The following is a 144,179-nucleotide window of genomic DNA, read 5'->3' as shown; positions in this document are numbered from 1 at the left end:
CCTGGAAATGGCCCCCAGGACCCAAGATTGACCCCTGTATAGGGACCACGTTTTTTAGGGACACCCTCCCCTGTTTAATGAATTTTAAAAAATATGAAATTATATATATGTGGACACAGGAATTGAACTGGGGAAAATAGGAAATAACTTTATTTTATTTTATTGCATTATTTAGCCATACATGGTGTCCGTACTAAAGACGGAGTCTTGTTCTTGCACATCCATCACCGAAGAACTTAAGATATGAACTGAGGTTTTGCGCGCTTTGAAAACCCGGATGAATTGACCTTTGTACGATTAGATAAACTTGTTGAACGACGAAACATCATGTGACGGTGAGTAATTTTGACCATTGATACATGACTAAACATCATGTGATAAGTAATTTGGGGCTACAATCGTATGATTAAGTAGCATGTGATTGATGACTAAGCACATTTGATTAGGCATAAGATGAACACGTGATGAATTTGAAAGTACTTTAAATACAAGTCCTAAGAGAGAAAATATATAAAGACACACAATGCAGTCGTATGAGAAGAAGGACCACTGCAATATTGAAGCATCATTATCTGATGCTGAAACAGAATTATATGAATCATCTTCAGATGAAGAATTTGATATTGATGAAATAGATTCATCAGTATCAACAGTTTTAGAAACCCCAGCATTATCACCATCAAGATTTTGGAGTTTAGACTGTTCTTGTAATAGTCAAAATGTGGACCCAGAATGTATAAAGAAAGCTATTGAAAAATGGAAATTTAACGACACGTTAATATGTGATGGTTGCAGAGAAGGATCGTATCATGTGTATGCGCATGATTGTATGAATCTACCCCCAAAATCATTGGAAGTTCGTGCTTGGAGTGTTATAGCAAGCCCTAGTGTTGAAGATGATGTGTTTTATTTGTACGCCAACACCCACATTATTGGAATATTAACAAGAGAAAAATTTTATGAGGCATATTTGGAACTATTAAATGATACAGACTATTTTCCGGAATTACTAGAGGTTCTATTAAGAAAAGACAGAAGGAAAAATGTATCCGAATAGTGTGAGTGTTTTATGTGTGTTATGTAGTGCTAAAAATATTAATGCGAATTGTGTATTAAAAACAATAAATGTATACTTACGTGAGAATAATCCGCTGGATTGCAAATCAAGTACTCTTCATGATATTGGATTATTTGCAGCAAAATATTTATCTCTTGATAAAACTCTTGGTGAACTTTTTGAATTGTATGAACAAGAACATAGTGAAATATCATTTATATGCTTTATGCGTAAAACTTGTGATCTTTTAAAAAATACAGAATTTGTTGGACAAATTATACCATATTTCATTCAGCGCACAAATGAAATTTCACCTTGCGTAAATCAATACATTATTGATATTCAAGGTTTTAAAATGTCTGATAACGAATTTATTATTCGTGAGTTTTGTCTTAGCGCATGTGATGATACAGTAAATTTTCATTGCTTGGTAAAATCACCAATAGAATATAACTTATTGTCATTAGGTTGCCAAAAACAAATTGATTGGCTGACATTGAATTTACACGGTTTGAACTGGGATAGTAAAACAGGATATACTGTATCATTCATACGTAACCTTGTATATCAATTATGTGCTATGAATTCAACCTTTTATTGTAAAGGTTTAGAAAAATCTCTTTGGATTAAGAGAATATTTGCATTAGATAATGTTATTGATTTAGAAACGAAAGAATGTCCAGCATTAAATGATTTGTGTGGAAATACATTTAATGAATATTGTTCTTTTCACAAAAATGTTGTAAAGAAATCAGGATGTGCATATCGTAACGCACAACAGTTGAATTACTGGTGGAAATATGAAAGATCAACAGCATTAACTAATGCATTATCAAGATTGTAACGAGGATTTGTAAATTAAATGCATGAATATAGTTTAAAAATTTTTATTGTAAAAAATATATATACAATAATAAAAAATAAAAAAAATTACTTGTGTTTTCTTTTTAAAATGTTGTTTACATGCTTATAAACAATATCATCATTCTTTTTTAAATTTTTGTTGTTAAACAATTTTAAACACTTTTCAAATGATTGAGTGCGAATAATATGATGCAAAAAATATAATACAAAGTATCCGCATAACACAGAATCATCGTGCTGATATTGTTCACTGTTTGTAAAATATAATTTAGTATTTTTGGATAAAAAATTTTTTATTTCCTTGGGAATGTCCATAGCAAGACTGTCAAAATAGAATCCATGTTTTTTCTCATTAATGTACACTGCTACCCAGTGTGATCCACTTGAATTGGATGTATCAAGATTAATTACAAGTGCTGCAGGTGGTTCTACCATTACAGGAAGTTTATCAATAGGATAAATCCCGGTAACACTTGCACCAGTCACTTTATCAGTCACTAATACTTTTAACAATTCGTCACTATACATGATTATTATTTTTTAATTATAGTAGGTATGTAATTATCACTGTTTTTCACATGTAAAACATAATCATACACTTTTACATATTCACTATATAGTAATGCTTCATGAATACTGCACCTATATTGTCCAAAACGATGTTTATTATGTGCACACTTGTGAACGTGGAAACTTAATGCAGTATACTTTGGACAGTCTATTTCTTCCAAATTTGTAACATTTCTTTGCAGAATTTCTTCAAGAAAACACTTTCTAGTTAATCCATACGTGTAAATACTGGTGGTATTTGAACAATATGATTGAATTATTTCCTTAAGAAGTGAATACTCTACATCGCCTTCGTGCCAGGTAATGCCATATACATTTTCACTTAGATATTTGTTTGTATTTATGATTGGCTCAGACAGCTTATTTAATGGATATGGTGGTTTAAATATCCAATTTTGTAAAAACGGAACGTCAGGATTTACAATTGCTAGTTCCTTTACAATAAATTCCTCATCATTATTATGGAATGCGGAGAAGTGTACAACAACCCTCATTCTACTCAACTGAATAAATTAGAAGGTGTTATCAGTATAAATATTTCTATCTTTGTCTATCTGTGCTAACGAATCAAATTGCGCATAGACAATACATGTAATTGGTTCAGTTAAAGTTTCTGAAAATGATACTTTTAAATTTACAGGAGAATCACGAACTACATCCCAAGTGTTGTCATCTAAAGTTCCAGTTGGAGATAGAATAAATGCATACAGGGTATATCCATTAGGATATTCTTCAAGAGTAACAGTATGTGAATAATTTTGATAATATATACCAGTACCTGATATCAGAGTATAGTAACTTAGAAGGTATAAATCATTATTAAAATCAGGCGTAAGGGGATTGGGAGGGAATGATTTTGATCCAACATGTAATTGCAGTTTGTTAACGTTAAAGTTCCGGAACTCATATGGATTAAGATGTGATTTACCATTGAAGGCTGTGTTGGAAATGAAACCAATAACCAGACCTTTAGGAACATTACCCAGAAAGAGATTATCAAGGTTATATGACTTGACTTGTGCAGGAATAGTATAAGATCTTGTTTCTACTCTTGTGAGAGGTAACTTGGCCGTTTCTGAAACCATTCGTGTATTTAATTGCATAGCTAAATCTGCAGCAACATCAATACGACGTACATGTAGAATAACTTCCTCAAGTGCAACTTTGTAACTTGTATTTTCAGGAGACATTAAACAAAAGTTATCTTTACTACGATGTAATTTTACACGTAAACTTACTTTATTAGGAAGCATACGATCTAAACTTACAATATCAGTATGAAGACGTCCGTACATTTCAAAAGATTTACTATTTTTTATTTTATTGGTACGCTTTTGAAAACCATCATTTGTATTGTCTAATTTATTAAAATTTTTTGCAGTATCTTTATGCCACATAGCACATGCTAAATGTGTTTGAGAAGCATCATGAGAATAATTTAATAAAGTTTCAATGTATGCACGATAAGGATAAGATCCTGATGAAGAACTAATTAATTTATCATTTAACGAAATATCAATTTGACTAAATAATGAATGTAGGAAATTATTTACTGGTGCAACAACATCATCATTAACTAAATTTTTACCATCATCTTTTGTAATTTTACAACGTACATAAAGATATAGATATGCTGGATGAATAAATTCTCCTGTTTCTCCAGGAATAACAAATTCAATTGGTCCTTCGGATGTTAATGTAGAAATAGGTCGATATTCAGCATTTATAGTTGCTTCAATAGCTGTTTGTGTCATTGGTATTGAAAAGAAATCAAATTCATTGGTACAGCATTCAGAACTATCGGAATTTAGGAGCGACATTATGAAAAGATATCGTTTATATGTTTACGTTTTGTTGGTGGTCCAAAATTTACAATTGCAGGAGCCTTTCTTTTGCGTGACCGTCTCTTACCACTACCAGTTAGCAACTGTCCAACTTTATTAATAGCTTTTGTCTTTAAATTATTACCAGCTTCTTTTACACGTGCACGAACCGCTTCTTTAAATGGTTTATTTTCCAATACATCACCCGCAACTTGTATACCGGTTTGCAATGCTTGACGTCCTACAGTTTTTGCACCTTGTTTAAGAAATGGTAATGCAAAACGAAATAACCCTTTAAAGAAACTCCCTATACCATGTCCCCTTTGATATACAGGTCCTGAAAAATATGGTATTCCACGTCCACGATGTAAAGTAACACGTCTAGATCTCATTTTATTATTATTATTTAACAGGAGAGCGTTTAAAATGAAGTGTTACGGTCAGTGTCCCAGATCGGAATGGCAAATTTCGCCCTGCATGATCTTTTAATAGTATTTCAATTGTATTAAAACAAAATTTTGCAAGTGGCATATAATGAATATCTTCAAAGGTAATTGTTTGAACTTTTCCATATTTAATATCTGAAATTGTTGCTATACGTAGTAACGGAGCTTTTGTATCACCTAAAAATTGATATTGTATAATGTCGGTATAAATAAAAATTTGATGTGGATATCCAATATCTACGTATGGCTGTTTGAATCCACGGCGTTCTTTTACAAGATCTGATTTTTCAGAAAAACCTAATTGTAAAGCTAATGTAGGTGACAATGTAACAGATTCTACACGTTCATCGCATTCAACACGTACAATATTTGAAAAGCTAAACCGTATAAATCTTGATATTGTATTTAATTCATCTATTAAATGATGAATGGATGGATAATATCCAACAACAACTTTACTTTTCATAGGGTCTGCATTTTTAAATTTGTACCATACAACATTTTCACCTTCGGTGACGTTATAACATGTTAATGGAATATGTACTTCACTTAACCCTACGTACCAATCGGATTCTGATAATCGTATATTATTTTTCAACTGATTAATAAAATGTGTTGGATTATTTGTAGGATATACATTTGTACTAGCATTTGAAACTAATGTAATGTAAAAACTATCATCAATACTTTCAGAAATCATTTTCGTTTAAAGTGAAGTGTCAAGTTTGAAGTCCCGAAACGAAATGGTAATTTTAAACCGTGTTCATCTTTTAAGTTTACTTCTATTGTATCAAAATATTTCTTTTCAACTTTAACATAATGGGGTGTATGAAACACAAAAGATTTTACATTACCGTGTTGTACATTATATACACTAAGTTTTCGAATTAACGGTCCAATATTTTGTTGATGTTTTACAATATCAACACATACATTAATTGAATTGGGAATATTATAATCTAAATTACATGGAAATTTACCCCGTGATAATAATAAATCAACATTTCTAATTTTTGTGTATACTACATTTTTAATATCGTGTGTATTTTCATTAATAAATCCAAAAATATGTTGTAATCCTGGTGTAATACCAATCATACACTGATCTTCAAATTTTAAAGAATGTTTAATTAAAATTTGATTTTTATTTTGTAAATATTGTAACATACGAACATTTTCAGGAATTAACTCAAGAATAGATTCGATAGACGAATAATATCCCGGTGTTACACGAACATGATGGCGTTCAACTTTATCATTGATAACAGTAGTAATTATTATTTCTTCATTTTCACCAACATTATAAAAACTCCACGGAATATTAATTTGTGTTAATGCAACACCCCATTCCCCATCACTTAAATCAATAGGTTGTGCTAATTTAACGCGAAATGAAGCTGTTGTATTATTATTAAAAAGTTTACTACTGGCATTTGAAGGAAGAGTAACGTAAAAGTCATGTGTAAGGTTTGAATTCATTTTGAAGACTGAATAGAATCGGATCTAATCCATGAATTCATACTTGACGGATATCCCAACCATTTTACATACATCCACCCATTTTTACGTTTTAATACTTTTTCAATAAGATAAGTTTTTTTTGAATTTATAATTACTTTTTGTAATTCTTGTGCATAAAATATTCCTTTAATTTCTTCTCCATTCCAATCTTTTAATTTATAAGTCACAGGATTAGATTTAATACATTTATCAACAATAAATATTTCTTGTGACCATTTAGGTAAATATCCTTTTTCCAATACATGTTTATACTTACTAACACGAACATAATCACCCGGACTAAATTTACAACTTGTATTCTTTTTATTTATTGTATTTCCGTATAATGTTTTCCACACTTGATTCACATTGGAATCATTTACTTCTGCAGGCGCCATTTTAATACTTGAATGATATGAATGGTTATAATTATTGACAATTTGATCTAAGACATTAATATATCGATAAGTATTTTTTGCAGTAAAGTAACGATACAATTTTTCTTTTATTGTTCTTATAAAACGTTCTGCTAAAGCACATTTAATTTCGGAATGAACACTATAATGATTAATTTCATATTCTTTAAACAATTGTTTTACATGACGATTATAAAATTCTGTACCTAAATCGGTTTGGACATTAAACACGGGTAACTTGAAATTTTTTAAAATTTTTCTTATTGCTTTTACCATTTCAGGACCTTTCTTTGTTTTTAAGGGGACACAATATGCATAACGTGAAAAAATATCAATACAACATAATATATACTTATAATTATTATTATACTTTGCAATGTTTTGCATATCTGCCAAATCCATTTGTAATGTTTCATTTGGTGCACTAACATAATACTTTTTCCGTTGAAAAACTTTACGAATTGGTGCATGCAATGTATATGTATCTTGAGAAGCTAACCAATTTTTAATTTTCTTTTTAGATAATTTTGTTTTACGATGTAATGTTTGTATACTTGATAAAGAATTAGGATTTGAATAATCATAATATATTTTTGATAACTTTGTCATTTTTTTACATACTATATTCTTTCCAATGTTTAAATAAATTAGATACTGCTTTAGGACTGGATGATTTTCTTATTTTACGAATACGTTGTCTACTACTACTAGTATTCAGTTTTGATGCTGGTGTACCAATAAATTCTTTAGGAACATTAAGATCTTCTAATAAATTTTTAAATTCATAAATACCTATAGGATTTCTTGAATATTTTCTTGTACGAACAACATCATTTACTAAATCTATAATATTTGAACCAGGTATTGTTTTTCCTTGGATACGGACTATGCCAGACTTATCCCACTGAATTTTATCAGAATTTGTTAACTGCTTTAATAATAGATCTGTTTTCCTACGTAGTGTTTTTGGTACTGATTGTAAAATGTCTGATACAAATGGTAAAATAGAAGTATTGTTATCCTGTTGCAAAGCAAGTGATGATAATTTTTCTTCTTCTTTTTGTTCATCCTGAATAACAGGTAATGTAATAGGTTTATGTGAAGAAGAAGATGTATACTGTAAGTAACGATGCAAAGCTTGTTGATATAATTTCCATTTTTGTTGTACACTAATATCATGACGTTTTAAAATATTATTCATTTCTTCATCTAAACGTGATTGATGTGAATCTATTGATTTAAGATTGGACTGAATTTCATGTATTGCATTTTCAGGAACTAAAATCATTTTACGTAATTCTGACATAATTATCGACTAAAAATACTACTGCCTACTGCTGCTAGAAGTGGTCCCAAAATTAATGGTAAAAGTGCACCACCTTTTTGTAGTAACAACCTCTTCTTTTTCTTTAATGCAGTACGCTGCTGAGATAAAGCGCGCAAGATCTTTTTATGTCTACGTAATCGTTGCTTCTGACGAGGATTTAAAGGGATGTTTCCTTTTATTGTGTTTTTAGCTACTTGAGAAATTGTTCTTATTAAATCCCCTGAAGCATTTTGTAAAATTTGTTTTCGTTTTGTATTTTTGCATTTGCACAGAGCACGGAGCGTGTTGTAGTGTTGTTTTACCTTCAACATCTTGATAGCAACTAAATAAAAATTTCTGTATGCATGTCTTTTATGTTGGCGTATACATGCATAATTTCATTAGGAAAAATATTTGTACGTATTCGCAATGCATCGTTTGTTTTTTGGGTTAGGTCAAATAACAAATAAGTGTGAGGCTCACGTGTTACCTCTTCGAATACATTCACAATTTCCTTACTATATCGAGGCATAATTTGCCTTGCTAAATATTGTATTTGTAATTTATCACGAGGATTTTTAAATACTATAATATAATGTGCATTTAAACTAATATCACGTGCATGTTTTCCTTTTGGAAATAAATTTTGAATAATAAATATAACAGTTAACTTTTTATGATGTGCATACTTTGTAAATAAATTAGCAACATCGCCATTAGTTTCTGACATTAAATCATCAAGTATTAATAATGAATTTTCTTTAATTTCAAAATTATTCATGTCAGGTATTCCTTGTACAAAACGTATTTTTGCATGTGCATCCAGGTTTGGTATTACTGCACCATAACACCAAACAATATCATTAAATTTTATACTAAACATTTGATCACGTTCATTAAGTAATCGATTTACAAAACATGTTTTTCCTGCCCTTGATGGACCCGCAATTAAAATGGTAGAGGGATGTTGAAACTTTAACATGTTGTACTCAAATGAATGCATGCAATAGAGCTTTTGCTTTATATACACTCACACATTTAAAAAGAAAAGAGATAGAGGTTTGTAAGAAAACAATCAACGATTGTCCTGAACTTCTATAAGAAGCAAACAAATAAATAATTAACAATAAGCTTCTAATGAAGCGAAAGAACAATAAAATAATTAACAACGAGCTTCTATAAGAAGCGAAGGAAAAAATAATTAACAATGCACTTCTATAAGAAGCAGTCCAACAAATAATTAACGACTTTCCACTGGAAATTTTAACATAATTACATTCAATTTTAACAGGGAGTTTCCAAAGAAACGAAAGAATATAAAAGCAGAGTTTCCATAAAAAACGAACTGGTTAAAAAAGAAAAAAAAACATTCACACAAGTCACATTTACTCGTTCGTGGGCCTATATCCATAAGGTAAAGTCGCACGTTTTGTTATTGGTATATCGTCAGTCACGTCATCTTCGTCAACACGTTTACGTTTTTTATTTACCTCACGGTGTGTCTTAGTCTCTGTACGACTAAAGATGCGGAACCCTGGTTTACGCACAATACTATTTGGGTTTTCTATTACTGTGGACTCTAATTGTCCAGACACTAATTTATAGAAACTCTCAAAGTTAATTTTTTGAGAGGTCCTATCGTTTAGTGTTATCCCCCTAATTTTGAGTATGTGCCGAACATCCCCTTTGGCATTAATTAGCCTATAACAATAATTTTTCGCACCTAGACCGTAGAAGGTTGTAAATTCCCAACCTTCTGGAATTTCATCTGTTAGATCACCCAGATAGTTTCCAAGTGGTAACAAAGGTTCCTCATCTTTTTTCTGTATATACATAATACTGTCAGTGTCACAGTAAATGGCTCTGTCTGGTCCTACAGTCGTTAGTAATTCATATAGTTCAAGTCTAGCCCACGAAGTAATAAAGGCAGCTAATATAACGTTTGAAAATTCCAGTGGGACATTTTCAGTTTCATTATCTCTATATGTGATAATTAAATGATCATCATTAATTGGGACCACACTTTGAATTTCATACCTTGCCGACGTTAAATACCTAAGGAACGTAACTTCGTCACTAACGATTACACTATGTGACATATCAGTGCGCTGTCCCCATTTGCCATATAATGAATTGAGGTAAAGTTTTGCACATTGCCTCAATCCCGGGTTCGTCCTGATGTTATCATAATTTAACTGTATGCCTTCATGGGCATAATAGTCCTCGATATATTTTTGCTTGTCTCCTTCATTTTTACAATAAGCAGGAAAACCAGAGGCTTCCTGCTTCATCTGAAGAAAGGAATTCACATAAGTTCCGAACAAACCACCTGAATTCCCCTCTTCAGGATCCATGAGTTCAAATTCCCATATTTCATGTATATCGAGTATTTTGTACCCTTTTTGAAGAGCCAGGTGTAACTCTGGAGTACAAAACGTACCTGTAATAGCACACTCATTGTCACTATGAGTACAATCATCAGTGTTTTCCTCTTCCATACATGTCCGGCATAAACCAAAAAGTAATCGGCCTCCAGCCACATACGGAATAATTGGAAAATACAAGTTTTTCGGGGGCAAAATAGTGCATTTTACTACACCATGAATACTTTCCACATCTGGAAAGTCCGGCCCCGTATGTATCTTAGGTGATTTAACGGGCATAGGCTTACGTGACATCACATATGGATATAACGAAGTTATATCGGCGTAACATAACTTCTCATTACCCGTACAATTCACAAAAGATTTGAACACTTCAGTGCGTCCGCCGTTGTAACAATTCTTGGGAATAAGGAAATCAGGCAGGCTAGTACAACGTTCTTTAATAAACCTTTGTACGTCCTTATCCGTCTTTACCTTTTCATCCCAAGAACATTCCCAGATTTCGTATAGGTTTATACCTAAACGTTTTAGGTACTTCCGGCGAAGCATTGTTTGTTCATATCTTTTTTCCATTGTATTGCATGAGTCTTGAGCGTCATGTAAAATGTCGTTACGGTTGAAAGGGTAACAACGCGGGCACGAGTGCCAGTAACAACCATAAAATTCGAAGGCAGCGTTGAGTCCCTCATGCCATCCATCAACTTGGTACCTACCAATATACTTTTCACCACCTCTCCTAGCATGCTGGATTTCTATCCCTAATTGTTTTTCCATATACATAAGCCATTGCATAGCTTTAGTACTATACTTTGTCTTATGATGGAAACCCAACGCGGGAATTACGGGAATAGTATTTTCAGGTAAGTACAAAGTACGATATGTACGCATTGCAAGACCTGCAATGGTAGATGATGTCATGAAACATTGCAAACCATTCGTTTTCTCCTCGATAATGTCACTAAATTTGATGATCGCTTCTGCTAGAATTCTAACATCGTTTTCGCAATAAGACAGCATTTCCTTTTCGAGGTTAAACTCCTCGCCACTTGCCGCACGTTCTTGGTGCCAGGCTATTAATTCTTGTTTTTCTTCAGTGCTTCGTCCTTCAGGGTCATAGAATTCAAGTGGGGGATAGGGACCAACATAATTTTGATTTTCCTCGGTGTTAAATAAATATGGGAAATCTCCCTTTCTTAAATTTCCGCGCAGGCCTAAAGTTTTGGGAAGTCTAGATAATTTACAACCAATAAATAAATAAAAATCTTTAAAGAAAATTCGATTACCAATATTAATATTAAAAATTTTCTGACCCTGAATTACCACATTAGGAATAAGATGCTGCTCTTCTATTAGATTTCTAAGGCAGAAAAGACCATCGTATCTGCTACCATTATGTGCAATACAAATTATACGTCTAAAGTCAGGTCGGTCTGCCAAAACATGGTTAATAAAGTCCGTCATTGTCTTAAAAGAAAACGAACGATTTCCATTATTATCACCACATGTTTTACAGGACTCATCGATACCTTTATTCATACAGTTGTGGCAAATATGCTTACAGCATACAAGTACTACCACATGTTCCCTTTCACCGCGCGCATTTGGTGCCTTTAACATCGTTTCTATATCATATGCAATGTACATAAACCTATCAGTATGTACAGGGTCTTGTCGTTGTACAAAACATGTGTGAGTAATATCGACATGCTTACGACAAGTCGTGCAAAAATGTTCACCACACACATGGTTTGATTTTCGACGCCTATTATCAATAATGATACCGCAATTATTGCAGACCTTAACATTATCACACACAGATTTCCCGCCTTTATTAGAGTTCTTATGATTCTGAAAACATGTACCCTCAGCAAACTCTCTATTGCACGCATTACATTTAATTTTATTAGTATTATAATTTCGTTCGTGTTTGCATTCACAAAAAGAACACTGAGTTTCACACTTATGTTTATATGCTAACCCATTATATGCTTGCAAACAATAATAGCAATACTTCAGTTTACCAAGGAATTTTTTAATGTATGGAATGGGTTCAAAATGGCCAACAGTGTCACCTCTCCTATAAAAAATAAAGATTTTATTCTCTGCATACTCTCCCGGGTAACGTACTATATATTCCCGGTCATTATTTTCATCTTCCTCATACACCACAATTTGATACTCACCACTTAAATATGATTGTATCAAATCCAGGTCCTTAAAATCACATCCACCCTTTGCTTTAACGTCAACTCCTGCCATTTCGCAGAGAACTTCTGCTTTAAGAACCCATGTATCATAATCTCTTGTTTTTAATTTATATAAACTTTGCTTACTTGCGGTGTGCTTCGTAATCCCCCAAACAATTGCCATGGGTAAGCAATACATATTATTGTTTTCTATGCGTATTAAACGCTTTTCCAAATAATCTTGATGTTTGGAATACTTTTCAACAGCACTTGCTGCATTTCTTCCGTTTCCATGCATACTCTCCGCTACATGGAAGCGAAACAATACCTCATGCCCCAAAAGGAAATCCTCATTTGAATTTAAAACTCGTTCAACTGAGGAAAGGACAGTTTGAGCAGAAAAATCGGGTTTTCTTCTAAATGGAACATATACAGACTTGTTATTTCTACTATTGCTACTATCAATGTACAGTCCAATATAATCTGTGGGGCGAGCATTAGATAACACATGTTCTAATGCAAAATTAAATAAGCTTTCAATATAGGCCTGTGGATTATCAATACGTCTTTCATTATCCACAGGTCTAACCGCGATTTCATGGCCCGTAAGATGAAACTTACGAAACCGTTTTCTGCTCTCTCTTACTACTTCGAAGTTATTATTACTCTGATTTTCCCCCTCATTATTATTTCCACTACTACTACTACTAGTACTACCACTAGCACTACAATCAGTACTATTTGTACTTTTCCCATTATTGCTCCCATATCCAACAAACACGGGGTCAGGAGCATGTGAGGGTCCAGGTTGAGGATCAGATTGGTCCCCATAACCATGATTGTCCTGAACACAAGGGTGATTGTATACAGGATTTTGTCCCTGGATTTGTTGCGTGGGTTTAACCACAGCATCGTCCACATTTTTAACCAATCTCCTCACTTCTTGTTCTTCGTCGGAATTTAGATTTACTCCATCTAAAAATGCCAAGTCTTCATCACTCAAGTTACAATTTTCTTGAGGGGTCACAGTTATGGGTGATTCAGATGGAATTAAAGATTCATCCAAAACAAATCGCGAACCAAAATCAAAAAAGTTGGATAACTCTGTATTATTTATTCTATCTATTTGCCCTTCTCCGCACGCCATTAAATACATAAATCTGTCTTGAGCATAATTGTAAAACTCCTTATTACGAAAAAATCCATGTACAAATAACTCAAGCACATCGGCGGCTGAAACGCAATGATTTAAAAGTATAAGGTCATTACCTTCTAAAGCACGAAGAGCGTGTAGTAAAGCATCACATCTTACACTGGCTCGATGACCTAATCGCTGCAGCTCCATTATCGCCTTCCACGTACTGAAGACACGAGAATAGTCATCAAGCCCGCGTAAAACTTCATGCAGGAAAAGTTCATCAATCATATTGAACTCACCAGTTGAACACAGGAAATCCATCTAAAACAAAAGAAAAGAAAAAATTTTTGAGTTCTAACATAAATCTAGCAAAACAGGCAATAATTAATAACTTGCTTTGAAAAAACTATAAAAGAAATTTGTTTATTAATTACTCGTTAAAAAACAAGCTCAGCTAAAGAAATGTTCATGACTTGGTTTTAAAAAGTCTTGTTTACTAACTGTTGGTTAAATAATTAATGGTTAAAAACAAGCTCAGCTAAACAAATGTTCATTAAATTGGTTTTAAAAAAGTCTTGGTTACTAATTGCTTTCAATAAATATATTAATAATAATTATGAAATACACTCACCTTCTAATTCTTAGTTGTTCTTCAAAAACTGTTAAAAATTGGCCTCGCTAATGTTTATTCTGCAACTGCACACTGTAAAACAGTAATAATATTTTTTACTAAATGTTATATTTTCAATTCAGTACTACTATTAGCACTAGTAATAAGTCAGGGGTAAACAACACGTTACGTCCAACGGCGTACAATAAAATGATATTAAAACGGAATAGATATTATTATATATATGTCATTACATTAAACAAGTTTACGCATGTTTTGACGCAATCATGTGGTAAGTATTGCCACCTAGCGGCCTTATTCAAAAGCATTCAGTATAGTATTAAGTAGTCTGCAAACGGGTTCATAAAACAACACGTCTCTGTGCATTTTTTTCCGATTCACATTCTATACGTGTTTCCAATAACAGTACACCTGTATGTAGCCTTGTTCCAATTGTAAAATATCCTAAAGCCCATCGCAATATTTATTCTCAAACTAAATATAGCAAAACAAAAGGCCCTCATTCTGTACTGCGCCCCACCGCAATATTTATTCTGAAACTAAGTATCGCAAAACAAATGGCCCTCATTCTGTACTGCTGGCTACAGCAATATTCATTCTGAAACTAAATATATCAATAGAAAAGGCCCTCATTCTGTACTGCAGCCTACAGCAATATTCATTCTCAAACTAAATATACCAAAAGAAAAGGCCCTCATTCTGTACTGCATCCTACAGCAATATTTATTCTCAATCTAACTATACCAAAACAAAAGGCCCTCATTCTGTACTGCAGCCTACAGCAATATTCATTCTCAAACTAAATATACCAAAAGAAAAGGCCCTCATTCTGTACTGCTCCCCACCGCAATATTTATTCTCAATCTAACTATACCAAAACAAAAGGCCCTCATTCTGTACAGCGCCCCCACCGCAATATTTATTCTCAAACTAAGTATCGCAAAAAAAGTCCTCATTCCACACTCTATAATTAAGCTTTCCCCTAAATAGTCCGTGAATATTCTTAGTATACCCCCTTGATTACCTTTAGTATCCCCTAATAGTCCTTAAATATCCTTAGTATGGGCTAGCTACCCTTTAAGTATCCCCTAATAGTCCTTCAATATCTTTAGTAAGGGCTAACTACCCTTTAATTATCCCCTAATTATTCCTTTAATATTCTTACTATGGGCTACTTACCCTTTAAGCATTCTTAATATCCCCTGATTATTCCGTGATTATCCTTACTATGGGCTAACTAGCCTTTAATTATCCCCTAAATAGTCGCTGACCATATTTAGTATTCCCCCTTGATTATCTTTAGTATACCCTAATTAGCCCCTAAATAGTCGCTGACCATCTTTAGTATTCCGTAGCTACCCCTTGATTATCTTTAGTCTTCCGTAACTAACCCCTGATTACCCCTAAATAGTCTTTCATTAACACATTGTGTCTTACTTCATAGTCTTTGACTAATACAATGTGTCTTAGTAAGTTGTCTGTTACTATCACATTGTGTCTTACTAAATTGTCTTCGCATTCTAGTTTGCGTATATAATCCATCGCAAAATCCATAAAATAAGCAAATGTGTTACATTATAATCTGTGTTTTGCAGTCTAAATATCATAAAGGGTAGTGAATCGGCTCATATTCCTACAGGCTACAATACAAAATGACCTAAAGCATTTTCATTTATTTTTATTTTACAAACTAGGCAATACATATACTTTTTCCGCACTTGTAAATAAAGTATACCAAAAACAATTCCCCATTTCATAATAATTTCTTATTTATTAATCTCTTTAAATCAAAAATCTTCCATTACCATTCTCTAACTAAACACCAAGTATTAAGATTTACCAACACTGCTACAGGAAGTTGAGTCACTTCCTGTCCACGCGTTTATTAGAATACGAAAAGTTCAAAATGTGGTTTCGAGATGGAATTCAAAAGAAGATTATATATAAAGGTAAGTTTAATATCATTTTTAGCATTAAATTATTTAGTATGTACTAAAAATCAAATATTTCAAATTGATAATCTTTTTTCTACATTTATTTTATGAATACTTATGAAAATATATTCGTTCTTATGTGCGTTAAGCAAATAATGGTGGCCTACACTATTTCACCCATGTGAATGTTAGCCGATCGTAAGCTAATGTTGTTTTCCGTGTTTTAAAATCAATTATATTGCGTATTTGTTATTGTAGATGCATAAAAATATAGCAGTGATTAATTTTAAAAGCGCAACAATTAGTGCCCATGCGTGCGTGCATTTATACGGAAGTATGCTTATATTTATTATTAATGTTAATGCGTAACATTCGATTTCCATGCGTGTCTACATTTATACGGAAGCATGCGTACAATAATTACAATTATTAGTTTTAAACGTGTAGCAGTAAAAGTCCATTCGTGAAAAAAAACGTGCGTGCGTGCATTTATGTGGGCGGGGCAGGGTAAAGCATACGCGCAACCAAGTGGTTTAGGGGAGGGCAAAGCCGGTGTGCATTTCCAAGCATTTATTCAGTATTAGCAAACGCGTAGCAATAAGTTAAAACAAAATAATAATTATTTTATACATTATTATCAAAAGTGAATAATGCTCCATTAAAATAAAGGCGCGTTACCGACGGTCACAATACCATAGGTGGCGTTAGCAGGTATATCCAGCTTAGGTTAGTTTATTAATGAACCATATGGTTTTCAAGTAAAGGCGCGTTAGCGACGGTTACGTTACAATAGCTTAGTAAAAAAAAAATGTGGTTTTCAAGTAAAGGCGCATTAGGAAGTATAGCCATCTTAGCTTAGCTTAATAATAAATAGGCAATTTAATTTTTGTGCTAGGCAACTAATTTGTCCGCAAAAGTTATATAACACGAACTATTTTATAACGCGTTCTCAAATGTAAGTTAGTGGGCGTACATACAATTTTAAAAAGTGCACCCAGTATGTGCTAGGTGAACACATTAATTTTTATTTCGCGTTCGCATAAGTGCAATTTTAAAAAGTACAACCAGTATGTGCTAGGTGAACACAGTAATTTTTATTTCGCTTTCGCGTACGTACAATTGTAAAAAGTACAACCAACATGTGTTAGGTGAACACACTAATTTTTATTTCGCGTTCGCATAATTGCAATTGTAAAAAGTACAACCAGTATGTGCTAGGTGCATACAGTAATTTTTATTTTATGTTCGCGTACGTGTAATTTTAAAAAGTGCAACCAACATGTGTTAGGTGAACACAGTAATTTTTATTTCGCTTTCGCGTAAGTGCAATTATAACAAAGGCGTAACCAATATGTGTTAGGTGCAATTGCATTTTAAAATTATTTCCGTAAATGCTTGCTATAATTAAAAAATAAATTTTTGTGTAGGCGCGCAACATGAATAGCATTTTAAACATAGGTGCGGCATTAATGCTAAAAATATTTTACAATTAATCACTTTTTTCTCACGTTTCAATGTAAATGCCTGTGGTGGCACGTTAACGATTATGTGTTATACTTTTAAAGTGAATTACAATTTTACATTTGTTCGTTAGCCCTAGGTTTAAATATTAATGTACAAAAGGCGCGTCAGTGAATATGTGTAAATATATATATCAACTACAATAATAACTTACAGTTTTCGCTGGTCGTCCAAACTTTTTAAAAATCGCAAACACACACACGTAAAATCACACAATTAATTATTATAAAAGACACTCTCAGTAGCAACAATTATAATATATAGAAAAAGGGAGCAAAGGGATTTATATATAAGTACTTTATTTAGTATAGGCGGAACCATTTTTTTTTTACCCATAAGTCCATGTACTTTATTGCATATAGGCGGGGCATGGTCAATGTTCTCACTGTGAACATTGAATCCGTACAATAATAATTGTTCAGTTCGGGGCATTAATCTCTAAAGTTACAGTTTATTTTCTCGTATTAGATTGTAATAACAAAATAAATGTTTTCGACGTTCTCTGTTTATCTCTAAGTAATAACGTTTCCAAATTGTTTATATATATATATTTACAAATACAAGTTCAGTTTGTAATAGGGCAAGCGTTCAATAACCCATCAGTTCTCGTGATTATCGGTTTCTCTATCGTCAATATCATTTAAACTTAGACACATAAACTCGTGATCCATCTGTGATTAACTCTGTTAGATATCACTCATGGTTGTCAATAATAAAGGTTTTTAACCTTGCACGTGATTGTTATTCAAAGTTCTCATTAAGTTCAAATCATACAAATGTTTGTAAATGATTGCAAGCAAGCGTTCAATAACCCATCAGTTCTCGTGATTATCGGTTTATTTTTTTCTATCGTCAATATCATTTAAACTTAGACACATAAACTCGTGATCCATCTGTGATTAACTCTGTTAGATATCACTCATGCTTGTCAATAATAAAGGTTTTTAACCTTGCACGTGATTGTTATTCAGAGTTCTCATTAAGTTCAAATCATACAAATGTTTGTAAATGATTGCAAGCAAGCGTTCAATAACCCATCAGTTCTCGTGATTATCGGTTTCTCTATCGTCAATATCATTTAAACTTAGACACATAAACTCGTGATCCATCTGTGATTAACTCTGTTAGATATCACTCATGGTTGTCAATAATAAAGGTTTTTAACCATGCACGTGATTGTTATTCAAAGTTCTGATTAAGTTCAAATCATACAAATGTTTGTAGATGATTGCCAGTAATCTGTGATTCGTGTCAATAAATAAAGTCTATAATCACTTTTATCATTCTGATACGGTACAAAGTTAATCTTGACGTCACTAAAGCCACGCCAAACACCTTCTCGCTCGTTCATTTCAATTTCAACGGCTCTCAAGGAAGGACGTCTGTGGCATTTAGTCTTCAGCTCATAAGTAAAAAATAATTTTTAATAAATATTACCCTTTTCATAGTATACTTGTAGGAGGGGGAGGGGCTTATTTTTAACTTTTCACGTTGTTCAAGTCAAGGGATGCTCACATCTTTTTAACAGGTAGCTTCTAATCAATTATATATGCTCACATACTGTTCGTATAGGTCCTGCATAGGGGCAATGGGTCCTGGGAGTCATTTCCAGGGGCCCTGCAAGGCAGGGAAGTGTCCATTTCCTTTTATCTACTCCCACCTTTTTAGCAATAAGTATGCCTTGCCATACGAAACATTCTCACATCTTTTTAACAGGTAGCTTCTAATCAATTATATATGCTCACATACTGTTCGTATAGGTCCTGCATAGGGGCTATGGGTCCTGGGAGTCATTTCCAGGGGCCCTGCAAGGCAGGGAAGGGAACCATTTCCTTTTATCTGCTCCCACCTTTTTAGCAATGAGTATGGCTTGCTATATTTTTCACTTCTCACATCTTTTTAAGTTAGCTTCTAATGAAGCGTAGGGGCCATGGGTCCTGCATAGGGGCTATGGATCCTGGGGTCATTTCCAGGAGTCATCCACTGTAGTCCTGGGGGCCGTTTCCAGGGGTCATCCATTGTGGTCCTGCACAGGGACCATCCACTGTGACCTTCGTAGTGGTCATTCAACCTTTCCTTTCGTCATCTATCTCCAGGAAAAAAAAAAACTGACCCTATTTCATCACCTCCTTCGATACTCCCCCTTATCCATAGTTAAACAAACGATAAACTATCTCTTATCAACTGTCGCATCTCTTTTATGGATACCACACTAAATCATCACTACTTACTTTGGTACTTACGTATACATATTATTCCCCTGTACTCATTTGAGTACTTTTCATATTGGTAGATATTTTTTTTTATCTCTCAAAAGCTATTTTAAGTTTTGTTTTGTTTTACTTGCATTTAGAAATATATATGCACTAGATTCTGGATTAAGAAGATGTGTTAAAAGCAGTTGAGATATAAATAATGTAATAAAATAGGCTTGTATTGTAATATTTTCTTTATAAAGTTTTACATGTATTTATGCTACGGGCGTAAGCCGTAATTCAGGTTACCGACCATAACGCTGATTTTATCCTTTCTCTGTTTATGCTTTTAACTTGTTTTCCGATTAAGTAGTGTTAATGAAAGTTTTAACTGCTGGAATATCATGAGAGGTGATCGATACTATAATTTCTAAATATTTCTATATTAAATTGCGCTCTTTCTTTGTTTTAATTTTACCAGTTTTTCCTTGTTTGCGACTAAATTCTAGTAACTTCGTTTTATGGAGTAATGTTCAGCAGTAGCTACTTAAATTCTAAAGAATTGTTCTTAATTTATTTCAGCATCTTATAGAAGAAAAGTACTGCATAATCCTGATCACATTCTACAAATTTAGGTTATGTTCTAGTGACATTTCAATATCAGACGACAATGAGGCCAGCAATAGTGACTTCACATTGAATGAAACCAGCATCAGTACTGTATCAAAGTATGATGCTCAGCAGACTAAGATGGAATTAGATTCCATTTCTTGTTTTCCAAATAAAGCATCAAAAAGAGACATGATATGAGGACACAGCATGTATGAATTAGATCAATGTGATTGTTAAGGACAATAAGAGTGTTCTCGTTAAAGTTATTCTCGTGATGTAAAATGTATGATTGTTCTAATGAAACATTGACGGTACATGATTATTATAGCAGCTTATCTTATAAGATATTGAAGGTAAATATACAATTAATACATTTTTCTTTGTTTCTTATTTTGTTAGGATACACCACAACAATATAGTCTACTTTGTTCTAACTTTGTTGTAAACACTACAACAATATTTTTGTCATTAACATTCGATTTTCCATTTAACAGTTGCAAAAATTCGTTTATGGTATGGAGTGAATTCATTAAATTCTCAGGAGTAATTATATCTACTTATACTGAATGGATCTTGAATGATGTTAAAAGAAAGAATTCTGCTTGAAAACAAAAGCAAATAAATTTTTATTGATAACTAGCTGCTAATATTTGCCTCATTCCTAGCAAAAGCATCCTTTATTTATTTTTCTATTAGAATAAATACATGTAGTACGCCCCAAAAGTACTCAAATGAGCACATGCCCTACCTGTGCCCCTGTGGCACTTTTTAATAAGAAACTTCTTTTAATACACCGAAATACATATATTTAACTAGAAAATATTCAGAAATAATTTTTTGGTGCAGTAAAAAAAAATCAGGTCTGTAGAGGTTAAGAGTACAAAGGGCTAGTATCTACTTGCGTTGTTCTTCTCAATTTACTTAATAAACTATTATATACGATATACGGTATTTTAACTGAAAATATAGTATCCTATTAGTTATACAACCTTTCGTCAAACAAAATGTTAGAAACAACCAGGAAAACTAACATTTATATACAAATATTCAGATCATGTCTTGCCCCCTCACTTTTAACGTCCAACCGCCGCCACTGTGTCCAACCTTGCTGTTTCCCGAACTTCCACTCCTTATATTTCTTGAACCTATTGCTATGGGCAGCTAATTTTTTGGGAATGCTCATCTTTCTTACAGCTATTTCAATTGGTATAGGTCACATCTTTCACTGCAACTATCATTTTCGGAAGGTTCCCTTGTCAGATGTTTTTTAATCATCCCGCAGATACTGGTTGTTCTTTTTGGGTCTCATTAAAACAAAGAAGTTTGAAACATTTATAACCCCACGAGGAACTGAATTTCAACGTAAGCGTAACAAGGGTCAAAAAGTTATAACTGAGAAAATATAAGTGTTTCAAAAGCGTTGGCATCAGTCAAGGGGATTGTAAATCTCAAGAAAAATTCGGTCCACTGTTTTCCTTGCTTCAAGAGAATTAGTACACAGTTAGAACAGAAACATATTATCTAACAATAATCTCTCTCACTCTGGGCCAATAGTGTGGTCCTGCAATGCAGTTCTCTTGGCAAAAGAGAGCTTGTGCCGATCATTTTCCGCACTGTGGCCTGTGACAGAGGAGAGGCAACCAATCCTCAGAAGATTGGTCTGTGTAGCAGCCGAGTATGTCGGGTTCAACCCCCGGTCATTCTCGTCCTTCATATCCTTGGTGTTACACAAGGCCGAAAAACTCAGAAATTCCAACTTCTTCCATTTGCAAATATTGTTTAAGACCTTCAACTAAACTTTTTTTTTTATTTGATTAGTGATTGTGATTTCAGTTTAAGGCCCCTTTCAGCATCGAGGCCATATGAGACGTGGACCTATAGCTTAACGTGGGATCCGAATCACATGAGATCCCGCAGGGAATCGAACCCGAGTATCCCGCCGAAGGCTCGTATGCTAACCACTTGGCCACGAGAGAGCTTATCTTTTATTTGAACTAATAAATAACAGGAAACGTAAGCAGTTTCATAATAGTGATAGGACTGACAGCCGTTTCGAGAAAGAGAGAGTTCGTAGAAGTTTATGCTATCTTTATTCATATCGGTATGGAGTTCACAGAAACCAGTCCACCAGCATCATTTCAAATTTTACTAGAAAGGGAGGGGGCGACATACATTAAGCTCAGGGAAGTAACTGCTCTCCTGCCCTACCCTAAATGACGCTCCTGAATCACTATCAGCGAATTATAAACAAACGCAATTAAACTTATAATAAAGTACAAGTAACTATGTTTGCCTAAGTAGAGTTTCAAAGGATTTCACGATAAAATTCACACAAGAACAATTTTTATCTCATGAAAGATAAAATGATCATAAGATAAATGTTATGAAGAAAAATTAGCTCTATAGTGGACGTTTTTGGAGCCCGAGTGACTGACAGGCCGACACACCATCATGTTCCATACCAATGACAACGTTAGAGGGAGCAAGGGGGCAGTCACCGTCCCGTTGACATGTCTGCCACCCCAAATAGTTGTATTGTAATGCAGATTCAGTTATATAAAACTATTGTATTTGATAAACAAAGATATAGCTGTCCTTAAAAAAATTAAGAAAAAAAAAACATCTGTCTCTTCACTTGCCCCGCACCCCGAAGAAATAAAGCTACTATTGTAACTGTTCCACACAAGTTCAATAAAGCTTAGGTTCGGAGACCTTACAGGTCGGGTAGAAGACGTATACCGATGTAGGTTGCCCTCGCGATATGAGGACACGTGTTATTCTGCTGGGAGAAGTTGGTGTCGCAATTCGTCTAGCTACGGTCAGGGGACACGATTGACCAACACGAAGGTACGACACACTAGTCTGTAAATACGAAGTGTTCAGCCTTAATGATATTGTAAGGGCTTTAAAAGTTTTTATATATATAAACGTATAATTAAGTCTCTTCCATTCCAGTTTGTTTGTGTTTTCTTTAACTTTAGTTCTATAACTTTTCTGTTGAGAGCAGGCATGGAAATTACCAATGAGGCTGTATTTTTTTTCATTTCCTTTCTTTGTTCTTTTGGAGTTCACCGCGAATTTTAAACCCAACGTTTAGAAACAGGATGTTAATATATATAAGCTAGGAGTTCTCCCTTACCCTCTTTGGTTACAGATTTGCCTGAATGATGATCATTGTTGAACGAAAAGAACTGATTTCTCTCTAGCATAAATGACCAGAGTTCATTTCGTAAATAAAATTTTGTTTGGCCCGGCGGTAAATGTGTTGACAGATGCTAAGAGTTCGAGTAATGCTCTTAACAGCCCCGATGTGAATGTTAGGGGGCGCGGGCGTTCACCCTGGTTCAATCCCAGCTCGCGCCGTGTGGACTTTGTAGTGGACAAACACCGTGCTCGTGGGTTTTCTTGGGGTTCTCCCGTTTCCTCCCACTTTCTTCATTCCACCATTTCATTCATCTCTCATCATCACCGTCTCCTTTAGCCTAACCGGCATAACCATGGGACGTAAAACTTTAAGATTTCATTACATATCATTTCCGATGTGAATATTCCGTGGTTCGAGCATCTTTAGAGTATTTGAATAGCCTCAACTTTCGGAGTTTAACGGCCGAAGCATCTTTTCCTTTTTGAGCTACATCGCTGTACCTTTACTTGTAATGACAGCACAGAAGCTTCTAGTGGAAAACTATTCTAATCTTTGACATTTTTAAAATTTAACATTAAGATAGATCCCTCTTCTTATTTCATCTGATACGTGCAATTGAATGCCAGATCCCCGGAGTAGCTTAAATAACAATTTACTCTTTATCTGGTCTGAGTTGTGGGCAGGAAAGAAGGTTAGATGTTTATTTATTTATTTATTTATTTATTTATTTATAATAGTCCTCTACAGAGCCAAACTCCATTTACAGAGGAACATATGCATACACACATAATTACATATGAAATACATATACATCTATATACTGAAAGAAATAAAAATACATGTAAACAAGGAAAAATATAAGTTAAATAATAAAAACAAATTAAAATATTAATAGTATAAATTTAAAAGAAAATGAAAAATACGAAAAAAATAAAAAAATATGAAAAAAATGAAAATTGGAAAAAAAATGAAAAATATGAAAAATAAAGGAAGTTGAAGGGTGTTGTAGGAAGGAAGGCTGAAGTAGACCTTTCGGATAGAATCAATTTTCTAGTCGTACTGAGCGAAGGATCAGTCAGTCGGGTGATTACGCTCAAGTCGTCAGTTTTTTTTTAGGAACTTCAGGCATCTTAGGAAAGTAGATGGGTCCGAACTTTTCTGAGCTAATCCCGAAGTAAAAGGGGTTAAGTTTTGACCAGTTATTCATCAATTTATATAATTTCAATAACTAATATTTTCCTCAACAATAGGAGAAGGTCGTCTGGTATCGGACATCTTAGCTTTTTTAAGTCTGTCAGGCTGAAAAATGGCTATATCTAATTACTTAATACACAAACTGATACCTCGGTATCTTATACACATGTTAAAAGTGATTTGACAGGTAAAAACTAATAATATATATTTTTGTAAGGTAACATAAATTAGCGTCCTTAAAAAGTGGAGTGTGGTATCGAACAAACATAAAACTATAGAGAATTGGTCTTTTGAGGTAATTTAATAACAGAACAAATTACAAATGCTCACTGTTTACTTAGGAGTTCTTAAACAGGGGCGTCATTTAGGGGGGCAGGGAGGGGCAATTGCCCCCCACTGAGTTTGAGATTTATATAGATTTTATCAATAGAGTAGTAGTAAATGAGTGAAAAACGCGAAATTTTACTTATATCAAGGGGTTTTGCCCCCTCCAAGCAAAATCTGAAATGACGCTCCTGTTCTTAAACACAAAAAATACAGTTCAATTAGGCATTGAAATACTCCAAAAAAATAAAAGTAAACTTCTTGGTCTAATCAAGAATGATTATTTTATATTCTGACACAAATCACAATGATAAAACAGCGTGTCTTCAACGTTCTCACATTATTCATGGACCCAGCATTTACATGTGTTGTACTGTATCCAATCTTAGTTGACTATCCAAAGCCTTTACATGATTGTATAGTATTTCCTCTTGGTCACAATCAAACGATCTGCTTAATGTGTCTTTGTTATCCGAGCGGCAAGGGTTAGCTGTTCCTCTTTCCCTTCCAAGAGTTTTTTTTTTTTTTTTTTTTTGACACGATCTCCTAATGTACTCTTAGGAACATCATATCTAGCACTGGCTGTACGTACTGCCATTTATTTGGAAATAACTTTGTCCATGGTCAACTTCATATTTTCTTCATCCCATTTGCCACATATTTTCCAAATGGTTTCCTGAAAACACCAGAAACCATTAAAAAAACGCCAAGTTTATTTACCAGTGTAATGTCCGATACCACCGATTCCACTTTGTCCGATACCAGCCGAACGACTTGCAACGTATGAATGGCTATCTACCGGCTTATAATACAACTTTACGCCTAATGTATAATATATACACCCTAATAAATGTTGAGATACCAATAATATATCAATACACTAACTTTGTAATAAGTTGCAGCCATACAAATCTATCTCTGTGCATCAGATCATCCCAAAAATACAAAAAAATCGAAGCACGAGACACACCGTTCCAAAGGCACATCCACTATGGCGTGCGCTTAGCTAGTTTATTCCGATCAACTCACTGTATGCTTGACAGGCGCTGCCTCAAGTGCGAAATAACGAAAACTGCTTTTGACCAATACCGCCCATTGTTCGATGCCAAACGACTTTCCCCTAACTGTGTTCAGTAGTTATCTCAAAAGAAGGGTGTTTATTACTTTCCCCCTTTTAACTAAGACTTCTTTTAAGGTAAAGAGTAGTGGTGAATTTTAGGTCATGTGTGATACAGCGGTTGCGAGTTGAAAGAAGGGTCCATAACCAATGTTACAGGAGAAAAAAAAAAAAGAGAAGTGTATCATAGAAACGAAATCAATATGATTGATAAATTTGATGAATTTCTCTAGCCAGGTCGAGGTAGATAGGCAGACATATCCACAACGAGAGATAGCAAATTAGACTCTTGTGAAGGAAGACCCGACGCGAGTGGAAGCTTACATCGCCGATACTACAATGCCAGTGTGACAAATGCGAGCACAGGTTTGATTTATCCCCTCAGCTGTACGTGTATGTATACGCACACGCCGTCACTGTGTCCGAGACAGAAAAACTGTGATTGCTGAATACCCTTCCTCAAGTCGCCACTGCAATTTCTTCTACCACAGACGCACTCGGCGATAAGAGAATGTAGATCTGTTACCAATAATCGATTGGTTAGTATTCGTGCGCTGACGGTCGATTGCAACTGGCAATCATCTTCCTTTTATTAAAGCGGCTTGAACGACCTTTATCAGACAGGAATTTCCGATGGGTCATTGAAGCAAATGTTTCTTACAGTAACCTTCTTCCTTCAATTGTAGAGACATGCCATGAGCCACGCGAGGCAAATTCTGTATGACGACTATACGACCTTTCTCAGCCACGCTCGAAATCTCTTACCTGTACAGTAGGCGTTGTCCTGATATCGCACACACAGACTTTGATTATTACACAAGCACACTCGTGCTGTACGACCACCGTCAAACTACAATATGCTCTTTACTGACAGCATTCTTCAGCCAAAATTTCATTCGAATCGGATGATCTGTACTGGGTGTTGTTAAATGAATTTTTACCAATACAAAGGATGATAGACTTTCACGTAGAGAAATGCAAAGGGCACAGATAGAGGACGCGCAGCGCAGAAACGTAAAAGTTCCACCACTAAGGCAGTATGTATGATGTCTATTAGCAAAGTAGTCATGTTGTGTGAAGTTTGATGCACCGACAGTAATCGATTGTAGGAAGGCTAGATTGTAGTACTTTCCGATGCACACTTCAATTGTTCGAACATAGTTAAATAATGCCACAACTACATATTTATTATTGGACGATCTACTGGTGACGATGATACGGTGATTGCCCCACATACTCTACTGTCTACTAAACCACATCCGAAACGGCCCCCAGTGAAGCCGACATCGGTGCGGAATTAAGACATCGACGATATCGAATTAACCAGCGACACAAAATCCTATGATATCCCAACCGATTATCCACCATGTCATTCAAAAAAGTTACATCTAAAGGAGCTTTGTATGACAAATGTTCATGCACTGAAAGCAATATTGTAAACCTGAAAACCAACTGGAGAAAACTGTACGAAAACCAGGGTGGTTGGTGAAAGTTTTTTTCACCATAGACGCAAGATGAATGACTAAAGCGGTATAGGATATACTTGACCAACTTTGGGAAGATTCGAGTAACTATGTACGGAAGTGCCATTGAAAAAGGACAAAGCAATTTCGTTCGTCGGTACATCGAAAGTTGTCTACGCGGTTTCCTGATTGTGATTGTATTTTCTTAGAAGGAGAAATTAAAGCTTTGTGTGTTGGCAAGAGTGTAAAATCAATGCTGCGTATTATTAGAATAAAGCTTTGATGGATATTTACGACAACGCAATTCCTATACTGCAAGGAGTGGATACCAACCTAGGCCGGTAACTAACTCAAAAATGTAGGGGGGCCGGTAAAAGTTAGGAGGGCCCGATCCAACCATATTATAGTTCTTTTGCAAGCCTATCGTGAAAATTTTAGAGGAACCAAAAAATTTAAGGGGACCCCTCTAGAACCCCCGTGGATACGGACCTACACCAACCGTATGGAACTTAGTCAGAATAAGGCGTTCATTCACACAGCCGAATCATTGGTGACATTCTATAGAGGCTAGGATCAGAAACTATGCTCGCCGCAACCTTATCCTGACAGGCGAGATAGCAGCTTCAATTCGGGCCACTCTGCGCATGTTACATAGTTCTTTACGTTACATACGAAAAACATTACTTAGGAGGTCAATTTAGAGTTAATTGAATGTAAGTATATAAAAATGTCAATACAGGAACAAATATTTAAAATAAAAGATACTACATTTATTAGTAACGGTTTATGAAAATTACGCCACGATTCAGAATCGGAAAGAGAGAAAGAAAGAAAGGAGTAAAACGCCGGCAGCTAAGATGCGAGTCTCTTTCAAGTGTTGCAAGATTATAAACTTGAAAACTCGTATCAGAAACAAGACCAGCAAAATTAATTGATTGATCAATGTTGGAAATCTTCCACAGTTAATGGAAAATGGCTTAATATTTTTATATATAAATTAAATAGAGTAGTTACCCCGTAAGAAATTTATTTTCGTGCTAGTAAATGAAATGAAAGAAAGAACGGGACTCACGTGTAACTTCTGTAATTTTTGTGCAGATGGTAACACTGCTCTACCAAGCAGTACATAGTCATTTTTCTCTCTCTATTTTTACTAAAGCTAAACTTCCGAAGAGAAGGAAGAAAAATACCTTGAACCTGAATCTGAACGTCTGCGCGCGTGCGTTAATGTGGGTACGTGGGTGTAGTGAAAATGATATCACGGAGAGTGTTCAGCGCGAAATTGTAAAACATGAATGAATCCAAATTATACTCTTCTCAGTATTATCGCAAACACATGACCTCTTCAAAGTCAAGCAAAGTAAATTGTCATCAATGTGTACGCTCGACTAAGAGAAAAATATGCAGACAAAACTTGAAGCAATTGTTGATGTGATTGTTGCCGGGTCGCTGCTGCTTTACTCATTGCTAACGTAGAGTTGCGGTGCTTTGGGGCGGGAAAAAATGGATTTTTAATTTATTCTGTGGGAGGGAGGCGGTTTGACCTCTTACATTTTCTTGCAACCAGGGGGTAAAAGTGCGGGGGAATGCGGGGAACGCCGTCCCCCCACTTACAAAATATTATAACATCGTCAGTTCCTAAAAAAAATTACAATGGGTAAAGATAAGCAGGGGGACGGTGTGATGTCATGCCGCTACCTACCGCCCTCCTCCCTTTTTGGATCCACTTTTACCCCTGATAACAGAGTGACCCTATGTCAGGGACTTTTGAGATACCCTGTATATACGTGAGCGTGGTTAGAACAAATGAATCCTGAAGCAAGTGGAAAGTGATTTACTTACCAGAAAATAATGAAAACAAGTACTAAAGAAAAACATACGGTAAGTGTTTTCGCTAAATGAGTCATTAGATGAGGACGGAATGCAGTAGGAATGAAAGAAAAATTAAACAATGAAGAAGTAGCTGTGAAATACTGTATAGAGATGATGCAATGTTCGTTGGAACATAAGAAGTGTTCAAAAAAATACAGAAAACAAAGGGGAAAAAAACTCGCCACTGCATAATAGAATTCTCTGAACTTCCTTATCAAATACCATCCCAGTTTCTTTGCCCTACTTAAACTAATAGATTTTGTTTATGGGGATCACGCAGTGGGATTTATAAGACTGTAATGATAGCATATCTGTCCGTTACTCCACGTGATAACTTCTAAACGAGAGAGAAACTTTGAATTCTGATTTTTTACAATAGACAGGTAGAGCAATTATCTCAGGCGAGTTTGTGAATGGAATCAATCCATTATCATCGTCACGGTAACAGAGACTTTAATGGTATCTTTTCAAATCCCGTAAATGGAAATATTACCCATAATCCTCTTTATCAGAGTTTACTTTATGCTTACCACCTCACCTGAAATCGAGTGGCTTTACCAGTTCTATCTAAAATAGCTTACTGACCCCACACCCCCACCTCCTTCCAATACTCGTGGTCTCTAGTAAGACTCTATATCTTCACCAAAAACTAACTATATATATAACTAACATGATGTTCAATGTCAGTTTGATCTCTCAATAAGAACACCCCATCACGAAGATAATACACAAAACTTACTACAGAGGAAATTCCAACATCATTTACACTTACATTTTTGCACCTACTGTCTAGCCTTCTACCTCGGGCATCTCTCGTAGGGGAACAGGGGGGACGTGTCACCTAAAAAAATTTGTTTAGGAAAGAAAATGGGTGAAGGCTGAAAGCACTTATATGGAAGAAGTCAAGAAAGAGGAGGAATAAATTATTGTTATGTGTATTGTTAAGTAGTGGCCAGTGGCGTATTTAAAGGGGGGATTTTGAGCTTAAGCCTCCCCCAAATTGTATTTATTACATTAAAGTAAATGAAATATCTTTCAGAATTTTCACATTTCCAGGAACAAAGTTAGCCAAGCCCCCCCGAAACAAAATCGTAAATACGCCACTGGTAGTGGCCTAGTATTGCATTGTGTATCTCCTGATACTGAACTTTTATTCTGAGAACAAATTGTCTTCTGATTGTCGTGGTATGATGGAAGTAAAGCAAGAGAGATAGATAAAAACTAAAATTGATGGATAGTATTGAAGCATATATTGATATGTCAAGTCAAATAGACTATTTAAGCTACCTAATGATCTTTTTTTTTATCTATATAAACTTGTAAACTTGTAGCAAGTGGCCTACTAGTATAGTAAAAAATTATGATGAACGCCAATGGTAAGAAAGAAAAACCCCACGAAAATTGTAGGATTATAATCTTATGGTAATCGAAGTGGAATTCCACTGAAAAATGTCGCTAAAGAGAAAAGTAGGAGACATTAAGTTGGATACTTGAAAGAGATGGTGAAGTAAAAATTTTGAAATTTTGAAAAAAAAGATATACATGAATTGAAAGAAAGTTGACAAACATGGCGCAGCTAACAAACATGTGTTATAGATTAAATTTTGGAAAATTAGGGAAAGAAAAGTATGTATGTAAAATGAAGAACGTAAAATATTATATAGAAAATTAAACTGCAAATTTGGAAGGATAAATGACATACACGTAAATGTGACAAGAGTAATCAAAAAGGCAGGAGAAATTTAATTAATGCTTATAGAGGTAATTTCAATGAAAATAGAAAGACAGCAAAGGAAAACTACTACGACAATATGAAAACTGAGAATGGAAATGTATCATTAACGAGCAAACTGCAGCTTGAGACAGATGGAAAGGATAAATAAATGAGTTGCATGACAAAGAACAAAATATGTATTAATATTTTAGGCATTAATAAAAGAAAACGAAGTAAATGAAAATGGCAAAGAAATTGCGATACCAAGAGACAGACAAATTCAAAAATAAATAGAGAAATGAAAAATAAGTCGGTGGATAATATTCTGTGTTTTTAGAATAAAAGAAAAGAAGGGATGAAAAAATATTCGGAATTTGTAACAAATGGTGAGTCTTCATAAAACTTCTTACAGAGCGTTAAAATTTCATTAGCTAAAAAATAACATGTATAAGGACTATAGAACTAACTAGAGCAAACGCATTTAATAACACATAGTAGAAATTTACGGATGTGGCTCAAAGGTTGGTAGACAAGAAGGCGATGATAGGTGGTACTATTCTCAACATGGCATATCCTGAACATGTTGCAAAACAAAGAGTACTTTTCTTAACAGAACCCTAAGCTTCTGCTCAACTATTCGGAAGCGTATTCGTTCAGATGCTATAATCTATGCCTGCCTCATAAACGGTAGTTGTCGGGGACGACTGTTGGCTAGTCGCCCATTACCATGCCCTACACGTGTTCGATAAAGCTTGAGTCCGAAGATCTAACAGGTTAGAGTAGAAGGCGTACAGAGGAGAACACCTTGCGGCATAGGGATGCGCGATATGCCGGTAGAAGATGAGATCCCAGAGAATGTCCAGATGAGGTCGGAGGACAGAATTAACGATATCACAAATGCACTACAAACTAGTCATACTCTCCAGATGAAGACAAGAGACGAATGATCCTCTCTTCTTGAACACCAGTAAGTTAAATGTAGGTTCTATAGGATAATGAGAACACATTTAGATTGTTAAATTTACGAGGTTTGAGTGATTGGAAAGTTTTAAGACTGTACTTGTAATTTTAAAAAATGACAGTATTTACAGACTATTGTGATGGATCTCCTCCAAAGTAGGTTCCTTATGCCTGAACACATCGATTTCAACGGTGTTTCCGCTTCTGGAAGCATTTCTGGAAATTATCTTTCATAAGAGTGTGAAGAACCCTCTCCATTTTGCCTGAATGTCTTCAATTGAGTCAAATCTCTTCCCTTTCAAAGGCAATTTTAATTTAGGAAACAGGTAGAAGTCGGTGAACCTATTATTACCCTATTTAACAATTCTGGGTTTGTTTCGGACCGATTAAGCACATACTGGGACACATTGTTCCAGTTTATCATCAATTTTGCGCAATTAATAATCCGCCACAACACATACACACACACACACGCACGCCTATACTCAACAGGTTGCTACGCTGTATTGAACCAATATATCACAGTGATTCTTGCAGTACGTATCAAGGTCACACCAAGCCACCGCTTCCATGCTAATGGGCAATTCTATCTACTTCTCTTGAACAGTGGCGCCACTTGTCTTAAAACTTTCCAATCACACATCGTATTTCGTAAGTTTAATCAAATATTAATAACTCTTAGTTTCAGAATTGTATATCGCACAATATTTAATTAGCTGTTAACGTACAGAATATATTTTGGAGTTGATTGATTGATTGATTTGAGGATTTAATGGGGACGTCAGCACCGAGGTTATTTGTCTCTGTCACGAAAGGAACAATGGCCGACGCATGCCACTCATGAAAGTCCTTCAAACATACGAATAAGTGGAAATAAAACTTGACATCTAAAATTGTAGAAAAGAGAACAAAAACTCGAACAAACATAGAATGAAACAGACTAAATAATTATCATAAATAATAATTAAAACAAATGTCCTGGCAAAGTCAAAATAATAACTAACAAATCAAAAAATAACAAGAACAACAATAAAAGTAATAATAATAATAATAATAATAATAATAATAATAATAATAATAATAATAATAATAATAATAATAATAATAATAATAATAATAATAATAAATTTGTAGTTTTCTTTACATCTCAAAGCAATACTTATGTCCTAATTTGAATAATTTCTAACATATTCTAACTAACTAAACTAACTAACTAACTCTATGGACTATGGAACCCGCAGGTTCAGTGCTGCGTTCACAAAAGCTCTCCACTGACTTCTATTCTTAGCTAATTGGATCCAGTTTCTACTTTGTATTCCTATCTCTGCGAGATCCATCTTAATATTATCCTCCCATCTGCGCCTAGGTCTTCCTAATGGTCGTTTTCCTATGGGTCTTCCAGTCAAGACTTTGAAAGCGTTTCTACTTTCTTCCATTCTAGCTACATGACCCGCCCACCTAAGCCTCCTAGACTTGACGACCCTAACAATGTTGGGTAAACCGTATAAACTATGTAGTTCCTCGTTATGAAGTTTCCGCCATTCCCCATTCTCGTTCCTCTTGGGTCCGAATATTATTTTCAGGATTCTGTTTTCAAATACTTTCAGTCTATGTTCTTCCCTCAGAGTAAGTGACCATGTTTCGCAACCATACAGAACAACAGGCATGATTATCGTTTTATATATTTTAAGCTTCAAATTCTTCGACAGAATTCGCGACGACAAGAGATTTTGAATCTAATAGTAACACGAATTCCATGCTTTTAGTCGACATTTAATTTCTTCGTGAATATGATTTTCGTCTGTTAATATTGATCCTAAATATTTGAAAGTATCCACTTTATCAAAAGTATTATTTAATATTTTAACGCCTCCACAATTTGCCGTATTACGGTCCCGACGCACTTCCATGTATTTAGTTTTCTCTGCATTTACTTCTAAACCCATGTCCCTGCAAGCATTTAATAAGATCTCTGCATTTATTTCTACTATTCTCCTATCATCCCCTATTAAATTTACATCATCAGCATATGCCATCACCTGGTGAATACCGTTCAACTGTAGGCCCTGGTTGCTATCTTTGATTTTCCTTATAGCGTGTTCTAGCACAAAGTTAAATAATAATGGCGACAACGCATCTCCTTGTTTCAGGTCATTTTGGACGTGAAAGCTCGTGGACAAAAATTTTCCTACCCGGACTTTACTTTGGGATTCACTTAAGCATATCTTAATTAATCCAATTAGCTTTCTCGGTATTCCAAGTTCTGGAAGAACGTTGTACAATGTTTCTCTCCTAACCGAGTCGTAAGCCTTTCTAAAATCAATAAATAGTTGATGTACCGGGGTATTGTATTCCCACTTTTTTTCGAGTATTTGGCGAATGGTAAATATTTGGTCGATAGTTGATCGATTTCGTCTAAATCCGCACTGATAATCTCCAATAATTTCATCTGCGTATGGGGTCAGTCTTGCTAACAGAATATTTGAAAGGATTTTATAGGATGTTGACAGAAGAGAGATGCCTCGATAATTATTACAGTCAGTTTTGTCGCCTTTCTTGTGAATTGGAACAATGATTGACTCTTTCCACTCTTGTGGCAATTCTTCCTTGTTCCAGATAAGGAACAATATGTCACATATTCTAACAATATGTCTAATGTAGATTGAGATTGGAAGATGGTGGTTATTTCAGAAGTTATAAATACAGGGTTTTCAAATCATGAAGCAAAAATTGTAAAAGTGAACATTTTAAAACAAACACCTAAAACAATAGAGAAAACCAATGAAACACCCATAATAAAGAGATGTTTTAGTTCAAATAATATCAATTACTTTGCTTATTTTCTCAGTCACATAATGAAACAAAGACAATGTGGAAAGTTATTAAAGAAGAGCTCAACATGCAAACCATAGTAGCCATATAAGTAGCATAATTTATAAGGGCGTAAACATGACAAATCAAAAGGACATAGCAACGTCATTTAATAAATATTTCACAAATGTAAGACAAACCCTTATTAAAAACAAAGGAACTAGTAAAACTAACTTAATGGAAATCAAAATTTAAAAAAAAAAAAGTGATAAATCTATATTCTTAAAACCAATAACAGAGAGTGAAGTAACCATCATAATAAAGCAAATGAAAAATTCGAATTCGGCTGGGACTGATGAAATATCTAGCAATCTGATAAAAATTTGTTACAAATATTTAGTTAAACCATTATGTTATCTCGCAAATATTTCACTCGCTACAGGAACTTTTACTGATAATCTAACAACTGCTAAAATTAAACCATTACACAAAAAAAGTAACCGCAATGAAATAGAAAACTATAGACCGATATCACGGCTACTCATTATAGGTAAAATTCTAGAAAAAAATAACGTTCAACCGGGTAGTGGATTTCATTAATAAAGACTCTATTTTATCCAACACACAACATGTTTTCTTGAAAGGTAAATCCACAGAAACAGCAATTTTTCATTTTCTAGATACCTGCAGAAAATTGCTGGATAAGAAAGAATTATGTATAGGAATATTTTTGGATCTAACAAAAGCCTTTGATTTAGTAAATCATAATATATTGCTAGAAAAACTTAGTCGCTATGGTATTAGAGGCCCAGCAAATAAATGGTTTGAATCATATCTTAAAGATCGGAGGCAAGTAACTGAAATAACAGGAATAATTAATAATAAAGATCAAAAATGTGTATCAAGTGAAGAAAGTATTAATCGTGGGGTACCACAGGGATCAATTCTAGGGCCACTTCTCTTTCTTTTATATATATATATATATATATATATATATATATATATATATATATATATATATATATATATATATAAAATTACCTTTCTGAAAATATTAGTAGTTCAAGTGTGATTTTATATGCAGATGATACAGTAGGAAAGATGAAAGCGAATTAGCTTCAAACTGCCAAACGGCAATGAACCAACTTTCAAGTTGGATGAATAAAATGATCTAATCATTAATGCAAATGAAACATATGCCTTAAATTTTCATAATGTTAAAAGTAGAAACTGCTACCTTTCTTGGAGTTAAAATATCTAATAATTCCAACTAATAATTTCAACCACATACAGAACATGTAGGAAGTAAGTTAAGGAAACTGTGCTATGCGATTAGATGTATAAGAGATAAGATTAATGTAAAAACAGCTAAGTGTATATATTATTTAAATTTTCATTCTATAATAAAATATGGATTGATCTTCTGGGGATATACACCTAGAAGTTTTGTCATCTTTAGACTGCAGAAGAAAGTGGTAAGGATACTTGCAGGAGTAGAATGGAACTCTCTTTGCAGAAATGTTTTTAAGGAGCTTGAAATAATGACTCTTCCCTCAATGTATTTGTTCGAGATATTAATATATTTGAAAAAACAGAGTAGTGAATTTATTGTTAACAAAGACATCCACAGATACAACACAAGAAGTAAGGAAGACGTTCACTTGCATACACATAGAACAAATTTATTTATTTATTTATTTATCTTCGAACCTCAACAGGGATAAATCCCTAATTATAGAAGTCTTACATAAATTGGAATACATTATTTCATGTTATACAGAGAACAAAATAATAATAATAATAATAAAGAAGGAAACAAACGTAATCATAAAAAAAAACCAGAAAAGTGTGGCCAATCAATCATTACATTACAATATTTTCAACTTATTCATTTTACAGTTGCAATTATAACAACATGACCGATGTTTTCATTTTGTATATGTATTCTTTAATATTTTTACAAACTTTGCTAACTTAACACTAAAATCTAATTCTCCATGCTTACCCGATAATTTATTATCCGTCTTGCACATTCTATGTAACAATGAGTTTTGTAAAGAAACAGTTCTGGGTATATTATTTGTTAATAAATCTCTTGATCTCAAATTACAATGTCTAACATTAAAGTTAATTTTTTGAAGAAAATCAATGTTATCCATTATTCCATTTATTGACTTATATAAAAATATCTGATTCAAAATTTCACGTCTATCAGTCAGTGATATACAATTAAACTCTTTCAATAATTCTACATACATGTATGGAATTCTTTTATTTAAAGCTGATTCATGATATCTCTTGTAAGAAATATCGTAAGAGTTTCTTTTGAATATTTTCTAACTGCTTTTGATGGGATTTGAAATTTGGTAACCAAATTATTGATGCATATTCCAATTTACTTCTTATTAAATTATTAAACAATAATTTAATAGAACATGTATCCGTCTAATTACAAAACCCAATGTCGCCCTATATGCTTCTGCTACTATATTATCAATGTGCTTCCTAAACGACATATTGTGTGTAAACACAACGCCCAAATCTTTACTTTCATATTTTCTGGTTATCTGAAAATTACTAATATATAATATTTATCATTGTTAATATATTTACAATTAGTATTTTATATACAATAACATTTGTTTTGATTGAACTTTAATGAGTTTTCTACACTCCATTGAAATACGGAGTCTATATCCATCTCTAACCTTTGCGTATCAATGTCAGTTGTTACTTCTTTATACAACTTAAGCATATATTAATATACATTTCGAATACTTTATTTTCGTCGGTAAATCTTAACTATATATAAAACTACATTAACTGGCATAAATTAAAGGGGTTCTTCCGGTTGACGTGAAAAGTTGAAATTTAGGATAATTGTAGCTTTCCGGAACTAACCGTCAGGAAAATTGCCAAAAGTGAATATTTTTAACTCTTAGGGGGTCTAAACAGGGGATGAATTTCCCCATGTTATTTAAATGGGCTTTTTTTTTTGGACCTATAAGCTCATGTTTTAGGTACTTAGAATTGAAATAAAAACTTGAAACTTGGTATGCTTGTATGTTTTCGTTAGCACTATCTAAGCAAATCAGCAAAAATAAATATTTCCAACTTTAGAGTGGTTTTACAGGGAACTGAAAAATCTTACCCATGTTATTTATATGGGACTCCTATTACACCCCCAAATTATTGAGCACTTCCTGTAGGGCTACAATGATTAAATTTGACATGATTGAAGCTTTTCGGCACAAACCTACAGGAAAATTGCCAAAAGTGAATATTTTTAATTTTTAAGGGGTCTAAAGGGGATGAAGAAATTCCCATGCTATTTAAATGGGCGTTTTCTTGGGATACAAAATCTTATCTTTTAGATAGTTGAAATAGAAAAGAAACGGTAGAATTGTGAGTTCAAGAGGTGCGAGGTCGTAGACCGAGCAGAGGCGGGAGTGTGGGGGGTGAAGGTTCTATTATGGTCCTTTATCGGCGAAATGAACTGTAAAAAGGAAGTTAAGGTACTGGGATACTCCTTTAAATACTAACGGCGTGTTCGTTTCTCCGATAACGGAGGATGGTAAGACACAGATATTTAGATAGATCGCATACTAGTTCCTTTGTAATTCCTTAAACCGCTTGAGATAGGTCCTATAGTTTCTGAGGCAGGGCGTTTCGAAACGTGATTTTTCAACTTTTCGGCGGTTTATAACTCTGAAAGGAAACGTTTTTTGAGCTATGTTTATTAGAACTTTTTTCTTTCATTTCATATAAGGAATCACCTCCCAAAGTTTGTCGGTAGAGTTATCTACCACCCTGTATATATATATATATATATATATATATATATATATATATATATATATATATATATATATATGAGTGAAAATACGAGAATACAGTATAAATTCTAGTATTTTCGCAGGAGTACAAATAATAGAAACCAGTCTATAATTTTCCACCTTTGTGTCATCTCCACCTTTAAATATAGGTGTAACTCCAGATATTTTCCAGGTATCAGGAAATACCTGTTTCCTTATAATTAAATTATACAAAGTTCATAAAGGGTACCTAAAAACTTCCCAACATGCTTTGATTACATACGGTGGTATACCATCGACACCGCAAGATTTCTTTGGTTTCAATTTCTTTATAGCCTGACCATATTCATTTTCATTTATTGTTTCCAATGTTAAAGTACTACACAATTGTATATCCGCAATATCTCTATAATTATATGTTGGTACATTATCAGCATACACCGACTTAAAGTAAGTTGCAAAACTATCCAATATAGTCTTATTTGTACTATATTCTACTCCATCAAATGTCATAACCCTAGAGTTCATTTTGCTAATATTCTTGCTCTATATATAATTCCAAAATGACTTCGTATTGTTTTTTGTACACAATTCAGTTTCTTTTGTGTATTTTTTGTAAGCTATATCGATCATATAATTTACGTTTTTTCTAAATTCTTTAAATTGTTCACAGTTATACATAGAGTTCTTTTTATGTTTTCGATAATAATTCTTTAGTTTTATGTTATTAATTATTTCTTTTGAAAACCAATATGGCTACTTTTTATTTAAAGAAGATTTACTTTTAGGAACATTACTTTCAAACATCTTAACTACGCGTGAATAAAAATAGTTAATAGACCATTAACATAATCAATTTTATCTAATTCACGCAAATCAGTCTTACTAAATTCTTCATATAACTTTATAAAATTTGCTCTCTTAAAATCATAATATATTACTATTTCATCCATAACATACTTTTCTATTATTTTAGATGTTACTGTTAATACTAGCGCCGGATGATGTACAACGGGTTTTACAAGACATTTATCTTCTATATAATAAATCAGTTACTCACAAAGGTACTCTATTATACAATCGACTTCCATCATGTATAAAAAATCAGGTCTCTATGCTTTTACTCTGTTGAAGAATATGTGTAAAATATTTCGAACGCCTAAAACTAAATGTATATTAAGTGAATTAGTGAACCTATAGGAATACATATGTAATAATAGTATATATGTTTATGTATACCGGTATATATATATAACTGACATGTCTAATTTTGCTGTATGACGATGAACGGATGCAATAAATTATGGCCATGAACAAAGAATGTCAGTAACTCATAACAATGAAAAAGTTATAGCTATTCTTTTATTACATCTTTTCCTCTATATATTTATATGTTTATTATTATTATTATTATTATTATTATTATTATTATTATTATTATTATTATTATTATTATTATTATTATTATTATTATTATTATTATATATTATTATTATTATTATTATTATTATTATTATTATTATTATTATTATTATTATTATTATTATTATTATTATTATTATTATTATTATTATTATTATTATTATATTTAATTGTGTCTCGAGAATAATTCTTGTATGGAGCCATTTATAATCACAATGTCAAAATGCTTCTGATGCTAATTAGAATTTTGTTGTTGTAGTTGTTGAGGAAACTAAGCAGAAAAGTTTACCTAATGCGGATAAGATTCTAACTTTGGAAACATCGGAAACCATTTACTTCGCGTTGATTCAGTCATTTATACCGTATGGATCATTTTCTGGGGTAACACCAGTCATGCAACAAAATTATTTTTAATACAGAGGATGCTCAAAATAACGTTATCCATTTCCTTTTAGACATCTAGTAGAGGACAGTAGCAAAAGCTAAGAATATTACCATATATATATACAGGGTGTTTCAAAACAACACCGACAACGTTTGCGAAGTTATTCCTTACACCAGGATAAGACAAAAAGTATAGACCAACCTGGGTGCACAAATGCTTCCTTTTGGAGTTATAGGCTGCAAAAAACATGAAAAAATGAACTTTATAGGTTCATAGCTCCAAAACTATGGGATCTACCGTAGTCAGGTCAAGACTTCACTTAACAACTAGTATATAAACATCCAACTTTCACAATTCTGCGGTACTTCTGCAACAATTTTTACAGAAGTAGTTGGTGAATACTTCAAATTATATGGCCGTGGGTAAACTCTCTCTATAACAATTGTTGCGTGATTACCTTAGGATTCTAAAACATCTATTTCTGGATAGCACACATGTTAGTTCCTAAGTGAAGTCTTAACCCGACTACGGTAGGTCCCACGGTTTTGGAATTGTGGACCTTTTTTTATGTTTTCGGTAGTCTATTACTCCGAAAGAAAGCATTTGTGCACCCAGGTTGGTCTATACTTTTTGTTTTATCTTGGTGTCAGGAATCACCTCCCAAATGTTGTCGGTGTTGTTTTCAAACACCCTGTATATTCTTGAAACAACATCATTGATACATTTGAATAAACGAAATTCTGCACTAAATTCTGATATGCAGCAGTACAACTCTAGAACCATTAATTATATTCATGTACAAAGTTTCCGACTAACAAAAATTCAAATGAAAATGTAAAAAATGAAATCTTTGAGTTTAACGTCCGACGTTAAGGGAAACGGATGATTAAGGCAAATGAATGATTTCAAAAGAATTGGTGGAATGAGAAAGTGGAAGGAAACGGGAGTACCCCGAGCAAACCCACCGACACGATGTTGTCCACCACAAACTTACTTGACAGGAGATCGAACAAGGAACTCCCACGCATCAGAGATAAGCATTCTACTACTGAGCCACCGCGCACCCGTACAAAATCTCAAAATTCGTTACACCACATAAGAATCATCTATACTGTAGCATAAAAAGGATTTTTCAATCAGATTTTTGTGTATGAGATCACGATTAAAGTTTACTTTGTATATTGTGAAAACATATTTCTTGAGAGCAACTAATAGACAAAAATTACGTCACTATTTTAGCATTATTGTTATATTGTATCTTTGTTTGAATTTACGTAAATGTATAGTATTTGTAAGTTTCTATTTAAACATAATGTATCTTCTGCCGAAGCCATGAACTGACGAGTTCCTAACGCGGAAAAATAAATAAATTTAAGTTTTTTTAAATACAGAGACATAAGAATCACTCACACTACACTCTGTTCACAGCTAGTATGTAATTACTTTTCTTTCATATAAAACAAATTACTTATACGTATATACTGTATTACACGACACTAAAAAATGAAAAACTCTTTAAGTGCTTTCGTTAAATATTTCATCAAAAGGGAAATGTTGAATGAGGGGGCCAACCAATATGGCAGGTGGATGATCTACCTTAGAATCAATCCAGTTTTAAAATAAATTATTACATAGGTTCATTTCAAGATTTTTTTATAACTTTATTTTTATTCTCATTTCATTTCATTTTATTTCGTCTTTTTAATCATATATGTTGCACGAATTCGTGCGTATGAATAAGACTCGTGAAGGCATAAGATACATAAACATACATAGTTGTAACATATACATACTGATTACATTAAAATGCTAGACTACATCTACGGTAAAAGAAAAAACACAAAGAATAGACATTTTAACCAGTATCAAGTAACAAAATACTTTTTCACTTCTAGATATTTATTCACGTAATAAAAGCAGTGCTGTAATAGATAGGTTTTCAGTAATCTCTTGAATTCTCCTCTTCGTTCAGTCATTCAAATATACTGAGGAAGTTTATTATATAATATGGTAGTTTATTATATAATATGGTAACCATAAATGTTGGATTCCTTTCGTACAACTTTGTCCGATGCTGTTTGCTGGGGATTTTATCCTTGCGCCTGGTGGTGTATTTATTCACGGAATAAAAGCAGTGCTGTAATAGATAGGTTTTGAGTAATCTCTTGAATTCTCCTGTTTGTTCTGTCATTCGAATATACTGAGGAATTTTATGTGTGTTTTATAACAATCCATTAAGTGGCACATCAGATGTGGATGTAAGCAATATTGTGTGTTGATGACAAAACTATTCGACCGTGCAATGCCAGTCTTTATTGCAGTTAACTGCAAATTCTGTAAACAATTTACATGAAATAATCTTGTTAGTGACGTGTTCGATAAAGCTCTAATTTGCAGTGACTGTAATTAATATATCCATTGGTGATATAAAGGAGGAACGAAAAAGTAAGAAGGAAAGGACAATTAGAGGATGAGGAAGAAGCTGTGAAGTGTGGGTGAAGTTAGATTTAGATAGAAGTTGCACTACCCAATCGTGTCGTAATGTCACGTGGTCTGTGTATTGTGATAAAGATGAAATAAAACAAGCCCTGCGGGGCTTATAATCCCCTTCGCTCGCTGACGCTCGCTCAGCTATGTTTCGTAGTGTAAATAAATCACATTTTTTATCAATAAAGTTTTATGTGCAAAGTGGACTAATACCACGTGACATCACTCGAGTGGTGAAACTTCAATGTAAATTGAACCTCACCCGTGAAGTATTCAGTGGACGCCATATTGGATTGCAAGTGGCTCTAGTCTTATTTCTTTTCTTCCTGCACGACGAAGAGTTCGGCGATAGTATACCTTCTTTAGTGTTATATGTGTGATACTTGGATGTACATGAAGTAGAAACTACAAAACTTTTAGTTGGAGAACTATCTCTCTCAAAGAGACATTGGGACAGCTCTTTAAAAGCTGAATAATAACAAAACACCTGGAGCCAACTTCATTCCCATTGAATTATTTTGGGTGGAAGGAGCTCATCTAATTCAAAAAGTCTACACGCTGATATGTGTGATATTGCAGGAAAAAACAATCCTAAGAAATAGAAAGAATCTATCATGGTACAGGTATTAAAGAAAAGAAATAAAAGCAGTGGTGATTCTTGAGGCAAGTAAGTAAAAAATTAGAATATTAGGTAAGTTTTCTTTCCTTAGCTTGTAGCGATAAAATCGTAATAATTAGAACAATAGGTAAGTTTTCTTCCCTTAACTTGTAGCGATAAAATTGTATTAGAACATGAGGTAAATTTCCTTTCGTTACCTTGTAGCGATAAAATTGTAATAATTAGAACATGAGGTAAGTTTCCTTCACTTAACTTGTAGCGATAAAATTGTAATAATTAGAACATGAGATAAGTTTCCTTCCCTTAGCTTATAGCGTTAAATTGTAATAATTAGAATGTTAGGTAAGCTGTCTTCCCTTAGTTTGTAGCGATAAAATTGTATTAGAACATAAGGTAAGTTTTCTTTCGTTATCTTGTAGCGATAAAATTGTAATAATTAGAACGTGAGATAAGTTTCCTTCCCTTAGCTTGTAGCGATAAAATTGTAATAATTAGAATGTTAGGTAAGCTGTCTTCCCTTAGCTTGTAGCGATAAAATTGTATTAGAACATGAGGTAAGTTTCCTTTCGTTATCTTGTAGCGATAAAATTGTAATAATTAGAACATGAGATAAGTTTCCTTCCCTTAGCTTGTAGCGATAAAATTGTAATAATTAGAATGTTAGGTAAGCTGTCTTCCCTTAGCTTGTAGCGATAAAATTGTATTAGAACATGAGGTAAGTTTCCTTTCGTTATCTTGTAGCGATAAAATTGTAATAATTAGAACATGAGATAAGTTTCCTTCCCTTAGCTTGTAGCGATAAAATTGTAATAATTAGAATGTTAGGTAAGCTGTCTTCCCTTAGCTTGTAGCGATAAAATTGTATTAGAACATGAGGTAAGTTTCCTTTCGTTATCTTGTAGCGATAAAATTGTAATAATTAGAACATGAGATAAGTTTCCTTCCCTTAGCTTGTAGCGATAAAATTGTAATAATTAGAACATGAGGTAAGTTTCCTTCCCTTAGCTTATAGCGATAAAATTGTAATAATTAGAATGTTAGGTAAGCTGTCTTCCCTTAGCTTGTAGCGATAAAATTGTATTAGAACATGAGGTAAGTTTCCTTTTGTTACCTTGTAGCGATAAAAGTGTAATAATTAGAACATGAGGTAAGTTTCCTTCCCTTAGCTTATAGCGATAAAATTGTAATAATTAGAATGTTAGGTAAGCTGTCTTCCCTTAGTTTGTAGCGATAAAATTATAATAATTAGAACATGAGGTAAGTTTCTTCCCTTAGCTTGTAGCGATAAAATTGTAATAATTAAAACATTAGGATAAGTTTCCTTCCTTTAGCTTGTACTGATAAAATTGTAATAATTACTTGTAGAACATGAGGTGTTTGTTTCCCCTAGCTTGTAGCGATAAAATTGCACTTTTTACCTATGTGGCGACTCTCATGAGCCACAATTGGACAAATCAAGGCAGTAGAGTTGTAGCAATGGCAGGTAGAGTTGCATTGCTTTCAATTTGCTAAAGGATCTTAGCAAATATTTGTAGCACTGTTAACCCCTGTGCTGACGAAATAGTTGGAGATCATCAAAGAGACTTCAGACACAATAGGTCAACATTGGATCAGATCCCTATTTTTATGTATAGACAAGTGGATTCTTGAGATATACATTCTTATTCATTATCTTTTATTATTCGTCACAATTTACATTGAATCTCATTAATTCCTTCATTAAATTTATATGTTCATATGTTTGTTTTAAAATTCTTTTAGGTATATAATATATTTATAATTTTTTCTCTTCATTTATTCCTTATTTCCCCTGAACTGTTATCGGTCGAACCGTTCCATTTGTGTAATCTTTCTCCAATAAACTCTTCCTACTTTCCACCTGGGGACACTGTTATACGACCTTCCACCCTCACGTGGATACTTTACAACTAATTTTCTAATATATATATATATATATATATATATATATATATATATATATATATATATATATATAATACTTTACTTTTCTAATATATTTTTCTTCTCTCTATACGCTCTGGGGTCGCGGTGGCTCAGTGGTAGAGCGTTCACCTCTGGTGCTTGGGGTCCGGGGTTTGATCCCAGCCCCCGCCATGTGAACTTTGTGGTGGACAAACACCATTTCATTCATTACTCACCATCACTGTCTCCTTTAGCCTAACCGGCTTAACCGTGGAACGTAAACTCAAATATTTCATTTTCTTCTCTCTATACACTCTGATGATTTCCAGCTCATTTATGAATACTTTGTAACGATTAACGCATATGACCCTAAGTTGGTATTCAAAACAAGAAGGTAATAGTAGGTGATAGCGATGCCATCATGTCGTTTGCGGCAATACCGAACATTTGCATAGGGTGTTTCAAAAGATACACTGCTGGCCTTAATAATTCGTGTAAATACTTCAAATAGTCAAACAAGCAACTTCTGGGACAGACAGCCGTTGTACATTGTGTCTAGGATATATTATCTCATGCTCGCTGGAGATTTTAGCGTAGTTGGATAATAATAGTAGCCAGAGCTCGGCTGCCAGTTAGACAGTCCCATTATGCTACAAATATGCTTAATAAAGCTTAGATCCGAACACACATAGACGCTAAGTTCATCACTTTAATTTACTGTACTCAGAATATGACATAAAAGAGTGCAAAAGTTTAGCCAAATATTAAATAATATATTTTCATTTCATTTTAAAATCAATTACATCAGGTTTTAGTGACAGAAAGTGGTAATTTTGTGTTTTTCCTTTGTTAAAAAGAGATAGGTCGCAAAAAACCGCACAATACCTGTACTAGCCCATGGTAGAAAGTATAAACCGATCGGAGTACGTTGGTTGCCCTGGTGATATGGGGTTGCGTGTTATCCTGCAGGAGGATGAGGTTTCACAAACCGTCCAGATAAGTTCGAAACACAAGATTAATGATGTCATGAATGTATGATACTTGTTGTACTCTTCCGAATGATGATCACCAACAAGAAGATACGTAGTTTATTGCCTCCATGCTCGAATGCCAGGTGTGGCTCCTATATGGCGAGCACGAACACACGGACTGGATTTTCCTGCACACTTGCACGATACAATCACGCATATGGCCCTCACTTGACTAGATGTTGGGATGATGATGCGAGCCATCGTCCAACAACTGATTGTTTAGTGTTCGTACACTCCTGTGGAATCATGATGGCTCTGATTACAGTGACAGTCAGGACATCCCAATAATTATTCTCTTCAGGCACTTCCCAGTGCGTCGCAGGGGTGACATCTGCTGGGGGGCCTTCTGGCCCACATCGTGAACACCATCGATGGACCACTGACACGTCATGACAATTCTGAGGAACTACCACTCGGGCTCTTGCAGTTCCACTATGTTACCAGAAAGCTGGAAAATATTTTTAATATCGTTATGTTTTTATAAATAGTAACGATGTATTCAAGAGCTTTTAAACTAACTTGGAAACCATCTGAAGATAATTCTTGTTGAGATTTAAAGATGGAAGATGGAATTATATTGAGTACTAGGGAAAGTTAATTGCAATGTTGATGGTTATAAAAAAAATTGATATATTTATGATAAATTGTTGCTTCTTGTATTAGAACCATATTGTTTTTTTTTTTTTTTTTTTTTTTTAATAAGTGAACTATTTCTGTATTCTGTAAAAATAAAAAGGATTCAATACATTGAAAGATTCACCTTTTGAGCTATATGTTTTTACAACCGAAACTATTCAATAGCGAACACTTACCTTAACACCTCGGGTCGCTTCTAAAGCTGTAGATAACAAAACAACTACTTACTTGCTACGCACATAAAATATGATTTATTTCTTCTTATCGGTAGTGAAGATGACATCGCAAGAGGGGCCACATCTCATGACACAATAGTTTCATTGCATTCTCTTCGTTTGCAGCATTAAGCTGAGGTCTTATATTTGATACACTTACTTATTATTAAGCTAGGGAACAGAAAAAAGGTTTCAGAATACTAAATTTGGTGAGGCAACATTTTATTTCTTCACAGTTTGCTGTTACACCTATAAACTTTATGTTGTTTTGGTGTATCAGAACGATTTCAGAGAGTTTTCCAAGGCGATTTTTTTTTTTTTTTTTTTTTAAACAAACGTCTTAAGTTTACTCCAGTCACCGTATCACCGTTTGGTAGAATCCATCATAAGAATGTCCTCAAAGTTTCACAAAACACTAGTTATTACCCTACCCTGAAGACGAAGTATTCTGCCGGCGGGAGCTCATGTGGTTCGAATTCCACGTTAATCAGTAGGTCCCGTCTCATATAGCCTTGCTGCTCAAAGGGACGTTAAACTCAAAAATCAACGAAGTATTCTGGAAGTTGGGATGAGTATTTTTCACTGCTTTCAAAATTATTTTGTCTCAAGTTCAAAATGGTGGATATGAGTCATATCCTGAATTACGAATCTTATTTAAAACCTGCTGTAAATGATGGCTTATAAGCGAAAACTCATTCACGTTTTCTTTCAGAAAAGTTTGTCCGAGGAGAAATCAAAATGAGCTGGGACTACACTGAGCACAATTTTATATCTTAGCTACGGCGCAGGGAGATGTTTCAGTTCCGAGGGAGGAAGGAGGGGGAATAAATATATCTGGAAAGAGCACTGAATTCGCTGCATTGTTCAGCATTCAGACATTTGGGAACCTGTCTGGACAATATTTTTCTCATGCTCTGCCACAGATCTGTGCGCTTAGTATTTAGTCAGAGGATGTTGTAACCTTATATACGAAATGTCAATAGTTTCTATAACACATCATAGGTCTTAGATTCTGTAATGGATGACATCAATGTTTTCTGGGTCAGCATTGTTGAAGGTGCATCAAAGCGAAATTTATAATCAATGGATGTCTGATACTCTCGAAAGTCTGCAAATCAATTTCTCACAGTAGCATTAGAGGTTCCTCAACGGTTGACACATATCAAAATGAATTCGTTGGTGCCATTCCGTAGAGGTACTCGATAACTGCTCGGTTGTTCACCCGCTGTTCCTTAGTCATGCCTATTCAGAAGGTCGTTCTGTCAATTTGCGTGCCCTGCGACAAACTAAATTGTGAGACCAATGATGTAGGTGAAAATTCCGTATCCATCATGAATGAATTATTTTGTGCTAGCTTGGATTATCCATATTAATTACAGTAACATTTCACTAAATATTTAAAACAAGAGTACGGTAAGTAATAATAATAATAACATCCGCTCCATAAAAATACAATACAGTATTTGGTATACGTTAACCGACATTCGCTACCTTTTATTATACAATGGCATCAAATCCATTCGAATTAAAACAAAATACTTTTTATATATATATATATATATATATATATATATATAGGAGTAGCTTATTATATGCATTATTGAGCTTCCCAACTATGCTATGTCTAAGGAGATGGGAAGTCTTATAGAAGAAATATATCCGTCCGTCTATCCTTCCGTTGTATCTGTCGACATGCATCATAAAATCTAAAACATAATCAAGAAAGTAATTTTTTTAATATAGACCCAATTGTCTCAAGAATAGATTAATCTTCTTCCGTAAGCCTCTACTCATAACAAAAATAGAAGTCAATCATTTCCGGCTTCAATGTTGATCACCATAGAGGAAAAAAAAAAAACTGTAATAGGTACTGAAAAACTGCTTCTTGAGTTCAGACTCTGAAGAATAGAATTTTCCCTCATTTTTATCTCTCTATTCAAAGATAACTGGTATTTTTCTACATTGATGCAATAATAATAATAATAATAATAATAAAATAGTAGATAGCTGGAAGTAGTGTCTTTATATGTATTCAGTAAAAGGTTCTATTTCCGCCCTTATATTTATAGAAATACTGGAAGCTGTAGGAATTTATAGAACTTCCGGTTTCAATTCTGATTTTCTTGAATTAAAAACTGAAATAGAATGCTTTTATATGAATTCAGCGTCTGAAGAAAAGGACGCTTTCATATGGATTCAAGTTCCATCTTCGACTGGAAGTTATAGATCTACCACTTTCGGTTTTAGTATTACAATCCATGGTTTCGAAATCTACCGCGGTTTCACAATACGTCACACAGCTCACTTGTGCATTGAAACGAAAAAAAGTTGAACCGAACAATAATTTCAGTTAATTGCATTGATTGCACTAAAAACAATTAAGTCCAAAGGTATAACCGACTTCTAAGAAATCGATTAATTACCACTATTACCGCTATTCCCTTTTTTAAAGCCACCCTGTACTGTTTAGTTGATCCAAAAGGGTTTAACCTTAAAAGAAGTAAACTTTACGTCGTAGTTTTTTTTAAGTAAATTCTACACCAATTCACCTTTATGAATTTCTGTTACTTCACTATGAATAGAAACAAAGTCTAGCTCAATCTTGCGTTGTTGCTTCGTGAATATTCTTAGGTATTTATTATTAGCTTTGAAAAGTGCGTTTCCCAGATGCAACTAATAAAAATGATGAAGAGAATACTGTAGGCTACTGTTATATTAGGATAAGAAACATATAAGGTCAGTAACCAGCGATGTAGCATTCGGTGAGACTGGACTGATCGCTCCAGTCTGAACGCATAATACGTTATCGGAAAATTCACCTGTGGAAATCTCGTACGCAGTGTTTTACTTTACTGATCACAAGACAACCAGGCTTTGGATTTCATAATCTACAAATTCTTATCTGGCTTGCATGACTTTACAACAAACTGTCGCCGTGTTAAAGGTTAAATCGGATATACATCACAGTTATATTTACGGTAACCATTATCATCATTATGAGTATATTTCGTGATATTAATAGCATTCAGTTGTAAAAAAAGTCTTACAAAATAGTGTATCGTCTAAAGATTTTTATTTCCAAGAATGAATCAGATAGGCTGTTTAAGAAAAGTAACAATTTACTCTATCTCTTCCTATGGCGTCAGACTCATAACGTGGAATTTGGGGCAAACATCCCCTTGCTCTAATCACGGGGTGAAACTGCCTATTCTAATATTCTTTCAAGACCTGTAAAACACTGATCAGTTAGACACTTTTTAAACCATAAGACGACATGACCATAAAATGAGACTTAGTAAATCAAAACCTACAGAAAAATATTCCTAAATAAATTAATAAAATAAAAGCAGCCAATATGATTCGAACCAGGTTCAAAAATTTTTAATCCCACTCCAAGGAAAGAAATTAATACGCATTAACACTGCGTCAAAATGAGACAGAAGATGAATATTTCAATCAGGAAACAACAAGGTGTGTTGGTAATGCTTCGTTGGTCCTAGTCTTTCTCCAAGTGTTTTGTTCTTAAACTGAGTTTTAAGGGACTTCAAAATATAATTGCGCATGTATTTATTTTTCGGTTACTAAACCTTAAAAAAAATAATAATTTATTTCAGTTTGCGGTAATTTCCCGAGCATTTCGTGTCTATGGCCCCACCCCCGCGGCCCGAAATCTAGATGATTATGGGATTTTAAGAAAAACAACAGACTCAAGAAGAGGTTTTTTTCTAGAATAACAATAGTGAACAGTGACTAGTATGCTGCTTCATTTGCCATCGTGTTATTTGACGAAGTTTATGTGGCTGCTTTGAATTTTTTTTTTTTTTTTTTTACTCCTTCAGGTTTTCCAGTTTAGCCTTTTGTAGACGCTGATGAGGACAGTGATTCTCAAAAACGTTCGTTAATTGTATTAATCATTGCAGTGAGTATCAAGCAATTTCTTTTATTATCATTGCTGGCAATCTATACACGCTACTACTATAAGTTTCTTAAATAGGCACTAGCCTGGAGATAAACATGGATTCTTCCTCGACTGTTAAAAAAAATGATCGTAATGATCGGCAATGCTGTGCTATGGGGGTGGGCGAGCGGGGCGACGGCACCGGGCGCCGAGGGGGGGGGGGGCGCACAAAATTCGAGAGGAAATAAAAGATAGGAAAAATCACTTGGAATATTACTTCCTGTTCTTGCTGTAGGAAGTGGTCCTATAATGTTACTCATATGAGGAAAATGCATGTGCACACATATAAAATGGAAAGGAAAAAGTAACAAGTTCCCAAAATCAAGGAAAAGCAGGGTTTATTTTTGAAAATTTTCTTACGCTCACCCCCAATCACTATAGCGCTTCGCGACTAGTCTGTCGACCTCACTCATATGTACGGGAGCGCCGTCGTATACTCTTGCCTTTGGGCGCTAATTTTCCACAGCACGGCAGTGATGATCGTGGTCGAGCTAATAGTCCGTAAGATTGTTAAAAAACAACAAAAAAAGACATTTATATTATTTAGGATTCATTTATTAGCAAGTATATTTGTCTCTTTTATAAATATCTTTTTTTTATGAACTTTTTAAAAAATATTAATCTGAACACAAAATATCTCTCACGCACACATACAACTAGGACTCTAACAATACACATACAAACAGGTTTTGTACTCTACGCATTCTTCACACACATATGCATATAATATATGTACACAAAAAATACAGTATTTACACCTATTTACACAGCTGTAGCTTACTTTGAATACTTGATACGTGAATCAAAGCTTACAATGAAAACATTCAATATACATATCAGAGTCAATAAAACAATTATAGTATAATCCATAGATCTGTGCAAATAAACTCTTCGGAACATATACATACAAACGTAGAATATTAAATATTTTTCTCTTTGTACATCTCTTGCATTGATTATTAATCACTTCTAACATTTAGTTATGAACTTCTAATATTAGATATATTAGATACAGTTGTAAGCAAAAAAAATCCTTATTTTCATTTATCAGTTGATACTGTTTACTATTACGTGCAACCAGTTTCAACTGTTTCTTCGTAACAATCCACTCCATTTTCTTTATTTTAATGATTAATTTGCTTACAACTGTAAGTCAAGTGCCCATTACTATACGTATTTTTTTTTTTATTATTATTATTATCATCAATTTACTTTCAAGCAATATGCCATACACATATACGTATATATACTTGAGAAATTTACTAGAAACATTTATCACCAGACAGAAATGGGAATAATGGCCACACCTGAGAACTTATAACAAGTACACAGGCTCTACAGAGGAAGAAAATTCAATTTCGATTACAAATTGAGACAAATTGTTGACGCAAAGACTCGATGCAACCTTTCATTAATTTTATAAACGCTTCTATCTTATTTTTACAGTTATTTTAGTCTGGAGTATTACTTTAAGCCATTTCCATTATGCTAAGCATCCACTTAATGAAATTAATTTTCTTGTTTGCAATAACTAATCTCCAAATACTCTACAACAATAAAGTTCCCTGTTTTCTAACAACTGCACACATCTCTTACATAGTAATATGTTAGAAATACAGACAGAATACCTGCTTTCACGTATTGGAAGTATCAGTAAAATTTGTATATTGAGGGACAGTCTTTGAAGAACAAAGAAAAATCTATTAACGCCTAAGGATGAAATTACGCTCCAGTTACGATCACTCTGTGTAAATAACCTTTTAATCGACATTTCTATTACTACGACACAATCAAATGAATAATACTGACAATAATTATGCACAAAAACAGCCACTTGATCTGTAGTAAAATTATGCACCGATTGACTCTCAAAGTCTTGGCGGGATACTCTCCCCATTACGACCAGAGTTTTTTTCCCCGCCATAATTTCGTTACGTGAATAAATAAGAATTTCCAGTCTGCGAATTATCAGGAAGAATTCTCCTAAAAATGATATCATATACTTTATATATGCCATATCTTATCATTTTCAAATACATTTAACTCCCCAATGAAAATAATAATTCGCACTCTTGTCAACAATTGCACATTTCAAACAATAATAGGTCATAAGATTGGAAGAACTAAAAACAAATGCCCCACAACATTCATTTATACTTTTAAACATCTCAGACACATTTTAACAGTGACAAACTTTAACGCCTTCCAAGATTGTTTCGACATCGAAGTGAAAACTGATAATACAACAACCAATACGTTCTCGCCCAATTTTAATATGATTCTTGTAGCTACTGCCCCAAAGTAACATTAAGGTTCACATCATCAATTCCCTACAACTGAAGTTAAAAAAAGAAAGAAAGAAAAAGTGTATTTTCCACAAATTTTTATAACAATTTTACTTGGTTAAATTCCAAAAGAATTTATTATATAATATAAAATTTTAAAACCAAAACTTAAAATCGAAGTTCTTTCTAGTAAATATCAAATCTTAAGTTTATTAATAAAAAGAATTGCTACCGCAGACATTTTAATATCATTACTTTCGTGGAAGACGTTAAATAACAAAAACCTGGGGGAGACAGTAAGTCGAAATAAAAACTAAAAATTTATCTTGAGATATTAGCACACACTATTTTTTACTGAATCAGAAAAAGTATCACCTAATAATTTAAAATCAGACAATTTCTTCCATGTTTTCCACAAATAGAAGTAACCTATATAGTTACATTTACCTGACAAGAAAAGTTGATAAATTTTAATTTATGATAAATTCATCAAATGAATAAAATAAAGTATGGCACTAAGCGGACGAAGAAAAATAATATGATCTTACAAATAAGAATACCAAGTAAAAGAAAATCTACCTTATTTCAAATTTTCAGCACAATTCAAACTGAAAGAAGCTTCAATGCTTTTTTTATGATTTAATTTCCAATACAACAAAAGAATAAATACACACTCATTTGACATGGAAGTCAAATATTTTTGAAACTGTTTCTTGAAATTTTTTTAAACCACAATGGGAAACTGAAATATACAGAAATTTTATCTAACGAGCTTTCTTGAACATTTATGCATAAAAGTGTACCATTATTCAACGTAAAAAACGTGGCCCATATATTGAGAAGGATATTCCATTTAACGAGGTACGAACATTTAAGTTTGTCGAACATTATAAACGAAAATATTATGCGCAGGCATATTATTATAAGGAAAGCCTGAAGCACACAATTTATTGCAGCTATATCTATAGGAGATTTTTCACAGCCATCTTTATTATGTATTTCACACACATATATATATAAAATTAAAAAAATCACTCTCAAATGAACACGAGTACAACTAAATGACATATCCTGCTAAAAAAAAAAAAAAAAAAGAAAGAAACAACTTGAGTTTGATTATCATGCTTTAACAGTTTTACTATGTAATGATTTTGATTTATAATCTCCATACACTTTACTTCCTGAACCAAACACTTTCTGGAAACTTCCCGACCGCTTCACTCAGAAAAAACTGAACAGAATTGAAATGTAAATATTTCATTAAACGATGTCTTAAAAAAGAAAAAAAGAAAAAGAAAGAAGACTTATTAAAATAATATAAAAATTCTAGAGAGGAATACAGTATCATCTTCATATTAAGAAACGTAATACATTGACTCCAAATACTTCCTAAAAAATACTTTCAAATGACTACTAGCGCAGCGGGAATTTCCTTCAATCTTCTCAAACAAAAAGTTCACTTGTAATAAGCGCAAGAACTAAAAAAAACATGGAGTTTGTTTTTCCATGTTCACAATACATTTACAGATAATTCATACATGATTATCTGCAGCAGGAAATCTATAGTTTGTACTCGCCACAACACATTCACACACGCACATACATAGAAGCACACATTTCGGGGACAGTCAGTCAGTCCTCCGTTGCAGGTGGTCAACAGACCTCGGCGTCGTCCATGGGCTTGAGATCCTGAGAGTTAATGTTGCGGCCCCGGTCGCGCAGAGGAAGAGGCAGGTAAATGACTTGAGATTGTTGAATGTCAGCTCGGCAAACGGGGCAGCGTTCACAGCGAGCGGCACATTCCTGACAAGAGATCACATGTGCACACGGAAAAAACGCAGTGTTAATCTCACTATCCATGCAGATGCGACAGATCATTGCGTCCAGAAGCATCGCTAGCTGATCCTTCGAAGCCTGGAAAGCAAAGAGAACAATATGAACTAACTTTTATGCATATTAGTGACGTCAGGTATGTAATTCAAAATAAAATTAACACCAAGCAGTACCCGTAAACAGTACATGACTACATTGTTTTATCACAGCATGTAAAAATGAAATGAAATATTTAAGTTTTACGTCCCACTGTTATGCTGGCTAGGATAAAGCAGACGATAAGAAATGAATAAAATGAGAGGAAACGGAAGGACCCCGAGAAAACCCGTGCACACGGTGTTTGTCCCCCACAAAAGTCACTTGACGCGAGCTGGGATAGACCCAAGGACTAAGCACTTTACCACTGAGCCGGCGTGGCTCTTGCATGTGATGTTAAGTTTACAATAGGAATTTCAAAGCCGGTGAGGAAGGTACGAGAACCTGTTGAAATTGTACGGAGATTTCAAAAGTAGTACATATTCAGAGCTTAAGTTTTCCTACGAGACCTCTTACTTTAGACTACCATCCTTAGTCAAAATACAAAACAATTCGTCTAGTATTTATTTGTAGTTGCGTTTTCATTTTGTGTAGTATATTGTTTTCTGTAATTTTATATTTATTATCAAATATACGTTTGGATCTGAACCTTTTTTTTTTTTTTTTTTTTAAACATAAATTTTATTACAGGACTCAAGTATTTGACTTTGTGACATGCTCCCGGAATATCATCACTACATCCACTATTGTGTAGAATGTATGAAAATGGAAGTGGGACATTAAACCATAACGAACGTAAAATTAACTAATAAAATAAATGAAATTAGAAGTATCATCTTTAATTTTCATGTAATATAATAACTCAATTTTAGAATTCTTTCAAGGTAAATGGGCCAGCACGTTGAAAAAAAGTGGTTATTAGCCTCTGTGTTAAGCACATAAATGTAAAGACATATTAGTTTCACAAGAAAGAAGAGGCAATATGAATGTCTGAAAGATACGCATTCCCTTGGAAAAAAGTTTACACCCTACTACTGGAAATAACTGGTCGAAAATTCGTTAAATAATATACTCCACATAAAGATAACAATTTCATTTATATAGTATAGTACTCCCCCTCCTGTGATCCTTCATTCCTACAAAATTTTACTATTTAGTACTTAATAAGTACTTTAATAAGCGGGAAATTGCATTATTTGGAGATGCAGTAAAACAGCGGCTCATCAACTATTTCCTCCATTCGACCAAAAAATGAAGTCCGTTCGGTGATCAAAATTTAACGTAGCAATTAGGTTTAAAAATGTGTTCTCTGCATTCAGTTTAATTTCGTTCGAAGTTTCTTCCCAAAATATAGCAGTAAAATGAAGTGATATTTCTAATACTTTGCTTCAGTTCTGTATCGGAGTTCTTTTAATACAGGGAGTCAGAGGATCTCATATTGAAGGAAGATACTGATGCGTGCAATGAAGAGCTGAATAATGTACCGGTAGCAGTTTTTATATAATTCTTGCACAATATTTGTGATATCTTGACTCTTTTTCAATCTATCCCTTCATTACTCAACCTTAGTTTTCCATATCACGTTCAACCTACATAGGCTAGAACGTGTCTTCGGGTAAGTATATACATATACAGTAAAACCTGTCAATTTGGCTACCTCTCTAAGTTGGCCACCTACTCATCTTGGCCGAGTTTGTTTGTCGAATCTATTTTCTCATAAGACATTTGTTACTTATTACTCTGTAAGTTGACCACCTGTCTATCTTGGCCACGCAAAATATCGTTTTGTTATTTTTCTTAACTCTTTCGTATTCCCATATGAGAAGCAGATGTTCTGTATTTGTGACTGGAGACAAAGAAGCATGGATTCCCACGATTTGCTCTTGGAGGTCAATGGCAAGAACACTACCCTGATAAAGGGGTGGTCAAGGAAGATGTAAATAAGAAAAAGCACGTACAGGAATACAGGAAATTGTTGTACCTATTTATTTACCCTGTCTATTTTGGTAAAACTATTAGCTATACCGACTCCTTTCATCAGTGGGGAGCTTTAGTAATTCCAGAGAATTCTCAAGGTGAACGTGTTTTCAATCCGAATAATTCAGTATACCAGACTAGTTTTCAGGAACAGAAAGGTGTGTATATATATTAAACATACTGTAGTAATTTTTTCTAGTACTGTATATTATGATTACTCTATATACATTATCTAAAAGTAGCTGTCGTGGCACTGCTTATTAAAATTCTACAATCAAATATACTAGAAATCCTATTCTAAAAATACACCAATCACACTTATTTTCTGTAAGTTTGCCACCTGTCTAAGTTGGCCACTTTGCAATGGAACCGATGGTGGCCAACATAGACAGGTTTTACTGTATATACTTAATACACTCACCAGAATATTATTAAAAGGAATAAAATAATTACCTTGCATTTTTCACTATCACAGTCTTCACACTTCTTAGAATTCAGTTCGCAAGTGCTGCCATCTTGGTCTGACAACTGCAACGAATTTTTATTTTGGTAAAGGGCACGACGAGCATTGTCGTACACCTCTCGACAGGTTCTTCGGATATCAAACACGTATTTCTTTCCAAGAGACGTATCTTCATTGAAGATGGAAAATATCGTTCCCTGCAAATTCATCAGAAATAAATTGTAAGTACTACAGAAAACTGAAGCAACATTCATTTTGTATCGCAATAATCTTTTACTAAAATTATATAAAATATATTTCCATATTTATTGTGTTCTGACAAATTTTATTATTATTATTTTACGAATTACTGGACAATAATGATCATCTTGTTCTTTCGAGTTTAAAAATCAAAATTTTGTTTGCATTTAATTTTTAGTTATTTTAAAAACATTACGAGAGACAACTGCTAGGTTCATTCATAATTTAAAATACTCCATTCAGCTTATAATAGGAGTAGCTAATAATCTTACCTTGAGATCTCGGATGAACTGTGACGTAACTGCACTCCTAACAGTCTCACAACTATAAAATGCGTGTTTCTCCGTAATAGCTCTATAGAGGCCGCTGGCTGCATGGGAAGACTCCAGTTTCAGATCAAGCACAGTTTCCTCGGCAGATAGATTCAGGTACAGAAGACGGAAGTTTCGGCGCTGGGAAGCAACGCTCTGGATTGCTGTGTAGGGGATACTGCAGAAAAATACAAAAAATACAATTACTTTACGGAAATTAGACAAAGAGGAAAAGTACACTAAGAACAAAGGTAAATGTAGGATTGCCAACTCTGGAAAATACAATTATCGACACTCCCTCAAAATCCCCTATGACATAGGCCTGAATGCGAAGTATCTCTATTCAGACGCATCTATGGGAAGGAAATGGAACGGGGGAGGGAGTAAAAATAAGCTTCAATCAGGGCACTTTAAAGCGTCCTGCACTGCCATAGATTAAATAAATATGACTTAATGTATAATACAACAGAAAGTTATTTGTAAAGACACTGTTGAATTTCGATATTTTATTCTGGATTACAGATTTCAAAATACCGGTCATAAAGGGGCTGGTAAGAACTATGTGCTGGTCACCGGACTTAATGTTGTAAATATGATTAATAAAATAACCATATTGTCTTGAACATTAGATAATATTACTGATCTTTTCTAATGTGGATTCTGTGTACGTTTCTGTGGCGGCTAGGATTAGTGTTGCAACGCTTTGTAATGATCAAAGGTTTTGAGGTAAAATATTATTAACAACATTAGTTCTTTTGCCAGTTTTTCATAAGTGAAAAGAGAGAATGAAATGTAACTTATCAGATTAATAGATAATGTTATTCTACACCCGAAAATAAAAATCAGAAGAATTTTCACTGTTGCCATCCACGGAAATTCCAGTGTGGACAGATTATAAACTAAAATTACATTTTCTGTTTACTGCAAAATAAATACAAATAATATTTAAAAAGTAGTTAACACGGAACCAAGACAATATAATAAGTCATCAATTACGGTTGAGTTCATTTTTCTAGTCGCTGCCTTAACCTAGATTTTTGGGTAATTCAGATTCTGGTTACACTGTAATTTATATGGATGGCAACTTGAAAATTCTTCCGATTAGTATTTTCGGGTCTAGAACAACGTTATCTATTATTGTGGTAAGTTATATTTCATTATCCCTTTTCACTTTCGAAAAACGGGCAAAAGAGAAAGGTTAGCCTTGTATCATTTTTAGTAGTCTACCCCCTTAAGCATAGAAAATTATTGAATAAAGACCAATTAAAAAGAAAAGTTCGACCAGGTTGTTCGAAGATTAGTTTGCACACCAATTCATAATTTTAACGGCATTTATACAACAATTTGACTCTTGTAGGGTAGCAACTTCTTCGACTACAACCCTCAATTCTTTTCAGATTACTTCACCTGAAAAGGCTGGGAATTCATGTAGTTATCTAGCTCTACGCTCACACATAAGCTACTTCCTTCTCACAAAATAAACTATAGATTCACATATTCCCTAAAAACTATCGAAACACAACCCTTCTTTAGAATCTGTAGTAAGTCGAAAACAAATATAGCCATACTACTCACCTTTGAGTTAATACACCTTCAGCATCATAAAGACTAACTCCATGAGGTCCCACACCGAGAACAACCGAAGCTCCAGCGTTGGTTTTTGTCTGGAACTGCTCCTGTCCGAAGTTATCCAGATAGGAGACTTCTTTTAGCAGCCAATATTCCGCTGTTGATGGCTTCATTGACTGCAAAAGACAACAAAAATTGTTAGCTCATACGTCACTAGCCTTGAACTACAAACCTAGGCTACAAACCACAGCATGTTCTTGCCCAATATTTTCTTTATATAATTTGTCTGATCGCGTAGTCGGCAAAAATGTCCATATACGGGGGTAAGTCGGAAAGATTTCCCTGGTGGCTATGGACAGAGGTGTTCATGGAAGACAATGTACTGCGAAAATAAAGAGGTTTATTTTCTCCACCTAAGAACCAAGAACGCTGATGCATCGGTCATAACGCTTTACAAAATTTAAGAATTCCTCTTGGAAAAAATGTGTGGTCCGCTTACGGAAAAACTCCTTCACCGCTGTCTTCATTTCGTCATTGGTTTCAAAGAGTCTTCCGCTAAGAGTCTTGCGCCTTCCTGCCAGAAAGAAATGGAAGTAGTTTTGCGTGATATTAAGACTGTATGGTGAATGGTTAAGGCACTCCCAACCAAGGGCGGCAAGATTGTTTTGAGTTGCCGCCGCTGAAGTCTCGAAAGGAGAATGTCAAATGTCAGAATGCCAGGCCAATTCCTCCGAATAGCACACTTCGGTTTTGTCAAGTGTCTGGAAATACAGCTCAGCATTTATTGTTCCAACCTCCATACTTGGCGAGGACAGAATGGGAGCTCGTTCATCCAAAAATTTCTGATAGCACTGTCTGCAGGATCTTGGTAGTACGTCACCAAATTACACCTGGAGGGATCTCGCATTAAACTTATACTTTGCCCCATTGCTTTATGGAGGGGAACTTATTTTCTTATTTTCCGACTTCCCTTTTGTGTTACTTTTGCACGCGGCTAAGACAGTAAACCTGGTAGGTTTGGGGTGTAAATATTAATCTATTACCAGGTGAAAATTATAAAACTGATTTAAATATTAAGTCTTTAAAACTAAATGCACAAATTCTGAAAGAACGAAAGATACCTAGTGTAGTATATAATAGACAATATATACCGATAAACTATTACGGTATTGATTAAGAATTTACCTATTAAAATACGTACCTTACAGCATTTACTAGTAATTAGATTTTTCATTATACTCAGTGGTCGAAGTGAGGCGGTATGCGCTGGTATGCCATACCGCCTGTGGTTTTTCAGTGATGGAGGCATACAGTCTCTGGGTTTTCAATGATTAAAACATACCGTCACTGGACAGTAGATTTTAAATACTTTTAATAAATCCATTTTTATACACAGTAATTGAAGAATAGCTTTGCACATGAAAATATTTTATTTCTTTATTTTTATTATAATTTCTAAGTTGACAACACCGAGACATTTTTGTTATCTTTTTCCTACCTTTTGTTTTTAAAATGCGGCAGGTCTATCTTCAAAGAAGTTCACCAAGTTTATATTTTGATGTGCCATATTGAATACTTTCTTTGTTATGTATGTGTTTGTGTCTTCTTGCCTTCATGCATATAAATGCCGTGTTTTGAGCAGCATATAAATGTCATGTTTTGAGCATGGGTGGATTTAGGTGTTGTCTGCTGAGGGGGCGGACCTTCTGATGGTTTGGAATACCCCACAGTCAAGTGAGGGGACCTGGAGTTTTCCCGTAGGAAATTGTTAATATAAGAACTCTGTTTTTGAGCATTTTCGTGTACAATTCTCTGTAATGCAACATAATGTGATTTTTAAAATAAATAAATTCAAAAAGTTGCTGGCGGAAGCTCTTCAATAATTTTGAGTCATTATGTAAATATAAATGCAATCCTTTAGACAACATACCCTCACTGTATTTCAACATTTAGATAGCCGGTATGATGAGTCAAAATCGTAATAAAACATACCGCCTCTGCTTTTTTTCCCACTTCGGATACTGATTATACTAAAAGGACAACATTAAAAAAAGTAAGAAAAATCAATTGAATTACCTTCAATTTACTGTGTTCCTCCGCCACCTTTAGAAGAAAGTCCACCGGATAATTTTCCACAAAAATAAAGCTCGGGTACACACTGTGGCCGGGCACCAAAGGATCGAAGTCTCCAACTTCTGCCTGTGTTATCAGGGCAACCAACTTTGCAGCAACTCCCCAATCAGCCTTCAATCTCCCTTCAATCAAATCGAGCTTTGTATGAAGATAAAATTGATGCCTGAAAAAAAATAAAATATTTATGAATTCTTTAAAAGAAGAAGTTAGAGCTAAAGACTAGACAAATACCAAAGCATTTAAGCCATACGCACTTAAACAATACATCCAAAGAAATAAATATCTCACTATGTTAGTCTTTCTAAATTAATACGGGTAGATTACATTCACCTTTTCAAATCTTGGCACCTAGTATATTATATCGTACACAAAAAAAGAAACTATGACAAGGCTTTCTATATTTAAACCCAAAAGTGATGTCACAAATGGCTCCTATAAGTAGCCGACTGTTTACATAGCTGGAGGGAGATTAACCCAATTTTAAGACAGCTAAATGGTGGATGACAGAAAAAAAAAAAAAAAAAAAAACTGCTTACGCGCTCGAAAACATTTCAATTTCAACAACCTTCCTGCTTCCTGAGTTTTGAACCACCCCAGCCCTACCGGGATTGCATTTAGCCTCTTTGGTTCCAGTAGCGACTTGATATAAACTTTTCAACATCCATAGCATATAGCTGGTAAATCATGTTAGTACCTATACACAACATTTGACGCTTAAGAGCTTCGATTGAACATAGCCCAATAAATGGTTTTCTTTACATATCTATGGTCTATTAAGCTTTTTTCTTTCCTTTTAAATGGCACAAGTGTAATTTAAACGACAGTTCATAGACATATCAAAGTTGAAAGTTATTATATTAGTAATAGATTTCCTTACAAAGTATTTGCTTATTAGTAGAATAAAATTGAAGCTTAAATTATATACAACTATAATCATACCTGTTGTGTTATATGGTTGCGAAACATGGTCGCTTACTGTGAGGGAAGAACGCATACTGAAATGAAAGTATTTGAGAATATAACCCTGAGAGAGAATATTCGGACTCAACAAGAACGGGAATGGGGAATGAAGGAAACTTCTTAATGAAGAACTGCATAATTTATACGGTTTACCTAACATTGTTAGGATCATCAAGGCTAGAAAGCTCAGGTGGGCAGATCATGTAGCCAGGATGGAAGAAAGTAGGAACGCTTTCAAAGTTTTAACTGGAATTCCAATCGGAAAACGACCATTAGAAAGGCCTAGGCGTATATGGCAGGATAATATTAAGTTGGATCTCGCAGAAATAGGAATAGAAAGTAGAAACTGGACCCAGTTGGCTAAGGACAGAAATCAATGGAGAGCTTTTGTGAATGCGGCCTCCAGGTTCCATAGGCCATAGAGTGAGTGAGTTAGTAGGCTATAATAAAAATACAACTGTGCTTATGAAGATCCATCGGTACAGTTGCACTAACGAATCTGTCGTTTACACTCAACTATTGAGCTATCCTCTACAAACGAAACTTCATTAGAGCCGAGATAGAAATCTTGTAAAACAAAAGTTATAACAACTTTTCTCTGCTCTTATTACAGCTTTATTTACATTACTATGTGTTTCTGATTTTAACAAAGAGAGAAACAGCTGACAACCCAGTCTAATTATCAATAGAGAGCACAGTTGATGTAGCATAAGGAAACCACGTGTAATACAAAACAAACAAAAACCTTGAATCGGTTGTTACTTCAGCAAACTTCTGCGCCATACATAAAAACCGTGACAAAGAATGTGCGGAACAATCTTATTAAGAAGCGTAGATAACGAAGACCATTCTTTGGTCAATCACAATGGTTCCATTCATTACAGTGACATATATCACGTGGCTATATCCACGTTGTTTTGTTTATCCTTTTTAGAATGGAAAAGTAGAACAACAAACTAATCACGTCTTTGTTCAGACGTTAGCAAGCAACAAACCCTTAACCTGACTTACATTGTTCAATGGCGTTATTTGTTAATCTGAAATATTCATTAATATTAAAAGGTTCTTAATACAATAATGTGAGAAAAGGAATTTTAGAAGATAACCAACAACGAATTTTAAATAATTTCTCAATACAAAGATATCTGATTCCCTTACAATGACTACAAATATACATTAAGGTACTTAAAAATTAGCCCACGTTGATAATTATATTATCATTAGATCACCTTATATGATTTTGGTGCAGTGAAGGTTAAGCTGTCTCAACAAAAGATTTAATTAATTGCATATTCATTGACACTGAAATTCTGAGTGGTGTGTAAGAATAAATCTTATTTAGAATCTTGAAAAACGTCCACTATGAATGTTCATTGTGCATGTCTTGTTCAGTTCAGTATCACAAAAACTTTTGATAAAATATTAACATTAACAAAGTTCCGGTTTGGAGCTTCAGAAATCTGGCAAGTCTAGTTAATTGTAAACATCTCATTTATCTAGTTATGAACTTTATCTAAGTACTTATATTAAAATGTATTAGGGGCATTCATACATAAATAGGACACTTGGATAAGAGACATCTAAACCCTTCTAACTACATCTTGTTTTGTATATTCTCCATAATGCTCAGTTATGAATTCTGACATTTTTGGATACCCAAAACTAAGATTTCTTCCATATTTCGATACAGCAAAGAGTATTTCTTTCCTAAACTTCTCTGAAAGTTTCTCTCTCACTGGGGAAAAACCACGTATCTGCTGCTACCGCGTACGGAATCTCCCTGTCCTTGGCCAAGAAATGAGAAGTGAATACACTGTGACCTTCAAGTGATGCAACAACTACCAGTAGGAAACAGCGATGCCAGAACAGCTAAATCGGGAATTAGCCAAAGCAACCCTCAAAATGTCACAGACTAAAAGTACTATGCGTCCAGAAGTCTACTCAACAAAGCTAATATACACATGTTACATTGTATAGAAATTAACTTCATTTTCACTCCCTCTCCTTTTTCCTTTTAATACACAAACTTCAATAGCACGGTAGTAAAGTTATTTCGAGAGTAGGTAGTGTAGAGTCCTAGTTTCTTATCAAGGCATCACCCCATCTCCACCTCACCCTTTCATTCAACGATTAATAACCGGCAGGAATAATTCTATACCTACATCGCATTCTTTATTTTGATGCGTTAAATAAGGACAGCTATATATATATATATATATATATATATATATATATATATATATATATATATATATATATATATATATATATATATAGGCCTATATAAAGTAGTACAGAATAGCTATCTGAACTACCGTCGATACTATTTTGAAAAAATGTAGCCAAACGATATATACAAGGAAGAATTTGTCTTTTACTGAATTTAAATTTAATTTTAGGCTTGATCTGTCTGGTGTAATGTTTCTTGCATTGTAAGATCTAAAATTAGTTCTTTGCTATACAGGAATTATACAGGAATTATGCCGAAAGTTTTCATTAAAAAATTTGTTAAATTCTACGGAGGGATGCACTTCAAAATTATCTTCAGTGATATTATTATTATTATTATTATTATACAAGTTAGTCTTCCTATATTCTATTGAAAGTGATGAAGTTTCCGCATGATATTACTATTATACAATATATATTTGCACAAGGATGGCAAAATATACTGCTATGTACACTCATGTCCAAAATTATTGTCGCATGTCTATAAATGTTGGAATATAATTTGATAACGAATTCGCCCGGTATTTCTTATATTGGTATGTGTATAATCGGCAAAGACATGTTATGTAGCAAATTTCATGTCAAAAGAACAGTGAATAAGCACAATAAAAACGAAAATAAAACTTTCTTGTCCATTTAGCAACATTTTGTTTTACACATCCTACTTTTCGTAATTATAATTCTTTTATTATGAAATTTACCACAAATATACATTTCCCAATTAAAAGAACACAGCAAAATCATTATCTAATTATATTCTTACAAGAAGACAGTTATAGATATGCGACAATCATTTTGGACATGAGTTGTACATTTGTACAGGCATGCCAATTCCAACATTTTAAACCAAAACAATAAGATATGTCACTTTTTGGACATTTTCTGCTTTTTGCTCAGGCATTTGGTCACATTGAGATAATATGCTGGAAAAAGTTTATAATGATATAATTTAAAAATTCCCTATTTAGCAGCATATACGAGGGGGCAGTCAAAACTTCCCGGAATTTTATTGTAGCTCTTTATTACCAAAATATAATTACACGGTTACTTAATCATTTTCAAAGTAGGCACCTTCGGAACACACACTCGCTCCACCGCTTCAGCCATTGCTCGAAACAACGAAAAGCCTCTTGTGGTATCTCCCGAAGTTCTGGCGTCGCGTTGGTTTTGACGTCTTCTACGGTGACGAAACGGTTAACGATGCTGTTTTCGTTAAAGCACTGTCACCGTAAACTGACTAAGGCTATTAAAGTAGGTACTGAAGCAGATTTCCCCAATATGTATAAAAGCTTGATGTTGGTGCGTTGCTCGAACTGCTACAATGCACCCAGTGTTGTCAGATTAAGAACAACAGACTTCCTGCCTAAAGGCCTGAAATTTCCCGATCAGTTGCAAAATTTCCCGCCAAGAAAGAAAATCATTAATTAAATAGTTACCCATTAATAATTAATTTATTATACAGTATTAATGATTTCAAATTAAAATTCCATAACAATGAACAATCAATCAGAAGTACATTTTTTGCTGCGGGAGGAGAAATCTATTATAGGGCCATCATTCTATTTTCTATCTGTAGTTACAGGGTTTATTTAGTATAGAGAGAAATATTCATTTTTGTGTATATATATGTGTGAGTCCGCTACTTCCAAGTATTATGTCCTTCCCTCCTTCCCCTCTCTTCTAACATTCTGTGAATGACTGTCCGAAACAAATATAGTAAGTAAAGGGCCATAAACCCTCCTTCCTTCTCGCAGAAAATGGATATTGGCCCGATTAACAATCAGTTCCGTTTGGTTCGGTTTCTAACCATCAAAGACTGTTCTAATAAATGTCCATTTTCAACTAGAATTTCCCGCATTCTCGCCCATGCTAAGAATTTTCCGTTTTGTGGGAAATTTCCCGTCATCTGACAACACTGAATGCACCAACTGATCCTCACATACTCCTCCGTTTAGGTACACTACTCAAACTGACTTATGACCTGTTCATACTTTTCATATTAACAATTAGGGATCCTAAGGACTATACTGTATAAGATTCATTGTGATTGCATCATAAACAACAATATTCCGGAAACTTTTCGAATGCCCCTCGTATTTTATCTTCATCAATGAACTGAAAATATCTAAAATTTAATTCATGCGGTATTAATGTGTGTATTTGTATGTTTAGTCATCCTCGTATAGCTAGAGAGAAATGTGAAAAATTCTCATTCATGGTTAAGATTTCTCCTGCTGCCAACGATCAAAGCATGTCTTATTATTATTATTATTATTTTCTTTCTTGTAAAACGCAGAAGGAAGAGCTATTACAGTTGCTACGATGCTACAAATAGATTCGATAAGTAAATATTTCATGACCTTATCGTTTGCATTCCACTGTGCGAAGCTACAATCTACCCATTTTATTATTCGTGGCTATCAGAATTTTACAAGCATTTATGATTGAACTAGTACAAGATTATTATTATTATTATTATTATTATTATTATTATTATTATTATTATTAAGTATTCTGCCTTTCGGGAGGCCCTGGAACAAATTAGGATTTTTTTCAATTAGTATAAGATATGTATTATTCCAAAAACTCAGCACAAACCCATTTTGGTTAACATCCAGTGAGGATATTAAAAATCACAATAATCATGGGAACTGATTCAGCAACAACCTTGGGTACATACAATGGCCGGTTGGTCAGGCATTATTGTTACCAAGTTCCCAACAGCTTACTAATTATGTTATTTGTACTTATATTACAGAAAATAAATACCAGTTTTATGAAAAAGAAACAATAATAATTTAATAGCCTGGGTAGTTTGTCCTTGACACCCGTACAACTGCAACACAGAAACACTCACAGCTTCTTTCCTTTGATCCAAGGAGAAATCTTAGTGGCTACAAACTAACCAATGGCCCAGTGATGAGTCAGCCTTAACAACACTTCTGGTCGAAAGTGCTCTCGAAACCCTAGACACAGTTTCCATCCGTGCAGCCTTACAGCATGATCACAAAACTCATTTTCTTTTTCTTTCGCCGCAATCGTAAAAGAAGAAGAAAAAAAACAGTGCTGGTGTGAGGACAGAAAAAAAATAGGTAAGAGGAAGGAGGCGAGGAACATTGCATGAGAACTCTCACGTACGAATCTGACTTCTGTCACGTCAGCATTTTTTTTTTTTTTTTTTTTTTTTTTAAACAATAACCATTGAAGGATGTTTGGCACATGTTCTTGTTCAAGCAAGTAATAATTAAAATTGTTAACCTTCTTGTTGTGACTGCAAAACTTTTAATGCATACAATTAATTTAAATAGAATAAGACTGTGATACATTTAGATTTCGCAAAAATGCCATTCACTGTAAACAGAATAAGTATGTGTTCTAATGTTACAAAAGCTTCAGAAAGTAAGATACGATTCTCGAGATGATACAAACTCAGCGGCTTTCCGTTCATTTTATTATTATTATTATTATTATTATTATTATTATTATTATTCAAGTTTCCACATCAATTCTGTTGCTACATTTAAGTGGAAGTACATTTTTAATGGGGAAAAGAAAGTTTTAAACACTTGTTTGAAATGAAAAGTTTTGTATCTTTTAGTGGCCAATTAGCTAGCAAGCTTGTCCCGGGGATCGATTCCCGTCAGGAGTATATACCTTACATAGAACTCCCGAGTAGGAGTTTGAATTCCACTTTATACAGCAGGTATCGTCTTTAACCAGTCAACCACAATTTTAACACCACCTCAAGCAAATCTCACAATCATGTTTAGAAATTATTCTCATTAACAAAACACACACACACACACACACACACACACACACACACACACACAAAGAAATCTTTTAAGTTTTACATCCCACGCATATGCCAGCTAGGCTAAAGGAAACTGTGATGAAATGGTGAAATGAAGTGGGAGGGAAAAGGAAAAACCCTGAGAAAACCCACGCACACGATGTTTGCCCACCACAAAGCTAACTTGGCGCGAGCGGGGATCGAACCCAGGACCCCATGCACCAGATGTAAACGCTCTACCACTGTGCCACCACAGCTCTCTCATTAACGAAAAGTAGGCCTATTCTGTAGTCAGTTTTGTTGTCTGCTCCAACCACTTTCATTTACAAAATGAGACAAAGGGAGAAAAATTCTTCTATGAAAAACCTGAATATGACTTATAATGCGACTTTATCCAATAAAAACTAATTCTGGAGGAGAAGCCCTACTTCGATACCTCATTCTCAATATGAACCTGTCACCTTCATGTTCTAACCATTACTTCAAGGTGTTTATTGGTTTTTCACTGATGATCAGATAAATTAACTAGTCTAGTTTTCTTCTTGGGCCTTCTAATAAATCTCATAGCTATTACATATTCTCTATTATTATTATTATTATTATAGAATCTCAAAATATAAAGGAAACAAAAACTAAGCACAACACAGCAAATCTAATGGACCTTCAACGCAACTTGGCAACTCCATGGTAATCTCCTGCATAATGTCCATTCACGATGACCTTGAAACACTGAATTAACATCTGAAGCAATCACGCCCGGTCGTTCCCCAGACACATTCAAAATAAAAAGGAAGAGAAAAAGCAGATTCCAAATTCATTTGTACTCCTCTGCTTCATAACAACAAAGCAGATCCAATCTTAATAGGCCCACAATTGTTTTGATTGTATTTTCTTCTCTTGACGTTACTCGTATCCCTCTCATATATATTATCCATGCGTCGAGTGTTGTGTGTAGCATGTGTGTAACGAAGGCATGTATAACAGAAAAACGCGAAGTCATTGCTTACTTAATTCGCTTTGTCATCTTTCTCTGTATTGGTGATTTAGTCGCAAGAAAAAAAAATAGTGCTAACAGATTTTGTCAACAGATTTGACCACTGGTTCCGATACCAAGATGATGTTTACTCTCTCTCTCTCTTCACTTCTAACACTTCGTGGCAAGTATGAGTGCCTTCCGTACACGTGGTACGGAGTTCAATCCGCGGTAAAAGGCTAGTCTGAGACCAACCTGAATAATGGTTTGGATTGCATTGTAAGTAGCAAATCTATCTTTACCTTAATACTGGAATGGGAGAAACTATTCAGGTAATGATGAATTCACGACCATCTCTCAAGATTCCGGGTCAAAACATGGTCACAATCACGTTAAAAGTAAATTCATTGCAATTGTCCTGCCAGAATAATTAAAATGGGCTTCAACGGTTTTCTTCAATACGAAATTAATCGATGGCAGAACACTGAACTCAATCCTTTTGGACTTGCGAAAGAAAAAAAATGAAACCTTTAATTTTTACGTCCAACAGTCATGCTGGTTAGCTAAAGGATATTTATGAGAAATGAATGAAATGGTGGAATGAAGGAAGTGGGAACAAAACGGCAGAACTTCGAGAAAGCCCACGCTCACGGTGTTTGTCCACCACAAAGATCACCTGGCGCGAGCTGCGAACAAACCAAGGACCCCATGCGCCAGAAGTGAATGCTCTACCACTGAGCCACCGCGGCCTCGAACTTGTGGAAGAGATAAGTAGAAATACGAAGTGGAAATTCTTAGATATTGTCAAAATAGTATCTAATTTAGCAGAAACACAAAATTGCCTTCCTAAGCTTGAGATGTCATAATATGACCAACGGTATTATAGAAAAGTAGGTCTTACCATACCTAGATGATCTGATGCATTATTTTACAGCATTTTAAAACTGCATACAAATGATTCGGTAATCCAAAATATAAACTGATTTTTATCGTATCATATTGAACCTCTTTGTGGTGGTGGTGGTAAAATCCTAAACGAAGTTCGTTTTCTAAGATTTTCCTTCCATTTTTACTTTCTTTTTTAAATCACTTATTCATGCACTTCTATGCAGCAATTTTGTTTTCAGAATATTATACTTTTTTTCCGCCGGTAAAACGTAAAACTGCTGCGACAAAACTTTTTCAACTTAATTTTTTATACTTTGAAATTACTATAGCTTAGAATGACTAGAATTTTCAAGAGCTTCACATTGAAATGAAAAATGAAATGAAATCTCTAAGTTTAACGTCCCACGGTTATGCCGGTTAGGCTAAAGGAGACTGTGATAATGAGAAATGAATGAAATGGTGGAATGAAGAAAATGGGAGGAAACGGGAGAACCCCGAGAAAACCCACGAGCACGGTGCTTGTCCACCACAAAGTCCACACGGCGCGAGCTGGGATCGAACCAGGGACCCCAAGCACCGGAGATGAATGCTCTACCACTGAGCCACCGCGCCCCCTAAGAGCTTCACATCGTCAAACAGTACGTTTCTAAGGTAGATGTCAATGCGAGTTAAGGTTTTCTTGTAGGAATTACTAACCAAGAAGGTTATTTTGCATCATACATATACTACGTGATAAAACTTACATCGTAAAATTTAATTATTACCGTCTGTTTCAAGAAAATTAGTATGATCTATTACGAAATATATACGTAAGATGATAAGTATCCAATGTTCTGACCACACATCATCCAATTATAAAAGCAATCTTGTTGCTGCCCATTGCCCATTGTGGGCAATAATGCGTAAAAAGTTAACGTTTTAATTTTCTAATCTGATGAATTTCAACAAACAGCCTTAATTTAACAATGTCGTAATTAAAATTCCAAATCAAAGTCTTCGCAACAACCTTCTGCCCAGTTTTATTTTTAGATCAAAGCAAATATATCACCATGTAAAAATAGGGATTAGCTAACCATGGAACTCTACTATCTTTCTTCCGTGCTCTCGAACGACATATTTTTTCTTATCTGAGATTAACTGTGAGAGGCAATTGTAGTCTTAGGAAACGAACGTGCCAACAGCAGCCATGGAATTACGGATGTCCTAACTAACTTGACGGACCGATGTGTGATAATATAGCTTATTAGATTCAAACAGTATTCCAATGCAAGTTATCAAAATCAAGATCCGCTCAATAGTATATTCCTGGCTTAAACTATTGGCCACGCTATTAACGTTCTCAGTAAATCACTCAATATCCTGTGCAGTTGAACAATCTAGGCGCCATCATACACTATTACTTTAAAAGGGCTATTTCTATTAGCAACTTCCCATCCTTCACGCGCACCATGTAAAGAATAAGTGTATTACCGTATAACGGCTAAATGATTCATTATATACAGACCTCCTAATGCTTCATCAACAAACTTTTAACACCTACTACATATGCTTACACGATGCGAATTTTCTTTGACTCATGGGAAAACCATACGAGAGAAAGAATGGAGCTTTGCGAATAGTATAGAGCGCTTTGGAATATACTACTCGCTATACTGTTACTTATAGAAGGCACAAACAAGTGCTGTAAGAAAGCACATACTGACATCCTATATAAATCCCCTTTATGGAAAATGAGCTCTTACCACAATAATATTAAAGACAAGCGTGAAGTGACAGATGTGCTCAATATATCTGAAAGAGTGTTCAGGAACACAATTTGTAATCTGATAAGTGGAATTAGTGAAACAGTAAAAATTTCTGTTCTCTTTTCTGTAAGAACTAATGTCGTTTATAATATATGTAAACACTGATGGACAGAATGCCTGTTGTGTTGTTACAATAAATAAATAAATAAATAAATAAATAAAAGGAGCACACTGCATGCAGCGTTTCCCTCGCGAATTGCACGGTAGTGAGGCTTCCGTTATGTTGGTTCAATCTTCTTATTCTAGATAAAGGTGAGCTTTATCGTGGCTAAATGGTTCGCGTACGCGCTGTAGACCAGGTTCGATTAATGAAGGAAGCCCATCTGGTTCGGATTTCTCGTTGAGCTTCTAGCCCACGTCTTACATAGCCTCGCTGGTGAAAGGGACGCCAAATTCAAACCTAATCAACCCAGTTTTAGTTAGAAGTTTGTCGCCTAGGTGTAAATATGTTATCTAGACATTTGTCTTTCTATGTGTCCAACAGAATCCTACCTTCTCTATATAACAGATCTAAGCTTCCGAACCAAGTTATTCATTCAAAAAGTCAAAACTGAAACAAAAACACCATCTTTAACACCGCAAAAATAACACTAATAACAGCTTCGGTCATAATTATAACAGATTCATAGCTTATTTTATTCAATATCTAACAAACATCTGCAAAATTCTCAAACTAATTACTAATTAGCTTCAATTATTATCCTTAGCAAACTACACAAGTGGACTCCGCTTAATGCAATTTATCCTTTTACGATCCATGGTATGTTTTCATACTATAATGCAGTGTTGTCTTTAACTGCTTATTTAGGTCCTATAACAGGCATTTAAGGACTTTTTTAAAATTTAATTTTATTAATTTATTTGTTATTAGTCAAGTCAGATATGGACCAAAGAACACGCCACATGCGTTTCGGAACCAGATGGTCAACTCGGTGGCGCAGAAATATGACGTCACGTTGTTCTATCTCTCTCTCCCTCGGCAATTTTCAAAAATTTTTCCCGCCTGTAGCTTTCAACATAACATATTGAAACTTTGGACATTTATTGTGTATGTAACTACGTATTTTCCCCAGCGATTTTGAGATCCACACAACATTCCAGGACCAAAAGTTTCAAAAAGCAATTTCTTAACTAAAATTTCCCGGTTTTCTCCGATTTTTCCGTTTCTGGTGCATGATACGAACAAGCGTGTGGTACCGTTGGAAAGGTTGCTATATTCTTTATAATAATAATAATAATAATAATAATAATAATAATAATAATAATAATAATAATAATAATAAAGGTATGAACCATGATCCTACGATAAACAGCAATGAAGCAGTACCTGCTTGACAAAGCCTAAAATTTACCTTAAAAAGAGAGGACCGTAAAAGGGCTAATGGAAGCATTACTTTTGAATCTGTTCCACTCAACGATTGTATTCAAAATATCTACTTTTGTTAAGGAACTGGTGTTTTAGCTAAGATTCTTTCATCCTCTGTACCGATGAATAGCCTATATATTAGTATGACAATTAATGGAAAACTGTTCAGCCTTCAAAACGCCTATATACAGCAACTTGAAATTGGCCTATTAAGAACGTCTGTTGTATTACCAACAAAAAGCTGTTTACTTTTCTTCATATAGATATTAGCATATCTCGCTATGCACATCACAGCATAAAACGCTTCAGCATTAAATGTAAATCTTACCTCGTAGCCTCTTGAAGAATCAAGTGTGGAGGAACCCAGAATTTGACTCTAAGGGAAAACCTGTAGGGCTGGCCAGCCACTTGACGATCTATTTGGTTTCTCAGGTTCAACCATAATTCCTCCCCCTTGGCCGTATGGTATTTCAATCCGAAATAATCCTCTTCTTTTGATATCCCCAAGTTCTTGCACACCTGGGGCAAGAGAAAACAAAAAAGCACAATTAATGAGGAAAAGTCACCAGAGAAAGTCTAGAAAATAGTAGTACTTTATTCCATCACAACTTCACTGCTGTACATTTACTAATTAAAAAAAAAAAAAAAAAAAAAAATCGCTAACTTATTGGATGACAATTTCCGGAAATTTTCGACTGAAATTTGTTTATCTCTGAAGTTAAAAGCAACCAGCTTCATTGTTGTGTTGAAGGCCAGACTAACCGCTTACGACATTACGTAAGTACATGATCCTTATAAAGCGTTAATTGGTTGAGTTCCTTTGTTCTTTACACACCTAGTAACTACACTCGCATCAAACAGAGTGCGCGTGGACAACGCAGCCAAACATATAATTAGCGACATAATGCAAAAGAGCCTTCAGATCTCAACGTGGTGAATGCTAAGAAATTTATGTAATGCATTTACTAATGGCTGTTCAAATACTACTCTAAGACACTAAAACATCACCTAATGAATTGTGACAGAATATACAGCAGGTATGAAAGACTGGTCTACTTTCTGTCTAGCCTTAAATCTAAGGAATAAACTTTGTAGGGCCAGTGAGGGTAATTATGAGACAGATTTTACAACTTTTCCACGTTATTCAGCTTACATTAGTCTTGAAAGCAGTTGACCTAGGCAGCAGTTTATGGTGCCAATACAGTAACAATTTGCTGCTACGAAATTTCCTGTCGCCTTATGTGATGATGAGTAAATGTCAAATATGTGCTCTCTCAATTTCCCTCCAAAAGGGTAATTATGGGACACTAGGTGAGTAATTTACGAGATACCTATTGTCCCGAGGTTTCTGATATTGAGGTATGAAAGACTCCACTTGTGAAACAAAGAGGTCTTTGTTATTTTGTGTTTATTACAAAAGATATGCAGATATTTGGATTTGTTACAAGAAAATAAGAAAATGGAAATAGCTACTAATATTACTCTAACATTTTTGACTATAATAGTAGGCTAATAGCCTATATTAGATAGATTCAGGTTATAAAACAAAGCTTATGAAACAAATTTAGACCAAGTCCTAGGCTATTTTCAACAAAATAACCTAGGTGTAAATTATTGATGACGATTTAGCAGTTTATCTGGAATAAATGAAATGATAACATTAATCTAGCATGCGTCTCGTAATTACCCACCTTATAAGCAAAATTAGATTAAAAATAATAATAATAATAATAATAATAATAATAATAATAATAATAATAATAACTGAAACGAAAGCCCAAGGGACAAATTCAACTTAACCTATAACTGCTGACCTACCAGGCTTCCACCAACACCCATTGGTTTTACAAGAGTACATTACTGCACGAGTAGATATAAAAGTTAATTATGGGATTTCAAATTTCAAAACACATTTTTTGTGAGAGAGCTTGTTATAAAAAAAATGGTACATCCAAACTTATGTAAACAAACTTAAAAATGTAGACAGAGCATTGTGAAGGATATTACTAAATGTCTGTGCTCTTAATTTGTATTTCCCTACAGTGGTTTGAGATCAGTGAGGGGTGCGTCATAATTACCTGCCACAGGCAGTGTCTCATAATTACCACCACTAACCCTACACTAAACTCGGCGTAGTTCTTTATATTGATATACTGTTCCCATGAAATCATTCTCCCACTAACTTTTTGTAGGGCAGAGAAAAATGTCAATTGACAATATAATTGTATTCTCTACCCTAGAGCATGAACAGTTAGAAGAAAGAATTTATTTCCATACAAAACAATTGAATTGAACAGTATTACATTCATATCTCCTAGCAATATACACGTCCACATATTTTCAGAAGAAAACAATACTGTTTGTACTTGTATTCAAATCACAAACTACCAAATTTAACAACTATTTGTTACAACCATATTTAGTATCTCTCATTACTGGAGAGCTGATTAGGAACGTAACAACAATCTTTGAAATTCTCCTTTTCTCAACCTTCTTCTCACATAAAGTTCCTGCTTCAATAAAGATGGATTTGCATTGTAAATAGAATGTTTTTATTCTCTTCCTCTACGAAGGTGTTTAAATCTATAACCAGTAAATGTATTCAGTTGAATACAATACACAGTAGAGTGCACAATGCATCGAAGTGCATACGATAACAAACGAAATTTGAGGCACTGATATGAATCTGAAGACACATGAATACGTTGGACAATTAAATAATGCTCAATTTCAAAGAATAAAGGTGTAAAATTGGGAAATATTTAAGTAATATCTGCAACGAGTAAATATTTTCACCTCCCAAAAGAGAAAAGTTAAGTCGTACAATGCCAGGCTGTAATCTCTTCTAGCTGTGTATCAAGTACTAGACTGAGAGGTCAATATTTCAATATTAGCAACAGTTTGCTTGTAGCTTCGAGATCTCAGCAAAGCATTTGACTGTAGAACATATTTTAATTAAAAAGCCAAAAGGCTATGGATTTCAGGATATAGGCCTAAGTCAAATTCTTCAAAACACATCCAGAAAGCCGTACACAGCATGTCGATGCAAATGAGGGTACTCACAAATACCTGAATTAAGATATGGTGTACCTCAAGGTTCTATTTTGGGACAGATAATTTTTACTTCATGATAAACGATATACCAGTACGTATCGGTGCCAAATCGATCCTGTATGCTGATGACAACTTTCCTAAACAACCAATAATTTAATACACCTTAAGAAACAAAATGAATATATATTGGTGCCAGCAACGAAGTGCTTTGAAAATAATGGATCTCTATTAAACAAATAAAAACTAAAACATTTATTTTGTTTGCTCCAACGAAGAGGAAGATAATACGAAGTATCTTGGTATTATGCTAGGTCTTGGGAGCCTCATACAAAATAAGCTATGTATACAGCAAATTATCAAGGAAAATATGAATTACGACGGTTAAAAGTCACAGTACCAAAGAATTACTTACGAACTCCTTAATTTACATGTTTTCAAAGTAAATTAGCGTATGGTTTCATATTTTGAGGCAACAGCAATCATTTAACATTGTACTATTACAGGTGCTTAAAAAAATGCTATTAGAATAATTCGTGGGGTGTCCAATAATGAGCATTGAAAACAACTGTTTGCTAAGTTAAAAATTATGACTGCTCATGCGAAACAGAAGTTTCCATAATGGTTTATGGACAAAACACACCACGTAACACTAGATCTTGTAAACAAACTGATACATCATATTTTAGACTATCTAAAATTAAAAAGAAAGCCATGTAAGTGCATATTTAAAATTTATGAACATGTTGCTCACCTACGTGCATCATTTGCTCGTAGATACATTCAGAACTATGTTATGGTCTAGTACCAATGCCTTTTTACAATATTAATGAATTCGTATTCATTGAAGCTCTAACTCAAGTGGTCTTTAGTGTTACAAGAACGTAAATTTTATTGTTTACAAGTACCTATGATATATAGTGATCCATAAACCATATCTGTATCTTTCAACTGACGATGTCCATAGTCTAGTTATAGGCTTAACGACAATTAAAATATTTTTATATATATATATATATATATATATATATATATATATATATATATATATATATATATATATATATATATATATATATATATATATATATATATATATATATATATTTCTATTAGCGTGAGCAATTTTAAGGAAAGCACACTGAAATATGATCATGTAAAACTGATACATACAATCATAGTTTCACTTTAAACTATATCAAATGATGCATGCAGCTTTAGTATTAGCCTATATTTTTAAAATTTAACATTGATGGACATATTCCTTTAAGATATTGCAAGTATTTTACATTTATGGAATATCTTTACGGAATTACAACACCAAACTATTCAGTTTTGCACAAGTGTATAAAATGATTTATAATACCAATCTGTAGCAACTTGAGCTGACAAATACTAGTAACACACTGAAGCAAGATATGATATATATATTTATTATTATTTGTACACAAAAGAGGGGAAAAAACTTGACAGGTCAGGCAAAAGGGATAAACAATACGATCCCAGACAAGCCCAACTCATTTGATGGTAGATAATATAGTTTTACATGAGTTAATCGGCACAATCTCGTTTCCTCCCACCGACTCATTCGTACTCTGTTAATATAATTTGTCTTCGTTCTTGAGACATGAACATAATTTCTTAAGGTAACTGACAAAATATTTTGTTCCAAAAATAACTAGGCTGTTTTTACTTACTGTTACTAGGAAGATACCAATGCATTTTACGACTTGTATAAACATAAAATGCATTCATGTTTTATTGTAGCCAGTTCCTGATGTCGGAAGACGAATGATTAAGGTATGTGAATGATGGAAGAATCGATGAAATGAGAATGTGAGAGAAACGGGAGTACCTCGAGAAAATCCAGGGACGATTTTGTCCACCACAAAAAAAGCCGAAAGGTGTCAGAGGTCATGTAAGTGCATAAAATAGATGGGAAAAAACGCAGCAAATCTAGATTGTGTAACTTGGACTTCTAGTACGGAGAACATCCCGGTAGTTAATAGTTAAGATTCTGACATGTCAAAGAAGCACACTGGAATGGTACCTTTCACTCACACACAGAATCACTACACACAACGCTATAAATTCATTCCTCGCTAATCCATCGCTTGAAATTATGAAGACTCAATAAAATAAAAGTATTGAAAGAATAGAAAGAAATGATCTGTGTACAAATAAATTTATGAAAGGTATACTGCAACCAGAATTCAATAAAAGAAAAATATCTAAAGGAGAGGAGTTTTAAATTAAAAAAGCAAGTGTTACTAAACTTCACCCTTAATCCTTTCGAATACGTAACTTTCGCTTGCGTCATTTGAATAGTAATTAAATTCCTTGCAATATTTACCATATTTTAAAGCGTCAGGGAACTACATGATGTAGGCAGTGGGTCACGTAGACAGGTTCCAAAAGCAAATGGAATCGACCATCTTAAACTCATAAGCAAAGCTGTTCACACAAGTTTTATCTTCTATCTTTATAAGCAGCTTGCATTAATTGATGAGGAAGTAGTTAAACTATCGTTTGTGACAATCCTAATCTAAACTGAATCCAAAAAGAGAAAACTGTTTACCTTCTCCAAGCATTCGTGCCCCTTAGCTTTAGGGTCCACCTCCACCTCCAAAATCACAGCGTTTGGTTGACTCACTAAGCACCACATGATTATTTATTTTCTCTTCTAATATCCAAGTCTCATTGTATGGATGTACAAACGGTTAATACTATTTATATTCTTAGTTCTAAACACAATACTGCACACTTTTGCAACCATCACTCTGAACGCACCAAACAAAGGGCGAACACTGGCTCATTTGCCCAGCTCCTGCGACTGGGTCGCTACACTGTGTCCTCTCGCTGTTCACGTGCACAGCTCCACAAACAACCAATGGAACGGCTGTGGGTGGAGCTTTGGGCTTCACGGAAGCTGCACATCAGCTGGGAACGATTGTTTACTAAAGGTGGCAGAAGAGTTTTCTTTTCTTTTTTCTTTCTTTCCAATGGCTTTCTTTGTGATTAGTGCATTCATAGGTATTACCGTACCCTACGTTTATTTTGTTATCTTCGTCTACAAAATCTCAAATCTAAATTTACTACTTGACAATGAAGTATAAAGCCGGATTTCTTTTATCAGCTGTTGAAAGAAGGGGAGAGAATAATATTGCGAGAATTCTGTACAGCATTAATTTTGTCTGTTTAATAATAATAATAATAATAATAATAATAATAATAATAATAATAATAATAATAATAATAATAATAATAATAATAATAATAATTTATTACAGGTCACACTTAAAAATATAATTTTATATGACACATTACCGACACAAGCAATGTTTATTTGACGAGTGAGTCTGTTTGAAATCGTGTCCTTGAGCGAAGTGTAAAAGTTCTCATTTCCTTCCCCCTACCCATAAAAGGAAAGTTAAACACTTGTCGCTTAGATTTTTGGCGCATTGCATTTTGTATACTGCTATTTATATTTTTAAGAGAAGATTTTAAAAAAGCTAGGTTTACTATGGACCTTCAAATAAGCATATCAATGCTTATAATTGCTATGAGAAAACAAACTGTGTAAGTATTTCTATTAATTACAAGAAAAAAATATTGTAATTGTGGCCTTATGAATTAAAATATACAATGGAGGAGTTGAACTTAAAAAGTCACTAAATGCTCAGAAATGAAATTCAAATTGAAAAAAGTTGGAAGTAACTTAAGGCACCGGAGGGATTCGAACCCTCGATCTCCTGTTTACTAGACAGGCGCTTTAACCAACTAAGCCACGGCGCCGCTGTTTCGCTGCACCTACACAATTATCCCAAGAGTATGACGCGAGAAAAGAAAGTGAAAAAAAAGTCATATGCGAGAACGAGATTGACAGTAGGAAGCAAGGACGATATTAGATTCCCACATATCTGAGGCAAAAACTCAGGCGCTTACTTTTCCTTCCTTTTCGAGGAAAATTAATATACAGGATGGACCAAAAGTCAGCGGACAAGCCTGTAACAGAAAAGTATGTTGGGCTAGAGGTCCGTATTGGCCATATATGGTGAGAGCGAACCTAAAGAACACATGTGACCATAACGACCGCCATTTTGAATATCAATTTATTTTTTAAAAGAAAATGGAAGGTAGGCATGCGGCACATGTTTTAAGACTTTTTTTTTATCAGGAATGCAATGCTGCTGTCCATTTTGTCATATCATTAACCGTTGATGAATTAGGGCCTGTTTTATCCCTTTGTATACCACCACAACACATGCTCGAAATGACCAACAACAAATGACAAATGAATGATTCCTGATCAGCATATAGTCTTAAAACATGTGTCGCATGCCTACCTTCCATTTTTAAAAATAAAACGATATTTAACCCTTGGGGATCTTATGGTACAATTTGTACCATACGGGGTGTTTCATGGTACATTGCGTTATGTAGAAGGCCGATGTCCTTCTCCATCATCTGCCTATCGAAATGCAGATGAGGGGCACATTTGCATATGGATATGTAAATATAATGATTTTGTGGTATAGTTAATTGCTTAACATTAGCATATTCAGTGCATATTTATTTTAATATTATTAGAAATGAAGTGTGAAACACCAAGCATAGTACGTAAATATTAATACAATATTGTATTATATTGTATTTATTTCATTTGTGTTATTTCATTTATTGGCATTATATAGCGTATTAAATGGGTTGCATATAATTACTGCGCCATGGCATAATGTATAGCTTACAGGGGATGAAGGAAGAAATGATATTTAAATCATATATGAAGGATTAATTAATAAGAAAATAAGCAGATTCTATGGGAATCATACATGAATTTCAGAACGCTGGAAGATAGAGCGAACGCTGAGAAAGGTTTTTTCTTTCCCGACTTGTTGTCGCCGAGAGTTCATGATGTGAGGTCCTCACAACTCACTATGGAAGAAATCACCAGAATAGGAGCTAAATAAGAATATTCATACACAGGAAGTAGCCTATGGACTTCCTTGGTGGAAATACACTGACGTTGATACAGTGGGTTGAAACACATCGTTTGTATTGTTTCAAAAGCCATAAACTTTTTCGCTTCTACATGCGAAATTTTAGCTTTCTATAAGTGTGAGTTTCGATGCATCGAGCACCAGCGTCACTTCCTCCCCCCCTTTCACCAAAGACCAGTAACGTCAACCAGCGAGCCTTTAGCTTGTTTCCCAAAATGCAACACCAATTTGAAAATGTATACTCTGATTTGACTTATTTTATGTGTATAATATTAATATTTACGTACTAAGCTCTACACGTTCTTGGAAATACCGCATAAAATTCTGATTTATTTTATCAGCGTGATCCCTAGTCGTACAAGACATTTGGATCTTGTAATTTTCAAAAAGTAAAGTAAAACAAAGATGTTTCCTGCATCCCTCTCCCAGCAAACATGGCGACATTAGTTGCAGACAGCTTAAAGGACGGCCTCTGGAAATTGAGCTTACTGCGGCTTATGGGAGAGATGACAGTGTGTATATATAATGTCAATGTATTCTTTATATATTTTCCTTTAATTTTATGTATAATAACATATGTTTCTCATATTAATTTGTGCGTAACAAGTGTAGAAAAACAAAAGTGTGTTAAAAACTCTCATAGTTTCTGCTGGGAGCAAAAGCTTCTGTGTTGACCGTCCTTGGTGTAGGGGCAGCACATGTCAGCAAAGAAAGGGTGAATTTGGCTACGGAAGGTAGCTGAACAAGTGCATTGGCAAATCGGACCACCCAGAATATCGCCTAAAGGCAGAGAAGCTTTTGTCAAAGGTTTCTTGCGGAAGCGAGTTTCTTCGTTTCCTTGTTTTTGGTAAAGACATATACTCGGTTTCATGAGGGAACGGGTAGTTCAAGTTGGAATCGAGAGGCGACAAGATATAGTTTTTGAGTTAGAAGGAAGTCACTTGACTTCTCTTACATAGAGTTTTGATACCCGGGACAAGGTGTGAACAAAGTCCGGTTCCCCTGGATGGTCCTGTGAACAACTGTATACGCGAGTGTGTAGAACTCAGTTATTCTATATGAAGTTATAATCAATTCACAGAATGTGTAAGCCCTACACATATCTGGAGTTAATACATATCAGTGGTGATAATTAAATCTAGTGAAAAATGGAAAATTAACTTTTATCCTCAGTTAATAATCATTCATTCTCTGAGTGCTACGGACACTCAATTGAGATGACGTATGTTGAATCTCGTCGAACATCCCATTTTTAATATGGGAAAAACCTAGTTCTTCCAATATGGGAGAAATACATAACTTAAGATATCTCAAGTAGAGATATTAAACCTAGGCCGGTAACGCCTTTAAGCCGTGCCTGTCCTTGGACATTTTTAGAACAAGGCTTCTAGCAATTATTTTGCTTGTTTATAGAAGATACTGCAAGTTCCCGCATAGAACATTAGTAATCCTGTGTACCATATCTCATACAGATCATTTTACTTCGCAGTGGAATGAGAATCTAGAAGGACACTGTGTCATTCAACTTAGAACTTGTGAACAACGAGTGAATATCTGAACAGTGAATCAGTATATGAAATTTGTTTATTTTATCTTCTACTTGTTTTGTTTATCTACGCAGATATTTAAATATGTTTTCAGTGAAATACGTCTCTCCTCTAAAAACTGTTTAGAGACCAGAAACTCACGAATATGAGGAGATAAAAGAAAGTTGTATATATATATATATATATATATATATATATATATATATATATATATATATTATCTTATTAAAGGTCAGACCGACCTTTCTAATTTCAGGTTCATCCTACGTTATTATTTTTTTTTAATGGAATGAAATTGTGTGAAAATATCAAGAGTATCAATATATAATTAAGTGTGTGTGTGGTAGTGCACTACGTAAAGGTGATAAAATAATAGTGTATCAAAGTGTGGATATCATCATATCTAGCATATTTATGTTCCTGTTTCCTATGTGGAAAATAAAACTACCATCTCTGACCAGAACCAATGTCTACTCAATTTGCTGTAGGGTGAGTACCTGTGCTAATGATATGTTTGTTTCAGGAGTGTGATTCAAGGAGGCATTTTCCCTTTGGTTGTGTATGTTTGACCACCTCTCTGTATGGGGGCTCAGAGAGAGTATTCTGCCCAAGGAACCATATAACAGCCATGAGATAGTGAGCTCAATTACAGGCTGCTTGCTACCTGTAAAATTTTAAAGTTTTTTTTTAACCTTATTTGAAAGTTTTAAAAACTGACTCACTATCATAGCATCTTTGAGCATGACTGTTATGCAGATGACCCTGAGATCTGCTGTTCCACAAATTTAGATAATATTGTTCTACCGACTTCATAAGGGAGTGGCGGCCCTTACAGGAGAGTACCTTATCTCCAAGAGGGAAGAAATCAATTTTCACATAGTTTGTAATTTGCCTTCTATGCAAATATTTCAGTTAATTTATATCTTCCCAGCCACTCTCTATCATTTATTTTTTTTTATTTTATTTTTATTTGTGTTGGTGTTCTTAGGTAACAGTAGTTTCGGCTCTGGCTACCTGCACCTTACAGTTATAACTCTCCTATTTGAGCTTTTTCGTCCTTTTTTTTTTTTCAAGTCCAGAGGCATTGTAGAAGACATTACGTATGGTTTCACACCTTCCTGTGTCGAGACATAGGAGGTGATGACGTCATAAGTCTAAAATTTATATTTTCGTGTAATATTTTTTTGGGGGGGTTATGTAAAGTATTTTTGGCGGGCTTATTTTTGCACGTAGAAGATTGAAATTTTGCACAAACATGCAGTCCACCGAGTAGTATTTACCAGAATTTTCCTTCAGATTTCTGCGTTAAAACAGGGGGGGGGGGATCCAGAGGATCAAAAAGTTGAAAAAAGGGATATTTTTACCCAAAAATCCCGTTTTTCCTCATTTTCCCGCCTTAGATACATGATGGAGACAAGTGAATGGTACCGCCTGAAAGGCAGTTCTATTCTGAAGAGAATGATGTGCTACACATGGCCCTAGGGTAATTAGGGAAGTGTCAGGGAATTTTTATCAAAATATACTTCTGTATAGGGGAATTTTGGACATTTTCGGTACTATTTTTGTGCTGGCTTATTTTTGCACCTAGAAGATTGAAATTATGCACCAACATTCAGTCCACCGAGTAGTATTTACCAGATTTTTTCAGATTTCTGCGTTAAAACAGGGGGGTACAGAGGGGCTAAACGTTGAAAAAGGGAAATTTTTACCAAAAATCTCTTTCATGGGATTTTCCCGCCTTAGATACATAATGGGGACAAGTGAATGGTACCGCCTGAAAGGTAGTTCTATTCTGAAGAGAATGATGGGCGAAACATGACCCTAGGGTAATTAGGGATGTCTCAGGGAATGTTTAAAAATTTCCCTCTGTATACGGGAATATGGGACATTGTCGGTATATTTTTTTTTTGGCGGGCTTACTTTTGCACCTGGAAAATTGGAATTGTGCATAAACATTCAGCCCACCGAGTAGTTTTTATCAGAGTTTTTTAGATCTCTGCGTTTAAACAGAGGGGTCCAGGGGGGCTAAAAGTTGAAAAAATGATATTTAGACCCAAAAAATCCCGTTTTTCCTCATTTTCCCGCCTTGGATACATGATGGAAACACGTGAGTCATACCGCCTGAAAGGCAGTTCTATTCTGAAGAGAATGATGGACGAAACGTGACCCTAGGGTAATTAGGGATGTCTCAGGAAATTTTTTACCTGAGATCATGGTGTTTTACGGTAATTTGGGGCATGGTGGGAATTCCTAATAAAATTTCCCCCGCCCTTGACATTCAAGATAGAAACTTGAAATTTGGCACACACATTCAGTATACCAAGTACTATTTATCAGATTTTTTTTGATGGCCACGTTCACACAGGGCTGCTCCAGAGGGGCCCAAAGTGCGAGAAAAAATTTTCTCCGAAATTTTCGCTTTGACATCATTTTCCCCGCTCCTGGTATAAGGTATGAGCATGCAAGTGGTATCATTTGAAAGCCAGCTCTATTCTGAAGAGAATGAAGTATGAACCATGATCCTAGGATAAATAGTGACGATGCAGTAGCTGCTTGACTGAAAGTCTAAAAAATAGCCCAAAAATCCCGGATCTCTTAAGGGTTAAAATGGCGATTTCAAGATAGCGGTCGTAGTGATCACTTGCCACGTGTGTTTTTAGATTCCCCCCCCCCGTCATCATCTATGGCCAATGTGGACCTCTATCCCAACAGATTTCTCTGTTATAGGACTGTCACCTGACTTTTGGCCCATCCTGTACTTCTGTGTTGAATTCTACTACATATCAGTTTTGAGTTATTCTAAAGTGTGGAACTCGTGTCCCAAGAAGGTTGTGTGTGAAGTAGACCTGTAGCCAGAACACTAAGATGAAGGAGGGGGGCTGATTACTATTTTTGAGAGGGTTTTGATTTCACCTACGTTTATACAACACATATGAAAAAGGAACTGAGAGTTTCAAGGGGCTGAAGGTGGTTGCAAGGGGAAAGAACCCCTCTGGCCACTCAATAGCTACGGGCCTGGTGAGAGAGAAAGACCCCACACTTTCTTGACCTTTTTACGTTTTCGTACCATAATGCAGTGTTGTCTTTAACCACTTATTTAAGTCCTTTAACAAGCATAGGCAGGCAGGCCGGGTTTTTTATTGGTCAAGTTAGACATGGATGCATGGACCTCAGATGCATTCAGGAACCAGATGGTCAAATTGATGACCCCAAATGGAGGCGGGGAAGCCGTGACATCACATTTTATTTTTGAGGCAATTTTCAAAATAAAAAATCCCGCTCTAGGTTTCAAGATATATTGAAATTTTGCATACGCATTGTGCACCTCTAACTAATTATCAATTTTTTGAGATCTCTACCTCAATCTGGGCCTGGGTCCTTAAAGGTTTTAAAATGGGGGCTTTTTCGGAAAATTTTCCGGATTTTTTCCTAATTTTTCGTTTCCGGTGTATGATATGGGCATGTGAGTGGTACTTTTTGAAAGATTGCTTTATTCTAAAGAGAATAAGGTATGAACCATGATCTTAGGATAAATACCTAACAGCACAATTACATAACAGGCATATGCCTATCATGTTCCCTCAGGTACATGGGAAGGTGTCTAGTATGTGACTTATATACTTCTGAGAAAGAAATCACATGGATGGCAAGTGATAGTCACAGTCTATGTCCGCCCCTAGGCACATGCCTGACATGTACCTGGGGAACGTGCCTAGTATGTTCTAGGTATGTTCCCTATGCCGTAAGCGTCAATGAACCACAAAACTACTTCCCCAAAATATGTTAAATCGCCTATATGCGTAATGTGTTTGCATTAAGGTGAGTCTAAACAACACTTTAAACAAGTAAAAAAAACTGTAGGCCTAGCCCAGGGTGGGCGAGAACCATCATCCTTTAGATTACTAGCCGCGTACTCGTCCGACTTTTTTTTTTTTTAATCCTGACTGATTTTCTACTTCAACCACTTTTCAGGACTACTAGACACGACAGGGACACGAACACAGAAACATCGAGGACAGTTAAAATTCCACCCTTGCTACTACAGAGGGACTCGAACCCCCAATGGGCTTCACCTCGCGATCATCAATCTAACACCTCAGACCGCTCGGCTACACCCACCGGCACTTGGCCACAGAGGCGATAAAGAGAATGTCGTTTGTAGAGAGGTAAATTATTTAAGTCTTTTGCATTCGGCTAACCCGTGCTCCATTAACCGCATATATTCGACTATAACCCTTTGAGATCAGATAAAATCTGCTCGCCATGTAATTTTATAACAAATTGACAAGTGTCTATTTACTTTGTTTCATGGTTCTTCCATATTCACTTTCAGATGATCGGCGACAGTTGCCATCTAATAAAGTTGATGATTTTATTGCTTCTAGTACACAATCGCTTAGAAAATGAAACAACAAATGCATCAAATGTGAAAGATGAATTTAGAACACCAAAATGGCGAATCCCTAGCACATCTTGTGCTGTTAGGGTATCTGAAACAATATGTACGTAAAGGACGTACCTAGAACATGACAGATATTTGTCCGAAGTGATGACATAAAAACAAATGACTGTTAGAGTGCAAAACTGAGTATTTATATAAATGCTATATTGCAAATATCAATTAGGTATAACAAGTACCTAAAACTGTAGGTAGCTGAAGTAATACTTAGTTCATGAATATTATATGTGCCAAGTGCCGGGTACCTATAAAGTAGCTGGGACACCTAAATGGCACATGCCTAGCACATCTTGTGCTGTTAGTAATGACATTATGTACTATGTATAAATCTATAAATATACACATACTTTTGACCTTGTACCAGATTTCAAAATTTTTTTCTTGCCCTTAGTTTTCAAGATATTAGAGTGAGGTTTTGTACACGCAACGTCTACCCCTCTAAGTATTTCTAACTTTTTTTTTTTTTTTTTTTTTTAGATCTCTACGTCAATCCAGGCGCGGGCCTGAGGGGCTCAAAGTTTTCGAAAAAGGAATTTCTTCGGAAAATTTCCCGGGTTTTCCCTAATTTCCCGTTTTAGGTGTATGATACGGACAAGTGAGTGGTTCCGTTGGAAAGGCTGCTCTATTGTGAAAAAAAAAAAAACGAGGTATGAACCATGATTCTACGATAAATAGCAATGAAGCAGTATCTACTTGACTGAAAGTCTAAAAATTTACCTCAAAAAGTCAAGATCGTAAAAGGGTTAACTTTGGCATTAATGGAAGTGACGTTTTCAGCACGACACTATGTCCTCACTTACGTCCCCAGGTACTCACTTAAAGAGGTCAAGTGAACCTCAAAGCTGTATTTGAAACGAGGGTAGAGTGAGAAAAATTAGGAAAAGAAAGAAAGAAAGGGAACAGAAGATAGGAATATTTTGTAGTTATTCCTGTTGCATTTGATCGAATTGTACATTTTAAACTTCAATATTCTTTTGCAATTAAAATATGTCTTATTGTTACAATATGCTAATTACCGGCGTTTACATACGTACTTTGTGTTCGATAAGATTTATTTATTACAAACGTAGAGTTATATCTTTTCAGTACAATACAACCTTACGCGTCATCCTGGCTACTTCGTTCCTCATTATTATATATATATATATATATATATATATATATATATATATATATATATATATATATATATATATATATATATATATATATATATATATATATAATTATTATCATGGCTGCCGGCAGCGGAGGGTAAAAGATCAGTTACCCTCCCTCCTTCGTGGAATGACGAAGTGGGTTCAGTTCTTGGAAATGCACGTTAAAACATACTAGTTTACTGTCACACACTATGGTACTTAATATACGAGGGCTATCCAGAAAGTTCCAGACGTTTTTAAATAAAAAAAAGTAAAGAATGAACAAACCAAATTGTATTATATATATTTGAAAGATACACTCAAGTTATTTTTGCACATAATCACCATGCAAATTAAGGCACTTATCATACTGTGGGACAAGTGTTTCAGTACCGTCGCGGTATAAATCTGCCGACTGCGATTTTAACCACTGGCTTACATCGGCACGGAGTTCGGTGTTAGTGACTGTTCTTCATCGCTATGATGTCTCTCGGCGCCAAATCCAGGCTGTATGGTGGATGACCAAACACTTCCCATCCAAAACAATCCAAGAGCTTTTCGGTATGCTTGGCCGTGTGTGGACAATGTAATCAATGCACCATTGCCTCACTCGGTCTTCACTCATTATTCCACGTCCGTACATTTCACACAGCTGGCGATGGATTTCAATTGGATTTTTTTTTTTTTTTTGGCCAATGATCACAGAACGCACCTCACAAGAAGCGGAATTTTCTATTGCAGCGCAGGCTGTAACAAGGCACAGAAAGCACAGTAAGAGCTTCACAATCCTCACGCAACCACAGCTGGATGCCTACTGAATAATGGCAATGTTCTAATATCAAGATGGCGACTCTTGCCCCGCCCTCTGCCGCAATAGGCCAAAACATCTGGGACTTTCTGGACAACCCTCGTATTTATTTTAAATACTATAATACTGTAGTTTATTTACTGTAGCTAATACGAATACGTAAACATTTTTATATGATGCATTATGTGTACGGTGCATCAAAGTGCATATGCATTCGCGACTGCACTTGTGAAGTTAGTTTTTGCCACCCACCTAGAATCGGTCTTTTGTGCACCTTGGAAAAAATCCTGTGGCGCCCCGGACTGTTATCGTTATTCTTTTTATGTTTTTTTTTTTTTTTTTTAAACAATATAAAATCTTTCCGTTTTACGTTCCACATTTATGCCGTGCAGCGACGGTGATGCTGAAGAGAGTATGAAACTGTTTCAATGTATAATTGTAGTAACTTACGCGTAATTTTAAAGCGTTTACGTGAACTTGGCTAGTCCGCTTTACTTTTGGAGTGCGTGAGCTGGTATTAAGTTCCTACATCCAATAGCAGGGTACCTTGAGAGTAAAAAGAAATCAAGCAACGTACGAAGATGAAAAGTTCTACTAAGAATTGTAGCTGTTCCATTTTCCAAGGGAGAAATGACTATATTACGTAAGTACTTTACACATTTTCCAGCTCCAAGGGGGTGAGTATTAAAAGCTGGGCATGTTATTTTTCCATATGAACGTAAGTCAATGGTTAATATTCGTGTGGCGCAATTGCTTTGAATTTGGTTTTCTCGTCGTCAGTTTTTTTTTCAGAATTTTCCTAAATATCACCAAATAAATTCAGGGGTGGTACTTTTAATATACAGGGTGGTAGATAACTCCACCGAAAAACTTTGGGAGGCGGTTCCTTATACGAGATGAAAGAAAAAAGCTCTAATAAACGTGGGTCGAAAAACGGCTAATTTAAGAGTTACGAACTACCGAAAATTCGAAATATCACGTTTCAAAACACCCTGACTTAGAAACTATAGGGCCTATCCCAAGCGGATTAGAAATTACACAGAAACTGGTATACGCTCTATCTAAATAGCTATGTTTCAGAATTCACCGGTATCAGCGAAACGAACGCACCATTAGTACTTAAAGGAGTATGCCTACACTTCAACTTCCTTTTTGCAGTTCCTTTCATTGATAACGGAGGATGGTAAAACATAGATATTTAGATGGAACACATACTAGTTCCTCTGTAATTCCTTAAACCGCTTGGGATAGGTCCGATAGTTTCTAAGTTAGGAAGTTTTGAAAAGTGATTTTTCGAATTTTCAATGGATCATAACTCTGAAAGGAGACGTTTTTCGGTCCATGTTTATTAGAACTTTTTTCTTTCATTTCGTATAAATAATCGCCGCCCTGGTGGATTAGATTTTCGGTGGATTTACCTACCACCCTGTATAAGCCCTAGTCGATTTTCAACCACATTTTTCTTTCCATCGTTTTTCATGTTGGAACGAAAATGGCATTTCCACTTATGTAAAACTTTATAATCATCTTTAGAATCATTCAATCTATTCTAATGAAACACCATTGAGGCTAAATGGGCGTAGATGAATACTTATCGCTCTCATTATAATCTGATTATCGTAATGGATAGACTGTTTGTAACTTGTCTATTGCTATGTGCAGTGTAACCTATACTTATATTTGAAGTACAAGGACAAAAATAAAGTGATGGTGTAGTTTTGCCGCACCACATTTTGGAAGATTTACCCGTAAAATTCAATACTTTGCATAAAAAGACATATTTATAACAGGGTTGAAAAAAAACATGATTTTTTTAAAAAAATCAAAAAGAACGTTTTTTATGTTTAAAACATGTTTTTTTGTTTAAAACGTTTTAAACGTTTAAAACAAAGTACTTTGTTTTAAACGAAAAAAAAACATGTTTAAAATGTTTATTTTGTTTAAAACAATAATCTAAGTACGCATATATGTTACATTTTTACACTCTTACGTATTGCTTGCCATCTATATTCAACCGCTAGATCAAATTTCGGGAACTTCCCTAATCTCAATCCGCCCAAATGTTCAATTCCGGATAAAGAAATCGGGATTTTCCCGATCTCCGTTCACGGAATGTGTAGTTTAGTTTCTTTGTGTTACGTTCTACTGGTCGTCTGCATTCTTAATCTTTAAACGCCCATTGACGCAACTGCTATGTCAGTGCTTTAAACCTCAATGGCTCAGTCTTAAATCTCAAATTAAGGCTGGAAGATGGTTTTAGTACCAATTTATTCCTGTAAAATGCAGCTTTGCTGTTGTGCATTTTATGTATATGGGAGGAGGGTAATTATCGTGTTTTTTTGTGTTTTTTTTTCAACAGTTTTTTGGGGGGCCGTCCCCCCTCTTGGGGGATAGATTCATAAAAATTGTTACGTGAAGCAATCAAGTAGGCCACTACATAGTAATATCGTGTATTTGTACTTCTTGCTTATATGGGGGGAGAAGGGAGGGGGCAAAGTTAGCCAAGTTTTGGAGTTTAAGTTTTTTGACGTAAATTACATTTATTTTTAAAACAAACATCAATAGCTCAGCCTATAATTAAGCTAGAAAGATGATTTGGCACCAAAGTATTTTTGAGGGATGAAGCTTTCATTCAGTTGCATTTTATGTATATAGGGGGTACGTATGTACGGCCGTGAAAGGGAGGCTGAAGTTCGTTTTTTAATTTTTCATCAAATTTTTTTTCATCAGGTTTTGGCGGGTATTCCTTCCCCCTTTGTAGTACATGCATAAAAATTGGTATGTGAAGCAATGAGGTAGTCCCCTACATGATAGTAAACTGTATGTGTATTTGTTGATTATAGAGGAAGAGGGAGTCAAATTTGGTTAATTTACATTTATTTTCGGGACGGTCCCATATAACACAAGATATATTTCACTGAAGTGAAGCATAGACATTCTCTCCCCTCCCACACTAGTACCACGTCTAGAAGCATAATTCTTGTTCATACACATGATGTGTGCAGCAAAAATGATTTGCATATGGACGTGGTACTAGTGGGGGAGGGGAGAGAATGTCTAATTCAATGAATGTTTTCTGCGCATATATATATATATATATATATATATATATATATATATATATATATATATATATATATATATATATATATATATATATATATATATATATATATATATATATTTCCTACATAAAACGAATTCATTACGCAATGGCAGCAATGGCTACCATTTCTTACATTATTGTCACAAGTATGTGGCCTACGCATTCATCATTTTGTCAGCGTAGGGTGGCCTGCAAGGGTTGCCAGGGCCCCGCAAAGTCAATATTTTCATATTGTTAATGTTTTTTATGTCTGTTTTTTTTTACTACGAATACGGCGGGAATTTCACGAATGTTACCTCATTGGAATTTGTGGTCTATAAGCTTTCCAATGGTGTATAACTCATGACTTTGTGATAATTAGGGAGGTCACCAGAGCCCCGAACGTGAGAGTCTACCATTTTGTTAAAATCCCTGGCGGGGCGTCTAAAAGTTAATTGTGTTGTTATGCCATAGGCACTAATCATTGTTACCTATCCATGTTGCAGATAGAGATGTATCTTGAAAACTGTTTAGTTAAAATATGTCATTTGCTCCTTGTAGGCTAGTCACTGCTCTTTTCTATGAGTTGTATTGTATTTGTCAGAGCATTTCTTCTAGCTTATGATGTAAGAACACTTCATTATTATGGAAACGATAGTGATCAAAAAATACCACAAGTTTTGAATTTGTGAATTTGGATCTTAGAATAGTGTATAGTGTGTTTAACCTCCGTTATTCTTGGAAATTAAGAAATGTTGAAATACTTCATTTGAATTTCTGTTGGTTTAGTTATACGCACATTGATGTGCAGAATTTCGTTCAGTAATTGCTGTTATAATAAGAATATAACTCTGCTTGTAATTTACTCCATGCACAAATCCTGCGGAGCATGGGTTGTTTGATAGAAAATTTAATTAGCTTACTCAATCTGATATTTTAGTTGTTTTAAACATGTTCAACCACCATCGAAAAAAACACGTTTAAAACATTTTGTTTAAAACGTTTAAAACAAACTGAATAAAACAACAGCCCTCGTTTTAAACATGTTTTAAACATTTTGTTTTAAACATATCAACCCTGATTTATAAGGAACAAATTTCTGCAGGCGACAAAATGAAATGAAATGAAATCTTTGAGTTTTACGTCCCACGGTTATGCTGGTGAGGCTAAAGGAGACGGTGATGATGAGTAATGAATGAAATGGTGGAATGAAGAAAGTGAGAGGAAACGGGAGAACCCCGAGAAAACCCACGCACACGGTGTTTGTCCACCACAAAGTTCACTTGGCGGGGGCTGGGATCGAACCCGGGACCCCAAGCACCAGAGGCGAACGCTCTACCACTGAGCCACCGCGGCCCCCACAGGCGACAAAATTACATACAAAGTAATACAGCTGTATTTTAGGTTTGCAATTGTAGGGTTTCTAGTGTAAAATCATTACAGGTGCTTTACGTTGAATAAAATAAGTGAGTACATATGAAAGATGACTATTATATGATATTTTCCACCGGCAGTATATCTGCATAGTATATAAAACCTGTATTTTATATTTACATATGGATCGTTACTAGTATGAAACCATGACAAGTGCCGGGGCCGCGGTGGCTCAGTGGTAGAGCGTTCACCTCTGGTATGTGGGGTCCTTGGTTCGATTCCAGCTCGCGCCACGTAACCTCGGGGTTCTCCCATTTCCTACCACTATCTTCATTCCACCTTTTCATTTATTTCTCAATATCACAGTCTCCTTTAGCCTAGTCGGCATAACCATGGGACGTAAAAGCTTAAAAGATTTCATTTCATTTCATGACAACTGCTATTGAAACTCGTATCATTACCAAAGCCCACTTCTTTTCACTATCCTCGCTGGCGCGCTTTCTGTCTTGGGATGCACCCGCGCGTGCTCACCAGTTTTGTCCTGAAAGGACTCGGTTAGATAGTATTCGTGTTTTAGTAGCCACCTAGCACAGTTTGGTTTGTGTTTTTGTACTGTAGTTTTTATGCCACACATGCAGAAGCTGTATTTATACGCAAATCATAAAATAATTGTAAATTTTCAACAATTACTTCTGGTGGCTCCCTTGAATTTTATCTATGCCAAGTAAGATATTTTCATTTCGCACAGTGGAGACCTTTTAGGGGACAATAAGAAGGAAATTAGTGAAAGTACTATAATTTTTCAACAAATCTTTCTAGGGGAACGCCAAAAGTAGACCAGTACGAAAAATAGAACGAGCTTTACACATACCAAATTTAGTTGGTCTTTATTAGTAAAGTCTATTAATATTCACTATCTTAGAGTCGAGAGCCCAAGCTCCTGGAGATCCCCCTAGGCAACTCTACTAATTGTTACTTCGTGTGAGATTAAAAGACAAATGATACAGAGTAGAACATGTTGTTAATTTGATAACAAATGATATTATCTGTGCACAAGTGTAAACTCCGTCAAAATATAAGAACAACATCGTTAGTTGTTGTTATGCTGTTCTCAAGGTCAACACTGGCTTGTTTTAGTCACAGCGCAGCTTATTCGCTTTTCAGTAGCGGATTTTGTTCCATTTGTTTCCTTTTTACAATTAAAAAAAGAAAAAAAATCCTGCTTCATATGTTTACTAAACATAGCTGTGGACTATATGCGTATATACGTTTACTGCACCATATGTATTCGATGGGTTCGTTAACCCGATCCCAGAAACAGAACGAGCATATTTACAACTTTTCTTTCGAATGTTACGCGCTATATGTGACAGGCACGTTGAAAAAAGTAATTATAAAACACTTTCGTTTGTTTATCAGTTAAAGTCGTAAAATGTGTTATAAAAGAGACGAGGCTTTTGTTCATGATGATAAGTAAATGTTAGCTACTCTATTTTTAAAGTACTTTTTATTTTTTTTCTTGCTTCCTCCCAAGTCCAAAGTGTGTAGTCTTGAGAGCGTTGTGCAAGTGTTCGGTGGCCTTCCTTGATAACTGTCAGGATGGCCGAGTGGTCTAAGGCGCCAGACTCAAGCGCAAGCTTAGCTGCTAATGTAGCTATTGAGGAATTCTGGTCCTCGTATGAGGGCGTGGGTTCAAATCCCACTCCTGACACAAGTTTTTTTTTCTTTTCTCGATAATTCACAGTTTGATATTCTCCTTTTGTTTGAAATGATATTTTAAGAATAGTTATTATATTTGTAACTTATACTTCTTTACTATAATCCCCGTTAAACTTAAATTGCGATTTTCACGTTAAATTACATACAATATGGATATACTTTGACACTGTACAATACAAATAGCTTGAAAATCAGATGATTTTTTCTAATGATGATTCTTGAAGAAAACATTTCTATATTGGGAAGTACTTCAACAGACAAATTATGGTTATGATCCAGTGATTTCTCCAGGGGTGTAGCCAGCAGGTTTGTGTAGGGGGGGCCCGTCGTTTTTGAGGGGGGGCCAGCTACAATGTGCAAAGCTAAAAAATGTATTGTTGCTAGTCTGCAAAACTAAAAACACTATTTTAGCTTCTTTTTCTTCTTCTTCTTCTTCTTCTTCTTCTTCTTCTTATTATTATTATTATTATTATTATTATTATTATTATTATTATTATTATTATTATTATTATTATTATTATTTTTATTATTATCCATAAATTATATTCAAGATAGTTTTTATTATGCTTAATCCAGAACTACTGCCCGGGACCAAACGCTATACTTTTGTGCATAACTATAAAGGTAACCAAGAAAGTTCTGTCCCTTTTCGTGGAGGTCTGTGTTCAATTGGACCTCACATCATGAGTTGAATGCGAGTGGAGATAAGGCGAAAGTCAGTTGTTGTTGTAGGTATATCCAACATACTACCTGGTTGTGGCAATTCAGACACACCATGAACTTGCATAAAGACAGAAGGAACATGGGACTTCCACAGAGCGTCATAGGAGCATGTATGCTGAACGAGTTCAAATGGAGGTCAAACGCCGCTGTAGCAGGACAGAAGATATGCCAGGCCTTTGGTGAGAGTGTCGTGATGACGCAGACATTGCAGCGATGGTTTAACAAGTTTAAGGACGATGACAAAACACCCGAAAACACCACGTGCCAGAAGACCAACACATGTACAAAGAGGAACTGGGACTACAATTTTCAGTGTATGGAGAAACCATTCGGCAGCACATCCATCAACTTGTGAAGCACTACAAGTTGGGTCGATGGGTCTCTCATATTTTGACTCCGGGTCAGAAGGCAACGCGGCAGTCGCCTGTGTTTATTTACTGTTTCGGAGCCATTTCTGGACAGGGCGTTAACATGTGATAAAAAGTGTGTCCTATACGAAGCTCCACGGCGTCGTCATCATTGGTTAGTGTCCCATGAACCGATTTCAAAACAACCGAAACCAGCACTGTACCAGAAGAAGGTCCTTCTGTGTGTTTGGTACATCGTGCATCGGGAACTGCTACCAGCTGGTCAGAGTATCAATGCAACTGTGTAATGTCAGCAGTTGAGCTGTGCTCAACAAAAACTCAAAACTCTGGAGCCATCACTTCTGAAATGCAAATGTGTCCTCGTTTACGGGACAACGCTAAGTCCCTCGTGGCTAGGATGACTCAGGACACCATTTTTCGCCTTGGTTGGGAAACAATATTGCAACCACTATATTCCCAGCGTATTGCACCGTCCGATTGTCATCTGTTCCATTCTTTGGACAATCACATTAGAGGACGCCAGTTCAAATCCCTAGTAAAAGTCCAAAATGCACCTGATACTTTCTTCGTTTCACGGCCCACCACGTTCTACCGCGATGGATTCCATGGCCTTCCAGAACGTTTTCAGAAGGTCGTCGATGCTGATGGGGACTATTTTTCATCTTCCAGGTTAGGTGACATATCGATGTTCGAAGGCGGTGTGTGAAAAAGCAACAACACGTTTCTTGGTTACCTTTATATTTAAATTTAAGACATTGTATACAGAACCTATCTACACAAGATTGATTTTCTTTGAAATTTCACTTAATTTCTTTACGGTTTCCTGACAAATATACTTATTTATTATTCGTGACTAAAAAAGCATAATTATTTTATTACACTGACGAGGAAACGGTCTTAAGTGTAAACAACCGATTTGGCTGGGGTCCGGATATGTGTTACGGGAGACCAAAGTAGGAGACACGTATTTTGGCGTTTGGGCCCATACGCAGAAATTTCCGAAATATGGGGCCCTAAAGTGGGCCTACATGCTATAACTAGGAAGCGAATGACGTTACTTGTACACAACCGATTTGGCTGTGGTCCAGATATGTGTTACGGAAGACCAAAGTAGAAGACACGTATTTTGGCGTTTGGGCCCATACATGAAATTTCCAAAATACGGGGTCCCAAAATGACCCTACATGCTATAACTAGGAAGCGAATGACGTTACTTGTACACAACCGATTTGGCTGGGGTCCGGATATGTGTTACAGAAGACACAAGTAGGAGACACGTATTTTGGCTTTTCGGCCCATACGCAGAAATTTCCGAAATACGGGCCCCCAAAGTGGGTCTACATGCTATAACTAGGAAGCGAATGACGCTACTTGTACACAACCGATTTGGCTGGGGTCTGGATATGTGTTACGGGAGACCAGGGTAGGAGACACGTTATTTGGCGTTTGGGCCCATATGCAGAAATTTCCGAAATACGGGGCCCCAAAGTGGCCCTACATGCCATAACTAGGAAGCGAATGACGTTACTGGTACAGAATGTTGGCTTGGGTTGGAATGTTATAATATATCCAAAAGTATGAGACTTGTGTTTGTTGTTAGGTCCCACAAAAAGAAATGTCGAATGTACAGTGTCCGATATTGCTAGATTTTCAATAAGGCCATGAAGTCGGCGTATGTGGTACCCATGCAATTCTGAACAGATGTTCAGCTGGCACGAGCCGTCGAGGGGGATCTGCTGACCACGAGGGTGTCAACGGAGTGAAAGAATGTTTGCGTTTTTCGCTTGTATTTCTAACTGCATGGCCTTATTGAAAATCTAGCAATATCGGACCCTGTATATTCGACATTCCTTTTTGTGGGACCTAACAACAAACACAAGTCCCATACTTTTGGATATATTATAACATATTCCAACCCAAGCCAACATTCTGTACCAGTAACGTCATTCGCTTCCTAGTTATGGAATGTAGGGCCACTTTGAGAGCCCGTATTTCGGAAATATCTGCGTATGGGCCCAAACGCCAAAATACGTGTCTCCTACTTTGGTCTCCCGTAACACATATCCCGACCCCCAGCCAAATCGGTTGTTTACATTTAAGACCGTTTCCTCGTGAGTAGAAATAAAAGAGAGAGCGAATGAAACCCAAATTGAATAAAAGCATTGTTTCTCACCAAATTTTCCATCCTCTATGTCTTTTAAAATACTTGTTAAAGCATATAAAAATACACTGTACTTACAAATCAGTTTAGTACTTTGTTTTATGGCTGTATTTGTAGTACCTTGTTAAAACGCTTGTCTTCAAACTGTCAAATATAAATCGCAGTAAATTGTGCAATCTGCTGTCACAAAAGTATCCCATTTTTCGATCGGTATAAGGAAGAGATACTATACTATTTTTCGGTCGGTATGGAAAAACAATATTTCTCCATACTATTTTACCATAAATTATTAATTGTCAATAAACTTTGTTACTTTTAAATGAATGAAGCGAGATAATTTTACTATGATGTTTTAAAAGTTGGTCATTTGGGGAGGCCAGGAAACCATTTGGGGGGGCCCGGCCCCGATGGCCCCCCCTTGGCTACACCCCTGGATTTCTCCCACAAAGAATCTTCAGAAAATGAGTGTCTTATTTGTAAATTTTAATTCTTCTTTAATAATAATAAAATCATCTGTCTGTCTGTCCGTCTGCCATCAGCTGTTCACATAGAAAGGAGTGACTAGTCACCAAATTTTATATTTTACTTTTGGATAGATCTTCACAAGATTTAATGGACTATAAAACCATTTTTCGATTTTCAGCTAGGGAGAATTTTCCAGAGGTTGAAGATGTATCCTTTTTTTTCTGCTTTCTAAGAACGTCTGGCCTGTACGCCACCAGCATCACGTTTTGCTGTTGCGGGTTACATATCAACGGAGGATAAACACTCGGATAATGGAATGGTTCTTCTTCCCCTGATTCATCCAGGATCTGAATTAAAACCCGGCAACGATGAATATTTGCAAATAATAATAAAATAGTAGGATATCTAATGATTATACATTGTTATGAACCTTTTTATAGAAAGCATGCGTATGCCACGTAGGAAAACTTTGAGAGAAGCTGCGAGGCCCATTTGTGGTTGAATTAAGAACGCAAAAGAACCACAAATGCGAAAGAAATCGGACAGAACAGATATTTCGTTTATTTAACCATATCCTAACAGTATTTTGTTTTGATCTCGAGACTTACCAACTTTACTACCGATTACTGCTAAGCATTTGTGCAAAGAATCTGAATAGGTCTTCTTTGTTTCCTGGTCATAAAATTTGCATCCGATGGTATCTTCCTCAATGGCTCTGTAACAAGGTCGTACACTTATTTAAAAAAAAAAAACCGAGAGAGAGAGAGAGAGAGAGAGAAGGAGGAGAGTTGGTTTCTGATAATCATGAGAAAGTTCACACACATGTGGAGTTCGTCAACTCAACGATTGAACAAGAGTCTGTAGCGTCTCCCGACGATAAATGGCGGCAAGTCGATCACGGTTACTTTGTCCAAAGTACAATTTCCTGTTTTTGATATTTTATAGCGAACTCAAACTTGTTGGGATAGATCCATGAGTAAGTTTAAGTAGATAAATCAGGATTAGTACTTGAAGCAAGGTTTTTGCTATATAAATAGCCCACTATACAAATTTGCAGATGTATAGTGGGCTCTACTTCCTTTGAAGTGTGTAGTTTTTTTTCCCTTTCCTTTCGGATGGCTTATTTCAATCGTTCATCCGTGTGTCAGCTTGAAAAGTTCACAACGTGAAATTTACTTGAAAAAATTAATGAAATTAAATATTTTAAGTTTTACGTCCCACGCTTATGCCAACTAGGCTAAAGGTGACAATGATGATGAGAAATGAATGAAATGGTGGAATGAAGAAAGTGGGAGGAAACGGAAGAAACTCGAGAAAACCCACGCACACGGAGTTTGTCCACCACAAAGCTCAATTGGCGCGAGCTGGGATTGAATCAAGGACCTCATGCACCAGAGGTGAACGCTCTATCACTGAGCCACCGTGTCCTGGAATTTATTTGAAAAACGTGTGTGACTTTTTTTTGTGAGGTTAGTTAGAGCTTTGATTATTTATTGTTCTAGGTTTTTTTGTTATCCTTGTCTCATGAAAGTGGCCCTCATAGGAACTTTATTGTAATTGATTAAGTGATTGTGATACGTATCTCGCAGTTGGAACAATTTCGAAATACAAATCTACCAATATTGAAGAAGATCAGAAAGTGTTTTTCTGACAGTAATATTTCTTTCACATGAAGGCAGAAAATACGTAGTTAAATAAACAAACAAACTCTCTTCCGTTTCCTCAGATGCTGGTTTCCTTCTATGTAAACAGGAAGAACTTTTTAAGATATCAGAGGAAAGCCTCTCTCAGAGATAAGACGCAGGATAAAGTGGCATCGATAGAGTTGTTGTTATTCTTCAACCATGGACCTCCACCACAAAAATCTTTATTTGTTATATATCTTTTAAATGTTAATTATAACATGATTTCTATCGAGCTTTGTTTCCAACTCAATGAAGTGACAACTCAGTTTCCTACAGCATTCATACATATGAGACCTCAATATATAAAAGAAGTCCTAACTGACCAGGCCAAACCGCTTAAGCTAGAAATTAGAAATTTGGATAGTACTTAGGATGTATAATCTAAGATCTCACTAAGGAAGAAATTTTGGAAATTCGACGAGGAGTGGCAGGAGGGGGAGAGGGTTCACAATTATTATCTTAAAATGTCCATATCTCGGAATCTCTGAAAATAAGGAAAATGGATTTTGATATATGGACTTCTCATTTAAAATAATTACACATGCATTTCAGCATTTGTGAGTGGGAGGAGGAACCGTAGCCTAATGGTTAGAGCAGTGTTTCTCAAAGAGTGGGTCGCTTGTTGCTCTTTTGTGGGTCACGAGAAGTTTTTCCTTTCAATTATGAAAATTTCATTTTGATGGAGAAACGTATGTTGTAAAGTACTATTCAGAAAATGAAAATTGGAAGCATTTGTTAATGAGTTGAATAGTAAGTAGTTAATCAGAGTCCTGCCGTGTTGCATAGTCAGTAGAGAGGCTGGGTTAGGATGGAAAGAAAGTGGGTGAGTCAAAATCTGTTACAGGAAAGGGCATTGCGTCGGAAGTAGTATTAGCTCTTTCCATTGAAACACTTTATCCTGCTATGCGCATGCGTATAATTTCATATAATAGATAAAGTTATTGAAAAAGTAATTTACGTTATACTTGCTCTATCATCACCGGCTGATATTCACCTACCGACATGGCCATTATATTCAAAAATTTACATTACAATACGACAAAAGAAATCAACTAAATTTTGGGGCTGCGGTAACTCAATGGTAGAGCGTTCACCTCTGGTGCATGGGGTCTCGGGTTCAAACTCTGCTTCCGCCAAGTGAACTTTGTGGTGGACAAACACCCTGTGCGTGGGTTTTCTCGGGGTTCTCCCATTTCCTCCCACTTTCTTCATTCCATCATTTCATTCACTTGTCATAATCACGGTCTCCTTTAGACTAACCGGCTTAACCGTGGCACGTAAAACTCAAATATTTCATATCATTTTTTCCAACTAAATTTTGATTTATTAAAATAAAGATTGAACTTAACATTGGAACATTCGTGGTCGCTCGGGGTGTTTACAACATCCCAAAATAAATTTCATGTTAATCTTTCCTACGGACTGTTATTGACTGGAATAAATACAGCTGTCTCCATATAGTCCTGGGGCTGACAATACTCCTGTATGCAAGTCCGTGAATGGAAGAAATTATTACTGAAATATATTCTTGTGTCCAGAAGGAAGTAAAAAAAGTTGGGTGTTTGCCCCTCACCCTCACACTTTTTGCAATGGCGGCCATGGAAAATCACTTGTAACAAATTTAACACTTTGTAACTTGTTAATAAATAAAAATTGAAACACTTTTTTACGCCTGATGAAGGAAAATGCCATTTATAATCAGTTTAATACAGGATTTCCTTCTTGCCTTGTAACGTTTGATCTGGAAAAAGCTTTCGACAAGGTTTGGCACCCTGACTTACTATACAAACTTCGTAACTACCTTCTACCAACCTCGTACACCCATACACTCCTTCTTAATAGGGCGACTAGCTTATATCTCGATCAATGGAACGCTATCTCATCCAATCTTCTTACAATCTGGGGTACCGCAAGACTCATCTTTGTCTCCTTTATTATACTTATTGCACCGCCGACCTAGTTGTTCCTAATACCACCACAATAATCCAGTTTGCGGACGACACTGCATTTTTCACAACTGCCCGCACTGTACGATTTTTCATGTGCTCAAGGATAAGAGGCATGGATTTCTTACTATTTTATGTTTTTATCTAAATTCGCTTGCCGCAAGCTTGCATAAGGCTTGTTTGGCGTGTCTGTCGCTTGCATTTTGTTTAATCAGGCTTGCCATTGATGAGTTTCGCTTACGCTTGGCTTGCGTTTCAAATAATTTAAATCGTGTTTCATTTGTAAAGACAAGCTTGCAGCAATCCTTACCCTGATGTAGCTTGCATAGTAGAGTTAGCGGCAAATTAATTGATCTGCAAGGGCAAGTTTGGTGCAAACTTGTAGCAAGTTTAAATTGCTGTCTGGGATAGGTCAAAAGTATTTATATAAATTGATTTTAGAGAAAAGACATAGACAGTTGAGTCTTTTCAGTTTTAACTCAAATTATTCTAAAATATTAAGAGGTTTGATTATAATCATTATTTTTGGCCAATATTGCTAAACATATCATCATCATCACCATCATAGCTATTCTGCCATTATTTGCAGGTCACTTGCTGCAACTGAGTAGCTTCGATGTATGGTGGTCCTCAGCTAGTGTCTTCGTCTTGACGTAGAAATTTTATGTTTTAATACCTTCCTTCAAGTATAGTATCCTTCCTCCCCTCCCTCTCTTTCCTTCCACCATTCTTTCTAGCACTTCCCTCATAATACAGTTACTCCTCAGCCAATGTTACAACCCGTTCCTCTTCGTCCTCTCAGTTAAATCTAAAGTTCTTCTTTTCTCCTCTACTGCTACTATTTCTAACACCTCCTCATTCATTTTCCCTTCAATCCAGTTAATTCTCTTCTGTTTTCTCCCTGCCCACGTTTGGAAAGTCTCCAATTTTTTCATCGTTATTGCGTAATGTCCGTGTTTCTGCCCCATAGAGTATATATTGGAATCAGTAAAACAAAATTTCAATATTTAATTAGAAGTTTATTCAATACAAAGATTAGCTAATCTTGGTTGAAAAGGAAAAAAATCTGAAATCAATTGTCTTTAGAATATAAAAATAATTTTGCAATTCATGGTATTACAGTAATCTTTGCCGTCTTGATTTTCTTTCATGTGTCTCAGGGGTACCCTCCCCAGTTTGGGAACCGGTGGAGTATTGGATCTGTTAAGAAATATAAATAGATTACGAAACGTTGTGATTTACCTCATAAGTAGTGAAGCGTGGGCACCCATTGAGAAAAAAAGAAAGGTCATTGCCTATGTTGTACACTATCATTATATTTACACGAAGGTAAACTACATTACATTTAAAAAGATACATTGTATTTCCGTTACTACTGGCGCATTGTACATTTTATTATCCTTTATATTCGGAATAAAATTAACAATGAAAAGCTAAGATTTCTTAAAAACAAAACTTGCAAGACTCTTGTAAGCAAGACCAAGACCAAGACCAAGACTGGGTGTGCAAGACCAAGACCAAGGATTCCAGTGCAAGGTCAAGACCAAGACCAACACCACCCGGGTCTTGGTCTTGGTCTTACATTTGCTCATCACTATCTGAATCATAGAGATTCATCTCAGAATGTTGAAATGTCTCGTGCGTGATCTACTCACAACTTTACTTGCATAAAGATCTGACTCAGTGCTAACAACTGCTGTCAGTATCTGTGTGTACACTAACATTTTCATAACATAATCAATTGGCTGCAGTAACTGTATAAAATTCTTCGCAGCATTACTGAAGTAATCGCAGTAAAAGAATTCAAATATGGCAATGATTGCTGGCAACTAACTTGTTGAAATACCGATACAATTAGGCACGTAGCCAAGGGGTCCGCCTCCCCCATTCTTTCTTGTGAGGAGATTTGTGTTACTTGCAATACATGGTGGCAAATGAGCGGGATATCCTGGAAAAGTCAGGGAATTTGAAATATCTAGAAAAGTTACGGAATTCTCAGAATTTCTTCTACTAGTCAAGGAAATTTCAAGGTTTCGAAAATATAGTACCGTTCTGTAATAGTATGTACATTTTTTATCATAATTTTTCATCATCGCTTCTCTGCAGCATCAAACACGTTATTTCAAAACCAGTTTTCTACTGCTCCTTTAACCTGTCATTTGGAACAGACAGTAGTTGACGGAATAATGGAAATAAAAAAGTTATGTGGAAAGAAAGTTCTGTTAACATTTAATTCAACAGAGAAAGGAACGCAGATATTGTAAAATATTTCACAAGACAATATTGGATTTGTACTTTTTACTCGGGTCATAATGAAAAGAAAATTGTTATATTTGAATGAACAGAGGAAGGAACGTAGATATTATAAAATCTTTTACAATATATTTTTATATTGTTTTACTCGAGATTTCTTCATAGTTTGTTATTAAAATACTTACTAACGTATCCTCATTTTATTGTCCTAACAAATTAATGTATGTTGCTAGCAAAATAGTTTAGATTGATCGAGCCCCTTGTGTAATAATCACACTATTTCATTCACCCGCTTCCATTACCTCCTGGCTAAACTAACCAATATATGCTGCCAGTAAAATAGTTTAGAATGATCGAGCCCCCGGTGTGATGACCACAGTATTTCATGTCACGGACTTGGCTACGTGCCTGGATACAATGCATTGTGACACAACGACATATTGGAACTTCTGGGAGGCCAGTACAGAGATGTTTTTAACTGTGGAGAACCCCAGTCAATCCATTAGTTGGAAAGCTTCATTGATATATTGTTCCAATGCAAGCAAATAATGTGCTGGTACCTCATCTTGGTGACACTATTCTCGATCGACAAGTCCTGGAACTTGGAGTAGAAGGATAAACGACTAACAGTACTGTCAAAGAAATATGGGCCGAGCATGGATGTTGCAGATACTCCTGCTAGAATCATCGTACGAGGAAAGGGGATCCGTTCCAGTTCTTCAAAGAACTGACAATTTTCTTTATTCCATAGGTAAATATTTTTCGCTGTTAATCGCGGTGGTACAGTGGTAGAGTGTTTCTCTGCTGCGTGGAGTTCCTGGTTCAATCCCAGATCGCGCCAAATGGCTTTGTGGTGGATAAACACCGTGTGGGCAGATTTTTCTGAGGTCCTCCTATTTTCTTTATTTCACCATTTCGCTCATTCTCATCCTCACCGCCTACTTTAGCCTACACAGGTAACCATGGGACGTAAAACTGGAAGCTTTCACTTCATTTTAATTTCAAAGGGCCTCATGAAAATTCTGCAAGTAAATTATTTCTGAGTTTTGTTCCTACGTCTAATCAATCATACAATCTTTCAAAACGAAAGCAGTTATCGTTCGAAAACGTTAGCGTGAAAAAGTAAGTTATCGAGATACCTAAGAATGTAATCAATTTTCTTATTACAGCGAAAACTTTGTTCATTACAAAACAGTTGAACGTTCAGAAAAATATTATATTTAATAGATTACACCCTAGTGTGCAATGTGGATGTAGTTTTATTATTCAATAACTTCTTTTTCTTTAAATGCACTGTATATTATTTGTGTCACGTGTCATTGAACACGTAATAATTAATTTGTTATCGCTTCGAAAACGTATTCAATCATTTAGTTTCCTTTTCGTCCTTCAGAAATTGAATTTAATGATAATAATTATAATAACATAATGTGACAGTACAAAATATTCTATACTACAGCAGTATTTCTCAAATCTCATTTATTTATTTATTTAAGTATCCATTTCCTTATCAGAACTTCACAATTTTTAGATCTATAGTGAAAATGTGTCCGTGAAACCTATAATTTAATGCAATAAGCCTGTGTCGCTTGTTAATTGAATTAATAGCTCCTCTGTGCGATGAAACAATCGCTGAAAGATAGGGGGGGGGGGGGGTTGGACAGTGAAAGTTACTCATTAGAAGATTCTCTAGCATAGAAGACAATTTAACATTTAAGAGATAAGTAAAGTTTTCACTAATGGTATTTCCGTACATATAATACGATCGTAAGCAATGTTACGAGAAGAGTTTTAGATCAATCCAGGGCCGTGCTGGGATACTAATGAGGGCGGTGGACAAGTCTACTAAAAGGGCGCTCATACAAACGGAAATATATATATATATATATATATATATATATATATATATATATATATATATATATATATATATATAGAGAGAGAGAGAGAGAGAGAGAGACTTTGAAAGAAAGTATGGGTGCCATTTTATATCAAAATCACCAAACCTCTAATCGAAATCCTCTTTACTACAGAAAAAAAAAAATTTAGATCCTGTAATAACATTTCTGTCAAATAAAAGAAGCTAAATGTATCAACAACTTAATATAGCACGCCTATGGACGCAGGAGGCTCATTGCCGCGTTTACAAAAGCTCTTCATTGATTTCTGTCCTTAGAAAACTGAACCCAGTTTCTACTTTATATTTCAATCTCTGCGAGAACCATTTTAATATTGTCCTCCCATCTGCGGCTCGGTCCTCCTAACGGTCATTTTCCTATTTTGATTTCCAGTTACAACTTCGAAAGCGTTTCTAATTTCTTTCATTCTGGCTACATAACCTGACCATTTGAGCCTCCTAGACTTGATGACCCTAACAATGTTTGGTAAACGGTATAAAATTATGCAGTTCCTCCTTATGAAGTTTCCGCCTTTCCCCATTCCCGTTCCTTTTGGAGTTCGAATATTGGTTTAAGAATCTTGTTTTCAAATACTTTCAGTCTGCGATTTTCCCTCAGAGTCAGTGACCATGTTTCGCAACCATACAGCACAACAGGCATGATTATCGTTTTATTTTTGAGCTACAAATTCCTCACCAGAATTAGCGATTTTTAACTGAATAATAGCACGAAATTCCTGCTTTCAGTTGATATCAAATTTTTTAGTGATTATGGTTTTGGTCTGTTAATAATGATCCTAAATATTTGAAAGTATTCACTTTGTCGAAAGAAAATATTATTTGGTATTTTAACGCATCCATAAAATGCAGTATTACGATCCCGACAAACTTCCATTTATTTAGTTTTCTCTGCATTTACTTTTAAGCCTATATCCCTGCAAGCGTTAAGATTTCTGCATTCCTTTCTATCATTCTATCATTACCTATTAAATTTACATCATCAGCATACGCCATAACCTGGAAAATACAATTCAGCTCCAGGACCTGATTACTGTCTTTGGTTTTCCTTATCGTTTTCTCCAGAACAAAGTAAATAATAATGACAACGCATCTCCTTGTTTCAGGTCATTCTCAACGTGAAAGCTCGTGAACAAGAATTTCTCTACCCGAACCTTACTTTGGGATTCATGTAAACATATCTTAATTAATCTACCTTTTTCGGTATTGCAAATTCTGTAAGCATGTTGTACAATGTTTCCCTCCTACCAGAGTCAATTTCAGAGTCAGAGTAATGAGTTTCAATTATTGACGTGCCAGGATGTTCTATTCTCTCATTTCTTTTCAAGTATTAGTCGAATGGTAAAAATCTGGTCGATAGTTGATCGATTTTACTTAAATCCCTCCAATAATCTCCAATAATTTCATCTTCGTATGGAGTCAATCTTCTAATACAATGTTTAAGAGGATTTATTGGATGTTGACAGAAGAGAAATGCCTCGATAATTATTAAATCTGTTTTGTTGCTTTTCTTCTGAACTGGAACAATGATTGATTCTCTTCACTCTTGTGGTAATTACTCCTTGTTCCAAATAAGGAGAAAGAGTTTGTGTATCTTGCTCTACAATTTTTCCCCTCCAGCTAAAATTAAGTTACCCAGAATTTCGTCTACACCCGAAGATGTGTGTTTAATTTTTTAATAGCGATTTCTATTTCTGTCTGGTTAGGTTCTGGAATATACAGTTATGATGCATGCATTTCCTTTCTCCATGTGCATTAGTTTTTGGCTATGTGTTAAACAAATCGTCAAAGAAATCTGTCCACCTATTTAAGATACTGTCTGTATCAGTGAGAACTGTTCCTTTAGGTTTCTTTAATATATAAGCACGAAGTTGATAGCCTTTCTTAAATTCGTAGATGCATTTATACATGTCCCGAATGTTTTTGTTTTCACTATTATCTTCAAGTTAATTCAATGCGTTTTTTTGTTCCAAAATTGCGTTTTTTTGTTCTAAAAGTTTTGGAAGTTTTCCGGCAGATGACAGTGAAATGTTATGTAGTTATTTCGTTCGAATTTTGAAACCAACGCAGTTTCTTCTGTTTTCTCTTCTCTGCTACTTTAGTACATTCCTTGTTGAACCATGGTTTGTTGCTACGTATTTCTGCGTGCTCCAATATTTCTTTTGCTGAAATTTTAATGTTATCTCTAATTTCAACCAAGTATCTTGAACACTAGTGCACTCCGAACCTTCTAAAACCGAGAATCTATTCGACACTTCAATCTGGCTCCCCTCTCACCTGACTCTCCTCTATTTTAAAAAAATCATAATAAACCGCTCCGTTTTCAGATATTGAATATTTCCTTTATTCAACGATATTCTCTCTCTTACTATCACAATCAACTCCTCTGAACGACCGAACATCAGTTGTGCTAGACTGTTCTTTTCTGTCTAATAAAACATGATCAGTTTGAATATGTGTTTTTCTATCTGATGAAGTCCAAGTATATTTATGAATGTCGCGATGTTGGAATTTTGTAATCTTCACGATAAGGTTTCTGGACATTGCACAGTTCACGAGTCTAACGCCGTTGTCACAACCTTCCTTATGCAAACATTTATTCCCTATAATCAGTTTGAAAATACCCTCTGGTCCTACATTCGCATTGAAACCGCCTAACAGAATTTTCATATGGTATTGCAGGAGATGATCAAATACCCGTTCTATTCTTTCACAAAAACTGTATTTTTTAAATCGCCATCCTTATTTTCTGTTGGGGCATGTGCATTTAAAACAATTATTACACAACCGACCCTTAAGAGAAGTAAAAGAAAATCTATCATTAACAAATTCAACCTATGTAATTGCTGATATTACGTATTTGTTTGTGAACGGAAAGCCCTGTTCCTAGTTGGTAATTTTTAATTAGTTCCCCGTAAAAGAACGTAACATTTCCCGACTTAACTCCTCCATTTCCTTCTCATCTAACTTCCTGATATCCCAATAGGCTCAACCTCTATTTCTAAACTCATTTTTTACAAATTTTAACGCGCCTGCCCTATAGAGACTTCTTATGTTTCATGTTCCAAATCTCATGTCGATTTTACTTTGCGGAGATTGTGCCAAGTCATCAGTTCTGATCCGAGGATTCTGCGAACTTATCTGAACATTTTTTTTTTTTTTTTTTTTTTTTTTTACAGGATGAGGTTGCTAGCCTCCCACCAAATTCTCAAGCTGGATTATCACCCCTTGTCTGTCCGCGACTGTTTACTCAGTATATTCGCAGCTAACCTCTATATCCCAGAGGCCTTCTCCTCGATCCACGACCTGAGGACGCGCCGTGCCGTGGTGACAGGCAGACCACATTTTACGGAAATTAATACAGCTAAATTTCACAAAAACAACAGGTACTGATTATCCGAACACTGCTTTAAAACACACAGGAACAATGAATATGCTCGGATATATGTATGCATATTAAGACTGTGAAAGCTTCGATGCCGTAAAAATCGCAAATTAGAAACTAGTGTCAGTGTATTATTACATAATGCATCATACGTTTGACTATCCGAACTATTCTTGATGTATCACATTGTTTCGTTTTATAGCTATATAACTTTATAATATTTTTGTAAGTGATTATACTGTTTACCTGTTCTCTGCCAATAACAACTGTATGAATTTATAATACAAAACTGACATACAGAAGAATGAAATAAAAGAAGTTATATTTCGCAGGGCATCTTATGTAAAGGGCGCTTTGTATTCTTCACAGGTTCTGTACTACCAGTCAGTATTTGAATTTATTAAACAAAGCTGGTATACAGGATAACAGGATAACTAAAACCACTTATCTATAAAGTGATGTTTCGTAGGGTACCTTATGTAAAGAGCGCACTGTACCTTTCACTGGTTCTTCGCCAACATTAACTGTATGTATTTATTGTACAGAACTGTGCTATACGGAAGAGTAAATAAAATCGTTCATCTTTGATGTGGTATCGGAAGGGCGCCTAATGTAAAGGGCGCACTGCACCTTTCACGGGTACTTTACCAATAAAACTGTAAGAATTTATTACTAAAAACTTGTACTTTTATTTATACTGTGATATTTCGGAGGGCGCACCGGGACACGTCCCGGTGTCCCGGTGGGCCAGCACGGGCCTGGATCAATCTGCTGAGCTGTGTGATTCTAACGGTGCGAACATACACACGACATTGAGAGATATGATTTCCAGAAAAGCGTGCTATACATGGTGCACTCATGTCCAAAATTATTGTCGTATGTCTATAAATATGTTGTTGTAGAAATGTAATTTGATAACGAATTCACCCGGTATTTCCTTTAATGTTAGTATTAGTATAATCAGCAAAGACATGTATGTGGCAAATTTCATGTCAAAAAAGCAGTAAATAAGAACAATAAAACGAAAATTAAACTTTCTTATTCATTTAGCGACATTTTGTTCTACTCATTCTCATTTTCGTATTTATAATTATTTTCCTATGAAATTTACCACAAATATACATTTCCCGATTATACACATAGTATCAGTATTAAAAGTACCCTGCAAAATCATTATCAAATTATATTTTTACAAGAAGACAGTTATAAATATACGACAATCATTTTGAACATGAGTGTACAGAACCCTGAGAGGATCATTTCGATGCCACTGTTCTTTAACGAAAATTTCCACTTTTTTTTTTTCAGAAACTTTTGTCTTTTAAAAGGATATGAAGGAACATAATTACTTTCTTCGATGCGTTACTGAAAGCAGCGATTTCTAGAATTTTTAAAGATGCGATAAGCTTTTCCGGTACTACTAAGTAACAATATGGCGTGTGGAACCCGAAGGGTCAATACCGCATTCACAAAAGCTCTCCATTGATTTCTGTCCTTAGCCAAGTGGATCCAGTTTCTACTTTGTATTCCTATTTCTGCGAGATCCAATTTAATATTATCCTCCCATCTTCGGCTAGGTCTTTCTAATGGTCGTTCTCCGATTGGATTTTCAGTTTGATGACTCTGACAATGTTTGGTAAACAGTATAAATTATGCAGTTGCTGATTATAATATTTTCGCCAATCCCCATTCCCGTTCCTCTCGGGTCCAAAATATTCTCTCTTAGGGTTTTATTCCCAAATACCTTCAGTCTGCGTTCTTCCCTCAACGCAACCATACAGCACAACAGGCATGATTATCGTTATATAACATTTTTTTACTAAATTACGTCCCTCAAGATAGAGTTTCTTCTCAGATCTCTTTTTCTTCTTTTTTAAATTGCATCTGATGCATCATTATACCTCAATATTCCCAGATTCTTCATTAGTTTTTTTTTTTATTATTATTTCCCATATACGTATTTCGAAACCTTTGAAGAACACTGTGGCTCAGTGGTAGAGCGCATAGTTGTGCTGCGTGGTGTCCTTGCTTTGAACCCGGCGATGTAAGTTTGTGGTAGCCAACATACTGCTCATGGGTTTTCTTTGATACTCCCGTTTCCTCTCACTTTTTCATTCCACCAAATATTCCATTATCATTCACTTAATCACTCGTCTCCCTTAGCCTATAAGGCATATTCGTGAGACGTTAAACTAAAAGATTTCATTTCATTTCGAAAACCTCTGCTCATTTTTATTCTTTCTCTTGAACAGTGCTCGTATTTGTATTCCGTATAACAGGAATTCATTGGTTGTTTTCTTAACTCTTTTAAAGGTCAACGAAAAATACTTTACTCCTTCCTGAAAATGTTTCTTATTCTCACTTTCATTTCATATACTACTTAGGAACCGCGTAAACTAGTCACATGTTTACATACTCTCTTCCCACCTCCAAATTTGACGCTGAGGACGGTCCTCAGTGCTAGAGCACTCTCTGGTGAAAGGAGTTCCTGACTCGACACAGGCCATATTAATCTGTGGTGGACAAACATGGACAAACATCGTGTTCGTGAGTTTCCTCGAGATTTTCCAGTTCTCTCTTATATTGTCATTCACTTCCGTTCATTGTCCATCTCCCCGCATTAAAATTTAGATTTAATTTTTATTTCTCTATTTGACGCACACCGTCTTATTTGAATCATCATTGTTATATTTTTTATATTTTCAAACATATATTGAACATATTAAAGCACAAGAAAAATAAGAATACATCAAAATTTACATTTTGGAATAAATTCAAAAAGAAGCTTAGTCTAAAACCTAAGACTGTTTTGATTTAACCAGACTTCACAAACAATTAACAGCATTTTATAAGGAGTACATGATTCTGTATAACAGCTTTTTTATTGTTATTGTATTATTAACGTTTATTTTTATCCCTTTGTGGAGTAACAGTAAATATTAAAACATAAGAATAATAGCGATTGGAACGAAGGAAAATGCGTCAAATACAGAAAGTGGAGGATGACAAATTTTATGTGAGGCTGGAATAGGTGAGAAGTTTTAGGTTTACATATTAGTGAAGATGTAAACTATAATCTGAGGCATAAAAGCAAAGACAATTATAAAGAAGGAAACATTTAGAAAGTAGAAAAAAATTTTTGGTTTATTGAAAAGAGTTACGAAATTTGAAGAACATTCATCAAACACTTTTTGAGCAGAGTTGTGTTGTGTACAAAACAGAAACGTTAACATTGCAAAACAATATTAAAGAAAGTCTGGAAGTGTTGACGTGGAGAAAAGTGAATACAATTAAGAAGTTTCAGCCTAATTTGGAGAAAACAACAATCCTGGAATGAGTAAAAGAAGAAAAGGATTTGATCAGAGCATTATTTACGAAGAAATTGTTTCATAGGATTGTTGTTGGAATTGGTTTGAAGGTTAATTCCCTTTGAGCACCGAGACCATAAGGTATATATTGAAGATCTATACTTTAACGTGGGATGTGAATCATCCGAGCTCGTATCGAGTATCGAACCCTGATACCCCGCACCAAAGATTTGTGTACTAAACAAGAGGTAACTTTCTTATTGGTTTGTTTGTTCACGTTCAACGCTTCGTTTCAGAACCGATGCCATATGAGACGTGGACCGATACAATTTAAAAGGCTGAAGCAGAACCACCGTAATGGGTTCAAATTTGTAAAGCTTTCCCATCGGGAATCGAACTCGGGACTACGTGCAACAAAAACACATGCGCTAGCCACTAGACCAGGGGAAAGGGCTATCTTATTAGAGATGTGAGAAAATATAAGATAGAAAGTAAATGAAGGAGGAAACAAAAGAATTGTAAATTACGGACGGTATTCAATAATTACTTGTAGATTTTATGTCAAACAAATAGATTACGTCCTGGAGACCTAAAAGCCCGAACCATAGGGATTTTATGGTGGAATAGGAACCTCTGCTCCCTCCAAAAAACCGGGTAGAAAAAATTAAAAACTATTTTTGTTCCTTTGATATTAAATTTTGCAAGTTTTATACCATTTGGATAATTTTTAAGGGGCATTTCCCCCTCCTCCCTTTGATTCAAGAGCTGAACTTGTACCCAAAGACCATTGTGTGAGTTTTCTCGGGGTTCTCCCGTTCTCTTCCACTTTCTACGTTTCCCCTGTTGTCATCCAGCTCATCATCACAATCTCTCTTAACTTCGATAGGATATTAGTCATAGAACGTTTAAATAAAAGAGAGAGAGAGAGAGAGATTGGCTCGGTGCATAGAAAATGAAATCTAAGTTTTACGTCCCACGATTATGTCGACTAGGCTAAAAGAGACATTGATTAGAAATGAATTTAATTGGGAATGAATAAAGTGGGAGGAAACGGGAGAACCCCGAAGAAACCCACGCACACGGTGTATGTCCACCACAAAGTTTACTTGGCGCCACCTGGGATCGAACCAGGGACCAAAGGTGAACTCTCTACCACTGAGCCACCGCGGCCTCTCGATGGTGCGTGAAATCTTTTAAGTTTTTTTGAGAGTGATCTGCCAGTAAATTGTAGGAAACTATTATGATAGTAAACTCTCATGCTTGATCCTCAGGAAATATAAGTTTATTTTAATTTATTTTATTTTAAATCCGGAATTTCTCTCGCAAGGAGAGAATTCCACGCAGTGGCGTATCTAAAAGGTAAAAATGGGAGGGGGCAGCCAGAACCCAAAATATGATAGGTATATCATGAGTTTACAATAAACTTTCAAAAATATATAAATAATAGTTTAAATTATTTTTGTTGCTCAAAAAAACTGGGGAACTAGGCTTCCCCGGCACCGGCAAAGATCCGCCACTGATTCCGTGGACTCTTCTAAAAAAAAAAAAAAAAAAAAATCCTTAGTTGTAATGACGATAATACCAGTGAATTTAATCCTTAAAATGGGATTGTATTGAACAATGATCTCGTATGGGAAAAGTTTATGATGTTGTTTGTTGATGTAGTGACCTTGTGAGCTCCACCTTCCGCCACCTGCTTTTACGGTTGGTAATTCAATGGATCCACCTCACTGCCGTAACGAACAGAATTTGAATGTTTAATTGAGTGAATGCATTTTTATTCGGCGACCTCAACACCCTCAAAGAACATACTGCGTCAATTTCTGCAATGTATGACCTTCAGGTAGACGTAGTAAACAGCTCTCATATGCGCATAAACAAGTAGGCGCGTGCTTATCACTTCATTGCTTCACACAATTCAATACCACAAGTTCCTCACACAAAGAAAATAAGACTTTTTCTTTTCAACATTCAAACTATCCTAACCCAAAGGATGTTTGTTTGCCTGCCTACTATAAAACAACTTCAGAAAATCTGAGAAAGTATCTCCTAGGATTCTGATTAGGATCATGGGATTTAGTATAGGACAGGGGCGGCTTTAGGATTTTAATTTTGGGTAGGCCCGCTTCCTTGCTAATGGACACATATACACATTTGATTCATTAATTACAGTAGGAAATCACTTTTACAGTAGTGGTTAGGGATGGTACCGAGACCGAGACTAGTCTCGGTCTCGTCTCGGTCTCGTCTCGAATTATCGAGACGAGACCGAGACGGCCTTTTATATACCGAGACGAGACCGAGACCGAGACAGCCTTTTATCTACCGAGACGAGACCGAGACCAAGACGGAGCTCTATAAATCGAGACGAGACCGAGACGAGACTTAGGTCAGTCTCGAAAGTCTCGGTCTCGTCTCGAATATTGATATAGACAACTATTAAGATTGACCTTTACTCAAAATTTCTTTCGTTGCTGTATTAGGTAATATGGGAACAGTTGACTAATGTTCAGTGGCGTATTTAGGGGATGACTATCGGACTGAAGCCCCTCCCGAAATATATTTATGATATTTTTTCGCATTGCACGTACAACACAAATATTTCTTACTCGTTCTCAAGCCTCTCCCGAAACAAAATCCACTGCTGATGTGTATAGTCATCTCTGTCTTCCTCTCTCAACATATATATATATATAGGGTGTTTCAGATAAAACGTCCAGTGCTTATAAATCCGAAATGGCTGAGAATAAAAAGATGAAACAAAAACTGAGAGAAAAATGTCATAGGCGCATCACATGGTGTTGTAGTGACACCCAGGGCCAACTTCAAATTTTCAAATAGGAACATGTATTGAATCATACCTCATTCAATAGTATTTGAAAAACGAAACAATTTTTGTAGGAAACAATTTTCGATTTGGGCCACCGTTTTCAAAATGGCCGCAAAAAGTGGGTCCTGTATCAGATAAAACGTCCAGTGCTTATAGGCCTAAATCAGAAACGGCTGAGAATAGAGAGATGAAACAAAAACTGAGATAGAAACGATGATAAAGCATATCAAGTGGTGTTGTTGTGGTGACCCTCAGGAAACTCCGTGAAGGGGGCCCAGGTGCCAAATTCAAACTGATACAGGACTTTTTGCGGCCATTTTGAAAACTGTGGCCCAAAAGGAAAATTGTTTCCTACAAAAGTTGTTTCGCATTTCAAGGACTATTGAATGAGGTATGATTCAATACGTGTTTTTATTTAAAAATTTGAAGTTGGCCCCTGGGCACCCTTGAAGGAGGGCTCTGTGGGTCACCACGACAACACCATGTGATGCGCCCTATGACATTTTCCTATCTCAGTTTTTGTTTCATCTTTTTATTCTCAGCCATTTCGGATTTATAAGCACTGGACGTTTTATCTGATATAGGACCCACTTTTTGCGGCCATTTAAAAACGGTGGCCCAAATTGAAAATTGTTTTCTACAAAAGTTGTTTCGTATTTCAAGTACTATTGAATGAGGTATGATTCAATACGTGTTCCCATTTGAAAATTTGAAGTTGGCCCCTGAGCTCCCTTGAAGGAGGGCCCTGGGGGTCTCCACAACAACACCATGTGGTGCGCCCTATGACATTTTCCTATCTCAGTTTTTGTTTCATCTTTTTCTTCTCAGCCGTTTCGGATTTATAAGCATGGACGTTTTATCTGAAACACCCTGTATATACCAGTGGATCCAGGATATGAGCGAGGGAGGGGCTAAACCATAGTTTGACATTTTATCCAGTGTAAAGAAAGAAGTAGGATTGAAGCCCATTTTATACAGTGTATAGCTGAGCGTCAAGGGGAGGTATAACCCCTTTAATACTCCCCTTGGATCCTCGCCTGTATATCATATCTAATATAAGTAAAAGGGAGAGTTTGTCTGTGTGTCTGCGTGCCTGTCTTTCTGATTGCTTGTGTGCGGCCTGGGGACCAGACGAGAGTCCAAAAGTTACGAAATTTGGGTGACAAGTATCATGTCCCAGGCCTCAGACCAAGAAGAAGCGTTTTTTTTTTTTAATTTTGAATCAGGAGGGGCGTTTACCGGGACATGTAAAAGTAGTAGAAAATGACCGATATTAGTGTCAAATGTATAGTTTTTGCGGTCGTTGAGATCAATGGTGTTACTTCTTTCAAATTCAGCTACCAGTGCATGCGGGCCGGGGTTCACCTGCTGGGGAGGGGGTACCGAGACATGTAAAAATAATACAAAATGACCGATATTAGTGTCAAATACATAGTTTTCGCTGTTGCTGAGGTCCACAGGCCTTGACTTCCAAATACTGGTCCCATGCAAAAAATGGGTATTTCATCTAGTTATATATAATGGTCATATATATTAAAAATGCTGAATTTTTTTTAACATGCTGTGTGAAATATGGAAGGGGAAATTCTTCTAGATACTCTGCAATACCACTAGATAAACAAGCAATGTTGCCAACGCAACATAAAGTTCTAATTTCTCAAATTGCACTACGTTTGATATTACATATTTCTGTTCAGCTAATTTAGTTTAGTGCGTGGGTTTTCTCGGGGTTGTCCCGTTTCCTCCCACTTTCTTCATTCCACCATCTCTCATCATCACAGTCTCCTTTAGCCTAACCGGCATAATCGTGGGACGTAAAACTCAAAAATTTCATTTCATTTTCTAATTGAGTTTAACGCCTCTTTCAGCAGCGAGGTTATATGAGACTGAACCTATTGATTAACGTTGAATCTAAACCACATGAGCTCCTGCCGGGAATCTAACCCGGGTCTCTCACGTCATAGGCTAACTGCTTAGCCACGTAAGAGCTCTACATATTTCTAATTTAGATATTAAATTAAACCAGAGAAGCACATATATTATTCAGTGTAACAAAGGACAATACATATCACTAACATCAACATTTTGGAGATCTCTAATAACTCAAATGGCAGCAACATTATAACATTAGTGTTCAGTAGTTTTAATTACAACAAGTCGCAGTTACATTATTTTAAGCAGTGTTGGGAACTTAAATAAATTGCTAAATATTATTATATTTATAGTGTAAATAACGTAGCTAAAGTGCAAAATATTTTAAAATTACTCGTCATTTGTTTTATGGTGCAAGAATGTTTTCAAAACACGATGTTTTCATAGTCTTTGGGCTACTTATAATGTTAATGTCAAAGTTTTCGTTCCAGCAATACATGTAAAAGCAAATTGTAACTGAAATTAAACGTAACTGGCAACTTTTCAGTAGCACTAGTTGTCCTCCCTAAGCCTTGGGCCTGGTGTATTTTTTAGATGCTGCTTTATTAAAATTTTAATTACACCCTAACTGTATTTCATTTGTTATAGTTTGACCACCGACCACCTCAAACTCGATCCATACCATATAGCTATATGCAATTATTCAAAGACTTACAGTTAGTAATACCCATTGTGTTGATTTTTGGTTTGTTTTGTTTTAGTTTAACGTCTCACGATTATGCTAGGGCGGCTAAAGGAGACGTGGAGTTACTGATCATAGTGGAATCCGAAAAACTTCGGTCGTTGAACATTACCGCAACCGGGAATCGAACTCGGGACCATGCGAACCAAAATCAAGCGTACTAACCATTACAGCAAATGGGGGTTCTTACATTGTGTTGATTTAAATAATTGAGTCAGTGTTGCCAGAGATCAAAAAGTAGCGTGTCTGTGCTCCAAAAGTAGAGGATATGAACTATTTGTAGCCCAAATATATAGAAATGAATTATTTGGCAACTAATGATTGGTACTAATGAAATAATGTTTAAAATAGACCGGAAAATGTGATGGGCATATTGCAAGACGAAATTATGATCGATAGCCGAAAACAATTTTAGATTGGATACCACGTGACAAAAACAGCCTAGGAAATGTCCGCATACAAGAAATTGTGACAAAATCAGGAACCACTGGGGAATAACCTGGAAAAGAATTACCCAAGATAGATAGTTGTAGACAAAACTTGGGAACACTTCATCCAGCAGTGGATTGATAATGCTTGATTATGATGATGGTGATGATTTTATATCAAGACCTCAGAGGTAAACTAAACCAAGTCATAATTTCGTAATTTTACAGGAGAAGCGAAAAACCGGTTCCTTAACTAAGATCTATAATACTGTTTTTCAAAGTATACTAAGTAGTTACAAAGTAGTAAGATGGCTTTAGACTCACATTATTACACCACTAGAAAGAACATAGTCTATTAAAAAAAAAAAGTATTGTAACTCAATTTGACCAAAAAGTGACTTAACATGGTCTACTTCTAATATATATATATATATATATATATATATATATATACCGGTACTGTATAAATTTACTAGGTAAGGTAGGGTAAAATTGTATCCAAAATTTAACAAAAGTCATACAGCGAATATATATATATATATATATATATATATATATATATATATATATATATATATATATATATATATATATATATATATATATATATTTGACTATTTAATGCTTCATGATGCTTCAAAACTACGAAAATGAATACAAAAGAAAACTAGAAAGTTAAGAATCACTTGGTTTGGCGAGAGAGAAAAAATAGATACAGCTAGCTCGAATTACCTATATACTTATATAATATGTATGTTCATGTTTTGCAAGTAATTTTCAATCAGTATAAAGTTTCAACGTAATGAACGCACGATTGGTTTTCTCGAATAAAGATCACATGCACCGCTAAGAGCTCAGGAATAAGCTTAATCTATGTTACGGCAGTGGATATACGTATGCGTATGTAATGCATTACAACTTTAGGAACTTGTATAAGAAACAGAATGTACTTAAATTTAGACGCGAACTATGCGAAACATCTGACTTTGAATCTAACTTGTTTCGTGATGCAACCCGAGGTCACACATAGCAAAGATGAGTGTCGTAGCTCCCACCACAAAGTTCAGGAATTTCGTATTATAAGGTGTGAAACGGTAATAAAGCATTTGATCAATTTTAAACAAAATATATTGTAGTAATAATTTTCCCTATTTGTTCAGATAATGAACGTTATATTATGTTTTTAAAATGACAGTCAAAACAGAACGTATTGAATAATAAATGAGAAATTGTAAAATTTCAATTTCGGTACGATTAAATACATTCATGCTGCTATGTGTTGCGTTATCCGTTAGGAGGTATTGAACAATTCTTATTCTAAGGAAGGAAATAAACTACTGTATAGTACTGAAGTTAATTTAATAGAGTTTAATTGTATAGGCAGTACAGAGGCCATATGAGAAAGTCTTTTGCTGAAAGTGAAATATGGGTTACTATTAGAATTTTATCCCAGATATGATATACCCACTGATGATTGAAACTGGAACACACGCATGGAAGGCATCAGCGCTAGCAAATTAGCTCTGAAGAAGTACAACATACTATAATTCTAAGTCAAGAATAAGGCCAAAAATAAGAAGCAGAAACGACAGACTTTACAATAATAATATTTTTACAATTTTAATTTCACCTATTTATTTCGAGACTTTCGAGACGAGACCGAGACGAGACCGAGATTTGGCCTTCGAGACCGAGACCGAGATCGAGACAAGCATTTGTTGACCGAGACGAGACCGAGACCGAGACGGCGATTTTTGACTCGAGACGAGACCGAGACCGAGACAGCTATTTTTAAACCGAGACGAGACCGAGACTATACAAAGTCTCGTCTCGTCTCGTCTCGTCTCGATACCATCCCTAGTAGTGGTTGATGCTATTTGTTAAATAATTATTTACCATTAATATAAATAGTGGAAAATGCATTTACTCTTTATTGTATCTTTAGCATTTATATATTTTTCAAAATTTTTGGGTAGGCCCGTGTCTACCCGGCCTACCCGCTGTAGCCGCCACTAGATTTAAATATTTTTCCTTTGCAATGAAAATTAATAATTAATTTTAATTAGCATATAATGTCTCGTTCTGTGAGATAGAAAATATTAATTTAGCCGAGTTCGTGTATGGAAAAACTGAAACTAGATTGGAATAACTATTCCTGGTGCGTCTATCACAAACCTGAGAAAAATAGAACGATTCGCGAGGATATAACTCAAGAACAGGTTTTCCCCCTTCTGAAAACATTAAGAACATATCGGGGAGAAGGCCGTGGAAAGGGCAAGAGGCCACCTGCTGCTTGAAAACTCTTTCATCTGAGCCGCTTTTACGCACGGATTCTACTCCCAAAGTTAAAACCACCCAGACTTTTCCAGAGTATAAAAATTCAGTACGTAAACTTACGGTGGGTGCCATACAGTAACACATTGACAGTGCGAACAAGACTAACGTATGCAATGTTATGATCACATCGGAAAAATACGTCAGTGTAAGGGCCGCTTAATATTAGTTTATCCTTTGAATTCGTGACTTGTCACAAGCTCTAGCTGCTGATGTTCATAACTAAGAAAGTTTTGACATGACAAAATTCGCGGACCATGAGTCCAGACAATGGTAAGATCTTCCATATGAATCCACCTAAAGAATGAATTAGAAACTTCTGTGCTGTAGTAATTACATAGAGGCTATTCACAAACCTTATCATTAGAGGCCGGATGCTAGACAAAAGGCCTATTCCTTAATGAACATCCTAAAGTTCATTTGGGAGATTTTTTTTTCAACAGCAACATTTATTTTGTCTACATTAGTCTACATTGTCCATTCAATAAATAACCAGGAATGTATATTAAAAAAATACAAAACTTCGACAAAATTTGTACTTCTTTATTATTTTTTGGTGGTGTCCTAGAACTATTATCAGACGTTCCTAGCAGGGTTGATATGTTTAAAACAAAATGTTTAAAACAAGTGTTTAAAACATGTTTAAAACGAGGGCTGTTGTTTTATTCAGTTTGTTTTAAACGTTTTAAACAAAATGTTTTAAACGTGTTTTTTTTTTTTCGATGGTGGCTGAACATGTTTAAAACAACTAAAATATCAGATAGAGTAAGTTAATTTAATTTTCTAACAAACAATCCATCCTCCGCAGGATTTTTGCATGGAATAAATTACAAGCAGAGTTATATTCTTATTATAACAGCAATTACTGAACGAAATTCTGCACATCAATGTGCGTATAACTAAACCAACAGAAATTCAAGTGAAGTATTTCAACATTTCTTAATTTCCAAGAATAATGGAGGTTAAACACATTATACACTATTCTAAGATCCAAATTCACAAATTCAAAACTTGGTATTTTTTGATCACTATCATTTCCATAATAATGAAGAGTTCTCACATCATAAGCTAGAAGAAATTCTCTGACAAATACAATACAACTCATAGAAAAGAGCAGTGACTAGTCTACAAGGAGCAAATGACATATTTTAACTAAACAGTTTTTAAGATACATCTCAATCTGCAACATGGATAGCTAATAATGATTAATGTCTACGGCATAACAACACAATTAATTCTAGACACCCGCCAGGGATTTTAACAAAATGGTAGACTCTCACGTTCGGGGCTCTGGTGACCGCCCTAATTATCACAGCCATGAGTTATACACCATTGGAAAGCTTATAGACCACAAATTCCAATGGGGTAACATTCGTGAAATTCGTAGAAAACGAACAGACATAAAAAATCATTAAAAATATGAAAATATTGACTTTGCGGGGCCCTGGCAACCCTTGCAGCCATCCTTCGCTGACAAAATGATGAATGTGTAGGCCACATACTTGTGACACTAATGTAAGAAATGGTAGCTATTGCTGCCATTGCGTAATTAATGCGTTTTATGTAGGAAATATTTTCAAAAAAAAAAAAAAATAGCGCAGAAAACATTCATTGAATTAGACATTCTCTCCCCTCCCCCACTAGTACCACGTCCATATGCAAATCATTTTTGCTGCACACATCAGGTACACGAACAAGAATTATGCTTCTAGACCACTTCAGTGAAATATATATCTTGTGTTATATGGGACCGTCCCGAAAATAAATGTAAATTAACCAAATTTGACCCCCTCTTCCTCTATAAACAACAAGTACACATACAGGTTACTATCATGTAGGGGACTACCTCATTGCTTCACATACCAATTTTTATGGATGTACCACAAAGGGGGGAGGAATACCCGCCAAAACCTGATGAAAAAAAATTGATGAAAAATTAAAAAACGAACTTCATCCTCCCTTTCTCGGCCGTACATACGTACCCCTATATACATAAAATGCAACTGACGGAAAGCTTCATCCCTCAAAAATACTTTGGTACCAAATCATCTTTCTAGCTTAATTAAGGACTGAGCTATTGACGTTTGTTGTAAAAATAAATGTAATTTACATCAAAAAACTTAAACTCCAAAAATTGGCTAACTTTGCCCCCTCCGTGCTCCCCCATATAAGCAAGAAGTACAAATACACGATATTACCATGTAGTGGCCTACTTCATTGCTTCACGTAACAATTTTTATGAATCTATCCCCCAAGAGGGGAATGGCCCCCCAAAAAACTGTTGAAAAAAAAAACACGATATTTACCCTCCTCCCATTTACACAAAATGCACACCAGCAAACTTGCATCTTTCAGGAATAAATTGGTACCAAAACCATCTTCCAGCCTTAATTTGAGGTTTAAGACTGAGCCATTGAGGTATAAAGCTCTGACATAGCAGTTGCGTCAATGGGCGTTTAAAGATTAAGAATGCAGACGACCACTAGAACGTAACACAAAGAAACTAAACTACATAATCCGTGAACGGAGATCGGGAAAATCCCGATTTCTTTCTCCGGAATTGAACATTTGGGCGGATCGAGATTAGGGACGTTCCCGAAATTTGATCTAGCGGTTGAATATATAGATGGAAAGCAATACCTAAGAGTGTAAAAATGTAATATATATGCGTATTTAGATTATTGTTTTAAACAAAATAAACATTTTAAACATGTTTTTTTTTTGTTTAAAACAAAGTACTTTGTTTTAAACAAAAAAAACATGTTTTAAACATAAAAAACGTTCTTTTTGATTAAAATAAAACGTTTTTTTTTTTCAACCCTGGTTCCTAGCACACCTGTCTCGCGAATGGAATGTTGGGAATCAGTGGAATAAGATGGCGGAACCTTGCAGGTTTGCAACAAAATGGATCAGCGAAGTGTTATTATTACATACCGGATGTTTAGGCATTAAAATTCTGGAAAATAGGTAGGCAAAAGGCACTTAAAATTTAAAAAATAGGCAATTAAATAGGCACTAAAATGTAACTCGAAATAATAAAGATAAATACTCAACACAATTAAAAGATAAATTCAAGTCACAAATAATGTTCAAAGACTGCAGAAACATCCTTGTTCATTAATATTTTCTTTTACTATATATATAGTCGCCAGTTCGCCATTGGCGACCAGAAATTTAGAGCTGGCGATCAATGTTCAGTAGGAGTAATATCTTCCTAAATTCACAGGGCTACGCATTTTCTGTTTCGTACGAAAATAATTGTCACTGAGTGAGAAAAAACACTGAACGTCAAGTCGTAGCAGAGTGGGAAGAATATAAACTTTTGTATTTTCTTCATTGACTTTTAATCAGGCACTGAAAAAGATTTACAGTGAAAACTTCATTGCGAGATTCCTAAATTTGCTTCCAATTGTCACATTTTGTGAGGTTTTCCCTGTGACTACTGCTTAATGTGAGAGAGGCTTCAGCAGTCTCAACAGAGTTAAGACTGCCTAAAGGATTTCACTGAAGACTGCCACACAGGATGATTTGCTGACAATTTCCATCAATGGCCCTTCACTTAAGGACTTTGATCCGAAAACTGCAATCGACAACTGGTACTTCAGTGCAGAGAGAGAGCTTGCACAAACGTGAAGTCCTAAGATAACATGTACTATATGAATTGTCCAATTTTACGACATCTTATCACTACAAACAACATTTATATCTCTCGGAAAAGGCAGAATCCTTTCTTGAAATACTAAATTATATATATTTTTGGCCAATACAGTCTTATTTTGAAGAAAATGCATAGAATAGGCAACATTAGGCACTAAAGCCATTATTTAGGCAGGAATGAGCGAAATAGGCAAAATAGGCAAAATAAAATTGCTTAAATTGAAACTATAACCCGTCATATAAACTTTAAAACGTTATTTTTGATGATACCTTTAATATTAAAGAATAGGCATTTTGCCTAACATCCGGTCTCTAGTTATTATATTTCTGTTAGCTGAAGGGTTGAAACAAATGGAAATTCACTGTCGGATGACAGTGCAATATGGTAAAAGTTGTTTGAGTCGAATATTGACTATTGACTATTTCTTGCAAAGATTTTTTTTTTTTTTTTTTTTTTTTTTTGCCGCAAAGGGTTGTGAGTGACTTATCGCGGCTAATAATGCCTTGAACAAATTAAGACATGATTGCGCGAGTGTTCAAAAGAGAAAATGTGTCAAATAAATTTGATCCTCATGTTCTGTGCTGGTAGAATCACATATCTGCTGGTTTTTTTTTTTTTTTTTTTTTTTTTTTTTTTTTTAAATCAAGTAACCTAGAGAAACACCATTATGTCGATTTAAGTAGAAGTACATTTTGAGATACGCTAAGACTTTTGAAGTCCTATGAGCCTGTTAGTATTGAGTTTAGAAATGAAATCTTTCAGTTTTACGTCCCACGGTTATGCTGGCTAGGCTAAAGGAGACGCTGATGATGATAAATTAATGAAATAACAGATTAAACGGGAGAGCCCGAGAAAACCCAAACATGTGATGTTCGTCCACCACAAAGCTCACTTTGCGCGAGGTGGGATCGAACCAAGGGCCCCATGCACCAGAGATGAACGCTCTACCACTGAGCCACCTCCTAGTATTGAGTTTTGAGGTGCGGTATTTTGTGACGATATGATCATAAACTACTTCAAAGTAGCAATAACTCAATTTCTCTCGTGTGCACCACGTGAAGGAGTTTGATTTATATAGCGTGATACTTCCCGCTAAATAATACAGAAACCGGAAGTAGTAATACATTTCTACCACTTCCGGTTTTAGTAGAGATATTAGAGTAGATATGAAATACGTTTTCTACCCTATAGCCATCAATGTTATTTATGATGTTTAAATGAATCCCAAAGTAAAGTCTGGGTAGGAAAATTTTGTCCACGAGCTTTTACGTCGAAAATGGCCTGAAACAAGGAGATGCGTTGTCGCAATTATTATTTAACTTCGTTCTGGAATACGCTATAAGGAAAATCAAAGATAGTAACCAGGGCCTAGAGTTGAACAGTATTCACCAGGTTATGGCATATGCTGATGATGTAAATTTAATAGGAGATGATAGGAGAACAATAGAAAGAAATGCAGAGATCTTATTAAACGCTTGCAGGGACATGGGTTTAGAAGTAAATGCAAAAAAAAAAAACTAAATACATGGAAGTGCGTCGGGACCGTAATACGGAAAATTATGGATGCGTTAAAATATTAAATAATACTTTTGATAAAGTGGATAGTTTCAAATATCTAGGATCAACATTAACAGAGGAAATTCATAGTCACGAAGAAATTAAATGTCGACTAAAAGCAGGGAATTCGTGTTATTATTCGGTTCAAAATCTCTTGTCGTCGCGAATTCTGTCGAGGAATTTGAAGCTTAAAATATACAAAACGATAATCATCCCTGTTGTTCTATATGGTTACGAAATATGGCCACTTACTCTGAGGGAAGAACGTAGACTGAAAGTATTTGAGAACAAGAACCTGAGACCAATATTCGGACCCAAGAGCAACGGGAATGGGGAATGGTGGAAACTTCATAACGAGGAACTACATAATTTATACGGTTTACCCAATATTGTTAGGGTCGTCAAGTCTAGGAGGCTTAGGTGGGCGGGTCATGTAGCTAGAATGGAAGAAAGTAGAAACGCTTTCAAAGTCTTGACGGAAAGACCAATCGGAAAACGACCATTAGGAAGACCTAGGCACAGATGGGAGGACAATATTAAGATGGATCTCACAGAGATTGGAATACAAAGTAGAAACTGGATGCAGTTAGCTAAGGATAGAAGACAGTGGAGAGCTTTTGTGAACGCGGCATTGAACCTCCGGGTTCCATAGGCCATAGAGTTAGTTAGTTAGTTAGCCATCAATGTTAAAAAAGGAAGTGGTGATTTCTTTGTATTAAATTAAAACATATTTAATAGTTTCTACTGATTTATAAATGATCAATAATTTCTTTGTTGGAACTGTTGTGTTTAAAATGTAGAGTGGAAAATTAAGAAGGAAAAAAAAAAAAACAATGTATTGGTGTTTTACATAGTTGTAAATAAGGTAATTTACCTTGGTACTTATTAGACGAAAATAATTTCATGCATATTTCTTTCAAATACTGTGTATTGTCTGCAAACGACTTGTTTCTAGATAACTTGACCACTATTTTTTATGATGTCATTTCAGTTTCTCTGAGTTATTGTATATTTGTTTATATCCTTATGTCGACATCAATATTGTAATGTCTGTTTTACATATTTTTTAGCACCCGGTACTATCTGTTACCTGTTCCGTAAGTAATGCAGTGTTGCCAAGTTGGTAGTCTCTTATTTGTTTTCCAATGGCAATACGCCAAGTGATTTTTTAACAATATTCAAAACGCATGCATCTGCATAATAAAGGTGAATATTTTGTATGTAAAATAACCTTTTGCACAAGCATGTTTCAATGGCAAAAAACAACACTAAAAGGAACTCTAATTCGGAGACTCGAACCCTGGGTTCTTGTATAAAAACAAATGTCGAGGACTGAGAAATATTATTATTATTATTATTATTATTATTATTATTATTATTATTATTATTATTATTATTATTATTATTATTATTATTATTATTATTACTATTATTATTATTATTATTATTATTATTATTATTATTATTATTATTATTATTATTATTATTATTATTATTATTATTATTAAGTATTCTGCCTTTTGGTAGGTCCTGGGACTAATGAAGATTTTATTTCTATTTTTCAAATCATCCATGAATTTTCTTCTTCTTCCTATTCCTCGCTTTCCTTCCATCTTTCCTTTTATGGCAGTATGAAGAAGACAATTTCTTCGCAAGATGTGTCAAATCAAATTGGCCTTTCTACGAAGTATGCTGCCTAGAATTGCCCTCTTCTCTCCTATCTGTTTCAAAACATCTTTATTTGTTACTCTCTCTGTACATTTTATCTTCTCTATCTCCCTTCAACAGCTTGGGGGGCGCGGTGGCTCAGTGGTAGGGCATTCACCTCCGGTGCTTGGGGTCCCTGGTTCGATGCCAGCTCACGCTGTGTGAACTTTGTGGTGGACAAACACCGTGCTCGTGGGTTTTCTCAGGGTTCTCCCGTTTCCTCCCACTTTCTTCATTCCACCATTTCACTCATCTCTCATCATCACCGACTCCTTTAGCCTAACCGGCATAACTGTGTAATGTAAAACTTTAAGAGGCCCTATCACAGCGAAATTAAAATACCGCTAATGTTACAGTAATTATGTGATATCTTGAAATAGATAAAAGACAATCGAAATGTGGAACAAGATCGCCCTAGACAATATTATTTTGCATGAGGTATCGTTATCACGAGTCGCCTAGTAGCTTTTTGTTTGCAGCCATTTAGAAACGGGAAAATAAATGCTGATTTTCAAAATGGCTAGAAATCGAAAGCAGACAAGTGATTCGTGATAATGGTATCTCATGTAAAATAATATTGTCTAGGGCGATCTTGTTCCACATTTCGATTATCTTTTATCTATTTGAAGATATCACATAATTTCTGTAAAATTAGCGGTATTTTAATTTCGCTGTGATAGGGCCTCTTAAGATTTCATTTCATTTTTTCCCTCCAATCCACATTTCGAAGCTCTCTACATATTTCTTCTCTAACTTCCGTAATATCCAAGTCTCTGAACCATACAGTCCAATACTCCATATATAGCACTTGACCAACTTCTTTCTTAGTCCAATATTAAGCCTACACAACCTTAATTTCTTTCTTTATGATTGATTTTTCAATGATTTCTTTGTCTATTTCATTCGCATATTCATTGTATGCACGTTTTCTTTTCTTTTTCTTAAGGACACGGTGGTTCAGTGATAGAGCGCTTACCTTTGGTGAGTGGGTCCCTGGTTCGATCCCGGTGAAGTAAGTTTGCGATGGACAACATAACATCGTGTTTGTGGTCTTTCTTGGAATCCTCCCTTTCCTCCCACTTTCTCATTTCACTAATTCTTCCATCATGTGGAAAGAATCCTTCATGAAGAAAGAAAACGTAATTTGTGGATCTCTTAAGAGTCTTCATCCCAGCGAAATTAAAATACCGCTAATTTTACAGTAATTATGTGATATCTTCAAATAGATAAAAGATAATTGAAATATGGAACAAGAGCGCCCTAGATAATATTATTTTGCGTGAGGTACCGTTATCACAAGTCACCTAGTGGCTTTCCGTTTTCAGCTGTTTAGAAACGCGAAAATAAATGCCGATTTTCAAAATGGCTCGAAATCGAAAGCAGATAAGTGAGTCGTGATAACAGTTTCTCATGTAAAATAATGTTGTCTAGGGAGCTCTTGCTCCACATTTCGATTATCTTTTATCTATTTGAAGATATTACATAATTGATGTAAAATTAGCGGTATTTTAATTTCGCCGGGATGAAGACTTTTAATATGATCTCGTTTCATTGTTAACGCTAGTTAGCTGGGTTCAATAAAAGCCCAGTAAAGAAGTGTTGGTCTTAGTTGGAGAAAAAGGAACAATATTGGAAATATAATACTGTAGTTAAAATGCCGAAAAAAGTGGTTAGAGCCAAGAAGTTGCTTTATTAGAGATGCGATGGAGCGTGTATAAGAAAGAGGGAGGGGAAGAAGACTACTGTTAATGGATGGTATTCAAGAGGACAATTCTCTCGTAAAAACTCAGAAATCAACTCGTGCAAAAGCATTATTATTATTATTATTATTATTATTATTATTATTATTATTATTATTATTATTATTATTATTATTATTATTATTATTATTATTATTATTATTGTTGTTATTTAGTGTATGTCGAGAAAGTTTGGGTTATGTCACGGGGATGAACACAAACGGGAAGAGATGGTCGAAAACAAAGTTTCCATTGGTTCGTTAAATCTAGCTTAGTGTCTTCCAGCTTCGAGACTAAATGAGATATGAACCTACAACTTAACGTGTGATCCTAACGCCATGAACTTCCACCAAGAATCGAATCCGGGTTTGTTGTGCCGGAGGCGAGTGCGCTAACCATATAGCCAAGCCACAAGGGAGCTCTTTAACAAAGGTTGGAGAAAAAATATTTCCTCAAGATGAGTGATATTGTTACTGAATATATTGGGGGATTAGGTGATTTCATATTTTTCCGGCATGGCAGGACTTTCAATACATGGTAGTGAAACATGGCAGAGTACTGTAAACATATGCTGTGAACCCGCGTTGAGTTTGAATGAAAACATCTTTTACTTTCTTTCTTTCTTATAATGTTCCGTAAGCTTATTCTTCCGTTTAACCCTCCGAAATAATCACTATTGCTGTTTGAGGTGAGCAGTGAATGTGGCTAGAACCTGTCTATTCCACCTGTGCCCTTGGAAAATATGCGAACTCTATACTTCTTCCCAACCCCTGCTACCCTCTGGCAGTTGAAACTCTCAATTTGTTTAGGAAAAAGAGGTGAATGACCTCTGCTGTGTTGCCAATTTGTCATTCAGTCATTTAGTCTTGACGAGTGAAGATCGTAGTCTACTTAGAATGGCTAACAAGACAGAGCACAGCGAAGTCTCTAAAATAATTCATAGTGGCAACGCTTCCGCATCCAACAATTGAAAGATATCGGCCGCAGCTTGTCCTTCCTCTTTCGAGGGAGGTACGGGAAAACACATATCGACAGCAGCACCAGCAGAGGCACACTTGAAATACAAATGCTCTGGTTGGAAGCTCCTTGGAAGAGAGACGTATGGGAGGGAGGATGATACGAAGAACGGTCTTTAGGATACACGTAATACGAAGCCTGGTTGGATTAGTATAGGGGTTTTGTTTCTGCGACGATAGCCCTTCACGTGTCATAAAGTTAATTTAGTTAGCATTATGTGGGGAACCCAAATTCTGATAGGAACGCAGCGCGTAATAATACAAGTAAAGAAAAGCACCTGTGTTACTGTTTTAATGTTTCTCAGAGGTTGCCTCTTCCAATACTAAATTTCCCCGGGAGGAGAAGAGAGAAAGAAAGCTCTCTGCTAGAAGGCAAATCCCAGTCATTATTCATGGAACGAAACACAAACACAAAAGCAAAGAACCGGTAGCTCTTCCACATCGCCTTCCTCGAGGAAAGAAAAAATGCAAATGTGTTGCATGAAAAAAATATAGTATCATTTGTTAACCCATAACACAAAGCAATAGTTATGCTGCTTTCAATGTGGAGCTAGACGTAATGCTATCAGAAAATTTATTTAGTTTTATCTGGTTAGTAAATAAAATCCTAGGAAATCGAAGGTAAATTTAATGAAAATTTTAATACAAATACGTTTACCCAAGAAAACTTCAGGGGAGTAGGGCCCATCGATGCCCAGTACAGACTGCAACACAAAAGTGCTAATATGGTGGGAAGAAAGAAAATAATATTACGGTGAAAATTACGTTCAAATGCGGGGAACGTCTTGTTCACGTCTAACGAACTAAACTAGAGGAGGAAAAATTCTTTAGACATCTGCAGTGTGTAAATTAAAAATTAAAAAAAAAAAAAAAAAAAAAACTTTAAAGCGACTCTTTCTGTCCACAAGTCACAACTGGATTCAGATTAACTTAAAAATGTATTGTTTTCTCATAACACGCTAGGTCAGCGTTTCCCAACCGGTGTGCCGTGAATGGGAAGCTGGTGTGCCGCGAGGAAATCGAAGCAAATTATAAATTCTATAGCAATCAAATCGCAAGACAAAGGAAAAAATGTATATTTGTATTTCACATTATTATGAACCTCTTGTTACTTTTCTGTACATTTTTAATGTTGAAAAAAGTAGTTGTTATCATTGTTACGACTATTATTGCTTCTTTATTGCTGCAGACTATTTCGTAACTTGAAATTTTAAAATATCATTCAATCCTTTCGACAAAGCAAACATGCATATAAATTACCTACATTTGTGTTTTTAAACTAAAAGAGATTTGTTTGTTCGTTCGTTATTTAGTGATCTTTCTTCTTAGTGAAAGGTTGGATACAGTTTTCGAAAAAGAAAGCTTAGCTGAGTCCAATATTTATTGTAATTGTTTCTATTTTTAAATTAAAATGAAAAATAAGCATAATGATTTACCTCGGGGAAGAACCAGTGATTGAGCTTTCCTCTCTGTGAGAAGGAGATCAGCAATCATAGAAATAAATACCACGGCATTATATATATTTACAAATAATAATATCTATGAGTGTGCCGCGAGAATTCAAGTTACACCCATAGTGTGCCGCAAGTTGAAAACGGTTGGGAAACGCTGCGCTAGGTTCTAAGGGTTGTATGTTTATTCGTAACGGTTGGTAACCCTTCTATTGTGGTTACTGTCCGAATAAAATATTTTCAGCGATCAGTTTCATTTGTCACATCCACCAAATAGGAAGTTGGGTCGTGTTTTGCGCTGTGCCTTAGAACGTTTTTTTGTTCTTTTAACGTGGTTGGTGAGATTGAAATTATATCACGTTTGTTGTGTGTATGATCTAATTCTCTGATGTATGGCAGTGGTAAAGCGTTCACCTCTGGTGCATGGGGTCCCGGGTTCAAACCCTGCCCCGCCAAGTGAACTTTGTGGTAGACTAACACCGTGTGCAAGGGTTTCCTCGGGCTTCCCCCGTTTCCTCCCACTGTCTTCATTTCATTATTACATTCATTTCTCATCCTCACAGTCTCCTTTAGCCTAGCCGGCATAACCGTGGGACGTAAAACTCCAGATTTCATTTCATTTCATTTTTTGTGATGGATGATGACTCACAGACCTCACACGTAAAATATTCCATTGAAAAATCGTTAGTGAGTAAGTGGTCTGTTGTAGGAGCAGATACTATCAGGCGATAGACGATTGCTTCAACTACATTTTTGGATCGAATTGGCAGGATATTCCTTTGAAATTTTACATGGATATCAAGTGTGATGATACTCTTGAGAGGAAGAAGAAGCAGAAAATGATTATGCTATGACCGACCTTTGTGGGTTTATCGTAAATAAAACTATATTATCTCTCTCTCTCTTGTTTCACTTGCTCCAAACTTTGGTTCCATGGCTTCCAGCGCCCACAAAAGGTTGTCATAAGCCATACAAGCAATCCCCGTCTCCACCGACCGCTGGAATGATATCGGGGAGAGAAGAGTGCTTGCCGTAAAGATAGATGAATAAAACAAATTAATGTAAATAATCTATAAATTGTTACAACGCCCTGTAAAGCTATATGCGATTACGGCTAAGAATTAAACGTGAGATTAAAATTATGAGTACTATGTATTGTAATCAAACAAACAACATACAATAAGTAAACTACAAGCAAATTATATATTTAACAACCTGAGCGCTCAAAATGATTACTCTGAATTTAACTTTTATTTTCTTAAGATCATTTACTTTGATCAGGTGGCTTTTCCAATTTGTAAGAATGATTCTTTCTCAATTCTACTTACAGTTTGCGTTGGCGGCATGGAATGAGAGTATTGAGAGTAGTGAATAATTTATATAACACTCGCGTTTCACTATGCACTGCACAAGGAGGGTGGGGATTAAGTCAGCCGCGGTTTCCTCTTCTGCGCTGTCCTCTCCACAGAAATCTGGTTCTCAAGTCCAATCCAACAGTTCATATATCACACGAAAGAAAGCGTCCAACAATCATACTGCTCACAATAGGACCATCGTTTGGAAGTGCTTCTTCGTCGACTGCATCGAAGTACGTTTAAAACTAGCTTGCTAGCCCTGTATCTTTTCCACTACAACTCATAAAATCACAAAATAAATTTAAATTCAAGACTCGTTTTATAATCACGTAACACCGACACTTGGTTCCTTTAACTTCCACCTTTTAGGAACAACGACGGGCACAAAGCTCTGGAAACTTAAAATCAGGTCGACGGGCTGGGTGCGAGCCCGTGTAAAAGCCTACTCTACGTGCGGGACGCACGACAGGTGCGAAGGCACCCCTGCCTATTCGAGTCTTTTCAATAGACTGACTTGCTTTTTTCGTCAACCGCTTGTGTTGCTTCTCCAAAGGGAAAATCCCGGTTTTAACTTGAAACGCAACCAACTGATGCAATGGTTAAATTTAGCGATGAGACTTCTTGCTGGAATGTTCTGTGGAGCGATTCTTCTTTCTTTTTAACCATAAAAGGACTGCTGGGCGATTCGATCGAAGTTGGTTGTTCACACACACATTCAAACATATATGTATATGCTTGAGAAGAGAGAGAGTTCTTGGTAAATTTCCATACGAGGTCTGTTTATTAATTTTGAAATTTAAACTGACTGTCTTTCTTCTCTTAATTAACACGATTAATGAGCGCCAAAAAATCCGTAACAACCTATGGCGCCCACAGGGCTCCGAGCAAATTGATACAATTTGTGATGAGAATCCTGGCCGTCGAAGGGTTAATGGTCTATGTTGAAATGTCACTGGAAAAATCGCTGTATTGTGGAACACCCTGTATATAAATCTAATGTCACTGGGGACTCACTGTGAAAATTCGGTATATTGGGACTGTACTGTATATAACGGATCACATTTCACTTGATAACTATCAGGTTGTTCAACCTGTATGACGATAAGCCACCTTTATGTTAAAGCCACCTATTGTATTTTAAAGCCACTTTTCATTTATATGAAGCCACCTTTAAGTCCTAATTAAGCCACCTTTTGTTTGAATAAAGCCACCTTTATGCCACCATTAGTAAATTGTTCATAATTTTCAGTTCATAGTCTCTTTTATTTATTTATCTATTTATTTATTTTCATTAACTGGTTTCTCACCATAATTAAATGTACTTTGGTTTGCTTTTCAATTATCTTTTACTAAACCCATATTATATTCAAATATATTAAGCCAAATAGATATACGAATAAAAATTAATATAGAAGATACTTAACTACTAAACAATAGTAAAATATGTATATCAATTTCGAGAGTGTAGCCTAACAACGTAACGAACAGTAATATCGGAATTCCTAATATGTAATTTTTGTAGTGTAGTATGTGTATATATGCACCTTTTACAACAAACTTAATCAATACTCAAATTTTCTTATTCATAGTTTTTATACCATTCAATTATCAAACATAAAAATCTAATATAATATCAAAATAATTATATTAACTAATATATATATTCATAAACGCAAAATATTATTAATCCAAAAGAGTTTTCCAAACAGAAATTTGTAAAATGAGCATACCATAATTCACATACTAATTATTCAAAATATTACATTTCAACTTATTAAATATCGAAAGTACTAAAAGAATGCAAAATCAACTATACTATCAAGTCTCAATAATCGTATTGCTCAAACAACAAACAAGAGATTTATCGAATTGTTTCAAATAAATTTAGATTCACATGTAAACTTTTTTTTTTTTTTTAAATCATCAGCATTGCTCACAACAAACGTAAACTTTTATTTTACTTATTTATTTATTTATCAATTGCAGCAAGTATGCAGGCATCAATACTAGTGCACGGATCTTGTATAACATTGGCGAATACACGACTTTTGGCTAATACAATCATTTCTGAATCTCATTTTCAACAAATATCTTATTGGCAAATGCATATTACAACTCTATTTTACGGGCATTAAACGCAAGCACCTATCGCATAATAAGAGGGATATACAATCCACCTCTAAACACATTAACCACTTGGAAAAGACATTCCCTACTCGTCTAGGAACTAGCTAGGTATTCGGGAAATAATAAGGAGTATCCATCTCCGAACGTGAGTCGCCCTTTAATGGCCTTTGACATCACGTCAAAAATACGCGTACATAATAGCAATAAATTCATACAAGGATGCCGCTCTATACAGCCTTTGGCATCTCAAGAATATAGCCCTAACTTATTTGTAATGCTCAATTGCCATTCGATTGAAAAACGTATACAGCTCAAAGTACTTTGCACACAATCATTTTGTTCGCTCGATGACCATCATTAACATCAACGTGACTAACAGATTTAAACCTGATTGCCTCGACATACTATAAGTAATGGAATCTATTACTTACTATTAAATTGTACAATAAACCAATTTCTTTCCATTATTATTATTATTATTTTTTCAAATTCTCAATTCTCAAAATCCTCAAATTCAATCTAAATTTCGTTATAGTTGTGTGAGTTAATTGACAAGTGCTGATTCGAAACTATATTTTCTCTCCTTGCAAGCTTTCGAACATAAAAATAATCGGCCAACAACAAAGTAATTCGTTAATTATAATCATGTTATTCAAATGAACTATGTAGCGAAAGTTCCAACTGATACTTTTCTCATATTGAAATGAATGAAACTCTAATAAAGTGAATTAAACTAAATTTTTCCACCTGTATGAATTATTGAAGACAAACAAAACATAATTAGGTACTCTCTCCTTTATGTGAGTCGTTGAGCAATAGATAAATTTGTAAAAAATTGTGCAAGCAAACTTTTTTTTTTTTAATATGTTTTCCACATTAAAACTACTTCTTCATTTTAAATATCTGTTTTCCAGAATAATGATTGGAATATACGAACATAATATATATAAACATAATACGATATATGAACGAAATCCGAATTCTGATTACATTTATTCACTAAATATGCAAAATCTATTCATAAACTAATAAAGTTCAAAACTAAACAAGACCTACCTATACGCTAACATTTTTACGGATTATATCATAATATGCAAAATAGTTAAAATATCAATCTATATATTTACATTACATAACATAACTAATGAACTTTAAAACATTTTAATATATACACAAGTTAAACGGCGGTTAGGCCTTACATAGTGCCACCCTGAGTGTCATTGGTTGACAGCACAGGTTGTAAGTCGTTAATTAAACAAAAATATAGGTTAATGAATTGATCCCGAAGATCAAAAGGCACCGACTTACAATTTTTCCCATAACTGGAGTGTGCGGGGTCGTTGAGCTCCCCGACGATTTAAATAAATCGCTCCTGCACGAAATCCTTTGTCCACCCAGCTGAATGCTTTGCGCATTACAGCTATGTCATAATCGGGTAAATTTTTCCAACCCCAATTGGACTGTCAGTATCTAGACCTAAAGAAGGTGTTTCAAGAAAATAAATATATGAAAAGGACAATAAGGATACCCTGGGGGGGGAAGTTCGATACTACAGCCCTGCACCTCAATATCATCAATCACTTATTAATTATTAATAATTTTCGGCTCGCTCCTACCTACAAAATTAGTAGGTTTACAATTGCATCCACTAAAAGAGCGCTAGCCAAAAAATGTGCTGGCCTCCTGGCAAAAATGCACTTATCAACATCAGTAATATCGTCACATCCGAGAATAAGTCATAGCCGAGATTAAAGTCACAATCGAGAATACTAGCTTACACATTTAAGATTATATCGGGTTGTGATCACATCACTTACAATCAGAATGTCATATTTGTTGTTCAATAATTTTAGTTTAATAATTATTATTCACGTTCCCTCAATTTCTAAAATACGCTTATTTCAAAATTTAAAACAATATTTATCAAATTTTGTCTAAAATTAAACCAATAATGTTAATGAATTCAAAGCTAATGATAAATTCAATTATCAAATTTCCATAATGTTTTATAACTGGTTCATTAAACATTAATACAGTTTAGCACCTGCTGTTCCATAATAAAGTTGATGTATTCTCATAACATAAATTTAATTCTGAAAACATTACCCAACTGGCTATAACAACTTGTTAACAACAATTTTGTAATAGACGTTTAATGGCAACTAACTGGGTTATGGGCACCTGCAAAACGGAGCTAGAATAGTTCATACTGCGGTTGTCTTTAAAAAGACACTTTACACAGCATAAGAGGGACAAATTCACCTCAAAGCATGGGCGTTTCTGGGAATATTTCTTACGCATTCCCAACATCGGACGTAAAAGGGATATACATATCAACCTTGTGGACCATTGTTATCTTGTAATATAAACACACAAAATATAGGCTTCTTGCCTCCTCCAGCACCCTTGGCTGGGAACTTAACAACGATAACGAGGGAAAAATCAACCTCGAAAAACACAGATGCGGCCTTTCATTGCCCTTTGCATCGTGCATACTTTTCAATATATGTATAATTCATGGTCCTCAATATAAGCGTCTGCCTCCCTATAGGCCTTATACGCAATTATCACCCTCTATGCGAATATTATCGCTAGTATCCTGAAACACAACATCGGTGTCGCTCTTCAAAATAGCCTTTGACACCGGCATTAACCCGCAACATGGGAACTACTTATTAGCTTAATCCATTTTTGCCCAATTATAGTTCTTATTACCACTGGTCTTTTTCCTCGCATATCTCAGTTACTTACTGCCACTATACGTCTCTTTCTCTCTCTCTTTTTTTTTTTCAAAACATCTCAAACTGAACAACACTGATATCCAAAACGTTTCATTAAACTGAAACAAATTTCTGATTCAAACTTAAACAAATAACGAGAATACTTCAACATTGAATTCTTTACGGTGCAAAATATTATTCATTTTTTTTTTCAAGAATAAATTTATTTTCAAAATTAAAACAACACTTATTAAATTTTGTTCGAAATTACCAACGTTAATGAATTTTAAGGTTGATAATATTTTTGATTATTCAGTTTCCATAATATTTTATAACCATTTTATATTATGTATATTTTCCATTTTTATAAACCAATTTTACTATAAATAATTGTTACCTAATTAAAACAAACACTTTATATATCGATACCAAATTGTGTCGATGATCATTGGTAGTGCAATTTTCCCGAAACGTTATTACAAATATACATAACATTTCGTGAAAACTGAACTACAGGAAGGAAAGAAGAGAAAGATTATTTATCAAAATCCCAAATAAACACAATTTATGACCTCTTTTTCGTCAATTTAAAATGAATATCTAATAAAATGTGAAATTTTAAGCGTCAAATTAAATATCTTATTCATAAATAAATAGATTTAGAATGTCACAAGCCGAAATGGAATTTAGAAGTGTGTGTGTCTAAAGGCCAAATTCACACACTAGCTGAGGCCCAATCGGACGCTACACCGATTTCGTCACTGTAATTTAGAAAGAAAGTAGTGACGCCTCTAAGGTTTGAATTGTAATTTTCAACCTTTTACCTCTTCTTAACTTGTAAAACAGTTTTTTGTAATTAAATTGAATTAAGTTCAAAACTTCATTAGTGTCGTAACAAATACCCACTGATTTTACATAACGAACACTATACGTGAATAAATTCGTAAACAGGTTTCTTAAATTCAACATTATTTCCAATTACTTGCAAAACCATACTAAGTATTATTTAATTTTCAATATTTGGACGCCTAACCAGTTTTATATTACAAATTCATTATGCTCTTGGGCATACTTAATGACAGTCAGATGAAAAGATTCATTAACTGAAGAAGAAACATTTTTTTTTAATCCAAGTTTTCATAATCAATTGTAACATTCATTAGTATTTCTCTAATTGAATTTTAAAATATCTCTAATTGCCTATCATTTCTCTAAATGCATGATAGTATGGGGACAGCTAAATGTTCATATAATCATACAAGGTAAATGAATAAAAACTCAAAGAAACTAAAATAGTAAAATTTTATTAATAATGTTTGGTTCCCAAGACTGGAAATACCTGAAAAGAAATAAGACATACAAAACATAAACATCCTAACAAAAATTTTATACAGAAGTTCCGTATCTGAAACGGGATAATCAAAGTTTTCAAAAGTGGTGGGGCCTTGTTAAAATTTTCAAAGTCCGAGATCGCGATCTAAATTGATTACCTATTTAAAATTTCCAATGCTGTCTTTCCTCTGCTTTTCACATTCATCTCTCATCTCCAAAACTGCAAAGAAAGAATAAAACATGAGATTTAAATGAACGTACCTGATTATGAATGGATACTGGTGGTTCCTCTGGTTGGGCGCGTCGATGACCGTGTGCACACACTTGAAGCTGAAAAACAAATTCCTAACTTTCGAGATTCGAGGGGGGATAATTGAAGTAAAAGAATAATAATCTCTATTTTCATTTTCTATAAACGCTTAAAAGTCATATTCGGTATTAGTTTTTCGTCTCTTCCGGGTTTTAGTCTAAATTCGGGCAAAGTTCGCGCTTTGGTTACGCTACATCTTTCATTTTCCACCGATGCCGATTGCACTTGTACGCCTTTAATTTCATACGCTTACGAGTGCTTTTCCAATTGGTTTTCGTGATTTGTAGGGCTCCTCTCCTTTTCGCAACGCATTTACTGAATTTCCACGCGATAATACGTCTTCGTTTACGACGGTTAGATTTACGATGCATCACAATGCATTGCATAGATTGCTCTTCGCGTTTGCGTTTCTTAAAATTCCTCTGAGTCGATGTTTTCAGAATTTGCATGTTTAGTTCAAAGTGAACTCGCCTACAATTTGACTTTGATTTACATCTAGTTTGTCTGCGATTACGTTTAGTTTGTTTCGGATTACGCCTACTAGAGCACTTTTCATTTATTCTCAACTCGCTGTCTAACATATGTTTGGCATTTATTTGCTTGCATTGCGCGCACCTTCTAGAATTAGGTTGACGAATATTATTGTTACCAAGAACGATCAGCTGTCTCGCCTTCCGGGTACTTGCACGATCGAGTTTTTCCTTTTTACACGTTCGCGGTGGTGGGACACTAATTTTAAAATTTGCATGCGCGAAAGAATCAAATTTATTACGCTCATGACCCACTTGTCTATCGCTACTTTTATGTCTATGAACCTTGATCTTGCGGGCTATGCGTCGTGACATCTTTCTGTTTTGAACTAGTATGCTAGAGAAAATCGGTTGACCATTTCGAACTACCTTATCCTTTCTTCGTGTCTTATTCTTACATTTTAATTCCTTCGCTAGTGTATGCTTACTTTTCGGCCTACATTGTTGTCTGGTTACGGGTAATGATTTTGACCAATTGATCACACAAGAGCTACTGACTACGTAAAACACAATTCTCTTTGCGGGCTTACATCTCAAACTCTTCACTTGAAGTCGTTGACCTATGCCACTATGCTCAAAGTCGATACGGACAGAGTCGAATCGCAATATAAAGACGTAACTCATACTAAACGACATGCACGGTACTACAGACGCATATGTAGTTGTAAAATCGCGCAAAACAACTTGCTCGCGATACAAATGCAACAGAATCAAATTCTCAATCTCGCACAAAAATAACAACTCTACTCTCAAGCCTTCCCTGGCTTCTCCGAGAGGAGGGGTACGCGCTACCACTGCGCTACCATTCATTTCGTACAATTCATCGGCATCTCTCGCCGGCACTGCAACTACATTTAAAACCTGTCTGTCTACGAATACTCGCATCAAGCCGTGTTTAATTACGGTCTCTGTATTGCCTATTTCTTTTCTCTGGACACTAACATTCTCTTGTTTTGCTCTACACGTATTTGTCATCGACTTTCGTTCAAGCATTTTACACGACACATTGAGTTCTTGTTCGAACTTACAAAACAATTCATTCGCCACTGCACGAAGTTGTTTACCAAAATCATAGTCAATAGTCTCACTAACGTTGTTTTTCCTGACCACTATTTCCGGTGAAAACAAACAAATATCCTCAAATTCGACATGATTATCAAGTAACTCAAAATTCTCTTCCGTAACCTGGGCTTGTGCGTACTCAAGGGTTTTTTCGATTTCTAATGAGCCTTGCACTTCGTATGCTACACTTGGAACTACGCTGGCGCTAGCCTGATGTACTATTAAAGGTGGTAATTCGCAACTAACACACTCAGAACGGATATTATTGACGCAAATTTTCTTCGTTTCATAGCTAATCAAAGGTGTCGCTATTTCAAACGGTTCCTGATTGATGTCAACTATGTTTACTTCTTGAAAGTCTACTTTGGTTTCACTAACACTAGACTGATGTAAAACTAATGGTGGTGGTTCAATAACTACAGGTGTAGAAATCTGACATCGTTCTATACATTCATTTTCTACAAAGGTGACGTTGGCTCGTAA

General features: G+C 35.1%; 1 protein-coding gene, 1 long non-coding RNA gene and 2 other non-coding genes across 4 annotated transcripts; 2 read left to right on the top strand and 2 right to left on the bottom strand.

Annotated features, from left to right (window-relative positions):
* Positions 1-16,198: 16,198 nt before the first annotated feature.
* On the top strand, positions 16,199-21,226 carry LOC145679650 (uncharacterized). The gene is made up of 2 exons (XR_014130491.1): positions 16,199-16,270; positions 20,554-21,226. It is a non-coding gene; the product is annotated as an uncharacterized LOC145679650 (long non-coding RNA).
* A 30,981-nt stretch (positions 21,227-52,207) lies between these two features.
* dnr1 (E3 ubiquitin-protein ligase defense repressor 1) lies at positions 52,208-80,444 on the bottom strand. Its single transcript, XM_081738213.1, has 7 exons — positions 80,165-80,444; positions 74,864-75,054; positions 62,465-62,684; positions 60,395-60,564; positions 58,781-58,997; positions 58,259-58,465; positions 52,208-55,873 (listed from the first exon to the last, which is right to left on the bottom strand). Exons 1-7 carry the CDS (start codon positions 80,249-80,251, stop codon positions 55,613-55,615), a joined length of 1,353 nt encoding a protein of 450 aa, XP_081594339.1. The 5' UTR covers positions 80,252-80,444; the 3' UTR covers positions 52,208-55,612.
* Positions 80,445-81,307: 863 nt separating this feature from the next.
* Positions 81,308-81,381, bottom strand: TRNAT-AGU (transfer RNA threonine (anticodon AGU)). Its single transcript has one exon. It is a non-coding gene; the product is annotated as a tRNA-Thr (tRNA).
* Positions 81,382-96,591: 15,210 nt separating this feature from the next.
* Positions 96,592-96,709, top strand: TRNAL-CAA (transfer RNA leucine (anticodon CAA)). Its single transcript has 2 exons — positions 96,592-96,629; positions 96,664-96,709. It is a non-coding gene; the product is annotated as a tRNA-Leu (tRNA).
* The last annotated feature ends 47,470 nt before the right edge of the window (positions 96,710-144,179 follow it).

Source organism: Thermobia domestica, chromosome 2, assembly GCF_964235325.1.
Source record: "Thermobia domestica chromosome 2, izTheDome1.hap1.1, whole genome shotgun sequence".
Taxonomy (NCBI): Eukaryota; Metazoa; Arthropoda; class Insecta; order Zygentoma; family Lepismatidae; genus Thermobia; species Thermobia domestica.
This window is presented reverse-complemented; position numbering and strand designations above follow the sequence as displayed.

Bases quoted from the DNA above. Each gene is read 5' to 3' on its own strand.
- dnr1 (XM_081738213.1), bottom strand. From the start codon at position 80,251: ATGTGGTGCTTAGTGAGTCAACCAAACGCTGTGATTTTGGAGGTGGAG. The intron at 75,055-80,164 runs GTAAACAGTTTT...CTCTTGCCCCAG, and splicing joins GGCACGAATGCTTGGAGAAG to GTGTGCAAGAACTTGGGGAT. The intron at 55,874-58,258 runs GTAATTATTTTA...TTTGCTTTCCAG, and splicing joins GTGATAGTGAAAAATGCAAG to GCTTCGAAGGATCAGCTAGC.